The sequence below is a fragment of the Pieris napi genome, chromosome 15, assembly GCF_905475465.1.
Source record: "Pieris napi chromosome 15, ilPieNapi1.2, whole genome shotgun sequence".
NCBI classification, from domain to species: domain Eukaryota; kingdom Metazoa; phylum Arthropoda; class Insecta; order Lepidoptera; family Pieridae; genus Pieris; species Pieris napi.
The window spans coordinates 1,755,013-1,882,389 of NC_062248.1; the positions used below are offsets into that span (position 1 = coordinate 1,755,013).

At 33.5% G+C, this 127,377-nt stretch overlaps 1 protein-coding gene across 1 annotated transcript; it reads left to right on the forward strand.

Moving 5' to 3' along the window:
* The first annotated feature begins 414 nt into the window (after positions 1 to 414).
* On the forward strand, positions 415 to 81,575 carry LOC125056788 (cardioacceleratory peptide receptor-like). Its single transcript, XM_047660075.1, has 11 exons — positions 415 to 636; positions 54,459 to 54,587; positions 58,626 to 58,761; positions 64,737 to 64,840; positions 67,521 to 67,614; positions 69,033 to 69,128; positions 70,807 to 71,010; positions 75,146 to 75,247; positions 79,375 to 79,555; positions 80,311 to 80,455; positions 81,058 to 81,575. The coding sequence occupies exons 2-11, from the start codon at positions 54,462 to 54,464 to the stop codon at positions 81,142 to 81,144; spliced, it is 1,275 nt and encodes a 424-aa protein (XP_047516031.1). The 5' UTR covers positions 415 to 636; positions 54,459 to 54,461; the 3' UTR covers positions 81,145 to 81,575.
* The last annotated feature ends 45,802 nt before the right edge of the window (positions 81,576 to 127,377 follow it).

Genomic DNA, 127,377 nt, shown 5'->3' on the forward strand with positions numbered 1-127,377 from the left:
TTATTATAGAGGACATTTTAAACATAAATAGAACGATTCTACTATATGTAGCATATTATTTGTCGACCCTGATTTTAACATGCACATCACCATAGAGTATATTTTAAAATACACAAATTTGCTAAATGTTTAAAAACGCACTAAGCATGTAATTTATTATTAATTTATCTTTATTATATATATTTTTGTTTTTATACATCACACATGTGAGGAGAATCAAATACTTATGATAATTAATTAAGTCAGCACAAAAATTAAGAGTACTATGAATCTGATAACAAACGCAAAAAGGAACAATCTTATTATGACATCGGCAAATCAAACGTACGAGGTTTTAAATTAACTTTCAGTGTGAGAGTAATCTTCCCTAATTGCGAACACGATTGGCGATGTAAAAACACTATGGGATAACTCGGCGACGCGGGATCATTTCACTTTGAGACTAAACTCCGTTGTGTACACTCGCCGGTCCGTATCCGTACTTTCGCCGCGTATAAAAACTTTACGCCAAAATGTCAAGTGACATAATTAGACCGCGTTACGGATTCTATTTTTAAATGTGCCAGTGAATTATAGTTTTGGCGGCAAAATGACTTTTTAATTTGGCGGTCACCGAATTTCGAGTCAAGGATTCTTGTGAGTAATTATTTAATTATTTAGCGTAATTGTAACGGAACTCCTTGGATTATGTCGGTCAATAAATTGTAAAATATAATGTTAAAGCTTAATAATAACCTGTCATGATAATTGAAGTATTTATTATGGACACGCAATTGTGCCGACTTTTGTTGCGTGATTCGATGTTTGACATTTTTATAATTACACAGCGAGACAAGCATTACTTAAGATCTTTATATGTTATTTAAAATCTTATAATGTTAATTTTCGTGTAATAAATATTATAATTACACAGCGATTAGGAATAAAGATATTACTTAATGAACAACTTTCTACTGTAAAACTAAACGTAGGTAAAAATGAAATTATATTCCGATCTTCATATTTTTTAAACATTTTATATACTAATAGTTTAATAATAAATGTACAAAATTCATTTATAAGATTATTATTATATGAATTAAGATATATTTTTACATAAATATTAAATATTTTATTCGTAAAATAAACATAACAATCAAATATACAGTATTTAAAATTTTATTCACCTACATAGTATGTATTAATAAATTTTTTTTTTTTTTACTTTTATCCTACATATTCATTATTACACACTTGATTGTTTTTCGGAATCCTTATGAAATAGCTGGAAGCTACCTTGAAGTCTTCCACAGTCACAAGACACTTTCTTTCCCGGTGAACTTCCCTGAGAGATGTGGTGTACTCCTCCCTCAAAGGCCGGCAACGCACCCACTAGAAATGAGCCTCCCGAAGGCTCGTTTGCCCTCCCTAGGGTAGTAGGACTCCTTTCTCCGCAATTAGACTCGTGGTTGGTCCGTTGTGCGTATTTTTTGCCCTCCCTATTATATACAAAAATGCTTCGAATAAAATTGGTTATACACATCTAAAATAATTACTATCAACAAAGTGTATTCCGTTTGTGAATATATTACGTTTTGTACGTCACTTGTCACTTCTCTAGAGATAATATAGTGTAATAAATATAAACAGACGAAAGTGAAGGCCTATCCGCTACTTTTATTTATTCCTTACAAAATTTTTGAAGAGCATGGAATTGCTGGATATCATTTGAACATTCATATTTTCTTAATTATCTAGCACTCGTATGTAATTTACCGAAAACATTAAAAAACTACTAGAGTTTTTAAAAATCGACTTAATGTAAAAATTTGATAACAAAATATATTTTAATAATATGATATGTTATCACTACAAATAATATTAGAATTGAGTAATTGATAAGACTCATTATATTACTTCTATGTAAAATTCCTTGAAAAAATTGCACGACATTATGTGTGGCAGAATATGCGTATTTTAGATTGTACCAGCATAACATTTTTGTACCATATTTATATTATATAAGAAATTTGCTTACACAAAAATATTTGCTCTTTGTAACTGATATCACAAGATTTCAAGAGAAGAAGGCAAGTAGGCGAGAAATCGTTGATACCACATTTTAGTATTAGAATTGGTTTCCGCACGATGTTTACTTTTACTGTATTAGGATGTATTATTTGGGGATATATATACAAAAATTAATTGGTTCGAACTGAGTTTTACTCCCGACCTAAGAGTTGATAGTTACGTTCGTAAATATTACAGATTTTTACATATCAATCAAATCAAAATCATTTATTCGTATAGGTAACACAATATTTCATTTTTGACGTTCATAAGTGTAATGAACGTCAAAAAAGAAATACATATTAAATGCTTCTAATTTTACATTTACTGCTAGTTACAAATCAAAAGTTCATAGTTATCTCATCATAGTTAGCTATGTAAAATATTAAGCATTACATTTTGTGGTATTATAGTTATGTATTCAAATGTGAGTTATATAATCAGGAGTCACGGCTTAGTAAAAGTAATTTATAAAGGTTTGATTATTACAGATTCAAAGCTTTTATCGGAGATAACAAAAACCTATGCAACTATGTTCAATCAAGTGATTAAGTTTCTTTGAAATCTCGACAGTGATATTAATTCCAAGAACTCTAGAATACTACTGACTGCTCTTAACATTAGACCGCTCTTTTAAGTTATTTATATTTGCAGTAGCTATTTAGTTATATTGTTTGTAAGAAACATTATCGAGTTTTTCAATTTACAATTTTTTTAAGACCTTCCGCCAGTGACACACAATTTTCTCTTGAGCAACGTAGTTTTCCCCATTTTAAACATCCTTTTTAAAACCAACACATTCTTTGAGGAGGAAAGCATTGATGTTTTAGTGTAAGAGGAAAACGTAATAAATCATTAAAGTCGGGTTTGGCAAATCCGGGATGTATTCGTAAATTACACTTTTAATGCGTCTTGTGAACAACATTATTATGACATGGCGTGATATATGGATACTGCACTTTTGGGTTAGTGGGTTGGTTTATTCTGCAGCTTTTAATTTAGTTAGAGCAGTGTTGGCCTAGTGGCTTCAGCGTGCGACTCTCATACCTGAGGTCGTAGGTTCGATCCCCGACTGTGCACCAATGGACTTTTTTTCTATGTGCGCATTTAACATTTGCTCGAACGGTGAAGGAAAACATCGTGAGGAAACGGCGTGTGTCAGGCACTGGAGGCTTATCACCTACTTGCCTATTAGATTCAAAAATGATCATGAAACAGATTCAGAAATCTGAGTCCAAGACCTAAAGAGGTTGTAGCTCCACTGTTTTTTTTTAATTAAGTTAGATTTTTAATTGAGGTATGATTTTGAAGCGAGTTAAATATACTTTTCATGAAAGTATTACATAAAATTTTATATTTTTCTGCTTGTATGGAATCGCCTATGGCTGAGTTAGTATTGTAACGCAATTACGCAAACAATACTAAAAAATCAAACATGTACGAGCCAAGCCAGTCACAAGGATTTGAGTCAGTCGGGCTTTCTTAGTTTTATAAGCGTGGCCATTACCTAAATCCTCGGAGTTACGCCCGAGAGTATAGGCACGCAGGCACTCTCTTTAGCATTAATTAGCATTATTCTTTTAATAGTGACAATCATATTATCAATATCAAGTACAAAAAAAAAAAACATTTATTGTATACATCTATATATATAAAAGAAAGTCGTGTTTGTTACAACACTTATAACTCGAGAACGGCTGGACCGATTGCCATGGTTTTTGATTTGTTGGATTTGTTTCCGTCCCGAATAGCAGAATAAGCAATAAAATATCGGATAAGTTATCTAATAACAATAAATAAATTAATTAATTTTACGAATGCAAAAACCATATGGTGCCATCTGTTGACAAAACTACGCATCATTTTACGTCGAATTCGTGTCAGTTCAAGAAATTCCGATCTTGAGGTGAATGAGGAGATGCATAACCATGCTTTGATCCTGATCAAAAGATGTTGGATATCAGAAAGTGCTTAACATGCAGAATCGCCATATTGACGCTAGAGAGAAGATGCCTAATGTGTAAAACTGCCATTCTTCTTTCGCAATGGCAAGCAATAAAACATTTCTGTATTTGCAAAAAAGTTGTATTAATGTAATACTTAACATTAATGAAATCCTAAAATAAGTTAAATTAAAGTAACAACAATATTATAAGGTTGTAGGGCGGAACGAAGTTAGCCAGGTCAGCTAGTACATTATAAATAGTTCTCTTGTTATGTAGTCTATGATTTTGACTTAATTTTCATAAATGGTTACTTATAAAGATCTAGCTGTTTGTTTGCCGCTTGCAGCTTTTGGATTTTTGGAACTATTCTTGATCTTGGCAACAGTATTGGCCAAATGGCTACAGCGTGCGACTCTCATCCCTGAGGTTGTAGGTTCGATCTCCGGCTGTGCACCAATAGACTTTCTGTCTATGTGCACATTTAAAACTCGTTCCTACGGTGAAGGATAAGATTGTGAGGTGCTTTTTTCATTACACTAAATTCCGACACACGTAGTACGTGTGTATGTATGTGTAATGTATTCTTTTCATAATTCAAGTTACAACTCAGACCTCTGTTTATCATATTCCAATGTATTTTATTTATTAACTATCTAATATTTAGATATGTTCAAGCGACATCGTCTGCCGTTTCTTCATCTGCCCACAGCTAGGTCTAACCTTCTGTAAAGGGCACATATAGGGTGTATTAATTTAGTTAACGAATTACATAGGTTGAACTGACAAAAAATCTATTATTTGTTAGTGCCTATAGTAGTTAATTTATTGTATTTTTATTGTGTAATTTTGATTTTCCTAATTGATTTCTTATGTTTGTTTCTTTTGTTTCGTCTGTCAATTTTATTCACTTATTGAGCACTCTTGTCAATTTAGGGTCGCCAGTTAGGTGTTGTATGAAAACCAAATCCCACCCCTAAATTTTAATTTTATTTTTTTAGACAAATCTTTTTGCTTTTATTTTTTTATGGTATAACATAAAAACATATGGTCTAAGATCCCGCTATACAACGACCTTCACCGAGATGCTTATTTAATGAAACTTATTTTATATTTAATTTAATATGTCAATAAATATAATCCATATGGGTTGCCTAGCAAATTTCAGTCCAGAGTATTTTAATTAATATTAAAAAAAATATATTTTTTTAAACATTTCACCGGTATGATTATTAGATAAATTCTATACCAATCGAAAGTATGAAGCCCATAGAATATGCAAACGTTAGGTTGTTTTTAATCAATTAATTATTTATGTGTATATTTTTTATGTGACACTAAAGTATATATACATGTTTAGTATAAAAGAAGGTTATAGTGATACATATATAATACTACCCTGATTAAAAATATTGATTGAAAAAAGTTCAAAAAATTTACTACATGCAAATTATAAAAAACTTTTTTTTTTTAAATATTAATTAAAAATACTCTGGACTGAAATTTGCTAGGCAACCCATATGGATTATATTTATTGACATATTAAATTAAATATAAAATAAGTTTCATTAAATAAGCATCTCGGTGAAGGTCCTTGTATAGCGGGATCTTATACTAATACATACAACCCTTAATTGTCACTCCTCTACGATCAACCCCTATTTTTTATTATAGTAGATAGTTATTTTTATTGAACTAAATGTTTCCGAGAAATAATATACGTGGCATAACGACGTTTGCCGGGTCAGCGAGTAAATCATAAAAAATAATAAACGAACCCCCACTATTCAAGAATACAAGTTTTCAATCCATCATAAATTATTATTGAATAAAAATAAATTCCCAATGAAGAGAAAATTCGTTATTATCCGTCGGAAATTCAGGCACGCGATTTTTCCGGAAGTAGGAAATCTTTTAACCACATCATATTCGAAAAAAATTCTGGAGAAAATTTATATTCAGAAATTGCATGTTTTTATTTATTATATAAATTGGAACAGATTAGTATGAAAACGATTTAGCTCTTAATATTCTGTTTATAGTACTAATTATAAATATTTATAAACATATATTTAAAAACAAAACATAAACCGACCCCATGGGGCAGATATCTTGGCGTATGTTGTGTTCAGTGGCGTAACTATACCATCTGAGGCCTGTGGCAAATTCTGTTGATGGGGCCCTGTCTATAAAAATCGTCACGTTGTACTCAGTTTAATTTTAATTAACTTTAAGATTTTCAGAGTACTCAATTACACGTAGTATATGTCCCCCAAATGGCCATAAGCCTCCTCTCTTAGGCGAGAGGGAATGATCTGTAGTCCCCACGCTAGCCCAATGCGTATTGGAGACTTCACATTCAACCATAGAACATAATATCTCTTGGGCAGGGGCCCTCTTGGGTCGGGGCCCGTGGCATTTTGCCAGCACTGCCACCCTATGGTTACGCCACTGGTTGTGTTGATAATTTTTTTTTATAAGCAAGTTCAGCCTATGACTCTCCTATGTCAGAACTTAGCTCTCGTTTCCGAATCTTACCTTTACACTCGTCGTCTGTGGGCCTAAGACGTAATTAGGTAATTATCGAGCTTTCTTTACGTACGTTTTAAAGGTACGCATTTATTGGGCTAATAATAAGAAAGCCCATTGGTCCATCAACAACCAGAGGTAAGGAGTTAGAAATAATTCCAATATTAATTGATTTCTGAATATAAAATAAAAGACAATGAAAAATAATTATTCGAATATTATAATTAACGCCATCTATTGACGTTATAAACTACTAAAGTTTTAGAGATGGAAATACAGTAAGCGTAGAATTATTGCGTTTGTGTTTATTACTATATTAAATGTATGCGACAATATGTGCATAATTTAATTGTACAAAGTCAAAGTCAAGTCAAATCATTTATTTCAATTAGACCATCTAAAATGGCACTTTTGAACGTCAAAAAAAATATATAAAGAAGATTCTAGTTGCCCCTTCCAAAAGGTAGTTTCGTGTGGAGAAGAATGGGCAAGAAACTCCACACTTACTCTTTTAAAATAGGTTTACAATATTTTGTTACATTTGTTAAATAATTATATATGTGAAGACAATGTACTCTTAGAATAAACTACTATACTAAAAAAGTTAGTATACATGTTCCTCACATATTTACAAATATCGAAACCGCATACATTTCTGCATGTTTCATTGATAATTCAGTCTTCCAACCAATTTATTGTGATTGGCTACAATAATTCCGAGTTCTATGCTAGAGGCGATCCGAGTATCCGCTAAACATCTTTGAATTTAAAGGCCTTTGTTAAACAAAACAAACTTTAATGCCACATAAACCACATTTCATGCTTAAGAATATTTATATTGCGACAAAGGCAGCTCTGCTTGCAGACACAGCCCATGTATTTAAAAGAATGAAACAAAAGAAAAACATCGCAAAATTCTTCGGCTCTTCAAGAATAGAACGTACCAATGCTTCAAATGCCGGCAACGTACTCGCGAGCCAACGTGTCCATGGGCGGCGGTATCACCCAAAATCAGATGAGCCGTCTGCTAGTTTGCTCCTGTTCTATAAAAAAATCCACTAAAACGTAAACAAAACGAAATGTCCTTACTTGAACATCAAGGCTACGTCCTTGATTTTTAAACGGTTCACCCTAATCTCAAATTAAATTAAAAGTTAATCAGCTTTTTCAATAGAAGCAAAGATTACTCTTGCTATCCATCTTAGCCTTGATATCCTTTAGATAGGCTTCGCATTTTTTATATTTGGAAATAAAGTATCTCTTACTTAGGGAGTACTGTAGTATTCTAATAATGAAAGAGTTTGTCAAATCGGTCCAGAAGAGTGACTTTATTTATTTACAAATCTATCTTTTTTTAATATAGACCAATTATTGGAAAGTACATTAATTCTGGATACAATATTTAAAAAAAACTTTTTTCGTTGTAGTACAGGGGGCAAACGGGCAGGAGGCTCATCTGATGATAAGTGATTGGTACGCTCCTATGTTGAAGTCGAATTGGTTTGAAATTGGTGGAACTTCAGAGGGCAGTTGATCAGAGTTCGCTTAGTGGCTTCAGCGTGGGACTTCCATCCCTAATTCGTAGGTTCGATCCCCGGCTGTGCACCAATGGACTTTCCTTCTGTGCGCATTTATCATTTGGTCGAACGGTGAAGGAGAACATCGTGAGGGAAGGGTGTATCAGGCACAGTAGGCTGATCACCTACTTGCCTATTCGATTGACAAATGATCATGAAACAGATTCAGAAATCTGAGGCCCAGACCTAAAAAGGTTGTAGCGAAATTGATTTATTTTATTTACTTTAGTGGGCAGCTGGTTCCACATAGTGGTGGTGCGCGATTTAAAATACTTGGATAATCGAAATTAGTACTAAATAAAGAAAATACAAAAACATTTAAATTGTTAAAAATAGATTAATTAATTGAATTAGAGATGATAAAATAAATGAATTACGAAAAAGTAATGCATAAATATTGTGTTACGATTATATTAGCGCTAAGAATGATTCCCGTTTTTTCCAAAATTTATTTAAGAATTGTCAGTTTACAAGGGATGTTTTTCTTGACAACAGCTAATTTATCGAAAAAGCGCAAGGGTTGGGATATGAGTCCACAACCTTAGGGATGTCTTACATTCCTAAAATGTCTATGCTGAGAGGGTTATTCAATAATTACACATCCGAAATTCGTAGGTAAATAACAGTCTGTGGTGAACATTGTTATAGAGCGATTGGCTACTATTAATTTTGGAATTACCGAAATAATCTTTCCTTTTTGTAAAGGTCTTTTTAGGCAAGGCAAACACTTTATATAATGGCCACTATCTGTAAGATTACTCAGACATAATACGAAATGAATAACAACACAATAAATCAATGGGAAACATTAATTATGTCCCAAATAAGTTAGCTCATAACTTTTATCAGAACGTCTAGTAATTCTGTATTCAGTGTATTGTTAAAGTGGTGTATTATTTATCAAAAACTAAAATTTTACAAGTTTAATATATGTTTATAAATGGTACATAGGTATATCATACGACAAAAAATTTAAGAAGGGTGAATTTTATAGTAGGATATTTAAAACTTCATGTTAGTTTGATAATTATTGTACTAATAATGTAACTAGCGCCATCTATTGACGTAATAAACAATACTATCGTTTTAGTCATTTTATGCGGACAATATTAAATGTTAGCGAGTGCATACGATTATATTTTAAAATACATATAAAGATTGTATTCATTATTATTAAAATCCATAATTATTCATTTCAGGATTAGATATGCAAAAATAAACAAGTATTTTTAATTTACAAAACTTCTACGAGTTATAAGAACGCTTTGTGTTTAGATTTTGAAATACCTCAAGAAAGAAAGCGAAAAGCAAAATGATACTTTCTCCCTTTGAATGATTGATGTCGGATATAAGTTTTGACAGATTTGACTTACTCAAATCGATTTAACTTTAAGGTATTCAATCAAGATTACTTATCGTTTATAAATATTCGTCTTTAAAATACTAATATCAATTTTTTTTCTGTTTATTGGTAAATAGCTATTTCTTCATTACATAAACAATGGGTAAAATGGAAAATCTCGGACGGACGTATTTTCAATTGAGTTTAAACTTCCCTTGGGAGGACAGCAACGCGGTCAAGCGTCAGTACCTATAGTTTTCGTACGGCTTTTGGCTTAGTTCTCATATTGTCACATTCACTAAGTTTATCATTAAAATTTCTTCAAAGGCCTGCAATATTCCTAAAATCATAATTTAAAAAAAAACGTGTTCTAGTTTTTTCGCTCGCCTATATAGTCTGTCTCACTCTATTCGCGGCTGCAGCGGCCGCGCTCACGCTACGTAAACGATCTCGTCAGATAGATGTGAATACGCAGTATGCATTCTGTCCCACTCTAACGCACCTGCGCTACGTCACCGATCTCGCCAGACCAATGTGTGACGCAGTTTGAGTTCTGTCCCGCTCTAACGCGTATTGGCCACACCTATATTATGTCATCGTGTGTTAGGTTTATTTTCGTTACGGAATTTCTTGATTCAGTCGCCGCGCTCAAAGCCCGGGATAATATGTATGCAATAGCTTAGTGTTGTGAATATGTGTGTAATGGTGAATGTGGTAAATCACAGAACAGATTTTTATTTATTTTTTTATTTATAGTAAATATAAAAGATAAATATTGGCATTCCTAACAGTTTCTCATATAAAAGTTACTTTAGATTCTGGTAGCCGACCCCTAATCTCAAAAAAATATACCTTTTAATAATTAAATAATAATGTTAAATTTTATTACTAGATTTATAGTTTTGTTAGTTGAAATTTTTGGTCGCAAACCTCAATCTATGTTAAAATATAAATTCGTTCACAACTGTTCACGGTAATACAGTTTTCAACATTTATGAAAAGAGGCGTAAAATTCTTTCTTAAGTGCCAGATGCGAACATAAAATTCGTACAATAATTTTCAGAACAATAATTCTTAGAAATAGCCACTTGTGCTATTATTTAAATCTAGATCATGCAAACGTAAAAATATATTCAAATTATATTCTATCACACTTGAATAAAGACATATTTATGGCGTAAACATTTACGAAGGTAGACTATTTTGGGAGAGACAATCAAAAATATAATTTTTGACCGATGTTCCTGGATTTTTTATTAAAACCATATTTCTTCTGTCGAGTTTCAGTTCGACCCGATTCAGTTATGGAAGGTAATAAATTTGCGTTATCATGCAATAAATTTGATTTAAGTAATTTTTTTAAACACAAAATAAGAAATCTTAACACAAATGTTATATATTACGCAAAGGTTCATCACATGAAGTCAAAATTACGCTTCAGCGTGCGACTCCCATACCTGAGGTAGTAGGTTCGATCCCCGACTGTGCACCAATGGACTTTCTTTCTATGTGCGCAATTAACATTCGCTCGAGCGGTGAAGGAAAACATCGTGAGGAAACCGGCTTGCCTTAGACCCAAATAGTCGACGGCGTGTGTCAGGCACAGAAGTCTGACCTCTTTAGCCTTAGATTGACAAATGATCATGAAATGAAATAGAAATCTGAGGCCCAGACCTAAAAAAGCTGTAGCACCTCTGATTTTTTTATACTTTATAACTATCCATTATTATATTTTCAATATTAATTGTTACAATGCATATATTTTAAGGCCGATGCGAGAACCTGTTTATTATGAAGAGACCTGAACAAGCCAAAAAATACGTGCTATTGTTCTGTCAATTAAAACGTTTTAATTGATCAGTGATATATTGCTCTTTGTATTAAATGTGGATGGAAATTGCGAAAACTTCGTTAATTAATTTTCAATTAATCGCACTTCGATTCGACATGGTCATATTATTTGTTTGCGTTCCATTTTCAAATTTGAATTAAGTTGTAATTTCCTATTAGTTAAGTTTTTAACACACGAGATACTTTAAATACAAATATATTATCTTTATAACTAGCTGACTTGGCAAACGTTTTTAGGGGGATGAAAAATAGATGTCCGATTCGTAGACCTTACCGATATGCACACAAAATTAACGAAAATCGGTCGAGCCATTTCGTAGTAGTTTCATTACAAACACCGTGACTCGAGTATTTTACATATTAATTTCTACTGTACTTGTGTTCGTCACTGAAATCCTCTTAAACTGCTGGACCGATTTGAAGGATTTTTTTTGTATGCGTTTGGGTGGAGCCCTGGATGGTTTAGATTCACAAATCATCCCGGCTGATGGTGCTGCAGTCGGCAACTAAGTATCTATACAGCATATAAACAGCTGGAATATATATATAAACCTTCTGTGCATGTGTTTGTAATTAAACTCCTAAACGGCTGGGCAGATTTTGATGATTTGTGTGTTCTTGTGGAGTCGAGAATGATTTACATTATTCGATTTTTTTGTGGGTATGTCTTTCGGATCCGTTAGTAAATATATACAAAACTAACCTGAGAGAAAAACCTCTTTGTGCAAAAAAAGTTGGTACCTACCTACCTAAAAAATGAATAAATATAACCAATGACCATCATTGGTTATATTTATTCATCTTATAATATTAACAATATCGTTAACGATTTCATGTATACCTCAAACATTAATTAAATCCAGGGAAATAACTGACCTGTACGTTGCTAATCTATGACTTAATAGTATATTATATAGACATAGTAAACCCATTTAATGCGATTTGCATAACCAATGCATAATCCGCTAGATACGTTGCATCTGTTTATTTGATATTTTGTTTGTAGTACCTGATTGGCTGTGCTGTGTTGTGTTGCCTGAATAAAAATCATTTTCAAAATTTGTTTTCTTCAGGATTGAGAGGCGCATTTAATTTTTAGGCCTACCCACAACTTACCCTCTAAAAGTCTTTTTTTTTTTATGATTGGACAATTCACACCAAATTGACCTAGTCCCATGCTAAGCTGGTGAAGCTTGTGTTATGGGTACAAGGCAACGGATATACATACATATTATACATAGATAGACCTTACACATATAAATACATATTTAAACACCCAAGACCTAAGCACAACACCAAATGCTAATCACATCGATGTTTGTCCCAGCCGGGGATCGAACCCGGGACCCATGGATTCGCAGTCAGGGGTACTAACCACTAGAGCAATGAGCCGTCAAAAAAAGTGTTTTGTTTCATTGTATTTTTACCAAAACATTTCTTTAATGTAAGCATTTTACTGGTGTAACTCAATAACGTTGAATATAGTGTACGTCAAAGGATCTTTCACATCAAGCTAATGTGGGAAAACATTTCTAATTGTTGGATGAAAGCATGTTTTGATTTTATATGTGACCGTCATATACCGTATCTTTTGGCTTAGTAGGGCAAGCAAGCCCTAAGCTTTTTAGTGAAAATATATCCGAACACAGCATAGAATAAATGGGGCAAAATCGATACGCGCCATGTCCCTTTAGGGTGCAATGTTAATAAGAAATATAACAATGTTAAATAGAAAATGTTGCAACTTTGTCTCTTGAATACCGGAAATACAGTCTTTTCTTAGAGATTTATTAAAATATGTATTTGTTAGCAAATTGGCCTTGGTGACCCGAATAAGTATAGTAATCTATATATATAAAAATGAAACCCGTTTTCCGTTGTCACGACATAACATGAAAACGGCTTGACCGATTTGTCTGATTTTTTTTAATAATATACCTTGAAGTACGAGGATGGTTCTTACGGAGAAAAAAAATTGTGTGAAAAAGTCTAAAAACAACACTTTTCTATATTCCCATACAAAATATTCGTAATATATTCATAATACTTAAAAGTCAATTTGAACTTTAGTACCATAGCATAAAGTTCAAGTGTTAGTGGAGGGGTTCCGGGAAGGTAAATTTTTATTTTTTGACATAATGTATTTGTTGTCTTATCAACTTTCTTTTTTTATCTTACTAGCTAGACCGGTGTCCCGAATAGCAGAATAAATATTTTTTAAAAAAGAATCGATTTTTAGGCGGTACGATGTTCGCCAGGCCAGCTAGTATGTTATAAAACAGGAAGCATTTTTTTATAGAACAGCGGGCAAACAGACAGGGTCACCTGCGAGTGCGTTACCGGCTTTTTAAGAATTGGTACGCTCTTGTGATAGACCCTAAGTCGGATTGGTACGGAAATACTTCAGTGGGCAGCTGGTTCCACATAGTGAAACGGCGGACGCCGAGGTGAGGTGGGTGGAATTTCGAAAAGTTTGGTCCTTAAACGCTGGCAGCAAAGACCGGTGACCCCAGAGCTGGTACTTTCCGCGCTCAACGAATAAACATCGCAATACAGCGAGGAAATACATACGATTTTTGATTCACGGTTTGTTACATATAATTTTATGGAACAAATACATATACATAAGATACACAAACGTGAGTCCAAAAGTACTTGATATATGTAATACATTACGTAAACACATAAAAACTTGCCGAGTTATGTGATTAATTAAATGCTTAGTGGCATTAAGTTGTAATTAAAATCGGCGGTAGACTTTGAGCTCAAGAAACATTATTATTAGGGAGGTATGTTATGTCTTCCGCCCTGGCTTCGATGGCGACCTGGAGTTTATTGGTTCAATTTCCGGGTTTAATTGTTTTATGTAAGTCCAGAAGACTATCTTTATATATAAAAATGTTATGTTGGTTTGTGTACGCTTCAAAAACCCAAAAAGTTCTGCACCGATATTTTTTTTTCCCCACAAGTATTGCAAAATTAAACTTATATGAAATGTATTCTTTGTTTCGTTTCTTATTTCTCAACCATTCAATCACAATGTGCCAAAGCGAAGCGTGCGTACAGCTAGTTAACTATAAAATGTTGAAATAAACGAAGACTGAAATAAAACATGAACTAAATTAGGTGACTGGATATTTTTTGTAACTAAATGTTCATGTATCACTGTAACCATACAAGTGTAATTCGCGAAAGATCAGAAATTTACCTCCCATACCACCGCTTTGTAGAATAAGGTGCCCACTGAAGTATTTCCGAACCAATTCGACTTAGGGTCCTTCTAGAAAATAGCGTACCAATTCTTAAAAGGCTGGCAACGCAATTGCGAGCCTACTGGCAATGTGAGTGTCTAGTGTTATCACTTAACATGAGATGATGACTGGTTTCCTCCTATTACATAAATAAAAAAAAACTGTCATTACTTCAAATTGTATTAACTGCACAGCAAAGAGACAGAAAATGTTAAATAAAAGTAATTTACATGATTTAGATAAACTATAACTTTGGCTTTATAATTCCAATGTCATAATGAAAATATAAAAAAATATCTTACGCTAATAGTAGAATAGTAGAATAGAAGAAACGTAGATAACGTTTATAAAAAAACCTTTCATGTAATAAATAAAGGATATTAGTTTGCTTGAAAGGGTACAAAGAAAAGCCACGAAAATGACCACTCAGGAAGAAATCCTATAATGAGCATCTGAAAGCACTTGACCTTACTGATTTAGGAAGTAGGAGATTAAAAGGAAATCTTATTGAAACCTATGAAATCCTCACTGGTCACTATAATGTTCCAGGAATTGAGAAGCTCTTTATTTTAAGTGAAAATACACATTTGAGGGGTAGTTCTTTAAAACCAACACAAATTCCCTAAAGAACTTTCTCCCAAACCGAGTAGTGGCCGACTGGAATAGGCTTCCGGAAAGTGTAATCAGTGCACGATCTTTAAACTCCTTTAAAAATAGATTGGATAGTTTTTCCAAATCTCAAAATACGCGCGCATAGCTTATTAAGCTGCTAGTGTGTTTATATACAAAATAAAAAAATAATGTATCATAGACAATATTCTATATTGTAATATAACTATTGTGGCAATATTGACTGAGCATAAAAGTGTTTGTATCATCTGTGCAAATAAGTGCCCTCATAATAGAAATATCAAATTTCATTTTATAAAGGAATTCCGTTACACGACCTTTGACCTTGGCATGAATTGCAAACTATTGCATCAGAACCTGAAATTTATGAAAACCTATTTCTGCGAGAACACAAAATAAAAAGCAGAGACGCGTAAATATAACTCTCACCTAGACTTCCATCATTCTACAACTGAGCGTTTTGTAAGACAGTTTTTGCCGTACTACCATTGAAGTATTTCTGAATCAATTCCACTTATCTTTCAAGAAAAGAGCGTACCGATTATTAAAAGGCCGGCAACGCACTCGCCAGCTCTCTGGCATTGAGTGTTCATAGGCGGCTCCTGCCCGTTTGCCCCCTGTTCAATAAAAATTAACCTACAATACTTAGTTTAACGCCAATTAGCCAATAAGCTGTAACTGTCTTGTTGTATTACCATAAATCGGTCGGATATAATATTAAAGTTTTCCTCGATATGGACTATGCTTTTAAATATCTAGGAAGTAAGTATATTATTGGTAGTTCTGACGCACAAACTAGGCTTTTTTGATAAATTTTAAAAATGTTACAACGAAATATGAAGAATTCGATCAAAATGAACATTAAATTTATCTATGATTGTTTATTTACAATCAAGTATACAGTATTTACAATTTTTTTTAATATATTTATAGTATATTATTTGATTTTTATAAATATGCATATGTAGATATAAGTATATATGTGTGGGGAAAAATAAATGTGTATGTCCTAAGTAGGTAGGAATTTATTAATTCAACTTTAGCCATTCTGGTGCCGTAGGATCGTGACTCAACTTTTAAGTTACAATTTCGGTCGCGGGAGACAAGTCAAAAACCCTCTCTGCTATTTTATTCCATATTTGCTGTGTATTAAGATTTCACCTTACGCAGGGTTAGAGATGCTTCTGAGACCTAATATGTAGCTAACACACTTTATTCATTCACTCACTCACTCACTCATACATTTGCACCCACACACTTACTCATACACTAACATACACCCACACACTCAGTCATGCCCTCAGGCGTGTTGGAAACAGTTGAAAAAACAAAAATTAAATAAAATATTTTTTTTTATTAAATTATATATAAATACATTTTAAGTAATTAGGACTTGTTTATAAATTAAAGAAACTACTGCCTCGTCAATTTTAAAATATCCTTGAGTCATACTTAACACAAAGAATGTTTAGGGTACGACAAGAAGATGATTATTCAGAACTGAAAGAAATAAAAGCTGGGGTGCCGCAAGGGAGTGTATTAGGTCCGGTCCTGTATCTTTTATACACATGCGATATTCCTGAATTAAAAGATAACGTAATCGCTACCTTTGCCGATGATACTGCTATCATGTCTACGGCAGATACTGAAAAGGAAGCGGTAGTAAAACTACAAAAAGCCATAAATACTGTTGCCGTGTGGACCAAAAAATGGCGGATACGATTAAATCAGTCTAAATCAGTTCACATAAACTTTTCCAACAAAACATCAAATTACCAGCCAGTATATATTGATAACGTCAAAGTGCCGTTCCAAAATTCAGCTAAGTACCTAGGTATGACGCTGGATACCAAACTCCGATAGAAGGTCCATGTTAAAAAGAAGCGTGAAGAGTTGGATCTCCGTTACACTAAATTGTACTGGTTGCTCGGAAGGCATTCCGCGCTATCAGTTCAAAATAAATTATTGATTTACAAACAAGTCCTGACACCTGTATGGACTTATGGTTGCCAGCTGTGGGGCTGTACCAGTAATAGTAACATCCAAGTAATCCAACGATTCCAAAACAAAGTGCTCAGGGGAATAGTCAATGCTCCCTGGTATATTCGCAATAACGACCTCCATCGGGACCTTAATATAGAGGACGTCGCCACAATAATAAAAAAGACTGCTGGAGCCCACGAACATAGGCTCCACCATCACGTGAATGTCGAGGCTATTCAACTCCTAGACACCACTGGCCTAGTGAGAAGACTTAAAAGGACAAAACCATTTGAACTAGTGAATTAGTGTTAGTGCACGTTAGTATTAAGTGCTAAACAGTGATTGAAAAAAAAATAGAACACAAGAACAAAGTGTCTTCCCTTTAATAGAGACTGTAAGTAGTGTTATTGGACACTTTCTTATGTTAAATATCCTTTGTAATAAATTAGGTTAGACTTAAATTACTTATTAGTCTTAAGTTAGGCTAGATTGTAATGTTCCATGATGTCTTAGTAAAGACACATGTATATAAAAAAAAAAAAAAAAGTAATTTATAATTGAGTTTGTTATGGAAGAGCTGGGAACCCTGACACAGGTCTTTTTTTTACTTAAAGGGGTTCCCCAAATCTTACACATTGTAATGCACATGTACTTAAAATGAATAAGCATTTTATTATTTATTATTATCATTAAACCAAAAGAATTAGGTCGCTATATGATTAATAGGTTTTATATTAAAAGTAAATCACTCTTTTATCGCAAAGCTTAATAAATTACCGCAATAAAGGGAAGGAGTTGAAAAATCGGGAAGGCTTTAATATTCCATATGCATCTGAATTTTAAATCAGTTATCGTCAACATGTCACAAAGAAAGCTTTTTCCTTGCTCCGTATAATAATACCATTAATGGAACACTGGGAAAACGTTGACGGTATGGAACATTATATACAGAGTTTTATAATGTACGTGTTCATATATTAAGTGTAATATATATTACTAGCTCCCCCCGCGAACTTCGTTTCTCCTTAATGCCTAGCATTTAGTACATACCAACATGGATCATTTTGCTATGCTACCCCAGAGACTGTCCGGTTTTCCGGAATGGAAACTTTTTAGGTTTTTCTCTGATTTTTCTCTATATATACCTCAGAGTTCAAGTTATAAGTTCTTAACTAACAAATAAAAAATAGGGGTTGATATAGAAGTTAGATGAAAATTAAGGGTTGTAACGTTGTATGTATTTTTGTATAAAAATTTGTCTAAAAAATATTTTTCGGGTAGACCTTATCTCTAAGGGGGTTTGAAAGATAGTAGCCGATTCTAAGAATTACTGAATATGCATAAAAAATCCTAAAAATCAGTCGAGCTGTTTCGGAAGAGTATGGGAACGAACATTGTGACACGAGAATTTTATATATTAGACTTAGTTCGTTCCACAAATGAGCGTTAATAATAATAAATAACCTTTGTAATTAGTATAGACAAAATCGAATATCGCTTAATACTTCAAATAACATTCAGTAGATATTTTTTTATTGTTTAAATATTAATAACAAATCCGTTAAAGAAGTAGATTGTGTTCGGAGTAAGGCTAGACTATAAAATGACTTATAATTACTATATTGATACAATAGTAAACATTTTCATGATGTCAACTGTATGAAAGTGCTATACTACACATATGTAAGAATTTAAATTTGAATAACATGCATTTAAAACTCACCTCGATATGACATTTAGTTAGCGAGAAATTAGTTACGAAAGCGCACGTGAAAACCTAAATACATAGTTCACCGTCCTATATTATTCCAATATTAAAAGAGTACCGAGAGTTTTTTACGCCGGCTTTTTCTCTCGGCTTACACCCTCTGTCTTCTTTGCCAAGTAGGAATGTCTACCAATTCAAATTTAATCACGTGTAATAAGTGATACTTGTATCTTATATTCCATAATAAACATATTTTATTTTATTTTTATTTTAATACTTTTTACAAAAATGTAACATCTGTGAGACCAATCTAGTTAATATACGATTCTTTACTAATTTCATAAAAGAAATGACATACATAATTAGTAGATACACTCGGAAAGTAAAACAATTCCACTTCGCAAACAAAGAATTATGACACTGAGATGAATGAAGAATAACTTTGAATTATGCTAGCTAAGCTCTAGAGGATTGCTCATACTTTGTTAAACGTCTCTGTTTGTTTCAACTTTATTACTTCAGTAAATGCTGTTATAAAACCACATTTAGCTTCCCTATCGGGATTTACTTCATAGTTATTTGAGCGGAACTTATCTACCTTAGTTTTCTAATAAAAGATTTTCAAATTAATGAAATTATTCATAGATGAAAAGCTTACGCAAAAAGATGATTTTGAAACAAAAAAGTACCTATTTACATGCGCCTCTGTGCTGCTCTACGGCGTAGAATCTTGGAGGCTGACAGAGTCTATGTCCAAAAAACTGGAAGCGTTGAAGATCTTGGTTTCAAAAGAGTGGCGGAGAGTTTATTGTCAGTTCTTTCTGTTCCGTTCTACGCCCTTGATTTGAGAACTAGCAGTAAATGTAAAATTAGAAACATTTCTGTAGGTACATTGCATTATCTATAGAAATGACTAATTTTGATTTGATTTAAATCCTAAAGAAATTAGCATATGTGAACTATATGTTATCCGCCAACCCGCATTTGCCGATGTTCTAAGGATAATGCCTCAACCCGAAAGCGTAGATTTCCAATTACAATTGACACGAATTTTTGGCATATTTTATTCACCATAAACCCGAAGTTTAATAGAGTTAAGTATAATACTGGTTGCAGACCAAGAGCTAAGCTAAGTTAGTTTAGCTTAGCTCGCATAGCTGACGCAGTTTTCCATACTTGTGTGCAGACCGCAAACTATGCGAACTAAGCTATGTGAGCTAACTAAAATATGCGAAGCTAAGTTATGGGCTTATTACACTACACGGTATTCAGACAGTCTTAGTAAGACTGTCTTAAAATCTAACTAGTCAAGCTCGCTATTACACTGGACTGAATACCGCAAGCTAACTCATTTTACTCATTTGCAAAGCGTACGTAGTCGGTGACGGTTGTCTCGCGATGGGAAAACTTTCAAAGCACCAGAAAATCGCCATAGCTCTTGCCGCGTCTATTAATTTAAATACAAAAAAAGGGTGCGTGTTCTTATGTACACGCGTAAGAAGTTATACTTCTTTGGCATTATTAAAAATAGTTTTTGATTGCATACAAATAATTAATTACAATTAAATAATCAAAGATTGGAAAAGGAGTCATTATAGTCAATAAAGTTCAGTTTACATTTGAAAAATTAAATAAATAAATATTTATTATTATTCTCTTACATTAAGTCTAACATAAATTCTATTATTATTTGAATGTTGTTTTTAAATTATGTCCAATGCCGTAGCATCTTCCGTGGGCAACTTCATTCTGTTAATTTTGTGTCACGGTGCGCGCGCATCGTAAAATTTCATTCTCATCAATTTTTCATAACGCGCGAAAAATTATCAAATATGCAAATACTGAGTGTCTTGGAACCATGTGACTTAAGAAACTACCTTAGAGTAGGAGTTGCCGAGTTTGAATGTCTATTGAAATTAGTTACTCCATAGGTACATTCAAAAAGAAGATACGGTTCTTAGACAAAGTGTCAGTGCTAAACAAAGATTGGTAGTTACTTTAAGATTCCTAGCAACGGGCAACTCCTATCAAGACCTAAGGTCATCAATAAATCAATTATTAATAAATCAATCAATAATTCAGCCATAAATATGGCATGTCTCGGTACAAATTGATAATATTGAAAAGTACTTTTTTTTCTTGCGAACACGCCATGGTGCACGTGGCCATAGAAAACAAACATGTACGAACGTCTTTGCTCTGCGGCTGCCACGCGCTGACTGAACGGTTAAGCGTACTAAGTCTTATTACACTACGCGATATTCAGACAGTCTTACTAAGATTTAGCATAATGTAATAAGAGTTAGCAAGTTAGCCTGTCTAATTAGACCGATCGAATGGGCAGCTACACGAGCTAAGCTAAGCCCCTCCCGCTTCCCCGCACACCATTTGCACATCCTTCGCCACACTGACTGAGCTTTGGCTTAGCTGTTGGTGTGCACGCTATTTATTTCTAGCTTAGCTTAGCCTAGCTTGCTTGGCATAGCTTAGTTTAGCCTTGGCATAGCTTAGTTTTCGGTCTGCAACCGGCTTTAAGAAATTGGACTAAACGTGACGTAAATTGAACATTTAAAAATAGAATTTAAATATAGAATCACATTTCCTAGTTCTACAGGATGTGTCGTAGGTTATATGAGATTTTTCATGTTATTTGACAGTGCCAAGATATACTACAATTTCATATGCAATAAAACGTGAACATTTTACTCGGAATTTAATATTAATCTATAGTGACACAGCATTCCTCTTTAAGCCTCAGAATGCTTTTATTTATTTATAAAAGCTTGCCAACGCTCGGCACACTGATACAATGGTACAAATAAAATTAAATAAAAAATTTAATGTGACATGCACTTATATACATACTGTTATATTTGTAAACACGAAAAGATAAATAAAAAAAATAATTTTTGTAATGAGAAATAAAGTTCTTTAAACATTAAAAGATAAACAAAAATTATACCAAAATAATATAGTATTAAAACTAAAGGGAAATTTATTTCAAAGTGTCATTTGTTTAATTATAATTTTATCGTCAAGTAGATTGTATTCTGACTGACATAATATGTCGTCGATTTTTGGGTCTTCATGCAGGTTTTTGTCTGGAGGCCTCGGGGCAATAAAGGAGTCAAGGCCCCCTAGCCCCAAATTATTTTCCAAATAAAATGAACAATTTTTTCACCCGAGATTTAAATTAAATAATTTATTGTGAAACTAGGTAGATTGTTTTAGTATTTAACAAACATGCAAAATGATTTATATTACAAGAGATGTCATTTCAGATAATTGTCTACGAACAAAAAACATCCTTTGATAAGCTGAAAAATATAGCTGTCATCGTAATTTTTAATTGGATTGGAGCTTGATAAATATCTCAATTATTATTTGCAAACCATATATAGGTGAAATGACCCGCGGCTATGCAGATAAATCACGCGAAGAGTCGACTCTTGTGTAATTTAAACTCAATTATTAAATTGTGATGACATGTTTTAATTAGATAAAAAGGTGGGCTCAGCTCCGCACTTAGACTCTCAATAGTGCGTAAAGTCCTAACTAAGCTAGCCTAGCTCCTTCCAGAAGCACAGAAGTCTCACAGCCTTCACGGAGCAACCTCACAGCTCCCAGAATTTTTGTACGTTGTTTAGCCACAGCCTCGCATTCCAGGACTACCTGGGTGACTGATTCCTCTGCGCTGAAACAGCCTCTGCACATGGGGCTGTCTGTCGCGCATAGGACAAAAAGATGTTTGTTAAGGAGCCCGTAATTGTTTTTCCCTATCTGTCAGACCGAAATGGTGTCAAATAATTATGCTTGGCTAAGTAACGTCCCCGTTTTGACAACTTAAAATATCTTGACATGTCATTGACAAGATATACAGAGTTTCATCTTTCGTTATATATTCTCACGTTCTGCTTTTTTATCACGATTTGACAGAAAAAGACTATGTTTAGTTAATTGAGCGTTATTTGTAATACTGAGAGTTTTCTTTGCTTGCTCGATGCTAGCATGTTAGTCGAAGTGGCAATGGGCGGGGCATATAACAAGATACACAGATAATAGGTAGACCTTAAAGCCAACTGTATGGGAAGGACCAAGAGGAAAATGAAGAGGTCGTCCAAAAAAAGGTGGACAGAAGAAATAGAAGCGGTAGTAGGAAAGGAATGGAGAAAGAGAGCCATAGACAGGGTCAGTTGGAAAAAGCTGGAAGAGGCCTTTACCCGTGAAGGGGTTCCGATCGACGGTACTGAAGGAAGCTAGCATAGGATAACAAGCAAAAGAAAAAAAAATATAAATGTAAAATCTAAGCTAAGCTGTGTATTATAATTTGTTTTTGTCATGATTGGAAATAAAACGGGCTATATTATTATTATACTCGATGTTAGGAACGTACGTTGAAATTATTAAATTCCTTTCAAGTACCGATTCAAACTACAATGTAACAAATTACACTTGATCTTGACATTGAATGAAATTAAAACGACCAGGCGCCAGTCGGAATGTCGATGAGTTGGAATTGAAATTCGATTTCATTACATCCGCTTAAATCGGTTGGTTTCCGGTTAATACTAGATTCGAACGTACTATAAAATTTATTTATTTATTTGTAATCTTACAGCTAACATACATATTACAAAACAAAACACTTATACAATATACAAAGCCAAAACAGAGTACAGAGATAAACAATATGAAACAGAAAACATAAGCAAGTATATTAATAGACAAAAATAAAAAAAAATGGAAGAAAACTGAAAGTTAACATTAAACAAACGGTAATTTAATATTTCAAATAAAAAACTAAATTGTGGAATTCAAATCCTCTTTGGAGGTGGAACATATCTATAATGATTAGTGTCATACTTAAATAAAACCCGAAACATTGGCGAATTATGCTGGTAATAAAAGTGTGATTGTACGAGGCACATTGAACAAGTGTGAATATCTGTCGCATACTGCCCTGCGATTCTGTAACTCACTTCACGAAGTCGCACAGCGGTTTTCGCATCGGCGGTCGCTCTCAAATCAGTCGTGAAGCAGTCTGAAAAGGTGGGAGCTTGTACTTTATTGTTTATCAGAATGCCAAATCATAAAATTACTGCTTCACGACTGATTTGAGAGAGACCGCCGATGCGAAAACCGCTGTGTGAGTTCGTGAAGTGAGTTACAGAATCGCAGGGCTGTGGAGGGATTTTTAGAGAAATTAACGACATTTTATTATATAAAATAAACAAACCAGTTGTTTTAAGGGGAGTCGAATTTATAATCTCCGTACTTCACGCAAGCTTGGTGTAGAAAAGTGTTATTATGTCTACCTTAGCCCACGCTAACAAAAACATTAAAATCAGTGGCGCTACAACCTCTTTAGGTCTGGACCTCAGATTTTTCAATCTGTTTCTTGATAATTTTTTAATGTAATAGGCAAGTAGGTGATCAGCCTCCAGTGCCTGACACACGCCGTCGACTTTTTGGGTCTAAGACATGTCGGTTTCCCCACGATGTTTTCCTTTACCCTTCGAACGAATGTTAAATGCGCACATAGAAACAAAGTCCATTGGTGCACAGCCGAGGATCGAACCTACGACCTCTGGGATGAGAGTCGCACGCTGAAGCCTCTAGGCTAACACTGCTCTTCAACAAAAACATTACTAAAGAATATTTTTGTAGAGATTATTTATTAATTATTTATTCGCTATGATTATATTATAGGCAACCCTGAGACAAGGTTCATTTTCAATACTAAAACATACCAGGGCGTCCACGTTGTGATCGGTCTTGAGCTAAATCACCAGGTTTGTTTAATACAGTCACGATTTTGTTTTCCTTGAGGGTTCGAGCTAAACGCCGTAGCGCGAATTCCAAAATCATATTCCCAATCAGGCGCATATAACCCTATGAACGGACCAAAGCAGAGGTAGAAATAATTATGTTATTTATTTTTAGACTTTATACGTACATTGATAATTTACTTTTTCTATATACACTGTTTACAAAATCTAATATATAAAATTCTCGTATCGCGGTGTTTGTGGTTAAACTCCTGCGAAACGGCTCGACAAACGACGTTTGCCGGATCAGCTAGTAATATTATATAAATAATCAAAACTGTCACAATATACCAAGATTGAAACTATAACTTAAAATTGGTAAACCGAAGATTTGTCGAAGCAGTCTGCTTCACCGGATGCTGACCGTTGCCCTTTATAGAACCAACTCTGAAATTGAAATAGAAATCTCTGCTTCAGGTGAATAATTTATGTTATATGACGTTTCTAGTAGTAGGCTGAAAACGTCTGAATTCTCTCTCTCTCTGAGATTTTTAAGGCATTAATAAGACCCAAAAAATAATCAAAATAGATCCAAAAATCAGAGGTTATGTATGTAACTAGTTTTTTTAACTTTAAATAGAAAAATACTTATATATATTTGGTGTACGCAAGTATTACAGATTTAATATTATTATTATTATTTTCTACTTAGTATTTTTTTTTAATTTATTTTTTTACTACTGAGGCGCAAACTAGCTGCTGTGGTCTCTGGCAGAATGACCAGCGCTGTGGAACTTTCTGCTCCTCAGCATAATGCTGATCCAGGGCCAATTATTATTAAAGCTTTATTAATTAATCCATACAACAATTGGTAAGTATTAATTTCTTAATATTACTATTAGTTGTGTTAGTATAAATTTAAAAACTTTAAGTGAGATTTCTTTTTTCTTGTTCTTAAAAAGAGTGGCGGAGAGTTTATTGCCAGTTCTTCTCTTCCGTTCTACGCCCTTGATTTGAGAACTGGCAGTAAATGTAAAATTAGAAGCATTAATATTTATTTCTTTAATGACGAATCACAAGTGTACATTGTGTTACCTACGTGAATAAATGATTTTTGAATTTGAATTTGAATTTGTTTAGTGGTCTAGTTTTTGTATGGCCCCTTTTAGGGTAAAATCCGCTTCCATATTTTTCCTTTTCTCTTTGTCTTGCAGGATTTATATTAAGATACAATACCGCTTAAATTGCAGTAATACTGAATCGTCCGAGTACCTACCCATTAGTGTATAATAATTTTCATTCGAAGCAAATATTACTTAGAATTTCAAAGCATCTCTGTAGTGTTTCAAGATGTTCCAAATATACAAGCTTTTACGTAGATTAATATCGTTATTGTTTATTGCTCTCGTTGGTAATTAAACCACGTAATAAGTATTTTATATCAAACTGGCTATCCCATTGCGTGGATTTCAAATAATTTAGCAAGATTTTTTACGACCTAAAGAAGTTTTCTGTCAATTTTTCTATTGGTGAATGAATACAAAAATCAGTCGTTTTCCAGTTCTGAGAATAAATGAAATAAAAGTATTGTGCTTACACAGATAGATGCGAATTCATATTATTTTTTGTTTGTTTCATATCAAAATATGATACGATGATTCTATTCCGTTGTAGCCATTAAAACGTTATCCTATCCCAAGATAATTAGATAATAATAATAATGTATTGAAAACATTATAAATATTTTTAAGCTTAAAATAATTGCTCTTCAAATAGGATAATTCAACAATGTTTTTTTATATTTATAGAAAGGAAATGTATTAAATTTGACTGCTATAATGGTAATAAAATTTTAAACACTTTTTTTAAGTTTTTGGTATATCGATATTAAATGCTAATTGATCTAAATATATTAACTGTTTTAATAAACTTCAGGCTTATTGAAGCTCTATTATAATTTTTGATATTATTTTACAATAATCTCGTAATAAGAAAAAATGCCTATATTTTTCCGGAAGGTAAGACGTAATATTTTATAGTATCTGTAAAAAACGTTCGTCTGTCTGAACCCAAATTACCTTTTCGGCCCAATATAACGGGGCATTGGTCAGTAATGGGACATTATCGGGGACGTTAAAGTGGAACATTATTTTTATTTATGAACCAAGGAAGTGATTATTGAAATTTGGGCTCTGAAACCCTCCTTAACTAATATTAATGTCACCTTACGGTTAAAGGCAAAGTCAAAATCATTTATTCATATAGGTAATATTTAATGATCTCAAATTGCAATCTTTATCTCCGAGAATGATCTTAAAAAGTTAAAAGTGTTAAATTGTCTAAATTATACAAAAATGTTGATTAATTTTACATTATCCGGCGTAATTCTTATTGTAAAAATGCGCAAGTAAGGGAGCGTTCAAGTATTACGTAACGGATTTTGGGGGGGGGGGTCCTTTTGTAAAACGTTACGATGCGGGACGGGGATTGAATTACGCGTTATTTTTAATATTATTTTCGACTTACCAGTACTTTACACCACATAATGGTAACTTTTAGGTATAAAGAGTCAATAGGTGGTCACGAAACGCTTTACTATACTTGGGTACAGTTCTGTAGAAAAACGTTACGGCGCGTTACATGGGGGGGGGGGGGGTAATAATCTCCAAAAATTGCGTGACGTAATACTTGAACGCTCCCTAATGTATAAAGTAATAAAAAATTTAAAATAACCGAGTTATTACCGAAAAATGCTGTCATTAAAATCACGATGACGTGGCGGCTAATGCAGGTGTCGAATTTGGTCGCTATTTTGTTGACTCCCACTGTTTTTCCCGAAGGGTGAGAGAATGCAAAGTCTCTTTTTCACTTACCCGACGTGATCATTACGTATTTCCATCGTATAAAGTGTAATTTCACTTTCAGAGTTAATAAAAAACATCTATTTAATTTACATGGTTAGTGTTTTGTACGGTTTCTTAAACCAACGATTATAGAATACTTTGAATTTTTAAAATCTAATTATTATATTCAATATAAAATTCTATTTTTTAATAAACTTCATTATCGTCACAGTTTATTTTATTCGAACTTAAACTATATCTTAAAAATGTAATTATTTTTTAAGCGTTGGTCTATTGTGTAAGCGTGTGAATTTCAAGTCGTACGTTTAAACCCCTATGTACATGAATGGGTTTTTTTAACCCAATTAACGAACGCAGTGGTTGTTATATTATTTATCTGTAATTGATAAGAAACCAGTTGCTGTTGTTTTTTTTTATGTAATAGGAGTCAGGGCTCATCCGATATTAAGTGATACCGCCGCCCATGGACACTTACATAGCCAGAAGGTTCGTTGCCGGCCTTGTAAGAATCGGTACGCTCTTGAAGGACCCTAAGTCGAATTAATTCGGAAATACTTTAGTGGGCAGCTGGTTCCACATAGGTGATAGGCGGCAAAATGAAACGCTCAGTTGTCGAACATTTTTAAATAAACAGGAGTCACTAATCGTCTAAGTTTCGCTGTGTCTTACCTAAACAATTTGTCTATTTGCCTATTGAAGATAATGATTACAGAATTGTTATCTCAGGGCAAAGATATGGGTTTACCACCAATGGATTATAATTACTATTTAACTATCATAACATTTGTTGCGCGATCCTTCAACCGTTAAATGAAGTCTGAATTTAGACCGAAATTCGTATTTATCTAGGACCATTTGCGGGGTCTATATAGCCTTGGTTTAAGACCTTTTTGTTTCTCTCGGCTTTTTCCCGGATTACAGAAGATTGTACGGAATTTTATTATTATTACAAGCAGTCTCGTTATATAAGTTTGCTCAGGGATTTTTTTGTATTACACAATTATATACAGTGTTATTTGTTAATAAGCTTCACGTTATGATTTACAAAGTGCCTGTTATTGAAAATTTAAAAGCTATTTGACGTTTATAGAACCTTAATTATTAAGACGTTTAACTAGAAGCTATCTTTTGTATTGTAGCGTGATGCAAATATTTGTCACAAACCCAAGATATTGTATACGTATGAACATCATTTATAAATGACAAACTTTTACATGGGCAGTTCCCAAATTCTTCTTCTTCTTATGGTGCTTCTCTATTACTAGAGGTTGGCCATCAGTCTCGAAAAGCGTGTCTGGCCAGATGCAGCAACTCTTCTACAGCCGCAATACCACTCCCCAACGTTGCGAAACCATGATTTTTACCCTGGATTTTAATCATTATAATTAAATGAATCAGGTGGTAGCGGTCATGATGCAACACGAGGCCCAGGTACGCAACTTTCCGTAGTTTAATGTTCTGCATAAGTTTTTTCGATATTCCAACTTGATTAAGATGTTTCTCTTTAAAGACCTTCTTGATCCAGGCAAAGCATGCATCGAGTTCTCAAATTCAAGGCGTAGAATGTATGAGAAGAACTGAGATAAAACTCTCAGTAGTCCAGTGACACTCGACATTTGGGTTTAAGGAATGTCGGTTTCCTCAAGTCAAGGCAGACAAGTACATGACCACAACCATAGGGTTAAGGATGACGCTGAAGTCACGTTTTTATCGTGGGAAAATGCGTTACAAATACACTCCAGCGGCGCGATTACCTTGTGGTGGAGCGTTATGGGACTCGCTACTGTGTATAACCACTAAAACCCCACGGAGCCACCAGCAATCACTCGAAGCATTTCACACCACACCAATTGACCGAGTCCCATGCTAAGCTGGTGAAGCTTGTGTTATGGGTACTAGACGGATATACATACATATTATAAATAGATAGACATATAAATACATACTTAAACAGCCAAGACCTAAGCACAACACCAAATGCTCATCACATCGATGTTCGTCTCAGCCGAGGATCGACCCGGGACCCATGGATTCGCAGTCAGGGGTACTAACTACTAGACCAATGAGTCGTCTAAAGCAGGACACGGTAACAGCGTAGCCTTGTCCGCATCCAGCCACACGATCACCGGCCCACAACGGCCATGAAGACATCCTTCATGGCCGTTGTGGGCCGGTGGGCTTCAGCGGGTTCATGCGTCCAAAAGTAGGGTATTGAAGCATTTGAAGCAATCCTTGCAAGCAAGCACCCGATCTTCCCGAGCTGTATTAACCAGCCTTGCGATTCTGTAACTCACTTTTCGATCTCTCATAGCGGTTTTCACAGCGGCGGTCGCGCTCAAATCCGTCGTAAAGCAGTCATTTTACGATTTGGCATTCTGATAAACAATAAACTACAAGCTCCCTCCTTATTGTGAATTCCTTCCTCCTTAAAGTGAGTTACAGAATCGCAAGGCTGGTCACACATCCCAAACTGCTCAACTCTATACTTTATATACATTACGTTTTACACTACTACAACAGATTAATTATAATTAACCGTAAAATATACACAAGAGTTGCATAAAACTTTTAAAATCTCTGCACATTATAATTAACATTTAACTCGTGTTCTAGGATTACCACAATGTGATGTGAATTATCATTAAAATGAAATCTCAATTCCAAAGAATTTTCTTTATTATAAGTTACAAGCGCAGTTTTACATAATAATATTGTATTTATAGTTTTACGATGTCATAAAGTGTTGGTTATGAGAAATATTGGTCGTTAATTTTGATAATCAGATACAAAATGGGTTAAGGAGTATAAATATTGTCAGAGTTAACCAATGTTTATTACAATATATTGTATAGCGAGCATATGTTTTTGTAAGAAATTAAAAATGTTACCATACTAAAAGGTGGGGTTGGTAAATACTTAAGTCAATATTTAAATATGTACTTTGGTGATTCAAAGAAAAGTTAATTGACGGCAAATAAACACGGTTCTTTGGTTTTTCACATCAGATTACACCCTGAGTTTATTTTATAAAAACATTTAACACAGTACCCCATAAAAGATGTTTGTACTTCTTTATCTTATTTATAGTATAATTTACTAAAAAGATGTGGATTCTTATATCATAATATCATAATATTTTCATAAATAAATTGGCAAGGCACTGTCATAATATTGTTTTTTAAATATTCACAAGAGATTCGCGACGACGTAGATTATAAATGGTTCTTCTAGAAAATAAAAACGGATTAAATGTCTGCAGTAAACTCATACTGTGAAAGTGACTGAAATAGACCACACGAGCGGTTTCTACAGTTAACTGTCTAACGGGCCGTTTTTTTGCGGTGCGGCTAGTCGCTTCACAAATCGCCTCATCAAGACGCATCGCTTGCCTATTTACACAGGTGACTAAAATTGCATGCAGCTCGGTCTTTTTCTTTCAAAATGTTGAGCAGAATGGCCGGAATCGAAATAGTTATTCAATCAATTATTCAAGAATTGCTCCAAGAATATTAAAACTTATTAACGTATTATTTTTATTCATGGTTAACGATTTGTACGTAGAACAACGTGCGCGGAAAACACGCTCATGCGGCGGGTGATCGCCTACAGGCTGCAACTGTTCGTTTACACGGTCGATTTTAGTCACCAGTCGCATGTGGCCGGTATGCCGCACCGCAAAAGTCGGATGCTACCCAACTTTGGGGCTTGCAGCTTTAGTCATTTCCGGCACACCTAGCCGAATTGTCATAGACGATCGATTTTAGCCGCACGGCAAAAATCGTGCGGCTTGAGTCACCCGTGTTAACCCCACTTAACCGCATACGCAGCTAAGCTCAGCCGTCCCGCAAGAGATGTTATATGCAGTCCCCATTGTAATTTGTCATCTAGCGTCAAAGGAAAACAGTTTGATAAATTCCAGTTTTCATCCATTGAACATGATGTCAATGGTCTCAATTCAATTGGAATGGTCGCGATTGAATTATTCTTGTATTGGGTTCACGTTTTGTAAGAATAAAGAAAATCCATCCACGCTACGAATGTCCAATTGTTACCTTTCTGAATCAGCAGCTGTTCTGAAATAAGCCATATAAAATACAATAGACATTAGAGATAACATTTATTACTAACGGAACACACACACAGAAACACTCAAAATAATAATCAAAAAGAAAAAAAACTAAAATTCTGTAAAAAAAAAGAATAAGGTACATTTCAAGTGTGTGTGAGTGTGTGTGTTGTTGTTGTCCGTTACTGGCATGACCCCAGGGCTTTAACACGTCACGAGCCTTGCAACTAAGATAACACTGCTGTTAAACATATAGCGATACTATATGTTGCAAGGTTAATTTATTAGTAAACTTTTTTTTTTTCTTTCGAATGCAGAACCATATCAGATAGACTAAACGTGTTGTTAAATTAGAAGTTATGTTTGTAGGCCGTAAAATTGTTAGTCATAAAATAGAATCTCTTTTAGTGAAAAATATTATCGGTGGTACTAAAAATACAAGAGGCTGTCTCAAAGAGCTTCTCGTGATTTTAAAGGGAATTTTATTTCGACATAAAATTGGCTCGGCATCTCGAATGGTCGGTTTTGGTAAGAAATTGAATGAAAAAAGTCGTTAAATCTGTGAAATGAGATACGGGTCGAACACGTGCGTCGCATTTTTATTCATTTTAATTAAGGCATTCTATTTTATAAGTACACGTTTAAGAATATTACGCAATAAAAAATTTCTTTACGTAATATCCTATTAGACCAGTGCAGATAGCCTTCAAAATAAATAAAAAGTGAAAAAAATTACAGTAGGATGAAACCCATTAGAAAAGCAGGGGAATATGCTCAAAAAGAAAGGAAAAATAAATTACGGTCGATCTGAGGTCGGGAAGGGGTGGGGGGGGAGTTTTAAGGGTAAAAAACGGTTTATCTCGATTTCCGGCAAAACTAAAAGTCCTATCGAAGAAAGTTAAATGGCAAAGTTATAGGTAATAAAAAGATCTAAAACTTTTGTATTTACACATTTTTCCCATAACCTCAAAATTGGTGTGAAAAATTCAAAAAACCAAGTTTTTGGTTTTTTATTTTTATCTTTTACAAAAATTTATTTTTTTAAACGAAATTTGGTGAAAACTTACCTTATTATGTCCCAAATATACTGTAATTTATTTGATTAAAAATATTTATTTTTTCACCTTATTTTGAATTAATATCGAAAAAACACCCTAATTTTCAATCGAAAATTCTGACGTCAAAATTTCAGCTTTTTTCAAAAAGTTGGAGTGCTTTCAGTTCGTTGATATCTCTACTTTCGTATGGTAAAAAAATATATATATATTACCATAGTAAATCTTCTCAGAAAATGCAAAACATCGTATGCAGTAACGCCCAGACCCGTCATACCCTTCCCTACTTCTCTATGAATCTTCTTTAAATTATAATTAGATGCCTATTTATTACTATTTTAAGATAACTTATATATACCTGAGTGACCTAAAAAAAATTTTTAGCCTTTAGATGGGCTAAAATTTTCGTATTTCATAGAGAAGTAGGGAAGGGTATGACGGGTCTGGGCGTTACTGCATACGATGTTTTGCATTTTCTGAGAAGATTTACTATGGTAATATATATATATTTTTTTACCATAGGAAAGTAGAGATTTCAACGAACTGAAAGCACTCCAACTTCTTGAAAAAAGCTGAAATTTTGACGTCAGAATTTTCGATTGAAAATTAGGGTGTTTTTTCGATATTAATTTAAAATAAGGTGAAAAAATCAATATTTTTAATCAAATAAATTACAGTATATTTGAGACATAATAAGGTAAGTTTTCACCAAATTTCGTTTAAAAAAATTAATTTTTGTAAAAGATAAAAATAAAAAACCAAAAATTTGGTTTTTTGAATTTTTTACACCAATTTTGAGGTTATGTGAAAAATGTGTAAATTCAAAAGTTTTAGATCTTTTTATTACCTACAACTTTGCCATTTAACTTTCTTCGATAGGACTTTTAGTTTTGCCGGAAATCGAGATAAACCGTTTTTTACCCTTAAAACTCCCCCCCCCACCCCTTCCCGACCTCAGATCGACCGTAATTTATTTTTCCTTTCTTTTTGAGCATATTCCCCTGCTTTTCTAATGGGTTTCATCCTACTGTAATTTTTTTTCGTTTCAAAAATTATCGGCACTGGTCTATATAGTTTACATTTATATATATTTTTAATTTGATAAACCTTTCCCGAAAATAATCACGCCTCAAACTTCTGGTTTTATTTATTAGATAGTACAACTGGCTTTTCGTCATTAAGAACCCCTCCATTTGTTACGATACAATTTGTTTCTGCTCAAAATATAATTTATTAACTCAGTTTACGTGAACTAATAAAAGTCAAACAAAATTTCAGTATGTTTTTGAATTCATATATATATTACGAAGAGCAGGAATCTGGACTCCTTTTAATGGCTTGCAAAATACCTATTTTTATAAATGATATACTTCCTTGATTTTGATTCGTTACGTTTTCCATAAATTGGTGCGATGGAATAATTAATAAGGAATTAATAATAATCAAAACCGTACCGTGCAATTATGGAATCAATTCAACCGAATTCATTTGTTTTGAAAATATATCTCGAAGAACGGGATGGTACATACAGGGTGGCCAAAAAGTCGTGGATCAAACGCAAATAGGGGATAGATGAGGTCATCAGCTGCAAAAAATTGTTCTACGGGCGGTCTCTAAGCTAAACCCCGGCAGAGTTATAATTTATTTTGCGTTTTATAAGAAAATTGATTTTTTTTACTAATTCTTATTAAAATTCGAAAAAATCTACATCCTGTATCTTTTTCATATTATCCACTAGCTCGGTACTGATGAGTTCTTGCGTTAGACATACTATTAATTGTTGTTTATTGAGTGTATTGAAGATAATATTAAGTTATACGATATACATTTTTTTTAAATCAAAACTTTTGGTTTACCCCACTGTAAAAAAAAATTACTCTACCGAAAAGTGACCCTGTATTACAAAATTTGGCTCATTTCATAGGGATTCTGAAAAGGTATTACACAAGGCCAAGATAATGTTTACCTTAAATAGGCCAGAACAATGTTAATCTATTGGTTAAGCGTGCAACTATGAGTTCGTGCGTTTATATATCGTGAAGAAATAGGCATTTTAATCCAAAAAATCGGGAGTCCGGCACGGATGGCTGATTTACTCGCCTATTAAAATGTCAAGAGACGCCATCCCATTCCAGTACCAATATAGGGTTAAATTGATAATTATTTAGCTTTAGCTTAACTTGCTTAGACTTTTGTGATATTCATTATGGGGACAGCGCCTTATATTTGTTCAATATAGTTTGGAAAATTCAAAAGTGCACGCCTCATAGCGGTTATTAACATTTAAAAAAAATAATAATAAATCATTCGTTTACTTTTTTTTTATTTTTACTTCTAACTACTTACTTAATATAATAAAAAAAATATAGTGGCGCCATAACTCTAAGGTGAGGAAAAAATATACTAAAATTCGTATTTTAGTTTTTTACAAATTATAATTAAACGACAGTACTTAGAACGCTAATCTTAACTAGAAATCAGCCCAGGGTATAACTTTATATAATAAGAAAAAAGTATTCTGGTACGATAAATTTTTCGACCAATTTCTCTGCCACATACATGGATCCATAAACACAGACTGACGGACGTCCAAGAATGATTGATTTTATTGTTATTATTTACTATGTTAAACAAAATAATTGTTCATAAAAAATACCATATGTGCTTGATAGATTATTTAGTGAGAAAAAAGTCATTCAAGTTTCGAAAGACTGGGTTTTTTGACATGTCGAGAGTAGAGCACTGCGAGGCGTGCAATAACTGCTATCTAAATTAAACTATTACGCTACTATAGACATATAAATTATTAGTTATAATTTCACAATTTTTTAAGCACACAGAAATTGCCTGTTTTTACAAATGTAGGAGAAACTTTAAAAGAAAAAAGCTATACAATAAACAAATTGTAATATATGTGTGTTGTTTTAACCTACGTCTACCCTATGAATACGAAATCGGGGCGTTGCTTTTGTATGTATCAACATCAAATTGCTTACCCAATAAACGCTGTAAACTTTAAAACGTGCCGAATATACTACCCAGACGTCCAATTAATAAGCATAATACCTTCTTATTTTCATTGTAATAAGGTGTAAATTCCAATAAACCTATTTCCCTTTTGAAAACAGATGCAGGACGTTTTCGTCGTAAAATAAAGGTGAATTGTTCACCTCAGTTTCTTCGGTTAAACGGCACATAAAATGGTTCATTAGTTGTATCAGTATAAACACAGGAAAATATGTCTGTAAATATGTCAATTTCATTACTGAAGTAAATTTAATATAACATCGTTCATTGATTAAATTATAGAATTTAAAACATTAACACACAAACACAAAAGTTGAATTTTTTTTTTTCATTGAATTAAGAGTAGAAAAAAAAAATACTTAAGTAATTAGGATAGGAGGAGAAAGAGCATTTCATTCATCGATGAAAACTAAAAAGCAATCTCCAGTATGAAACGGCTACTAAATTAACAAAAATAAAATTACAAATAACAAGGTATGAATAAAAATAAATAGTAGGATTTTAAATATAATCAAAAATGAAACATTAATTAAACAAAAATCAGTACAATTTTAGATCTCACAAGAGACATAATAATACGTAATCGAATATATTTGTTCTTGGTTCTGCTGCTACAGAAAAGAACAAACATAAATAGCCCATTTTCTGACTCTTTAATCTAATGCTATTAATACTACTTATATAATAATATATTTGTTCACAAATGGAAGAGCTACAAAAATAAATTCCTCCAATTTTTATTTTTATACTTAACAAAATAAGCTACATATTATTCCAATGCGGCAATTATTTACATTTATATCACATACAAAACATTACACATAGAAAATAAACATCACAATATTAACCAATAATAGATAAAAATATTTACAAAAAGTCTAACTATTTCTTACATATAGGAACTGACGTTAAACAGACCTTTTGTCAGTTCCCTCATCGGATAATTAAAAACGTCTGTTAATCTATGCAGTTCATTAATTATTTCCATACATTGTGTCATCTGTGCCCTATTCGAGAGGTTAGTTGTCACTTAGGGTTCGAATTAAGGCGTAAGTAATTATTCAATTACTTAATTTAACGAATTCAAATCTACTAGTCCGATATTAAATAACACTTTTGCCATTATTCATTAAAAAATATTTTTTAACTTCGAGCGAGCTTTGAAGCTTTATTAAGTCGTTATTTCTCTAACAAGGAAACTATTCTCTCAGATGGCTCCTAATGTGAACCTTTCCTAAAAGCCCTCGCAATATTTTGGTTTTTTATATTTTTCTTCCGCGTTATTAACCTTTAATGGAGTTTTTCACTTAAGGCTTTTAATTCGGGGCACTTGATTCAATTTGATCTACGTAAATCGCGTTGGTTGATATTATTTTGAATTTGTATATGTGCAGTCAACGTATTTTTTTTTCTTACAATAAAGTTCACAAAAAAGAGTGCGACTTTACATGAATTACAATCTAGCCTATTCAATAATTATGGCTTATAAGTAATATTATTTTGACCTAATTTTCAATTCTAATGAATAGCTTAAACTAAGGTAATATTCATTAATAGTCTTAGTGTTCTATAATTTTTTGACACTTTCGTGAGTCCGAGATACCGCACTTGCACTTATATTCATTACACTAGGTATTTATTTATTCATATAAGATTTGTAAAATTGATATGATCACTATAAGATGTTATCAGGTTAGCTAATTACGTAATAAATTAAGGCAGAAGGTCCCTTAAGTAACTGAAACACAACTTTTTACGGTAAAAACTGCGTTGAGAGACTTTTTACAAGTTGTGTGTTTTTACAGTGATTTTAATGACATAACATATTTACACAACACATAGAGCACTCGCGTTTAGTATAAGAAAAAAAACGTAGCACTCCGGGAGTGCCGGCAGCAGTGAAAACTTCAATATTAACGTTGTGTTTAATTATAAGTATAAAAGTACTATCATTTATGAGGTAGAATACAATGTTTATTTATTGCGCCATCGTACACAAATATGACAATTTATATGTTGTTATTATAATATTATATCGTTACTTATATATTACATTAAATTTTATCTCTCAGAAAAATCAACTTCCATCCATAACTTCGACGACTTATACACCATCGTTATTATCAGAATCATCATCGCAAATTTTTACAACTGATACAATTGGTTTATGATAACTGAAGTAAGAAACAAACAGTTTTGATTCGAACCTATTTAAGTGTCTAATAAAGACCGCATCAATAGTAGTTTTGTATTTCGTTGTGCTAAAATTGCGATCATTTGACATAGTTAAACCAAATTCATTATTTAAAAATTCAATTAATGATTGATCATTCGCGCAAGCGCCCTGTGCCGCCTAAACAGAGCAGCACACTCAGGCACGGTAGAAAGAGTGGGAGATACTAGTTCCTCTCCCTTCCCCTCGATCTTACGCTTTTTCGATCAGCATCACGTGACCCTGACGCGAGTTTGAAAGTTTTTACCGATACAAAAAAGTGCTCAGCGCCGCTAAAGAAGTTTTCACTTCAAAAATCATCGCGGGGAAAACGTAATGGCTAAAATTCTAAAAGCGTCAGCGTATGTAAGGTATAAATGGTACACCACAACACGCAATACTCGTCCAGCGAGTTTGCTTTTCTTGCCGAAGCCGCGTACAAATTATTTGCAGAAGTCTATGAAGTACTAGGGTGTCCAATTATTTAATCAATTACCGTCTAAAATTCGTAATATTCGCGCGTTTAACCAATTCAAAAGGGCATTAATGACACATATCAGAATGAGAGTAGACTAAAATTGGGAACGGCTGATGGCGACATGTATCTCGTTCGTATATACATTATACAATTATACATATTATGTTAACATTAAACATTAAATTGCTGATCACCTATTTGCCTAATCAGGGGAAAAAATATCAAGAATTAGAAATCTACTGAAAACTAAAACAAAAACCAAGCGCCGTAGCGCCACTGTTTTTATCTCTAATTTTCAATATAATCCTTTCTATGTATATGTGGCGATCTACCCATAAAACGATAAGCTTTTTAATGTAAAAGAATTTTTTATTAATTTAGAAAGTCAGCATGTATCATTTACTCAATTTAACATTTATAGAAAAACGCTTTTACCGGATTAAAGTTATGTATTATTATAAATTTACAATTATTTGACATAATTTTAAATTTATCCGACGTTTCGCGTGTTTTTCAGTGTGCGTGGTCACGGTGACTGAAGACAAAAGATGTTGAATGTCAAAAAGTATCACAGCTGCAGAGAAAGTTGCCTTATCTGTATTTATTTCCCCGGAGTTGGTATCGACTAAAAGATGTCCTTACGCAAGGACAGCGTGACCACGCACGCTGTGAAGCACGCGAAACGTCGGATAAATTTAAAATTATGTCAAATAATTGTAAATTTATAATAATACATAACTTTAATCCGGTAAAAGCGTTTTTCTATAAATGTGTAAAGGTTATGTTAATCAAAGACAATACCATTAATTTAACATTCAAAAGCGCCAGTCAATAGCGTTGTGATATAGATAACACATATTGATATCGGTGGGCAACTACAGCCTTTGACGTAAGCTCTTTGTCAAAAATCTCAATGGTCGTCAGCCCACACCCACTCGAATGGAGTGACGTGATTATCAGGCTAATCTCAGTGTAAACACGCGTGGAACTACGGAAAAATATTGTTTTTATATAGACTATTGCGAAGATATATATAATATATATGTCGGCGCAATGGCGCTACTATCAGTTGCCATTGTAATTACGACAATATGAATAGTAAATAAAAAAAAAAGACGGGACTCGGGGACTGCCGCGGTTAAGCTATTGCATGATTTTTTTTCGACTTATGCAATTATAATTATTTATTTATGCATTTTTTTTTCTTTGATATTAATTCAAGTTTTTTCGATTTGTCTGAATCTTTTTTATAATATACCTTGAAGTACGATGATGGTTCTTACGGAGAGAAAATTTAAAAAAAAATTGAGTGAAAAAGACTACAAACAATTTTCTATATTCCCATACAAAATATTCGTAATAATACTTAAAAGTCAATTTGAACTTTAATACCATATAATAAAGTTCAAGTGTTAGTGGAGGGATTCCGGGAAGGTAAATTTTTATTTTTTGACATAATGTATTTCTTGTCTTATCTTACTAGCTAGACCGGTGTCCCGAATAGCAGAATAAGTATTAAAAAAAATAAGAATCGACTGTTAGGCGGTACGATGTTCGCCAGGCCAGCTAGTTACTTATAGAAAAGAATAAAACTACAAATTAGATGCATTAGCTCTTAAACTGATTTGACTTTGACGTTAAATTAATGACCTCTGTGACATATAATTACAATGGCAGCTGACAGTAGCGCCATTACTTCGACATTTATAAAACTACATACTGTGTTTCGTCTACGCCATTGCTAAACATTTAAACTCCTATAACTTATATAAACTTGAAATAACCAATTGAATAGTTATGTAATACATTTAATGAAGTCGCGTATAATTCGTTTTATATAAATATGTATGTTTTCACACATTTTGTGTAACTGAGATAAATGCATTTTCGTGCACGTGACTTTTTACGCCACCAAAAAGGTTTAATGAGAATAACCCTCAGTCATTATTGGATCAAATTTACTACAAAAAATATCTCTTTGCCCGGAGAATGCCATGAAGAATCAACTTTAATTTAATTTTGGATTTACTAAAGAAATGTCAACATTCTTCATATTTTTTCTTTAACGACGAGAAAGGATACGTATGCCTTCCAGTTTTTGAATAAAACGCACTGTGAAATTACAAATTCAGCTACCGGATCAACTTCCTTATTTGATTTGATTAGTAGAATTATGAGCCACGATTAATGTTCAAAACTGTACTTCTTCCTTCTTCATTCTATCAAGTAATATATAACAGCAATAAATATTAATCATAAAACATATACATAACATTTTTTACTAACAAAACAGACACACAAAATAACAATAATAAAAAAAATATGAAAAAGACTGAAAGATGCCATTTTTTTTCTTTTAAAAAACAAGGTACGTTTTAAGTGTGCTTAGGTTGTAATTGGCCCTGGCTCAGCATTATGCTGAGGAGCAGACTGTTCCACAGCGCTGATCATTCTACCAGAGACCTCAGTATCATTTCATATCACTTAGACAACTGGACGTTTTATAACTGGGTGATTTAAGACTTTTACCGCGCCATCCAGAGTCCAGTCTAAATTCCGCTGCTAAACAATACGACTTCAAATTTTAGAGTATTAAAAATATCATAGATTATTTTGAAGATAATTCTTTAAACTCCGGCAATGCATGTGTATGTATTGTAACTGTGTTTGCTGAGCCGACAACACATGTTTGACGGCTCATTGGTCTAGTGGTTAGTATCCCTGACTGCGGATCCATGGGTCCCGGGTTCGATCCCCGGCTGAGACAAACATCGATGTGATGAGCATTTGGTGTTGTCCTTAGGTCTTGGGTGTTTAAATGTGTTTAAATATGTATGTATGTATATCCGTTGCCTAGTACCCATAACACAAGCTTCACCAGCTTAGCATGGGACTAGGTCAATTGGTGTGAATTGTCCAATCATTAAAAAAAAAAACAGTTAACTTTCTGAAAACTCTGTGAAACTAGGATTAATGATTGTCGATTTGCGTTTATTTTTATATATTGCTTGCGAATTAAAAAATATCAAATGTTATTATCAGAAATAGATCAAAGAAGATTGAAATAAACTCCAAAGGTTATTCTTTAAATAAAAAAGCAATTATAACGCTGGTACAGGCTTCAAACAGAAAATATTTGTTTTAGTTTTTGCCACGCACCACCACTATGTCGAACAAGCTACCCACTGAAGTATTTCTAAGGCATTTCAACTTAGGGTCCTTCAAGAGCGTACCAATTCATAAAAGGCCGGCAACGCACTTGCGAGCCGAGATTTTTTTTTACAAAAATATAGTGTGAATGTCTATGGGCGGAGACGTCACTTAACTCCTGCCCGTTGTAATTTAAAAACAAGTGATTAAACGAAAATAATAATTGAAAAAAATGTCTTGAGTTTTTAATGAACTTTTTCCGTCAATCTTTGAGCGGTGTTGGCCTAGTAGACCAGTGCCGATAATTTTTGAAACCTAAAAAAATTACAGTAGGATGAAACCCATTAGAAAAGCAGGGGAATATGATCAAAATGAAAGGAAAAATAAATTACGGTCGATCTGAGGTCGGGAAGGGGTAGGGGGGGAGTTTTAAGGGTAAAAAACGGTTTATCTCGATTTCCGGCAAAACTACAAGTCCTATCGAAGAAAGTTAAATGGCAAAGTTGGAGGTAATAAAAAGATCTAAAACTTTTGTATTCACACATTTTTCACATAACCTCAAAATTTATGTGAAAAATTCAAAAAAACAAGTTTTTGGTTTTTAATTTTTATCTTTAACAAAAATATTTTTTTTTAACGAAATTTGGTGAAAACTTACCTTTCTATGTCCCAAATACGCTGTAATTTATTTGATTAAAAATATTTATTTGTTCACCTTATTTTGAATTAATATCGAAAAAACACCCTAATTTTCAATCGAAAATTCTGACGTCAAAATTTCAGCTTTTTTCAAAAAGTTGGTGTGCTTTCAGTTCGTTGAAATCTCTACTTTCCTATGGTAAAAAAATATATATATATTACCATAGTAAATCTTCTCAGAAAATGCAAAACATCGTATGCAGTAACGCCCAGACCCGTCATCCCCTTCCCTACTTCTCTATGAATCTTCTTTAAATTATAATCAGATGCCTATTTATTACTATTTTAAGATAACTTATATATACCTGAGTGACCTAAAAAAAAAATAGGGATGACAGGTCTGGGCGTTAATGCATACGATTTTTTGCGTTTTCTGAGAAGATTTACTATGGTAATATATATATATTTTTTTCAAGGTTCCCTGCAAACAAATATAGTCGTCATGACGACTATATTAATTGTTTGCAACGAACCTATCGGGAAATACCCGATAATTTTGAAGCTCTTGTGGTATTCGGGGGATTATTTTTCCGACCCAAATGTCGGCCAATAGAATTGCACCATGAGACGAAATGTACAGTTAACAAATAAGAATTTCATAATGAATAAAACAACTACTTAATACTTTTCTTGAAGCAACGACCAGAGAAAATTTTCACAAAAAATTATCAGTATAATATCATGTAGGTTGTACCACGTGACGTCGAATGGTGCAATTCTTCCCGACCTCAGATCGACCGTAATTTATTTTTCCTTTCATTTTGATCATATTCCCCTGCTTTTCTAATGGGTTTCATCCTACTGTAATTTTTTCACTTTTTATTTATTTTAAAGGCTATCTGCACTGGTCTATAGTGGCTTCAGCGTGCGACTCTCATATCTGATGTCGTACGTTCGATTCCCGGCTGTGCATCAATGGACTTTCATTCTATGTGCGCATTTAACATTTGCTAGAACGATGAAGGAAAACATCGTGAGGAAACCGACATGTCTTAGACCCAAAAAGTCAACGGCGTGGGTCATGCACCGGAGGCTGATCACCTACTTGCCTATTAGATTTAAAAATGATCATGAAACAGATTCAGAAATCTGAGGCCAAGGCCTAAAGAGGTTGTAGCACCACTGATTTATTGTTTTTAGTTACTTTACAACATAGGTAACCAAGCGTTATTAATTGTGTATCAAATAGATTTAAACGCTAGGCTTAAAGGCTAATTATTTCGATTACAACGAAACGTTTGAGTGACAAGGGTCGGTAGTAATTACGATTATCCCTTTCAGAGATTAATTAATTCAATGGCCGCTAATTAGTCAACCCTCCGAATTTCATACTTTAGTCTCGTATGCTATGTCGCCGTAATTTACATGTATTTAATAAAGCCTTTAACTGATATTAACGCGTTTTTATAAATTAATACCAAAATAAATAAACTGTCAAAGTAGTTTTTTGGCGCATTGCGTGTTGTTCCCACGATGTAAGTGCGTGCTCCTATTTCACCATGCCTCCTGCTGATAGAGGACAAATCTTTGTTTTTAATTTATCTTATTACTATTAATTACTTAAGATGTCATGTGGAACACGGTGTTATAGTTGCAGCTCCTTACAAACATTGTGTAAAACAAAAACTTGGCGATTAAAAAGTGCGGCGGAGAATTTATTGCAAGTTCTTCTGAATAAATGATTTTGATTTGATTTCTTGGTGATGTCCTTGGTGAAATCTAAGTGAAGTGTCTATCATCTAATGAAATTTTAATTTTAGCAGATATATTAAATTAATATTCATTGCTAAGGACGTTTTAATGTTTTCATAAATTTTTATCACTCCCCGTTTATAGCGTCGTTATAAATTTTATCTCTACAAATAATCAATATAGAGTAATTAAGGCTATAATTGTTTACTTTGAGAGGTTTTATGGTAGTAATAATGATGAGTTTATTAAAATTCTGAATAGTGCTCAGTCTAATGATTACGTGAATCTAAACTAGTGATTCTCAAGGGGGCACGCCCCACGGGGCAATATGATTGTTAAGGGGGGCTATTCGAAAATTGATTAAAATTATTTGGAATTTGAATTTCAGTTTTTATTATGTTTTGAAATTTTACTTACTGTGTTTAGTTAACAATTTCAATTTTTAATCACTTCCTCAAACCCATAATTTAAGTTACTTAAGTGAACAATTGAATAGAAATTATTGAAAGATTGAAGTTAGGTAATACTGATCTTAACTGCAAGGTCGGGAATTTGACTATATACCACCTTTTAGGCAATGAGAAACATTCCAATAATAATTACTATTTATGTTGAGCATTTATTGAAGTCGTAGAAGTTGGTCCTCGTCTTGGGTAGGAAGGTGGTCTTCGTATGGGACCTTCTTGCAGACTGGTAAGATTTTGACTACTTTGTACTTTGACCAAGAAAATAAAGAATATGCAATATGCATATGCATGCAATCACATTGGTACCTTTGATGTACCAATGTGATTGCATGTTGCTTTTACGTAAGTGCAGGGTCTTGTTTGTCCATGTTGCTATTTAGGCTTCCAAACACGTGTGCTAATAGTCTAGTCGATAAGTTGAAAATGGTACAAAATAGAGATACTGCTCTTAAAATTATGTGCGATAGCTCATTGGATCCGGAATGACGTCTAGAAAAATGTGCCAAAAGCGTGTATTAGCACATAAAAAAATGCAAAAGTTATAAACAATTAAAGATGGAAAAAAATGGCATTTCGGCCAATATTTAATAAACTATTAATATTTAAGAAATTTCAAAAAAAGATTCTGAAAGAGGAGGAAATTTCCAATAAAAAACTTTGAACTCCCGGAACTCTATCTCCATTAGTCTGTGCGTGACATTTTTAGGATGCGCGCGCGGCGTCAAAAGCGAGTACGGCACATTAATTAATTTATTTAAGGTATTGAATTTTTTTTTTAATTTGAAAAAATTATGGTGTGTTCTAAACACTATAATTTATTTATTTCCGTTGGAAATTTTACTTAAATTTAATTTTTCAACAAGTTAAACAATTGTTAACTAACGAAATTTTCTCGAACTATCGTCTTAATTGTAAGTGAAAAAAAATGTTTAAATAATGGTCGTAAAAAATACATACATTCTTACATACATACTTAACAAGATCGTGCCATAAAAATTAAAAAAATATTTATACTTTGTTTATAACAATTTTTTTACTTACACAAAAACTAAAAAATCCAAGTAATGTTAAAAAAATTTTTTTTTCTAAATCATCATATTATTGTTTTTTTTATTAATATAGGATATTTATTGATTCACAAAAAAAAATCCGCCAGTTGTTGATAAATTTTTTATAAACAAATTGATTAAATCAATATTTAAAAAAAAAATGTACCTTTAATGCTGGCAGCATTTCCTCGCATGTCTCCTATCATTAGGTTTTTTGAAGTGAATAACGCGATCGTTTAGCAGAAGTCAAGTCCAGTCGCGTTTATTAAAAGGTTTTACGAGTTAACAGCGGGATCTGAACCAAATTGATCACTTATTCTCTAACAAGGTGTCAGGGTCGGTATTATCGGGGACACATAAACCCTACTTACATCGACCCATAAAGGTCCTTTATTGTTTCTTTTATTATGTCTTTTTGCTGCCTAACTGTTTTTTCTCTGCTTGATTTGAGTTTATGAAGGTGAGAGTGGATTTTTGTGAAATATGTGAGTGGTCGCAAGAGTGCTGTAGTGATAGTAATATCTTTGCGACCAATGAAAGTTTGTTGGCGTGTGTGTTGGTCACGGTTTTTAGCCTAGCGTAAAATTATATCTTTAAAGTATGAAGTTATTGCCACGCTAAAACATAATGTCAAACATGATTTCAGATATTTAAAATATTTATACTTGCGACAGCTTTCACTAATATTTGGTTTAAAATTGTATAACTGTACAAATATCATATCATTTATTCATTACTATGACACAATGGTGTTTATATATACGACCCGAAAAAGAGCAGTGTTGGCCTAGTGGCTTCAGCATGCGACTCTCATACCTGAGGTCGTAGGTTCGATCCCCGGCTGTGCACCAATGTACCTACTTTCTTTCTATGTGCGCATTTAACATATTTTGCTCGAACGGTGAAGGAAAACATCGTGAGGAAACCAACATGTCTTAGACCCAAAAAGTCGACGGCGTGTGTCAGGCACTGGAGGCTGATCACCTATTCATTAGATTTAAAAATGATCTTGAAACAGATTCAAAAATCTAAGGCCAAAACCTAAAGAGGTTGTAGCGCCATTAATTTTTTTTATGACACAATCTACTTAGGAACATCGGTAAAAAATTAATGCTTTCTAAATTTACGTTTACTGTCAGTTCTCAAATCAGGGATGAAAGGCCTGTCAATAAACTCTCCGTCACTCTTTTAAATCGCTAAGTTTATTAAAATGTTTGTTATGAGCATTAAATACTGCTCTGTATAAAATAATAAAGCAATTACTTTTAAATAAAATAAACAAATAAGACAAGTACAGAATACTGGAATATTTAAAGTTGTATCCTTACTTTTAATCGAACACTGTTGATCTTATCATATACATAAATCACGAAGTATTTAAGAAAATTGTGGCATTTTGGCACATATTAAGATCACTATCTTGTACGTTATTGTCATGATTAAAAATTTAAAAGATCGTGATGCTTTTATCTCGGATGTCAGAAATAATTGTCGTAATAAGAAAAAGTCAGTTAAAAAAATACTATTATATTAAATAATGAACTGAAAGAAAAATGCAGTTAAAATTACTTTACTTGTAAGATTTTATTCAGAAAATTAATAACTAATTACTCTGAGTTCTAACTAGTTTGAAATCAATCTAATGACTTATTGAATAATATTAAACTATTTAGACATTACAATTATATATTTAAAAAATCATTGAAATTATCAAGTTGGTTTTTTAATTTTTAATTATATGTTCAATTTAATATTATCATGATGAATATGATAATATTATTATAATATAACTAAGTATTTACAAATTTCTTAACCTATATAGTATACTAATAATAATCAAAATAAATAATTATTTATAATGAAAAATCAAGAAATAGAAAATTAAAACAAATTTAAAAAGTTTGGTCCCTGTGGCAGTGTACCTTTAACGCTGGCAGAATTTCCTCGCCGTATTGACATTACATTTATATAAAAATAACCATATCGAATTAACTTCAACCACTTATTTTTTTTACATGTATTTTGACTTAATATATTATTAATTTATTATTATATCCATAAAAGAATACCCATGTAACAGGATGCGTTGCCGGCCTTTGAGGGAGAAGTATACTTTATTTTTAAATTTGGCAAATAATATTTTAATACTCATTACATTTTTCTGATACTAGAATGAAGTTTGTTTTTCACTATGAATTTTTCGATATCGCTTTTATTAAGCCGTTCTATTCTCCATCAAAAGCATTATTATGATTTGTTTTCCTATTATTCCATAACATCATTCTAATCGCTTATGTACGGCTTCCTTTTCGACAAACTTCGACATTCGAATTCGGTCCATAAATCAGAAGGGATAAAGCAAACAGAACTTGCAATGATTTGTTAGGATATAATTGAAATAGATCCCATGTTTACCATACAGAACTGTCGAAATAATATATGAAGTTTACATATTCAGTTGAAGTCATGAGCGGATCGTGAATTTGTGGGGCTTTGGGCTATTACGGGGAAGTCCCACGCGAAAAATACGCCGACCGAAAACAAGCGACGGGGGATTCCCCGTTCCGTTCGTTCGCATCGCACATGAGTTGATTGATCTCAGGGTACATTATGATTAGATTTTTTTTTAAATCGGATATTCTTAGAAATATCGCCTATTGTTTTTAGTGGGGACTGGGGGCCCTTTGTTTCCACAGGGCTCTGGGCTGCAGCCCAAAAAGCCCTTAAGTAGATCCGCCCCAGTTTAAAGTTGATCCTTTGTTTCTGGAAGTGAAAATATCTTAGTTTTGTAAGTACAACTAAATTTATTTGAGATTATCTCGATTATATAAGTTGCTTCGCAAGTTGTATCCATACCATCTGTGTAAAAACTTTGGGAAATGAAAACATCGTAACAGTTATTAAAAAACTTCAAAGTGGTCTTGGCTTCACATTTCTTCGACTGGTTTGTGATTAAATTTATTAATAGGCATATAACCAAGGCGTGTCATTTTCCTCACGATGTTTTCCGTACGAGCAAGTGTTAATAAGTAAGATCATAGTCGGGATATAGACCAAAGAAATTACTGGTTAAGAAGCAACACTGTTCAATGCTAACGTATATATAAAATAAAAAATAAATCAGTGGCGCTACCTTAGGTCTGGGCCTCAGATTTCTGAACCTGTTTCATAATAATTTGTCAATCTAAAAGGCAAGTACGTGATCAGCCTCCTGTATCTGACACACACCCTCGACTTTTTGGGTCTAAGGCAAGCCGGTTTCCTCACAATATTTTCCTTCACCGTTCGAGCGAATGTTAAATGCGCACATACGTCAAAAGTCTTTTAAACATATAGGTAACACAATGTACACTTATGAACGTCAAAGAAGAAATGTATATGAAATACTTCTAACTTTACATTTAGTGCCAATTCTCAAATCAAGGCCGTAGAATGGAAGAGAAGAACTGGCAATAAACTCTCCGCCACTCTTTTTAATCGCCATGTTTTTTTTAAGGAGCTGCAACCATTACACCATGTTCCACATGACATTTTAAGTAAATAAGAAAATAAATTAAAAACAAAGACTTGTCCTCTATTAGCAGGAGGCATGGTGAAATAGGAGCACGCACTTACAGTCGAAATCACTAACATCACCGCATACACGAATTCAAGTACGACCAGTCACCACAAGTAGCACCCGTTCACTAGTATGACGCATGGCCAGTTATCGGTCGCCTCGAAAGAAAGTCCATTGGTCCACAGCCGGGGATCGAACCTACAACCTCAGGGATGGATGAGAGTCGCACGCTGAAGCCACTAGGGCAACACTGCTCTTTTTCGAGTCGTATCTATAAGTACCTACCGTAAAAATATTAGCTATATAAATGTTTTTAATCTTACCCCTTTGAGTCCACGATGCCCGCATTTTGTTTCAGAACACAATAAACCGTGTATGAGCAGAGGTATTTTAAAGTAAGGATAAATCTCATCACAATATCTATGAGCAATTTCTTTTAGTGTTAGCTATTGTTGGTATAAATTTATGCATTACTTTCTTGAATACCCATTTGTATGTTGTGCATATCAACTGTTTGATTTATACATTCTTTTCTGGGTTACAATATAAAAACTAAAAAATCTTTATTATAACAGTTTAATAATTCGTTAGGTATTTTATATAATTTCTTATTCAGGTGCCACTAAATGATCTAATGTTAGTTGTTCATAAATATCTTGGTGTTAGTCGAAACAGTTAACACTGAAAATGTTTAGAGAATGAAAAATGGCTTAATGTAGAAAGTTGCCAATACTTTTATTGTTTTTAGAAGTAATCTCCGTTCCTCTCTACACATCGTCGCATTCGATGGAACCACTGAGAAAAGCAGTGGGCCTACTCTTCCTTAAGGGTCTCTTGACTCTTCTATGGCATACGTTCGCTTTCACCGCATTTTCAGGGCTCGTAAAGCGAATACCTCGAATTTTTATCCAGCTTTCATCACCTGTGACGATGTCAAATACAGCATTTTAGTCACCGCCGTTGAACTTATCCAACATTTGGCGACACCAGTCCATGCGAAGATGTTTCTGGTCTTCGGTTCTGGGAAATCCATCTGGTACAAAGCTTCCTGACGCCTAAATGTTCGTGTAATATTTTTTGAACGTAACTCATACCAATGCCTAGGCTTGCCCGTATCTGCTGATAGTTCACTCTCTTATCTTCCTCTATCATGCTTCGCACATCACTGATGTTATTTTCAGTAGTCGTTGTTAAGTTAAGACTATCGGCTAACCGACAGACTTGTTTATTTTAAAAAATCTTGAAAGGTATTAATGAAATGGAATCGTCGCTTTAATATTCCAAGCACGTTCAAGTCAATTAGGAAAGGGAAAGATATTCCTGGAATTCATTATTTTTGACCGTTGATTTTGACGCAAAATTTTATTTAAAATGACCGACTGATAAATTGGCTTCTATAGCCTTAATTAGCTTAATAATTTGTCACGTTTATTTCGAGAGCAGTGTTGGCCTAGTGGCTTCAGCGTGTGACTCTCATACCTGAGGTCGTAGGTTCGATCCCCGACTGTGCACCAATGGACTTTCTTTCTATGTGCGTATTTAACATTTGCTCGAACAGTGAAGGAAAACATCGTGAGGAAACCGACATGTCTTAGACCCAAAAAGTCGTCGGCGTGTGTCAGACACTGGAGGCTGATCCCCTACTTGCCTATTAGATTAAAAATGATCATGAAACAGATTCAGAAATCTGAGGCCACGACCTAAAGAGATTGTAGCGCCACTGATTTTTTTAATTTTTTTATTTCGAGACACAATATCAATTAGCTGTATAGACAAGATAAGCTTTGAGTGTCTAAAACGCGTTTTTGATTTTTTTATAGAGCAGGGAGTAAACCAGCAGTAGGCTATAAGGCTAGGCTTACCTGATGTTAAGTGATACCGTTCATGGACACTCAAAACCAGAGGGCTCGAAAGTGCATTGCCATTTTAAGAATTGGTACGCTCTTTTCTTGAAGGACCCTACGTCGAATTATTTCGGAAATACTTCAGCAAACCTGCCTTAAGGACCGATCTCCAAAAAAATACATTGTTTCTTTGCATTTTTCGTCATCGTTTCTTGAAGAATGGAAAAATATATGGTGGAGTTGATTAGTTAATTTATCCATTTTGAAAGATCGATACACGATTTAAATAACGTTCCTTCGTATAAAAAAATCCAAACATAGCCAATTTTTTACACGTTCAATTCATTTTATGACGAAAATGTATATAGAACATGATTTTGAAATTTACACGATATATTTTATTGCCAGCCAACTAGTTGATACATTAATTTAATGTTTTACATAACTAATTGTTACTACGGGCCGGCGCGCCTCAGTGCTCCAGCTCTCCACTGCGCCCCCAAGGGCGGATCCAGCTTTGGCGCCAGGAGGGGGTCACATAGTCATGGTCAAGTCAAGAACTTATAATTTAATTTTGATTAAATTATAAGTTCCGAGTTAAGAAACTCCGCAGGGCTTGGGGATTTTTCAAAGAGCTGGTTTACCCGAAGGAAAGCTACTTTTTTTTTTACGGGTATTAAAATCACATTATAAAGTTTAATTTACCATAAGAATAATAAAAGTAGAAAAAAAACCATTTTTAGCCTATCCACCAAAAAAAAATCCACCGATTACAACAAAAAAAGACCAATTAAGTACCATTTTTTTTCTATGATTTTGGTAGCTTAGAACACTGTGGATTTTTTAAACTTAGCCAGAAGCTATGGAAACTTCGTTTTGTATTTTTAAATTGAAGTCGAATGTTTGGGCGAATCCAGCTAAAAACTTAACTTCTAACTTTAAAACCTTTTTTGAGTAGCTTTAACTAATTTTAAGAAGCTGGGATTTTTTTTACTTGAACATCATTTAAGGCAATCATTTAACAGAAAAAAAACTGCAAAATACCTACAACAAAAAAAGATATGAAGTTTTGAAACCTCGCTGGCAGAAAACATTCAAACAACACAAAAAAATTTATAACTCGAAAACTACAAAAAATCGCGGAACATACATGGGGTATTTTCGTATGCCCCTAGGTGTGAGGAATCTAAAAAAAAAATATTGACATCACTAGTGGGACCACTCTGTATACACGTACATATTACCATCTTCTCTTGAAGACATCCAGAGAAACACTATCACGTATTTTTTTTTAAGTGGAATCTCGCTGTTGGCCTTTAGGGCCTTTACAGCTCAGCTCGGGCTGTTTTGGCGAGCTTAGCTCGGCCTGACGCTTAGCTCCGCCTGACTATCACGTACGGAATGAGGCAGCCTATTTATATCACATAACCGTGGTGAATGTTTTGTCATAACAGCTAGAGGTATGTCGAGGGGTATTACGCTAAACTCCGCAAAAGTGAAGAGATGGTACGACAAGGGATTCCGTCAAACAAAATAGAAACAGACAAAATACATATATTTTAATAACTAAATCATTTTTCTTTAACGTGTTTTCCCGAAACGCGTTATTACGTTATTTACGTCAACGGGTACGTTTTTATGAACGTGGAGAAGTGCCAGTCCGGTTAGGCGATCTTCAACCATTGAAGATCTTAGCCACGATTTAATTCTGCGCAACGTAGAGAAAGACCTTTCTGCTGTCGCTTCGCTGACAGGGTAGTGTATCCAATTTTCAGATATTAGGATACATATTAATGTTACAATTTAAAATAATACTATGTTATGATATGTAGAAGTTTAGTCGTTCCGATTCCGATTGAGGTAAGGTCTAGCTAGACGTTTCATAGTCGACAAGCGCGCGCAAGTGTGGCGCGGAAAATTCATTTTTCGATGCGTTCGTTCCCAAACGTTTGCCATCATACAAAGTTATTATATTATATTAAATTAATTAAATATTTAAGGTATGTAGTTACATATAATCTGTATGGTGACAAAATTATATATAAAATCATTATGTTCAATTAGTGGTCCAGCTAAGTCCTGCTCAGGGGGGGGTCATGACCCCCATGCCCCCCCCCCCCTGGATCCGCCGTTGTGCGCCCCACAGTCCACCCCGAGACACTGACACAGCAATTCGTGCTGGGATAGGGCCTTAAAAAACACTCAGTTGTAGAACGACGGACGTCGAGGTGAAGCGGGTGTAATTTCGTATTCTGCCTCGACGTCCATAGAAAGGAAAATCATTGGTGTACAAATAGGGCTTCAACACCGAAGAGTTCTTATACTTTACACATTATATATTATCGTAAGGAAATAATTCCTTTTTCATTTATTAAATCCCGTTTGCGATTATCATATTTCTTATGAACAGTCGTATGAATGGGAAACTTTTCCAATTAAGTATTTATGAACTGGAAATAAGTTTTGCTTCAACGGTTATGTCTCCCTTTTAAACTTATATTCCAAAGTTGTACCCGGTTCCGCGCAAGTGTATCACGTAGTAGTTAATTATATATATTACTAGCTGTCCCCGCGAACTTCGTTTCCCCTTAATGTGATTTTACTTAGCCTACCTTTTTAGTACATACCAACATGAAACATTTTGCTATGCTAACCCAGAGACTATTTTTCTAGGTTTTTCTCTATATACATATTATGTTTTAATTGCTTTGTTTTATTCCATTAGTCTAAATACCTCTGTCTTATGTATTTTGGCACTTCTTGCTTAGTGCTTACCTCATCTAATTTCATTTAATTTTTTTTCTCCTAGTGATCGCCTGGAAGACGTCGTTCGAAAGTGATAAGGCCGCCTTTCATTATGACAATTGATTATTTTTCTGTATGCATAGAAGTGTTAATAAATAAATAAATATTTTATACGTAAAGAAATCTTAAGTTAAACCACATTGCTATGCTTACTATTGTAGGTTTGTACATATATATATATATATATATATACTTATACAACCACGGTCTATGATGAAAATTTATTGATCGCGATCTAATCTTCACCCCACTGAGTGTGGTTAGAAAAATTTAATTAAGATTAAAATCATAATATTGTTTGCGTTCGACCCTTAGGGGAAGTGACGGTGTACTTCGATTTCCGTTCCATCAAAAATATAGCCTGATATGAAAGTTATTCGCTATAAAATTCTTATAGATACCAAAAGGTCTATTATAATCTATGTCTATTAAAATAACAATATGTATCGTCTATACGCATGACAAGTTTTTATATTCCTTGGATGTTTGTTATAAATTTACGTTAAATATACTATTGTACTTTTATTTTTAATAATATTGTATATATTTTAACACTAAATAACATAGTGCGTGAGTAGTGTCGTAGATAAGTTCAAAACTATAAAAATGTTTTTTCTATTTTTTTTATAGAACTGGAGGCACACTTGATGTTAAGTGATACCACCGCTTATGGATACTCTCAATACCAGAGGGCTCGCAATTGTGTTGTCGGCCTTTTAAGAACAAAAAAAAATGTAGTGATATGGTTCAGATGATACAAGTAATTTTTGGATAATCTGCACAGTTTTTCCCCGCAAAACAAATCACTACGTACAAGCTAGACTTTTATAGTGTATTTATCAAACTTTAATTTGTTTCAGAAAATGGATCCGGAACTCTTCGAAGAAATGGAGGTGACGACCAGCCGGTCACTAGCCACCACTCTCTTCCCTGGACACGGCAATCTCACGCAGAATGCCACCGACTTGAACATGTTCTTTTTCTATGATGTAAGTTCTAGGTTTTTGTCTAATAAAGTAGCCATGCGATTGCTCATCACTCGATTCATTTTAAACCAGACAACAGGAACATTAATAAAGTCCCATTTAATAAAGTTTATTATATATATTATATATCCTAACAAACATCTTGATGACTATCAGAAAACGTACTATCAGGGATTCAAATGTTATGGCGTATAGACGCCGCGACAGCACAAATTCCCTCTCTCATTGAAGTCTTTCTTTTTGGCCAAACGAGACAGGGCACTTCAAATGAAGTGCTTACGTGCCACAGTCAGTAACGCTGGGCTTGGTGTGTTGCCGGTCTTTTTTTTTTTTTTTGAAAGAAAATTCACACTTGACCTAGTCCCATGCTAAGCTGGTGAAGCTTGTGTTATGGGTACTAGGCAACGGATATACATACATATTATAGATAGATAGACATATAAATACATATTTAAACACCCAAGACCTAAGCACAACATCAAATGCGCATCACATCGATGTTCGTCTCAGCCGGGGATCGAACCCGGGACCCATGGATTCGCAGTCAGGGGTACTAACCACTAGACCAATGAGTCTTTAAGGGATTGTTACTCTCTTTTACAAAGGCATTTGTCGTATCGGTTTGAGAATATCTCTGCTTGCTCCTTCTGCAAAGAATGTTCCTCAAAAGTGATATCTACGTCGAGGTGGAGGAATTCAGCTGCTGCAATCTGATATAGTATAATTCTGATGACAATACTTCACAAACTTGAAACCAACTTTACTCTTGACTTTCTGGCTTCGTCCAAGTCCATTGGCTAAATAGCTTTACATTATCTCCTTTATTTACTTCATAAATGGACCATGCGTATGGAAGTAGCACTCATACACTGAAATACACAATCACATAAAGTAAATTGCGCCCACACGTTGAGGTAGATTAGTATAATAAAAGCTGAAAGGTTTAATCGTGTAATGGGCCGTTGTCGTCATGAATAGATAAGAATTATTTAATAGATATGAGATTTTATTCAGTGATATTTAATTTTCTAATAGCGCAACAACTTTTTGTGGCCTTTAGTTTTCTACATCGCATTGATAATTCTTAGTTCCCGGAAGCGGTCTGTGTAACACGTTGGTTTTATTGTGTATCGCTTTAGATTTAGAATACGAAATTCCACCCGTATCACCTCGACGTCCGCCGTTCCACAACTGAGCGTTTTTTAGGCAGTTTTTGCCGCGCACCACCACTTTGTGGAACCAGCTGCCCACTGAAATATTTCCGACTTAGGGTTCTTCAAGAAAAGATCGTACCTCTGGCATTGAGAGCGTCCATGGGCGGCGGTATCACCTACCATCAGGTGAGCTTCCTGCCTGTTTGCCCCCTGTTCTATAAAATTTTTTTTTACATATAAACAGTTAACACAGACTAGCATTCACAAAAGAGTAATTTCCGCGTATATATTGTTTTTTTTTTTTTATATTATGGCAATAGTTTTGACTTTATGCCAGTTTCAAGTAAAAATATTGATAGTTTTTTGCGTGTCTATACAGCCAGCATCCGGCAGCCGACTTTTCAAAAAAGTTTGCATATATTTTGTACATATTCCATTTTCAAACTATCGTGCCGATTTGAGTTATTGCCAATACGGATGTGTATTCGACTGCAAGTTGAACAATCGTTTGATGTACCGCTTCCTACACAATAAATGCGCTAGAGTATCACGTACGAATGGTCAAATACAATAATGTTGACGTTATAGCGTTTTTGGCACGCACTCACGCCACGCTGTACTGTCAATAAAATGAAATTTATTGGGTCGTAAACCACAATGTTTTAAGGTGGAGTTTTTATTGAATTATAAGATAGTTCCGCTCGTGCGTACTTTTGTCGTATTCTAGAGTTTTTGGATAGTAAAAAATACATCAATTGACAAGCGCTACAGCCCTTAGTATATCTATGATAGTACATTTTTCGATTTGATAAAAGAAAAAAAAATTTATAAGTGTTTGGTAAACACTTGGTACATATTTATTTATTTTAAGTTAAGTCAAGTCAAAGTCAAAATTCATTTACTCACATGACCACTTTGAATTGTCAATTCTACCGCCTGTTCACTAGGACAGGCAAGGATCTCGGGCTAGTTTTTTTTATCGTATTTATTTACAATGCTTAAAGTACAGTTAAATTAAATAGCTGGAGCAAATTATTTCTAATTCCAAGCATCCTAGGTAATCCGATATTTTATAATAAGCTTTCCTAGAGAGCTTCTGTTTTATAAGTTTCTTAAATTTATTATTTGACAAGTTTACCACATCACTTGGTAGTTTATCATCGAAGCGTACAGTTTGAACTATTAATGATTTATTAAATTAGTAGTATATAGGTAGTAATCGCACTCCTCTACTGCTTCATTTAAAAATAATTTAAAACAACTATTAATGTCCTAATTGTATCTTTCTTCTTTATTATAGCTACTAGTAAGTTTGTCGCTCTCCGGATTTATAAATTTTGTGCTGTCGTGTTATGTTTTGCTTTGCTCTGTATTATATTTTTTATCAGTGAAACTTTTTGTGGATATATTACAATGTGTTTATTTTATGTTTTATTTTTTAACTTTTTTTATTCTATAGAGATCTGTTTTGTTTCCCAAATAAATAATTATTTCGCCCAAAAAATGATTTAAAATATTTTAAAATTTCATTGTTAATTTTCATCACTTTCCTAAAACCCAAAACGCGCAATTTAAAGTATTTTCGCAACAGAAAAGTTTAACTTAATATGTACGCGTGAACCTAAAGAAATACTAAAAATCTTCTTTAACAAAGATGTTATCTTAAACATTTTGTGAACTGTACAATCAATCTCATAGTATTGAGTTAAAATTAGCAGTCTGGTACAAATGCTATTTTTAATACGACATTCAATAAAGGTTATTAACCCAGAAATGTGTGTCAGTGGTATATTTGTACAATCCGTATGTACAGTAATCTATTTTTAACATATGCAAAATATAGTTTTTTCGTACCATCAAGAAATAAATCTCTTAGGGGCCGTTCAAGTATTACGTAAGCAGATTTACAGATACCGGCAAACATCTTGAACAAATGTCCTTGCCTGCGCAGAAGCGATTTTTAGGTGTCACTGGGAGGGCGTGCGGTGGCGCGTGATTGGTAAATCAGTTGTCGTTTGTGTCGATGTGCAAACTTTCCCCCACTTCCTTGTTTAATGCTTAAGAAGTTTGCCAGTATCTGTACTGCAATTGATCCCTCTCCCCCCTTCCTCTTGTCCGGAAAGTAAGCAAAGCTCTCAAAAATAATAGTACATAAACGTATTAATTTTCTGTAGGAATCCTCGAAAATGCATTTCGTTTTCAAGCATAGACTATGTAATATGTGTAAAGAAGTAAATAATTACTGTTGACGTAATCACCAAATAAGAAAATCAAAGACCCCCTCCTCACTATAGTGCTTACGTAATACTTGAACGGCCCCTGACTAATAACAATGTAAAAATGAATCGAGGCATCTTATCAAGATACAATTGTGTCCAAATCGATCCTATCAAACCCAGAAGGGATTGCACGCGCAAAACATCTTTTGTTCAGAGGTTTATTAGAACCTGTAAGAGAATGCCTTAAGGAATTTACGCTACCATTATCAAAGTTATATCTTAATATATTTAAATTACGTGTCACGTTGTTTGTCCGCTATGGACTCCTAAACTACAGAACCGATATCAATCAAATTTGCACACCGTGTGCAGTTTGATCTAACTTAAAAGATAGGATAACTAACATCTCAATTTATACCCGCAATATTATTTTATTGCAAATATTTGTTTAATATTTGATACAATTCTAACAGATGGCGCTGGGTTAAAAGTACCAACGTTTCACATAAGCTATCTACCTTTCACATAAGTTCTCCTACCGTTTCCCTTGAATAGTTTACAACTATGTAATATAATAAAAACCTTAGCCACAGCAACGCTTGGCCGGTCTACTAGTTTCTTATAAAATCGATTTCAGTAACATAATTAATAATACTTTTTATTTACAGTATATCCAGTTTCCGGTGATGTGGCTGCTGTTCGTGTTGATCGTTCTCCTAAACGCATCAGTGATAGCTGCACTGCTCTGTACAAATGCGAGGAAAAGTCGAATGAATTTCTTCATAATGCAACTCGCGATTGCTGGTAAGTTTAATAATAATATTCTGAAGTCATAGAGGACATCTTTTGAGACTTTTGAAGTGAAAACGGCGTTGTACACTTTTTTTGGAATGGGTAAAAAATGTTAAACTAGCGTCAGGACAAGTGGCCTGATCGAAAATTCGTAAGACGGATGGAGAGTAGACAGCTGGCGCGGCGTATTAAATGTAATATAAATTGTCATGTTTGTGTACGATAGCGCAATAAATAAATATTGTATTCTACCACATAAATTATAGTACCTTTATACTGATAATGAAAGCAATTCGTGCAAAATTATTCCCTAACCATTCCAAAATATCAAAAATGCACAACGTTAATATTCAAGTTTTCACTTCTGCCGGCACTCCCGGAGTGCAACCCGTCGTTTTTTTTTTCACTTAACTGATGTTAAGCCGCCGCCCATGGACACTCTCAATGGCAGAGGGCTCACGATTGCGTTGCCGGCCTTTTCATAATTGGTACGCTCTTCTTGAAGGACCCTAAGTCGCATTGTTTCGGAGATACTTTAGTGGGCAGCTGGTTCCACATAGTGGTGGTGCGCGGCAAAAGCTGCCTTAAAAAACGCTCAGTTGTGGAACGATGGACGTAAAACCTGAGACTGGCATAGTACACTGCAGATGTTTAATTTAACGAAAAGTTTTAACTTATATAAAATTTAGCACACCTTGACTCAAATATTATTTAATGATGATGATATAAATTTTTCCCTAATGGGAAAGGCAAAGGACTTAGTCCATACAGCCAAGTCTTGTTCTTGGTAATAATTGAAGAATTTTGGTAGTTTTAAAGGCCGAAGCCACGGCTTACGTAGTTAGGAGTCCTCCATCTTGGAACCCCAAATGTTATTTAATTAACAATTTTAACACAAACTGATAATCTATTTAATTAAAAAAATTAGGTTACTACATTTCTAGTACATCAACTATTTTCAGTCTCACTTTCTATTCTACCGAGACCGGCGAGGTTTCTCATTTGAGTTGCAATCCGAGTATCAATTTCCGAAATCAATAATCCTCTTACACCAAAAATCAAATTCCATTTTAGGATTAAAAGTCAAAGTTCAAACAGTCGTTACCTTCGCGCAAGGGAAGCGCATTTAGTTTTAATTCCTATTCCAACTCCGTGGTTCAATATTTCTTTATCTCACTGCTGTTAAGTTCATAATTCTTCATCTCAATACTTACGTAAAATATACCTAATTGAAACACAGTGTTTGCTTATTTACGGGATGATGTTGTTATGGAACCTGTAAAAACTATAGAAACCTTACAATACCTTTCAAAATTAAAACCTAAATGTTTTTCATTCGACTTAATGTCTTAAAATGCGTATACACTGAACCTGCCTAAGTTTGTAAAACACTTTGTTTCACTTGCAATCAAACCCCAAGCAAGCAACTATATGTAACTCCATCGTAGTACTATCAAAAATCAGATGGCTAAGAATATAAAATGACAGCATGATAAATAATATTGTCAGATCATAGACAGTAGACTCTGTAAACAACTTATTGCTCTGAATGCGTAACCGTCTTAGACCGGACCGGCTATAAATCGGCTTCCCTCATAGAGAAGGTACCCTCTGAACATGCAACGCTTTTGCCTTCCCGACTAATCACAACCAAACGACACTCGCCATTGTGACATGTAACATCCATGAGAACATTTAACTAACATAGCTCATTTGCCCAGATTTTCGGTTAACATTTACAAGTTTTAAAATAGTTCGCAAATTATAAACCAACATTGTACAAAACCCTAAAGGTTAATCGGTCCTTTCACCTTAATTAATGAACAAAACTTATTTAATTTGTAGAATATTTGGTCCATCTACTTTGATGATGCAATTCTAAAATGAATATATACTACATATAAGGAATACAGACAATGCGCAAATGTTTACCCCTATTTATTTTATACCGAGGTGAGGTTTATGTATAAAGCATATAAACGAAATGAGAATCTTATTTTTTTTTATTCTATAGTGAGGATTATTAGTAGGTATGTTTATTGTAGAAACTTATCTATAATGTTATGTTGTATAATTATATTTTTTCATATTCATATTAACTCAGAATCGACCACTAACTTAGTCACAGCTTTTTTGACAATTGTCATGTCATGTAGTTAGCGTTCTGTGCATATGATAATGATTGATTGTAACCTGTGCATTGTAGTATGAAGAACCTAGAACTTCCAATAGTTTTTTTTATTTAATGTAAGTTCTTCAATTTGAGGCTTTATATTTTTTAACAAAAATACAATTAATTAACAACTCATATGATACATATTACAGTCCGCTTTAAGCGGAACAAAATTTGTTAGTTTGGAAGCCTAACATTTTTTAATAAATTATTTACTTAATTATATTACTTAAAGATTCTCTGGAAATTCTACCATATAGCTTCAATAGGGTATATTCTTGTCAAACGTCTTCACGATCGTTTTCTGGTTGCTGTACGTCAAAAAAATACATTTGCACAGCCAGGAGGTGTATTTGAACACAATTTGCTCGCGTAACTACGAAGCCCAATTCTTAAATATTATAAAAATAACATTTTGTTTGGAGTATTCTTTTAAGGAGTCAAAGCAAAACATATATTTGCACTTTGAAAATGTCTACTCGTCTAAGATGAATTACATTTGATGTAAAGAATGAGAAACATTTAAAATTTCTCCGAAATTTACGAGTCCCTCGCGTCGAGTAAATACTTTTCGTCGGGTTTGTATTGTTTGTCTCTATCGTATTTGAAAAATAATTTTGCAAGTATAGTACAGAATGTTAAATTAAAAATGTTTTGTGAGACATGCATTTTTAATCATATTAAGTAGTAATTGAAAAAAAAAGGGTGCGTGTACATATGTACGCGCGTAAGAAGTTATACTTCTTTGGCATTATTAAAAATAGTTTTTGATTGCATTCAAATAATTATTTAAAACTAAATAATCAAAAACCGGAAAAGGAGTCATTATAGTCAATAAAGTTCAGATTACATTTGAAAAATTAAATAAATAAATATTTATTATTATTCTTTTACATTAAGTTTAACATAAATTCTATTATTATTCGAATGTTGTTTTTAAATTAAGTCCAATGCCGTAGCATCTTCCGTGGGCAACTTCATTCTGTTAATTTTGTGTCACGGTGCGCGCGCATCGTAAAATTTCACTCTCATCAATTACCAAAAATACCAAAATCAAAATTGATCAACTCAAAATGACATTATTTATTACACTCAATTGCCGTGTCTAAACAAAAAATTGAATTTCAAAAGCTTTTAAACGTGATGAAGTTTTAAGAACGTTATCCTAAATTTTAGTGAAATTGTTTTAAAAGCATTTATGAGCTTAAAAGTTTAGGCAGTGAATTGGAACTAAAAAGGAATAACGTTTATTTAGAAACTATGTGTTTGAAATACGAATAAATTTTTAGTTTCTGATTTAAAAAAATCTAATTAAGTGGGCTCTGTGTAAATTAAATCCCTAACCAATAAATATGACTATTTTTTCAACTGAATCAATATTGTTAATCAATTCACATTAAAAGATAATTAAACTAATCTTATTTAGAAAAATAATAAAACAGCTGATCATAGCCAAGCGCTATCTTGTCTGTCAATTACTTCAATTGTCTTTGGTGGCTCTAACAAACTCTGCTGTCACGTCGATGACATTTAACACCTTTGACATACCATGCTGTGACATATGTCAGTAAAGTTGATAGGAAGTGACCCAAAAGCTAATGCACAAATCGTTCCAGAGCCATATAAAAAAAAGTGACCCAAAACATTGTAAGTAGTTGTGAAATTAAAATAAAAAAAGTTGAGGTAGTGTCTTTTAAAATGCAGGTAAGCGTCTTAAATTTTTTCGTAAGGTAGACAAAAGAAAATTTGTTTATGAAAACGTAAGATACAGTATTTACTCGTACAATATTCTTAACATACATAGTAATAATAATTATAATAAAAAATTGATAAATAGTACATTAAAACAAATTTAAAAAGTTTGGTCCTTGTGTAGGTACCTTTAATGCCGGAAGCATTTCCTCGCTGTATTGCGATAATATTTAAATAGCGCCTGTGTACTTGAACCCCCGGTCCAAGAGAACAAAACTAAAGTTGAAAGAAATACTCTTATATTTAAGCCGTTTATTATTTTCCGCAGTTATACGTAAGATACAATTTTAATAATATTTTCATAAACAAATAAAAAGCTCATCAGTTATCAAAACATTTCATTGCTATGCGGAAACATAGTTTCATAACAGCACTTAAAAATAATGATATTCATGGAACAAACACTTTGACCATTTTCTCTTTGAGGAGATCTCATCGCTTCAATACATCCATCAACGACCCCTTCCTCGACTGAAAGACGTGTCAAAAATCTAAAGTAGAGAAATATCAAGACAAACGATTATAGCCTCTATTACACAGGAATAGCTATTTACAATGGTAATCGTAAATTGATAGTAAAAAGTTTTAAGATTTTTCTTATAAAGGCTGCTTCATAATGGATTGTTAATATTTCTTGACGTAAGCAATACTTCTCGTATAAACCTGTCCTTGATTATCGTGATTCATAGATTCCCTTTAAAATTATTGTTTATTTCTTTACATATACTAACAGTTAATTTTATTCTTGCATTGTCAGTCTCACACTGATAGATAACAACGATTTGAATTCGATTCGAATTGATGTACCTATATTATTATCTTTTATATATAAAAATTACGTGTCACGTTGTATTTCCGCTATGGACTCCTAAACTACCGAACCGATATCAATCAAATTTGTACACCGTGTGTAGTTTGATCAAACTTAAAAGATAGGATAGCTTACATGTCAATTTATACCCGCAATATTATTTTATTGCAAAATATTTGTTAATTATTTGATAGTCAAAATTCTAACAGATGGCGCTGTGTTGAAAGTACCAACGTTTCACATAAGCTACAATTTAATGGCATAACCACCAAAAAAACATGGTGGATTGGTGTTCTCCTGCCGTTTCTCTTGAATAGTTTACTACTATGTAATATAACAAAAACCTTAGCCACAGCAACGCTTGGCCGAGTCTACTAGTATCTTATATTATGTGGCCTTATGTCTTTGATCATTTATATTCTGTGGCTGACATACGAGTAGGTTGTAGATTTTTGGAAATGTCATTTTGTTCAATATATTTCCGCAATTGGAACATCACTGCTCTTGAAAAGTAATTTCGCAGAATTCAAAATAGTTCATATAAACTCGCAGTAAAAACTGGATTAAATTTCAAGAACATCGACTTTCGTAGAATAAAATAGCGGTTTACGCCGGCCTTAATAAATTTATTTTTGCCAATATAAACAATCGAATTCGTGAAAATGTATAAATAGTTCTGTTTTTTGTGTTTCGCGGATTATAACGTTCAATGTTGTGTTCAACCTTCAAACTATTATGATTATAATCTATCAAAATCATGTTTCCATAAAGTTTATGAATAATTTGATATAAATACGTCGAATTGTCTAACTCAACTTTTAAAAATAGAACAAACAGAGAGTCATTGACTTAGATATTTCGATATTTTAATTAAAATCTCTATGTATATAAAATTCTCGTGTCACAATGTTCGTTACCATACTCCTCCGAAACGGCTGGACCGATTCTTATGAAATTTTTAATTTATATTCAGTAAGTTTGAGAATCGGCTACTATCTATCTTTCAAACCATTAAGTGATAAGGGGTGTCCACCACAAAAAAAATTGGATAAAATTTTATTTTTATTTTTTATTATGTGGCATTAAAAAATACATACAACCCTAAATTTTCACCCCTCTACGATCAACTCCTATTTTTTAATATAGTAGATAGTTATTTTTATTGAACAAAAAATGTTTCCTACAAATAATATACATGGCAAAACAACGTTTGCCGGGTCAGCTAGTTTTAGTATATATTTACTTTCACAGATCTGATGGTTGGCCTGTTATACGTGTTTGTGGATATACTGCAGAAGATAACAATCGCTTGGCTGGCTGGAGAGTTTATGTGCAAATTCGTCAAATTTTTACAGGTACGTTTACCAATAGTAAGGCTTTTCTAAGTTCTTTGGACAACATATTTTTTTTTCCAAAATAACACAATCAAAACTATGGTACAATACATTTGAAAAGCACTGTGGTTTGTATGAGTGCAATAGTAGACTTTTCAAGAGCGCGGCAAATGCATATAAAAATAATTGTGAACGTCGTGATTTTTCCAAATAAGAATGCATCCGTTGCATATTAAAATTGCTAATGAAATTATGTGCTGTATAAAAGTCATTTATTGATACGTCATGTTATAAGGTCCATTTGACCTCATCTCTCATAGAACGCAAGTCATTGAAGACTGTTCTGTTCTCTGATCGAAATTTAAGAAAGCTCAACACTCAATTGATATAGAATCAAAAGCGTTAAAGCTTTAATATTGGGTAATTGAAAATTGATATTTTTTTTTATATAGAAACATAAATTTTACACAGTTTACGTCATTACGAAATTTAAGCAATATACAATTATATTGCTTAAATTTCGCAATTATTACAATATAAATTAGGTTAGTAAATAATTAAATTCCTTATTTTACGGAACATTATCACTTAAAAACATAATAACTATAATTTTGTTTCTCCTTAGCACGCTCTAGTCATTTTGTAAACTAATAAACGTGACAAATCATTGTTTAGTTATGTTTAATGCTACATTTATTTAAAGACCGTTAGTTTATTGGTGTGTTGTAGCTGCCAAATTAAGATTGTTTTATTTATTATGAAAAATTAAGATAAGAGTCTTAAATTCCAATCGCTATACGACTAAATTAAGTGAAGTGCGTAACCCACAGTTCCTTGGAGACACTTAATTAACTTATTTGCTGGCGTCTTGGATTGGAGAATGGATTGCTGGTGACCTAGCGTGGTATAAGATTTTGTATAACATCTATTTAGTATAAACGAAGTATTTTAGTATGAACTTGATAAACTCGAAAACTAATACATCAATAACATATGACTCCTGATGAAGATTTTTTTTAATTGAAAAAAAGTTAAAAAATAAAACATAAATTAAACACATTGGATGTATCCACATAAAGTTTCACTGATATACGAGTATGATACAAAGCAAAGCAAAACATGACAGCACAAAGTTTATAAATCCGGCGAACGACATACATACTAGTAGCTATAATAAAGAATAAAGATACAAGGATTAGGAGATTAATAGTTGTTTTAAATTATTCGTAAATGAATCAGAAGAAAAGTGTGAAAAAAGTTGGATACATGATTATGGTTGTATTCGCTGAAATATACAAAATAATCTTTATATTTTAGCCAATTCAGAGGTTAAATAAAAAATGCGCTGCAATTGAAAGCTATTGGGTGTAATGTTATTTAATATACAGAAAAGAAATACGTGGCTTAATAAACAGTATAACATGAAAACACGTACGGCGTGATGTGGGTAGTCATTAATAGAGTATATTTGTAGTACCCGCATTGCAATATATGCCATCAATATTTAATGTAAATAAACTCAGCCAGAGATAAATGAAAATCCTCGTCTACAGCGACAAGTGTAATTGGTGACATAAAAAATAGACTGACGTTAGACTTTTTTTTTATAGAACAGGGGGCAAACGGGCAGGAGACCCACCTGATGTTAAATGATACCGCCGCCCATGGACACTCTCAATGCCAGATACTCGCGAGTGCGTTGCCGGCCTTTTAAGAATTGGTACGCTCTGATTGACTGAGTCTCTCCTGACTTCTAATGTATTCTCCAAACAAAACATCACCTTGGGTTACAGCAATTTTCATTTAATATAACTCGGGCGAAATATACAGCTATATATATATATATATATATACCAATGTTAGTAGTTAATGGATCTTTCTAAAGGTATAACTATTTATAAATGTTATAAATTTGTGCGTGAATTGAACTCCTATGAAGCAGCTGTCCATGACACTTATTTTTCAGTGCATTTTAAAAGATTCGTTTCAAGCTTTAAGATAATAAGTGCCCCTTAACTCTCTTTAATGCGAAAGCTCGTTTTACTAGAGAGCTTTCTCGAAGATGCTTCAAAAAGATAGTTCTTTTAAAAATAATAGTGTGTTCCTAAATTGAATTTTAGATTTTTTAAAACTTTTTCAAACTCAAACTCAAAAGTTGAAAAAGAAACTATGTTGAGTGGTTACTGCACATGGTGCTTAACCGTGAAGTAGGTAGGTACCTGAGATTGATATTCGGTGAAACCATAATTATATATATTATATAAACTTTTAGGACTGGGCCTCAGATTTCTGAATTCGTTCCGTGATCATTCCTAATAGTAGTTGATCAACCTTCGGTGTCTGACACACGCCATCGACTTTTTGGGTCTAAGGAGTGGAAATCGGCATGGGGTTTCCTCTCGATGTTTTCCTTCACCGCACAAGCGAGTTTTAAATGGGAGTAGAAAGTCGAACCTACCACCCACGGGTTGAGAGTCGCACGCTAAAGTCACTAGGCAAACACTGCAGTTAAACAAAAATATTGGATTAAAATAAACAATAGATTACATCCCTGGAAAATGCATTACTGAAAAAGTTATGCCTGCTCTATTCCTGTTATTCATAATCGTACTTTTTATTTCAAAATAGGATTGATCGTTCAATTATTTTGAAAGTGATAGTATGAATAAATTATATATCTTTAGACTTACTTTCTTTTCAGGCAGTGGTCATGTATGCATCAACATATGTACTTGTCGCGTTAAGTATAGATCGGTGCGATGCTATCACCAACCCTATGAATTTCTCAGGAAGTTGTGAGTATTAATAGTAATAAGTATAATAAGTTTTTGATTGTAAATGTCAAATGGACTGTATACACAGTATATAATGCCAATTTCAGTTGCCGTCTAAGGTTCGTAATATTAGCGTGTTTAATCAATTCATAAGGGCATTAAAGATACACATCACAATAAGCCCATTAGACTAAAATTGGGCTAACTGATGGCGACGTGTATCTCGTTCGTATGTAATAATAAATTTCTCATATAAATAAAAAAAATTGTAATGAGCATAACATATTATATTATATAACATAACATTATCATTATTCCTTTACGTTACAAAATATAAAATTTATTGTTTCATTGTTTAACAATAATAAATAATAAGGCGAGATGTGTAAGAATCAACGGTAGATACATTAAAATGTTAACTGAGGTGATTCACCTATCTACATGTGTAGGGCGTTGACATAGAGTTCATGATATTACACAGAAATGTCTTGTTAATTTTAGTTATTTTAAGACAAATTATACTTGCTTTCCCATACGTAGCACACTCGTTTTGTACTCTCAAGTGTATTAAACGTTACAGTAAAATAATTTTTCATAAATATTTGTTTAGGATTTATAATGTATGGGATGTTCAAATAAATAAAATACTGCTTGAAGAAGAAATTGAACTAAAAAAGGACTTGACTAAGTGACATATTTGTTACCTATAAAGAGTGTAAGTAATGTCGATGCGATTCAATTTCGAGTGATGTAATTAAAAATTGAAACAAATTTAAAAGTTTGGTCCCTGTGGCAGGGTACCTCTAATGCAGCATATCTTCGCTGTTTTGCGATATTTATCCATTCAGCTAGGAAAGCTGTAGCTCTAGGGCACCTCTACTTGGTAGTTGGTTGGTGCCTGGTAGATACCAGTACCAGATATACAATGTCTGGTAACATTAATGTTTGAATAGGAAGTCAGACTGTTGTTATACAAAAAACTTAACAAATACATAGATAATAATTTATAAGGAAAAATATAGTTTCAAGTGAAGAAAAGATTTAGGGCTAACGTCACGATTATATTTTTTTATAAATGCAGATAAATTGTACACATTTTGCAAAATTGTAGACAGCACTCGAAATATTAAGAAAATATAATAAATAATAGAATTCAATTTACATTATCTTTACGACCTTCGATTCATTTTAAAAATTAATTTGTTTGCAGCCACTGTTAGCAACATTACATTGAATTCTCTTAAGTATTTATTTTGAATAAAGATACAGTATACAATTATTATTAAATTCAAATGACCTTTATAATTCACGAAGGCACTAGTACTGATGCTTCATGCTTATAACTAAATAGTAAATACAAATTGTATTTTATAATATATAAGTAATAAGAACCTACAAGCAATCAACCAAACAAAGCATTAATGTTTTTTTTTATTCAGGGAATCGCGCTCGTGCTCTTATCGCAGCAGCTTGGATCATCAGCATCATTTTCTCCATTCCTATATTAATTCTATACGAAGTAAAGGAAATGCAAGGTAAGAAACATGTCGTAAATAAGGTAGGAAAGATACTAAAAATTTACTATTCAAATAAATATCCCTTTTCATCACAGCGCAAATATAAACAGCAAGAGACAAACATGAACACAGGGTAAATGAAACAAATAATAAAATTTCATGAACAGCTGACCCCAATAATTTATAATATATAGAACGCGTATGTATGTATATTTGTTAGTTTGTATGTATCTACAAAATATATTTTTTGAAAAAACAATTGAAGATCAAATAATGAGGTTATTAACAAATGTATGGGCATATAGCAAGACGATTCATTTGAATTTTATTTTAAATAGAATTATGTTGGTCTCAAAAGTAAGCTGGTTTCCGAAAAACCCTTCATGAAGGGTCAGTCCTCAACTACAAAGGTGTATTCACCCATTGTTCTCAGATCTTTGTTCGTTTTGATCAAAACTGATAGTAAAGTTTGGAATTAGTTTTTAATTTTATGTATTACATTCCATTAAGATATTCCATTAATAATTCACGAGTCAGGAATGTTAATAATCTTTAATAAACTCTGAGATTTCTCTGGCTAAAAGGTTGAAGTACCGGAGATCAATCTGCCAATATCTCATTATCAAGAATCGTAATTACCTGCGGTTCAACTTCCAAATTCAAATTAGAATTATTTGATATAGACGGGTAATAAGTCGTACATATAATACTATAATGAATATAATCTATTTAATTGATGTTATATGCAGAGACGCAATACTAAAATTTAACAATTTTGTTCTACAGATACCGCATCATTTTAATTGTTTTTGTATAGTTAAACTTAATTTGTATGCATGTTCTAATACCATTTAAATAAATAAATGGATGGACCAAACCGTGACACCGTAGGATCATTATGCATAAGCAAATTAAACTAAATTGAATATTTCTATGAACATCAGACAAAATTCAAAAAACTAAAAAAACATTAGGTAACATTGGTACATTGTATTTCATAATTTTGACGGGGCCACTACTATAATTTTCCTATCATATTTAAAACTTCACGTTAGTTAACTACTATAGAATTTATAATAATAATAATTTTATTGCAAGAATATGGTACAAAAATGTGTAAGGTACAATCGAAGGTTCGCATATTCTGCCACACACAATGGCGCGCAAATTTGTCTTTAGAGGAATTTTCATTTTACATTATTATTTATTAGTCATATGAATTGGTCATATGATGGTACATATGATATGTTATTAAATTACAGTGTCTCACGCAAATAATCATTTATTGTATAGTAATTTTTTTCAAAAGTAATACATGTTCTGTAATTTTTCAATATGTGCTTTCCAACTACAAAATTTATCTAGCGTTATACCTAAAAATACTAGTTCATTATGTCTAGTTTATGGGTTTTATATTGTAAGTATATTTGTGTTTTTGAGTTATATGTCTGAAATATATGTTATATATACATAATAATCAGGAAATTTTAATTTAGAGAGCTATGGATAACCGTATCGCTAAGATTTTCTCTTCTAGGCAACACTAATAAAGATAAATAAAGACACAATAGGATATTTAAAAAAAAAAAATATAAACATTTTTTTAAATCTGTGCTGATTCATAGATAAATTAAACCCTTTAGAATTTTCCGATAAATAAATTGTCTGTGTTCTAACAAGTATTAAATATTTCCAGGTCAACTGCAGTGCTGGATCGACCTGGGCACGCCACAGCGGTGGCAGGTGTGGGTCACTTTGGTAGCTGCCATGATTTTTGTGCTGCCAGCTCTAGCTATCGCAGCCTGTTACGCTGTGATAGTTCTCACCATCTGGACCAAGAGCAAAGCGGTGGTCATGTCCCCACCAGTTAATTCTAGAAGATCCAAGAATATGAGAAATGGTATGTAATTTTTTAACTAATCAAAAGATATAAAGACTCCTGTCTACATAGTAAGAATGATTAAAGGGGATGGTCTACTCCAACTAACTGTCACAATTCAGAAACTGAAGGAGGAGTCTTGTCTAGCAAGAGTCTCCGTAACCGAGGTGTAACCTCTCACATTAGCCGACTAATTTGTTTATTGTCATCATGTAAGTGGGCTGCAAGTGATGCACACATCACGTGATCCATCCCCGAGAGAATGAGTGCTAATTGCAAAGAAAGAAAATTCCACAGCTCAAACACACAACGTGTTCAGAATCACACACCATTAGATTGCGGAGGCTGTTTATTTTTATTTGTTGATGTTGGTACTAAAATTAAGTTTCTTATTTAAATATATTTTCTAGCTCTAATGTATATGTACAACTTAAGTTAATAGGTTGGTAATCCGGGTGATTAAGCACTCCTATCTATTTCTTTTAACTACTGTTTGTATAACATTTACAGCAAATTCCAGAAAGATGCCTCTTAACCTATCGTTGATAAAAAAATTAATAAATATCAGTGGCGCTGCAACCTCTTTATGTCAAGACCGAAACCTGAGGCCTTGGCCTCAGATTTTTTAATCTGTTTCATGATCAATTTTAAATCTAATAAGCAAGTAGTTGATCAGCCTCCTGTGCCTGTCACACGCCGTCGACTTTTTGGGTCTAAGACATGTCGGTTTCCTCACGATGTTTTCCTTCACCGTTCGAACGGTGTAATGCGCACATAGAAAGTCCATTAGTGCACAGCCGGGGATCGAACCTACGACCTCAGGAATGAGAGTCGCACGCTGAAGCCACTTGGCCAACACTGCTCATCGTTGATCATTATTTCTTTTCAGTTCGTCTCTGTTAGTTTTATTCCCATAGCTTGTTCAGTGTTATACACGTCGTATCCATACATTAGACAGTCGGCCAGGACATGTAACACCGTCTCTTCAGCTGTTTTGCTACAAGGACAGGCAGCACTTTGTCTACCTTTGAACCTGTAAAGACAAGAATCCATCGTGACCTGCCAACATCTGGGTAATCAATCCCGTTGGTTTTATGATTAACTATTGAAAAGGCCGAAACAGCATTTGGAAGGAATTATTTAGTTATTGCAGCTGTTTCGCCGTTGCAAAATCTGTGCTTCAATTTTTCTATCGTGTTTCCACGTAGACAGTTCTTCAAATGCGATATGGAGAATCTATTGTACACGGGCGCCTCATCTAAATGCGCAGCTTAAGCTTAGGTTTCCTAGAAAAGCGGTGCCATTAACTAACGGCCGTCTTCAGTTTTTAACATAATGCAAAAAAAACATCATTTTCGCTTGTCCAAGTCACGTTTCCACTCATTGTATTAATTAAATATGGGTACCGCTACACGCGAAAAACGTTGAACTAATGTTTATCACCGCTATGACGGCCGTCATGCAAATTACAGCACCGCGATTTGACGTTATGGTGACACTCAACGTTCTCTAGAAAACCTACTCCGGTGTTATTTATAGACAATGTATGGGTGAGGTCACCCAACGTTACATTATGGCCGTTAGTTAACGGCACCGCTTTTCTAGGAAACCGTAGCTTTAGTCTTTAAGTAGTACTTACTAACTAAAATGGATCTGTGTAATCTAATTGGAATAAATTATTATTACTATTATTACAGCACTTACACAACAGTTATTCTTATTAGCGAAACAGATCATCTTTCACTCATCTCCATATGCTAATGTATATACACCGCGTTACCAATTCACTTTGAAGATGAATTTTGGGTAAACAAGCCATGTAGACAATTAGTTGGTCTTTAGACTCAAGCGGTGAAAGATCGCTCTATTTCTAATAATAGTCAATGCAGCAGATCTTCGGATGTGGTGGTAGACCAGCTATTGGGCGATGGACGGGCTTGCACTAAATTATATTAGCAGTTTGAAAGTCCTGATGCGAGTTTTACATGTTTTGGATGTTCCAATTATTAAAATACTTGTGAAATAAAGTTAAATAACTCTCCATTCTAGGGAATCATAACAATTGTTATGATTCCCTAAGATAATTAAACACATGTTTGCTTATCTTGCTAAAAGAGGTCAATTAAGTATGAGGATGTGCATTCGAAATAAAATGTGTTTAATAAATTTAAAAGGGCATTAAAGATATATAGGATAGAATAAGCCCATAAGACTACAATTATGATGGCTGTCTGATGGCGACGTGCATATAATAAGTGCTTAAGTGAATAATACTAAGTTGCTAATGTAAAAAAAAAAATTGAGAAATAAACGGTAAAGGTACCGTCCGAGTTATGTATTGTAAGCTAAGGGTAACTTCTTGAAACTTAGCGTTAAGTTTGACTTCTGTACGTCAAATCCAATACGTTTTTGACGTACCAGTGTCTTACTTAGTGAAAACTTTGACGCGTAACTTTATTTATGGGGTAATAAACAACTAATTATTTAATTTATACAAAAGTTTGAAAGCGTCTTTAGTCTCAGGCACTTTAAATTATATTTTTCTTGTGCATAGTACATTGAAGTAGGCTATGTAACACTAAGAAATTATAAGGATAGTATTAGTTTTTTATTACAATCTCATAACATTAACGACTTGACTTTGAAACTTGTTGTTCGACAAATCTCTCACTAAAACCTATGCTTAACATAACCTCCGTAAAAATTATTACACCGCGTTTAATAAAGATGAATTATTTTATTTTTTATTATTTGTTATTCACCTTTCAACTTTTAAGTCATTTGAATCACGACTGTGCACCAATCGATTTTCTTACGTCTGACAAATGGGACAGGTTATCTACTTATTTATAGAGACTAAATTTTATAAAAGAATCGGCTATTTAACATATTATATGATATTTTTATTATTACCATTATTACGGCTATGGATATTTGTAAAGCTTTAAAGCTTACATAGAATATTCACGCATTCCTTCAAAATATTATTTTCTTAAATCATTGAAATATTCGTATATTATCATATATTCCCCGATTAATTTAATACAGAATGCAGAAAACATTCCGAATACATTAATCTTTCGAGATATTATGTGGGCTTAACAAGAAATAGAGACAGAAGCAACGTGTCATGGACGAAAGACGGAAATGGTCTCATCTGACGGAATTCACTAATGACACTTAAGCTTGTTATACACATGGGATATTTATTTACTAAAGAAAACATTCTTTTCTACACTATTGTATAATTTGTTTTCATAATAATTTGAATAATGTAGTAATAGAAGAATCTGTCAAGCTTTTCTAATATCGACTGATATATATATTATATATATATATATCAGTCGATATTAGAAAAGCTTGACAGATTCTTCTCAATGTTTTCCTTTACCAAACAAGAGTCTTCCAGATGTTTAAAGTTTCGGCTCAAATAGAAGAGGTTTTCCTCAAACTTCGATTTTGTTCCCTTTGAAGAAGAGACTCTTGGGCTGTGGGGCTCAAGTGCACAGGCGCTAATTAAAGATGTAAAGTTGGCGCCTGGTAGTTAATAACGGTGACCAAAGAGCTGGTGCTTTCCTCGCTCAACGAATAAGTTTCGCAATACAGCGAGGAAATGCTGCCAGCGTTAAGGTACACTGCCACAGGGACCTAACTGTTTAAGTTTGTTTTAATTTTGTTTTTAAAGTTTTTAATTACTACAACGTGTAATAATCTTCTTAAGGCCGTTCTACACTTTTAAGAACAGCTTTATAATATGATATTTGTTTTTGTTATTATTTTTGTTTTACATTAAAAATATTTGGCCTTCTTATTTTATTAAAAAAAAAAAACTATATGTGAAGATTTGTAATTGGCCCACAATATTATATATATACATCTGTATTGTGCTGTGAATCTTCTGAATAAACAAATAAATATTCGAAAATATTTTGGTTAATTAATAGTTAATAATATAACTCCAGAAGTTAAAACTCCATCCAAAAATTATCATAAAAATCCAATTACAATCCAGTTCAATACTATACATATTAGACTAGAAAATATACGAGAGCATAGCATAGTTTTGGAACTCCCAGACATAAAGTATTAATTTATAAATAAATACTGAGAAATGTACTGTCCTGAAACATCTAAGAACATTTTTTTTCGTTTCCAGGACAGGTGGAATGTGACCCGGATTCCCGCCGTGCCAGCTCTCGCGGCTTAATACCGCGAGCCAAGATTAAAAGCGTCAAAATGACATTTGTTATTGTTTTTGGTAAGTGTGAACTTGGCCTAATAAAGTGATGAATTCCCTTGTAACTATAATTGGGAGGTGGATTTATAATTCAGTAAATGTCACAATAATGTTGCTATGTGATGTTATTATCGCGAGGCATCTTTATATTGAGTTATTTACTGGACCTAATTCTAATAATATTAAATCTGAAGTGTTTGTTTGTTTCCACTAATCTCCAAAGCTACTGCTTCAAATATATCATTACGTTAAGATTGAATAAATGAATACGGCGGGAATAGTTTATATTTAAAAAGTTACATTTTTATTATTTTAAATTAGAATTCATCAAAGATAATTTCGTTAGTTTTTATTTAATGGAAATAAATTATTTATTATACTAGCTCAAATGACGAATTAATGGCGAACTGTCAATTACTATAAACAATATATTTGGGTTTATAGAGCTTAAAGAAAGTATTTTATATTTTGTGTTATTACATATTATTATACATTTATGAATCCCAGTACTTATTGTTATAAATAAGTTTTGCATAACTAACTTCATTCCGTCCGACAAGATTCATACAAGGGGAGAGCTAGACTACAGTAGTGGATCACCATTAAGGAACCTAAACTGACCACAGTTTAGGTTCTAAATTGAACCGCATTTTTTCGTAACTGAACCTATTAATTAAGAGCTAAAGTTCCTTTAAACTTTGAAGGAACTTCTCAACTTCAGAACGATAGTATTATTGCGATATCTGAATTCTCACATTTAAGTGAAAAAACGTAGGTCTTTCTGATTTCTTAAAAATTACTCTAAAAGTATAAACTTGCAGACGTGTTAAGGCCATAGTAGGGCCCCAAATTTAAATAGGTCATAATGGTATACGGCCCTCATCAGTACAATAGGTTACACAATATCGTCAACAAGCAAATTCCATGAATTGATTTTCTCAAACTCGATATGATTAGAAAATGATGTGACAGCTTGATTGATGCCTTGGTTCGGGGTAATTATATACCCTTTCATTATTCAGATATAATGCGTGCTACTTATAATGAATACTCAAATATCCAATTTAAGGATATAACCACACTCTGTGAGTCTGCGATAGCGATAGTAATTACTATTCTAACTTCAATGTTGAGTGTTTGTATTGTGCTTCCCGAAACTTGCAATATCAGTATCACGAATATTAAGAGGTTATCCTCAGGATTCTGTATCTGTTTCTTGATCGTTCGTCTAAGGATGACTGCCAGATAAACCTCTCTTTTGCGTCTCAGACGGGCTGGTTTTCTCACGATGTTTTCCTTTACCGTTTGAAAAGTGTTATTTTCGCATATACTCTTATATATATTTATAATTATTAATTATAAAATCGTTTGCAAAATTATTAATGCATCACGTGTGCTAATTATCTCGAAGCGGAAATTATCGATATAATTACATTGTAAATTTAATTGGAATTACGAAATTATATGTTTCGCCAGCGTTACATTAAGTAAACCCGTAAAAGTATATCTATGTCCGGGAACAAAAATACAGTGGGATGTCTTCCCTGATTCCCAGATTTCTACTTCACTCAGAATGATTCACTCAATTTTTTTTATATTGCACAAGCGCAAGCTCGTGCTAATCACTTCGCGGTTTTGTGTTCAATTTCCTGTGAAGTAGTAGTTGTTTCGCGTTGCGCACGTGGCACAGAAGACTATTATAGCGATCGACGTAAACAAAAATAAGCAATGATTGTTATTTTAAAGATTTAAGTTAGCGCCTGGTAGATAGTACCGGTGACCCCAGAGCTGGTGCTTTCCTCACTCAATGAATAAGTATCGCAGTACAGCGAGGAAATGCTGCTAGCGTTAAAGGCACACTGCCACAGGGAACAAACTTTTTAAATTTTATTTTTATTAATTATTACTTTGTAGTTTGATAAAATTGTAAATACTGTATACTTGATTGTAATCAATAAAAATAATTTGGCTTTGTACATTAAAAAAGCAATAATTATTTTTCTTCACTATGTCCGCGAAGCTGTTGTTAGTTGCTTAACATTCTTTGGCGATAAAATACTCGTTCAAGATTCAATTTCAGATTAAATAGTTTATATCGAACTACGGTTCACCTTGACCAAGGCACTGTTAAAAGCCCCTATGCGTCAGTATCCCATATTAAAATCTTCCGCATTTCAATCAAAACATGTGTGAAACACCACGCCTATACTTTACTAAGAATAGCCCGCGTAAACAGCGGAAGCCGATTATCTGAGAGAGATATTTTATATGTCAGACATATTAATGATGAATGCGATCTATTTTTGACTGCCCCACACTAAGTTCAAGATCACAGTTGCTCTTCTAATCAAATCTTCAATTATATATATAATGGCGTGGTAAATGTTATCTAAATAAAAGCCGGCGATGTATTCTCGAGACGTCTGCCGACTTCTTTAAGCGGCTGTAACAGTTAATATTGTGGTAGTGATATTCCTGGCCGTTTGCGTCTATTGAAAAAAAAAAGAAATTTATATTAGAGGTTTTTCCGCGTGAGATTACCGTATCTTCAGTGTCGTATTTGACTTCTGAACTAAGCGCGATGATGCGACAGGATTTTTTGTAAAAATATTACTGTTTCAATTAAAAAAAACTACATTTAAAAGCAAAAATCTATGATATCATCAAACAATGATTACATTCTAGGGCCAGAGTTAGGGGAGGGCTACCGGGTTACAGCCCCGGGGCTCCACAAGAGGGGCCCCCATAATAGACTTTGGAAAAAAAATGTTTTAAATTTCGAATAGACTAAACTAGTAAACAACTTTTCTTTTGAGAAATTTTTTCGCTGTATTACCTTTAACTTTGTACTAACATGATCTATTGTTCTTAAATATTAACAGAAATCATTCGTACAAGCATGATTATATATTTTTATGTTTGTTATATTCTAAAAGAATCTATTTGGTTTCACAAAAAATATTGATTGAAAAACTCGACTGAAAAAAAAAATTTTTGCTAAATAATTCTGGGGCCTCCACTCCTTCGTTGTCCCGAGACATCCAGATCTCTAAATCCGGCCCTGTAAGATTCATTAAAAAATCACTAAAAACAGATAATAATAAGCAAAGAGTAATTATGCATTCAAAATTTAATAATAACATTATTCTTTTAATACCCAAAAATTGAATACCAATGCCAATTTGTAACAAATTCATAGGTTGTTTGAGCACCCTATTATTACGAACTACAGACCAAAACATTCCAAAGATAACAGACACTTGGGGGCCTCATAGCCTAGCGGTCTTATTAAGTGGCAGCTAGGTGAGGGGTACCGGGTTCGATTCCCGGTTCGAGGGCAAGTTTTAATTTAATTTAAATTTGTTTTCGGCCTTTGAGAGGGTTGTGCGGTACCGGGCGAGTGTTTAAACCGTATATGGAGGACACGGTCGAATTTCTAAAGACAAGCACGAATTATAAAAAATCCTATACTTGACGCTGGCTTATGCACAAATCGTGCCAGAGCCAAAAAAAAATACAGACACTTGATATCGTTCATAAATACGCTATGTATCAACGATGTTTTGATCTGTTTTAGCTTTCGTCAGCTGAAACATTTCTGTTTGATTTATTCATGCAAAATATTGAAAGAGGTTGATTACCAGTCTTTGTAATTTAACTGTTGTTTCATTTATTGACTACACTTGGCACAGGCTATAATTTTTTTTACAATTACTTAGATTAAATTCGGAAAACATTTGTTTTTTTTTATTTACTATGGTGGGTCGATCGATTGATGCTATAAAAATGTTTTTGGCAGTAAGATATGCATAATTTCTAGGAAGTATTGAAATATCTATGTAGCTTAGTTTGCATTCCTATCAGAGTGATAATAGCAGGTTAGAAACTAGATATAATTTTGACGTTTGAATATATTTTATTTAAAGAAGTTTCTGTCAAAGACGTATTAAATGAAAAAAATTAAGTCTAAAATAAACTAAACTAAAATCATTTGCCTATTTATCCCAAACTTTCTTTCAATTACGTATTACAGCAAAATACCTACACCAATTCAAAGGAGAATTAATTTACTTTATAATATTAAAGATTGTAAATAGCGCCATCTAGTATTACGAGGTTGAACTACAATAACAATTTTTACTTTTCAGTGTTCGTTCTCTGCTGGTCACCGTACATCGTGTTCGATCTTCTCCAAGTATACCATCACATACCTCCGACACAGACCAACCTGGCAATCGCTACCTTCATCCAAAGTCTCGCGCCACTCAATTCAGCAGCTAACCCATTGATATGCTGCATGTTTTCGCCGCATATATACAGTAGTTTAAGGTATGTAAATAACCTTTCTATTAATTAAGGAGCAGTGTTGGCCTAGTGGTTTCAGCGTGCGATAACCGTGAGGTTGTAGGTTCGATCCCCGGCTGTGCACCAATGACGCCAAGACCTAAAGAGGTTGCAGCGCCACTGATTTTTGCGAACAAAGCGAACAATGGTAAGCTAATAACCAAGTACAGTTAATTCGTAAGAGAGAGAATAATAAATAAATCCTAAGAATATCATTTGTTTCTGCAGACTCCTGCGTATGTTTCATTGATTAAATCTTCTATTTAAGCAAGGTAAGTCTGTGCTATTTATTTGCTGTAAGTGATAATTGCGTAAAAGAAGAAAATTCCATTACAAAGATGGCGTTTTAACGCACGGTTCGAAGGTTCATCGCACGTTTAAACACTCGAATAACATTTAAAAAACGATTTGGATGAGTTAAATAATTTTAAAAGCCTTCTTTTTTACTAAATAGAATCTGAATTAACACAGATGGAATATACGTTGAAATGCGTCCGAGAACATCGTTCACAGATAAGAAAAACCAAAAAGCAAAAACTAAACATAAGCAACAATAACTGAATTGTAAAATGTCTTCCTTCAGAATGAAAATTTAATTTATATTAGCTTTCAATAAAAATAGTGGCGATACAACCCTTGGTATTTTCCTTCACCAAGCGAGTGTTAAAATGTTTCGAGTTTACGACCTAAGGGATGAGGGTCGCATGCTCAAGCTACTTTATAAGTACTTATCATTCCAGGCGCGTTCCTCCTTATCGGTGGCTATGGTGTGGACAAAAACGAAAGCGTCACGCGCGTGGTACATTGCGCTCGCGGTCGGACTCCACAGCGAACTCGGATCTCCTTAGTTCCACACATGCAAGGAGATCACACACTATCGCTACGGTAATTATTATTCCTATGCTAGCTTTTCTTGCCATTTGCCTTTGTTTGTGTATTTAAAATTCATGTATTTAACTTTAAATATATTTTTTTAATTGTATGATTGTCGGTGTACTTCTATCGCATTAGTAGTAACTTCTAAGATAGAATAATTATGTGAAAATAAATAAACTTTATATTACCTGCTTATTCATAAACATCAGTCTAACCACAGGGTTTACTTATTCACCTGTCTCTTTTTAGCACAGCATAAACTCAATTTAAAAGAAAGAGATAAAGAGTGCTTTAGTTTTTTTTCATCTCAAAAATTTGTTTCATCATAGGACGTCGAGGCAGAATGCAAAATACCATCCGTATTACCTCGACATCTGTCGTTCCACAACTGAGCGTTTTTTTAAGGCAGCTGTCCAAATATTTCCGAACCAATTCAACTTAGGGACCTTCTAGAAAAGAGCGTACTAATTCTTAAAAAGCCGGCAACGCACTCGCGAAGCCTCTGACATCGAGAGTGATCACGGGCGGTGGTATCACTTCAGCCTCCTGCCCGTTTGCCTCCTTCTCTATAATAAAATTATATGTCTACATAATATAACTCGTGCTTTCAGGCATTAAACCGCACATGCAGTAGCAATATCCCAAGAACAGAACAGCGGCGCACGCAGCTTCTGGTTCTCTTGCCTTCCAAGGACTGACCCAGGCTTTCTCCAGCGCATGACGTCATGCTTTAAGATGTAGAGGATTCTCTTTTTCATTTATTGTTGTACTATTTGAACTATCTTTAATGAGAATAGATGTTGGGTGTTACCGTTTGGTATTGTGGAGTTCTTAGGGCAGCTAGTTCGATGAGTTAAAATAAAAATTGGACAGTATGCTGAAATTATACCTGAACCACTTTCAGCCTCTTAATGCAAGGCAAACGACACGATTTTTTTACATAAATCTAATAAAATCGTATCGTTCGCCCGATTAACTATATTTGTGATTTACTGTCATAAATAAATGGTCTTAGACATTACATTTCACATACATCGATTTAAATATAAATAATTTAGTATTGTCTTTTAGACATAACTTTTAGACAGAAAAAACACTTTTTTAACGGATTTGAAGTTATGTTTTATTATAAACTAGCTGGCCTGGCGAACATCGTACCGCCTAACAGCCGATTCTTTATTTTTTTAAATACTTATCATGCTATTCGGGACACCAGTCTAGCTAGTAAGATAAAAAAAAAGAAAGTTGATAATACAACAAATACATTATGTCAAAAAAATAAAAATTTACCTTCCCGGAACCCCTCCACTAATACTTGAACTTTATGATATGGTATTAAAGTTCAAATTGCCTTTAAATATTATTACGAATATTTTGTATGGGAATATAGAAAAGTGTTGTTTTTAGACTTTTTCACTCAATTTTTTTTAATTTTTCTCTTCGTAAGAACCATCCTCGTACTTCAAGGAATATTATAAAAAAAGAATCAGACAAATCGGTCAAGCCGTTTTCATGTTATGTCGTGACAACGGAAAACGGGTTTCATTTTTATATATATAGATTACCATTGTATGTAAAATAATTGTAAATTTATAAGACATAACTTCAAATCTGTTATAAAAGTGTTTTTTCTGTAAATAATTTGTCAATAGTATAGGTTCCGCTACGCTACACTTAACGCTAAATGCGGTGAATAATATTTGAATTGAGAGACGTTTATGGGTAAAAGTTTATATGCAAAATACTTAACTACTCTAACGCTTAGTAGACGTTAAGCAGACATCAGTTGATATGGCAACCGTAAAACCTAAAAAAATACATTTAGCACACTTTTCGAGAGTTTCTATCGAGTTAACTATACGCAATATAGTAAGTAAGTCATGTAAACAATCATGGTCGATTGAGATGTGTTCAGGATGCAATATCCGAATTACGCAAAGGTATGTTCGTATGTATATAGGATAAGCTAACATAGTGCCAAGTTTGTATTGTTACAATGTATAAATATCTTTTTCCTATATATTAGGTGTCATACATGTACCTTACCTTATAAAAATCATGTCAAAAGGCCCGTATGACAAAAATAATTGAAAATACGTACTAGGAACGTAGGCCCGTGTTCAAGAACGTCAATCAAACTTAAATCAGTTTTCAAGAGCTATAATTCAATTTGAACTTAACATATTTGACAGTGTTACAGCGGAGATTGTGACTTACCTTTCGGAATAAGACAAGTTAAAGTACGACCAAAATCAGATTATTTGACAGCAGCCTTGCGATTCTGTAACTCACTTTTCGAACTCGCACAGCGGTTTTCGCTGCGGCGGTGGCGCTCAAATCAGTCGTGAAGCAGTCATTTTACGCATTCTGATGAACAATAAACTACAAGCTCCCTCCTTATCAGAATTAGGCAAACAATCGTATGTCAGAATCTAATACATTCTTTACAGCTACTACAACTATACAAGCGCTAAGTTTTGATCCTTAGGGTAAAGCCGGGTCTGTGAATGTTACAACCTGAGTAATTTGTATGAGTTTAAGCCAATTAATAAATGGCTAAATTAAACCACACCCAGACTACTGTATGTGTTAAACTTCGTATATTCTAACCCCAAGGGGGTTATTGCCCTATATTTATGTTGTAACTTCACACAGTTTAGACATTTGATGGAAAGAAACAAGTAAAATATTTTCGTCAATACTAATTTCAATCCTAAAAAGTTTCTTTGTGTAGAATCTACTGTTAGACAAAATTCAACGTTAGTTTTAAGCTTACATCAGAAGTGGTTTAATAGTTTTTGATATGTCACCAAAACGGTGGTGTTTAAAAAAAACAGCTTTGTTGAATTTCCTAATTTTACGGTACTAGATTTAAATCGTAAAGGATCGTTTCATTATGGTTTTTTTTTTAATTGAACACGCGTTTCGGAGGCGTACAATAGCACAGAAACGCTGACTGATAATTTAATGCTGATAAAAAGCATTTTTATTAAAGCCTAAGCGGAAAATCTATGCAGTTTATTGCCAGACATTTTGGTCTCTCTATATAACAAAAAATGTCTATAATTTTGAACATCTTATTATAATTGAAGAACTACATAGAATACTTTGCAATTTGTCCATCACTCCGTCTACCTTATAGGCTACGTTTCATTCGAAAGTATGATTGGGTTTATCATGTACGGTTAAAAAACCATTCTGTGTAGACCAATATCCTTGTTTTGTTCGAGTATTTGATGTGTTTCTCAGATTTTACAGTCTAAAGCCTCGGTTATTAATATTTCTGCATAAGTTTCGAAGTCAAATTTATATTAAAGCTAAAAATAATTTCTTGTATAAAGTTTTGTAGTCCAACTGAACTACAGATGCGGTTTCTCACATGACTGAATACTGTAATGTATAAAAATATCTCTATATGCAAATCTATCCATCACACGTTTTCGGATAGATGTAATATAAATAAGTCTTAAGGTCTACTAAATTATGTATTAAGTGTTTGTATAAACTATGTCAATAGCAATATTATTGGCTAGATTCACTATGTGTTTTACATATGTAATTGGTTTATCCTACATATTTATCGTATTATATATACATTACACATATTATATTATTATAAATCAGTCTAATTCCACCGTTTTAAGTAAAATACTCATCTTTTTCATTAAAGCGTAAACAAAATTTGACAGAACGAGACAAAGAAGTGCTTTAGTTAAAAAAGTGCAATTAGACTGAATTTTTTAGGTAATTTTCCTAAAAAAATTTTCCCATGAAAAGATATTCGCAGGTGTATCTTTTCTGTACCTTCAGAATATTGCTAAGTTACGTGACGAGATAAAAAAAAATACTGATTAGGCACTAATTGTCTTATTAGCAAGGTATTATGGAACGGGCAATGCATAGTGTAGTGCTGTATAATTTTTTGCAACAAAGCAAGATTATTGCCACAATTGTATTGTATCTACTTTTTTAAGAATCTATAAATCAAATATAAATGTCCTCCATGAAATAAATTTACCAAAATCGAGTTATAATTGAATTTTTGGACATTTTGTTTCTTAGTTCTTGACGTTTTTGTTCCTAAAAAGAACTGTTTTTAATAAAAAATCTTTTGATTATTTGGTCTGTTTTAGATTAGTGTTTGTATTAATTACATAATATTTCTAGTCTAGTAGTTTTATATTTTAAATGTTACCTTAAATTAACGGACTAATATTTCTTATTTCGATACTACAATAGCATTCATAATTTAAAAATTTCTTGGGATAGGCCCCACCTAAATGCATTTCTTTTTCAGCATTTTTGAAGTTATATTATACAATATCTAAAATATGTCAAAAAAAGCATTTATAGGTGTATAAATTGTGTACATACTATGCATGGAGTATATATAGCGTAAATGTATAATTATTTTTGTATTATATACCGGATATAAAATACAATAAAAATATTATACTCCTGAATGCGTTTCATTTTAAATTTCCTATTTGCTATTCTACAAAAAACTATTTGGCTTCGATATTAATAAATTATATTTAAGTATTTAATAAATATGTTATTATTAATAATATTGATTGAAACTACAATAGGAAAATGTAGAAATTGAATTTAATTCAATAATGTAGTATTTATTACAATACAACAACATCTGGTAAAATATTTGCAGATGGTCACAGGAAAGAGGTACGCAGAAAGCATCTAAATAATAGTGCAAGAAGAAGAGAAAGGAAGAGACTGAATGCGGTCATCTAACGACAGGAAGGAAGAGTAGGGCCCGATAGTTAACACAGCATCAAACGAGAACCTTAACAATGACTACCTGCATTTCATATAACTAATGACTATGGAATTACTATTACTGATTATCAAATCATTACACCATGAAAATTGGCTAATTGAATTAACCACAAGTACCACGGTTTTAAACTGATTGTACTCATACTTTGAGACTAAAAAATAAATCGGTGGCGCTACAACCTCTTTTGGTCTTGGCCTCAGATTTCTGAATCAGTTTCATGATTAAATCTAATGGGCAAGTAGGTGATCAGCCTCCAGTGCCTGACACACGCCGTCGACTTTTTGGGTCTAAGACATGTCGGTTTCCTCACGATGTTTTCCTTCACCGTTCGAGCAAATGTTAAATGCGCACAATGAAAGAAAGTCCATTTGTGCACAGAGGATCGAACCTACGAACATTGAGAATAGCACCTGATAGTAATGCCATTACTCCGCCATATGAAATACATTCAAATATAACATACATATTTCTGAATATATTTTATTGTTTTTTCCATAATTAAATATACTTTAACAATGTTGAACTTGAGTAAATAAAATATCCACAATTACTTACGAAATATTAATTTATCATTGGGTTATTTGGAAATATCTTTTTCCAATTTGACCCCATTCGCAATACCGCCCGAAGCGGCAATAGAGGTCTATCGCAAACAAACTTTGTACAAACTGAAAGTTATCGAAATGTTCCCTTTTATTGAATTGTCGATGTCGGAAGCTTTATATACTTCAAACATATGTATATACAGGAAACAGTGTGGTTACAGGAAACAGGATGTTTTGCAATACAATTTTTCGGATATATTTTTCTAAATAATTATTTATGTTATTTGCGACTTCGAATGTTATGAGCGTAATAAATAAAAAAAAAAAAAAAAAAATCATTAAAAAATCCATATATTGTTAGTAAAGTAATCCTATATTAGTAAAATTAAAATTAAATTTAGCAAAATTATTAAAGACACAAAGAAGAAAACATTTAATTCATATATCTACGTTGATTCGAGGCACCAGGTACACAGGCATGTATATGAGCCCAATGTCTCAAAACAGCACATTCGGGTTTACCTATAACCATCAGGATATTGTTAGAACTCGCACGAACCCCACGCATCAGTGAGGCTGTCCGTTTGCGGATGATTGACGAAAAATCATCCACGTATGCATCTGCAAACATACCTGATGCGCTACAGTAATGGCGGCAGCGTTTTTGTTGAAAAAAGGAAAAATATTGGACTCCCATAACCACACTTTGCTGCGTTGTCTGTTATACTAATCCGTTTCCTTTATAGCCAAGAAGGTAAGGCCCTACTTGCGCCAAGTTCGAACAGTATAATCTACTGATAATATTTCTTTTAACACAAGTAAATTCCAAATCTATAGGGGTAGTCTTCTAGTTAACGCAATTTACTTCAAAAGCTAATAAGAGTCTTTCGGCAAGGGCAACTACCTTGCGATTCTGTAACTCACTTTTCGAACTCACACAGCGGTTTTCGCATCGGCGCTCTCTCTCAAATCATTCGTGAAGCAGTCATTTTATGATTTGGCATTCTGATAAACAATAAACTACAAGCTCCCACCTTTTCAAAAACAGTTGCGAAAACCACTGTGTGAGTTCGAAAAGTGAGTTACAGAATCGCAGGGCTGATATTAATTCTTATTGTTACACCTACCTGATTATTCAGTGTTTATTAATTTATAATATATTTTATGTCTTACAATGTAATTGTATAATAGACACCTACACAGGTTTCCTTAGAATGTGTTCTTTACCGTATAAATAAACTTAGACGTATCCATTGCACAACGGTACTCCACTAGTTGAGAATCTCACTAAGCGCGTTTTTAACCTTAAAGCTGTATTATATAAACTTACATCGTAAATAAAGCTTAACGCCCTTAAGCCCAACTTAAGCAACAATTAATTGAAAAACTTTTGAGTTTATTGAAATTAACTTGGTGTCATTGTTACATTCACCGGTTGAGATAGGTGCGCGGGAATTTCAATTACTTTTCTTTCGCTTAAATAAATAAAAATACGTGTAAGCATGTAAGTATAGAGGATTTATTTTATCCTCTGTTATCAAATGTTACGCAAAAACGAAAAGTGTTACACATAGAATTGTTAATCACCTTTCTCTCGTCTTTCTCACATGTACCCAAATCCTCACTACCTAGCAACATATAATAATTTAAACTATCTATTTGATAGAAAGGTCTTCGATCAGTGCATCCTGCATGTCTTTACTTATGGAGCCGAAACGCACGTCGCAAAGGCTGAAAGTTGCACAGCGGATGATAGAGCGTGCAATGAGGTTTTCGTGAAATAAATATGGTTTAAAAAAACTATAAAACGCGCTTTTAAAGCACATCAAACTAAAAAGTGAAATAATTCCTAATTTAGGCTGAAAATGGTAATGAACAAAAAATTCTGGTATTATTGTGAAAAAGCGTGGGGCGCTCTGTGCCATATTTTTCGTCTATCGAGCAACCCACGCTTTTTCACAATAAAACCAGTATACCATTTTCGTGTTGTCTCAATTTAATCGTATTGCTTTGTGGACTTTTCGAGATAAACCTATAAAATTATTATATTCTCGCTGTCCGTTTAAAGAGGGTCAAATTCGAGTCCGAAGGAGCCGGTTGCATACATACATACATACAGGTGAAGCTAATATAAAGCGTGAAAAAACCGACGTCTGTCGCAACATCTAAGTGGCGCTGGGCAACCCACGTAGCTCGCATGGACAAGAACCTTGAACGGAGAACTCAGCAGAACAAAAGACCACGCGGCCACCCACAGACTGGTGGACTGACGATATCGTCAAGCTTGGCTGATGGCAAAAGATACTGATGATGATGAAGATGATTCGTAAATATATTTTGAAAATGTTTATTGGTGATTTGTATTAGCTGATTATACGTTTCATTCTTATTCTATTGTCCACTTTATTTATTGTACAACTCTCAAGCAATTAAAAACTTTATTTATTATGGAATCAGTTTTCACTTATTCATAGTAAGTCTATTTTTCACTTTGAAAATTTACCACAACGATTAAAGCTATGGTAAAGCTACGGGTGAAGGACAAAAGCTTTTTTATTTAATAAACTCCTGTTTTACAAGAACTATATATTGACCCCTGTTAGGGTTTCTAAAATTAACGAATACGTTACTATTTCTACCATAGTTAATATTTCTATTTATGTTTAGTTTAAATCGATATAGTAGATATACACTTATTGTATTTAATAATTAGATATTTAGATATTCTAATATTATTAAATACAATACTTCAGAAATCATACTTCTATTGTAAGCTAGCCAAACACAGTAACCGCTTGGTTTGTGATACTTTATACAACAATATCCGGTGATTTACACAATAAATAAAAGCTTGTTATAAATCAGGTAATTTAATTAATACTTTTAATAAATTACCTATTTTATTTTTAATGTAGTTTTGTAAATAACAGTTTTATTGACAAGCCCCACGATTGTATGACTTTTCTCGAGTTGTGACGCGGGAAAATGTTTGCGTTCTCTCGGGCGTTAATTGGTTAAGAGGGGAACAACCAAGCGCTGGGTTAGGTTTTGTCGGAACGTCCAAGGTTCGGGTGGGCGTTATGTTTTGGGGAACGAGATTGACATAAAAATTGTCAATTCTAAATCAGTGTCTTCATATAGAATACTAGCTGACCGTCCAAACGTCGTTTTGCCATGTATATCATTTATAATGACGACTCATTGGTCTAGTGGTTAGTACCCCTGACTGCGAATCTATGGGTCCCGGGTTCGATCCCCGGCTGAGACGAACATCGATGTGATGAGCATTTGGTGTTGTGCTTAGGTCTTGGGTGTTTAAATATGTATTTATGTATATGTGTATCTATCTATAATATGTATGTATATCCGTTGCCTAGTACCCATAACACAAGCTTCACCAGCTTAGCATGGGGCTAGGTCAATTGGTGTGAATTGTCTTTAAAAAAAAAAAATAAAAAAAAATAATAAAAAATAGGGTTTGATCGTAGAGGGGTGAAAATTAGGGATTGTATGTATTTTTTAATGCTGTATCATAAAAAAATAAAAAATAAGTAATTTATTTAAAAAATTAAAAAAATAATTTAGGGGTGGAGTACCCTTAACATTTAGGGGGATGAAAAATAGATGTTGTCCGATTCTCAGACATACCCAATAAGCACACAAAATTTCATGAGAATCAGTCAAGCCGTTTCGGAGGAGTTTAACTACAAACACCGCGAAACGAGAATTTTATATATTAGATTTACCAAATCTATTGCTCTCTTCTTTACTTACGACATTCTGCACGACTGGACTGGAAGAGTTCTAGCTACTAAAGTAAAACAATCTGTAGCAATCTTGACCTCAGATATCTGTACAAGTTCAAACGCACGCACATAGTTTCAGAGTGGCGACAGGACAAACTAACACTTGTCGTGCTTTTCATACAAAATGTATTATTACAATAATGATAGTTTTAATAAGATTTTATTTGTAAGTGCATATTGCACTGGATTCCTGGCGAACTTAGCCAGTCATTCTGACGCTTATGGAGGTTTACGAGACATTTTTAATTTTCCTTGCAAAGGAAAATGCAATTTCAGACTGCATTTGGCACTCACTACAGCTGTGTTCACCAAATATGGAACAAACCGAACCTACTAAAATTTAAATTACTTTTAAGATACAAAAGCGTATTAAGAAATTATACATTTAATCCGGTTGAAATTCACCATAGAGTTGTCATTCATATTAAACAATATATAATCTATATATATATAAAAATGAAACCCGTTTTCCGTTGTCACGACATAACATGAAAACGGCTTTACCGATTTGTCTGATTCTTTTTTTATAATATTCCTTGAAGTACGAGGATGGTTCTTAAGGAGAGAAAAATTAAAAAAATTGAGTGAAAAAGTCTAAAAACAACACTTTTCTATATTCCCATAAAAAATATTCGTAATAATATTTAAAGGCAATTTGAACTTTAATACCATACCATAAAGTTCAAGTGTTAGTGGAGGGGTTCCGGGAATGTAAATTTTTATTTTTTGACATAATGTATTTGTTGTATTATCAACTTTCTTTTTTTTATCTTACTAGCTAGACCGGTGTCCCGAATAGCAGAATAAGTATTAAAAAAATAAAGAATCGACTGTTAGGCGGTACGATGTTCGCCAGGCCAGCTAGTTTATAATACATATTAAAAGTATAATTTTGATCCGGTATCACATAATAATTACTAATAAATACTTGGACGAACAAAACAAAATTAGTTACCTCACGACGTTTTCCTTCACCATTCGAGCGAATGCTAAATGCGCACATAGGAAGAAAGTCCATTGGTGCACAGCCGGGTATCGAACCTACGACCTCAGGGATGAGAGTCGCACGCTGAAGCCACTAGGCCAAAACTTCTCGTTACTCCAAAAATAGGACGAAAAGCACTTCGTTTACTATTTTGCCATTATTCTATGATATTCATTTTATTTTCGCCAAAGAAAAATAATGCTTATAAATTAAATATACATTGGTCCCTATAAAAATGTAAATGGTTATAAGCCTCGCTCAAAAGAGACAGTGTCTTCTACTCGATAGAGCGTATCACCTATCACGGCACCTAAATGAATGAATGAATAATTCAAATCCCTTTCACACTTCGGACGTGATTTATTTTCAGAGATGCTCACCGATGCGATTATTTAAATATTTTTATACTGAAATAAATGTTTGTCAATCTTCAAAGTCGCTGAAAGGTTTTTGGGATAGATTTAGAATATAAAATAAAGTATAGGTAGATACCAACCACTAAGTATCTGGTGTCTGAAGGGCCAGATAGTACACATTTTTTACATCTAAAGACTAAATAAAACCAAAGAGAAAAAAACACAGATTAAAGAAACAGAGAAAAAAAAAAGATTATAACTGTCCTAAATCTATGTAGCTAAGCAATCACACCAAATACTTTTTAAGGGTCCAATTGTCAGGTGTTGATATTTGAGGGTAAACAAATAATATCTTAGGTCGTTCCTGGAATACCGATTCTCTTGACAGTCAACGGAATACATGGAACACAATCCATAAATGAGTTTTTGCCACGCACCACCAATTCGACTTAGAGTAAGGCCGTTTCTCCACTGCTCCGGTCCGGCAAACGTTAATCACCGATCCGATTTAGAAACTCACAACAGTACTTACGTGCTTCTCCACTACTCCGGCATCCGGTTTTTAACGATCCGATAAAAATCCGATTGCTAGATCGGAACGTGGTGTTTTATCAGTCCAAGTATATCCAAGAGGTTATAAATTATTATTCATAGGTTTATTTATTTATAGTTATATTATATCATTAAGTATTAGTGAACTATTTATTAAGTAGATTATAATATTTCAAGATAGACAATATAAAAAAGTAATAAACTAGCCAGGCAATAAAATTGAAAAAATCCATAAATGAGTTTTTGCCACGCACCACCAATTCGACTTAGAGTAAGGCCGTTTCTCCACTGCTCCGGTCCGGCAAACGTTAATCACCGATCCGATTTAGAAACTCACAACAGTACTTACGTGCTTCTCCACTACTCCGGCATCCGGTTTTTAACGATCCGATAAAAATCCGATTGCTAGATCGGAACGTGGTGTTTTATCAGTCCAAGTATATCCAAGAGGTTATAAATTATTATTCATAGGTTTATTTATTTATAGTTATATTATATCATTAAGTATTAGTGAACTATTTATTAAGTAGATTATAATATTTCAAGATAGACAATATAAAAAAGTAATAAACTAGCCAGGCAATAAAATATTCAGAATTTAGAACGTTTTATTAATAAAATAAAGTATATGGGTTTTAGTTAATATCAGTGTTGCATGATAAATATACAAGTATCGGTTATTGTCGGATCGGATATAGTGGAGAAGCGCAATCCGGCTTTCCGATATTTTTTTAATGACTCATTCCGGCTGCCGACGCCGGACCGGAGCAGTGCAGAAAGGGCCTAAGGACCCAAGAAAAGAGCGTACGATTTCTAAAATGGCCGGCAACGCACTCGCGAGCCCTCTGGCATTGAGAGTGTCCATGGGCATATATCATTTAACATCGGGTGAGCCTCCTGCCCATTTGCCCCAGGTTCTATAAAAAATGTCATCCCTAGGAAACACGACCATACAATTTAAAATTTATTTTATGATTCTTTCAAGCAAGTTAGGTGACGGTCTACTTGATTAAAATAATAGATTTATGGGTCTGCCCCATGTCCCATTTGGGGATTGAGGGACTTCAATCGTTTATAAAAGGATTATGAATAAAATTATAAATTTTATTTTTGACTTCGGGCTGTAAAACAACTGCTTAAAATTATGTTTCATCATCATTTCAGTGACTTTACTGAAGTGGGGTAGCCTCAAGATATTGAGACATTTTGTTTGAAATAATTTAAAATTATTCTCAACAAGTGAAAAACTCAGGCCTCTTTCCAAACCAACGCAATCATTGTTCAATTGTCTTTTAACAAAAAGTACTAAGAATTTTGCGAATGAAAAAGCTTTGAAATACATTGTGAAATTACGATTCGTTCATTTTTGATTCAATATTCAAATTTTTGGTTCAATAATATTTTTTGCAATTTTTATGAAAGTTTAATATCAATAAGTAATCATCAGTCTTCTATGTTTTGTCTATTTTAAAACCAGCCAGTTATTATAACCATAAACAGAATAGTATTTGTTAATTGCAAGATATAAATGGAACAGTATGACGCCGAAAAAGACTTTGACCACAGACATCGCAATGACCACTTTTTAATACAGTAAATATGTATTCAGCTTTCCTGGTGTCAAACTAGGATAAACGCTTTGATTTGTACCAACGGACGTTCTGCAAATCAATTAGATCCTCTTCAATCGTATCACCTTGCAAGAAACAAACTAAGAACATTCAGGCCAAATTATGGATATCACGTTCTGAATTTGAAAACTTATTTAGTTGATTGAAGCGTAAACCCATGTAATTAAATACAGACCCTAAAATGGCTTTAATTATCACACCTGTTAAATAGTGATGCTATTTATAATAGCAGTGATATGTTTTAATAGTTTTGTGTAATGTAGAACTTGTATAACTGAAATAAATGAATAAGGATAAGATTATAAAACACAAATAGAAATATCATTTAGGCAACCCGTTTGTCAATGAGTCTAACATGTATGACTGCAAAAAAATAATTAAGGAGTATGCAAAGATTTTATTTAGCTATTTATATAAAGTGGTAATGTCAAAGAGGGCACTGGGTATGTGACGGAAATATATGAATTTACGATTATAAAAAAGGATCGGTGAATATATATTAATATGATAAAAGAAGTACGTTACCATGAAGTACGAAGGTAAGTGAAATTTAAGATAAATGAAATATTTAACTCGCTTTAACTTTGCAATTTAATTAATATTGGGTAGTTTATGAGTCTATTTGTAATAATAAATTAATGCTCAAATGAAAGAAAGCTATTTTGTTTTACTTAAAATATCTTAAAGGTTTTACAGTATTGAAATTGCATCGTCTTCTATAAAGATAGAAGTTTAGATATAGCAGTGACTTTTCTTATGACAACTGCGATTACTGCGTATAACAGTGATGTATGACCATCTGTAAAATAATTTTATTGTTTACACGTGGAATTTCAATTTTGTATAACTAAACAAGAATAAAATTCACAGGTAAATTGGAAAATTGAAGTTCAAATAGAATTTTCATTGTGAATAAAGTGAGCAATATGAAATAGACAAAATTATAATTATGATGTACAATAAAATCAATACAAACATAAATTTCGTGACAAGTACTTTGCAATATATTAATATTTACAAATCTTTACGGAGAAGAATATCAAAATATCATTATATCATATGTAATAAATGTCAAAAATTAAATTTTTTTAGAGTCTCGCTAATGATTAATGTAAAGCATTTTTTTTGTCTTAGGTAATAAATTCGCACTTTTCGTGTGAGTTAAACGTTTAGTCGCTAAAACAAAAACTGTATCATTTATTTATTTGTTTTTTTCTCTATTCACACAGTAACATATTACTTATGTAATAGAAAACTTATCACTAATGGTTATAATAAACTATTTTAAAAAAAAACTGGCAATTAAGGAAATTAACGGTAAAGGTCGATTTCAGTTAATTAAATTTAATTTTGTCTGTCGTAGTCTGTATACTTATAACCAAGTAAACTAAATTAATACGTGTGAAGAGAATTTTGGCAATTCTTTTATAAAACTTTGATGATTTTTTTAAAACCGATGTACACGACCAAAGAATAAAAAATGGTCGGCAATAAAGACAAGAAGATTTTTTTAAAGTAAAGATAAAAATGTCAAGTCTAATGAGTGTTACCTTTTGCTAAAATCACAGGTTTAATCCTTCTGGGGATGTTATCACGATGTTTTTAATTACGTTATAATACGTTCCATTCCTCTGTAATGACTCTTTTTAGCGCTATGATGTTTTGTGGGGCAGGTTGCACTGATCTTACTCATCTCTTTAATGTATATCACCTATTCCAACTTCTTGCATGTACGTTTGCACGTCACCCGAACAGTGCGGGCTAGCATTGTTGTCTGTAAAATCGGATCGAGTAAGAAACCTAAATCTTTCTTTATTAGCAAATTATGAATGATGCGATCCTTATTAATTTAGTTATTACAATTATATGATTAGTTTCATTTATATAGAATACTAGCTGACCGGGCAAACGTCGTTTTGCCATGTATATCATTTATAATAAAAAAGGGGTTGATCGTAGAGAGGTGAAAGTTAGGAGTTGTATGTATTTTTTAATGCTGTATTATAAAAAAATAAAAACAGAAAAAAATATCTAAAAATAAAAATAAAATATTTAGGGGTGGACTCTACCCTTAACGTTTAGGGGGATGAAAAATATATGTTGTCCGATTCTCAGACATACCCAATATGCACACAAAATTTCATGAGAATCGGTCGAGCCGTTTCGGAGGAGTTTAACCACAAAACCCGCGACACGAGAATTTTATATATTAGATACTGAGCAAAAAAATTCAAAAATGATTTTTAATAGAATTGTGTTCAAAATAAAAAATAAATTAGGAGGAGATCAAATATTTATAAAGGGATATCACAATTTCTCTGGTAATTTATGAAATTTATGGACTCGATACAAAAACAAAATGTTGTTTCCCCCAAGTTTTCCCTCAGCCGAGGGTGACAATTTTTACGACCCTATGAAGATTTTACTAGTATGAAGTACGATTTGAGTTAGAAAACTGTGAACTTGATATTATAAAGATGTAACATCAGTGGATTAATAAAAAAAATATTTCAGTGTTTCATCACAGAATTTAAAATAAAACTGTAGTTAAAAATGTCTTGATGGACATTTTCTGAGAACTCCATGGAGACTACGAGCCAAGGCCATACATTTTGCTCACTCAGGCTATCTTAGTTTTATAAGCATAGCGACTACCATGGACGTATCTCATGGGAGTTACGCCCCGAGAGTATAGCCACACACAGGCTCTCTCTTCAACTGTATCATTGCATAGCAATTAACATTTCATTATTTCGCTTATATTTTATTGTTGTAGGCGAGTGATTAATATAGAGTAAAAATAAAATTCTCTATTATTTCAAGCACCCCGATGACCCAGGAATCGTACAGAGACCTTTCCCCGAGTCGTGTAGCAACCTTGCTAATTATTTACTATTTTATTTTATCTTGTTATGTATATGTTAACGTAAAATTGTAAACACCGTTGGATTGTAATCTATCTCGCGAGATTATAAACTGTCGAAAGATTGTGAACCTCAGCGTACTGCTTACAATTTAACGAATTATTATTCGGTAGATTGTAATCTATCGAAGTGAAACCGTCAAATTGTGAAACGGATCGCACCTCTCGCGCTGATTGGTTGAACGGAATATGCCCCACGCCCCATATTGGTTGTTAATTCGTTTGTTGTCAAATGTAAATTGATTGTATTATTATTCGATAGATCGATACAATCTATCGAATAATAATACGTTAAATTGTAAGCAGTTCGTTGAGGTTCACAATATTTCGACAGTTTACAATCTCGCGAGATAGATTACAATCTAACGGTGTTTACAATTTTACGGTGACATATATTCGTGGATGGTTGATTTCGACTTCGATACAGAAAGTGCCCTTGGGAGTTGTATGCTGCGATATTGTGAGGCAATTCTGGCAACACTGCGCTTTTCTAAGTTCTCATGTCATTTTGACACGTTTTTTATCTGTTTTTTTTTCATACGTTATTCCACATCATAAGTTTTTCTTTTTGGTGATCTTTTTGGATACAGTAAGTTTATTGAATTCACTTCCTGTTCCTATTCCCTTATGCCATATCTTCTTTTTAATCTCTACTTTATTCCTAGTAATTGAATATTTATTGCGCCTAACAGATTTTTGAGATACACAAACTTTTATACTATACTTTTTATTTGTTAAAGCCACATACACATGTGGAGGCGCGCATTTCGGCAAGGCCCTCACTCGACGACTCTTCAGACATCGCGTTCATAATATAGGTTTTTGTTTTCCTTAACATACTCTAACTCTTAGGTTAGTTGGTAAGTGGCTGTCTTTTAATTATCTCTAATAAGGCGCCCCATTACACCAATAACATGAGTCTATGTGTCTATGCAACGAAGTTATAAATAAGTTACATGAATTGTTATATTCTGTGAATTTTAAATTGTAATTTTTAAATAAAGAATGCGAGCATCAAGTTCGTATACTCTGTGGCGCATTTACGGGAAATATGTGTGCAGCTTATGATAACACTCACATTATTGTAAGGTGACCGGGTCACGTATGATAAGGCTTTTCACGTTAAACGACCTAAGAGCGTCCATATAAAACGCTGTAACCCTAGAGATTCATTCTTGCTTCACTGTCAACAGTGGCTATAATAATACATTTTTTTTAATAGGAGGTAAACGTGCAGGAGGTGATAAGTGATACCGCCACCCATGGACACTCACATTGCCAGAAGACTCGCAAGTGCGTTGCCGGCCTTTTAAGAATTGGTACGCTCTTTTATTGAAAGACCCTAAGTCAAATTTATTTAATGATATCTAATATGTAAAATTCTTGTGCTACGATGTTCGTTCCCATACTCCTCCGAAACGGCTCAACCGATTCTTATGAATTTTTTATGCATAATTAGTAATTCTAAAAGAATTTTATTTTATTTTTTAGACATGTATTTTTGTTTTTATTTTTATATGATACGGCATATAGAAGTACATACAACTCTTAATTTTCACCCCTCTACGATCACTGAAACTGAACTGAACTCTGTGGGTTAAATAGTGAAAAATTCACAGAACAACCAATCAATTTCGAGCTTTTTACGCACTACGCATATTAAAAAATACATCGAAAGTGCTGCCGTGTCGCAGACCTAGAATTTGATGATGTGTGACATACCCATGGCAGCCTGGTGGATTGTTGATGATGCATTATAAATAAGTGTACAAATATTTCTATAAATCCATTTTATGTACTTCATTCTCAATTTATTCGTAGAGATGTTAAATATACATTCCCATTCATTCTATATACATTTATAATTATTACCCAATTTCGTTCTTAAGTTACGATATTTAATAAAGTAATTATAATCCCGTACAGTCTTCTCTAATTAATAAGACAAAACCAATTTAACCCTAATTATTTTAAATTATCTTCGTAGTTTGTCTCGAGATTGAATAAAAATTTAATATTTTGTACCCTGTCTACCGGAATATTAATGTCTTAATTCTTGTCTTAATTCTCTATGTTAAAGAAGTCTTTACATTTAAAGAAAAACGCTTTTTACCGGATTAAAGTTATGTATTATTATTATAAATTTACAACTATTTGACATAATTTTAAATTTATCCGACGTTTCGCGTGCTTTACAGCGTGCGTGGTCACGGTGACTAATACATAATAATAATAATACATAACTTTAATCCGGTAAAAAGCGTTTTTCTTTAAATGTGTAAAGGTTATGTAAATCAAAGACAATACTAAGTCTTTACATGTTCTATGTCCATATACTATAGTCGTATTTTTAATTAGATGAAGTCAACTGACGTTTACGGTGTTGTCAGTTTTTAATGAAATAAAAATAGTGTTGTGACAAAGTGAATAATTAAAAAACTCATAAATTAATGATCGGTGATGGCAAAAGTCGCAGCGCCGCGCTTTGTAAAAAATCTGATTGTAGTTAAATACTACTAGTACCTAACTTATATCAGAGCACTTTTATACAATTTTAAAATTGAAATAACATTCTTTTACAGTTTGAAATGATTAACTATTAACACTCATTGTTCATTCATCTGATTGAACAAGAACTGAACGTATAACTATTACTTTAAATATGGCAACATTATTTTACAAAGTGACATTAGCTACTGTCAGTTGGCTTCGTCTAATTTAAAATACGACTGTAGGAGGCGATATATGAAATATGCCGGTTACATCGTAATATTTTTCTTATAAAGTGTTTGATGTATAAAGAAATCGCTAAATCAAAACTTCAAACAATGAAGTCTGAACTAACCCTGAGATTTTAATTATGATTATGATATTATGTTTCCGTGGAAATTTTATCGTCGTTTGGCGTTTAATACAATAACTCACAAAGTATTGTACAAAGTAATACTGATTTCTATTTTAATTAAATAACGAATTTCTGATGGATCAGGAACAACACCACTTCAGGGAAACAAACTCACAAAATTGTAAGAGTTTATTGTAAACTTTATTGGGATTTCGGACTACATAGAGTTTCCATCACTTCATATTACGTATTTTTCAGTCAGGAATGTAAGAAAACCCTCGGCTGTGTGTTTTTTTTCTTTTCTCATAGAACAGGGGGCAAATAGACAGGAGGCTCACCTGATGTTAAGTGATACCGCCGCCCATGGACACTCTCAATGCCAGAGGGCTCGCGTTGCCGGCCTTTTAAGAATTGGTACGCTCTTTTCTTGACCGGTCTTCGTTTAATACGGCCAATTGGAAGGTACTGGGAAGCCCCCGCCCAAAGGTGAGAACAGTACTTCATGTGGGGCCGAATTTGAGTTTTATAGAATTGCAAGCGGTGGCCCGGAGTGAAGTACCGTCTCGCCTTGCTGAGCACACCTAGCTTTTTGGAGGCTAATTTAGCCTCTCCTTTCAAGTGACCGCGAAACTGAACGTCATCGTAGAATAAAATACATAATAAATAATAGTTTAAAAAAACTAAAAAATACGCTTTTAAAGCACATCAAACTAAAAAGTGAAAAATAATACCTAATTTAAGCTAAAAATGGTAATGAACAAAAAATACTGGCATTATTGTAAAAAAGCGTGGGTTGCTCGATAGACGAAAAATATGGCACAGAGTTTTTAGTTTGATGTGCTTTAAAAGCGTGTTTTTTTAGTTTTTTTAAACTATATTTATTTTTTATTTTTTAGTTAAATTTTTTAATTTCTTTAATTTTTTTTTTCGGATTATTGCAATGTCATCGATCTTTGACAGGTGCGCAAAGTTTGAATTAAATCTGTCCGTTAAAAGTGGGTCAAAATCGAGTCCGAAGGAGTCGGTTACATACATACATAAGCTACACAGGTGAAGCTAATATAAAGCGTGTAATATGAAATGATGGAAACTCTATGTAATCCAAATTTTATAGAATACCTTTTTTCCTGAAAAAGGTATAGTACTTTGGTATCCGGAGTACTTTAACGTGTAAGTTATAATTATATATAGTCAATTCAAAACATTTAGTAACATTAAGTTCTTTGTCACAGAATTTGCGTGGATTTGACGTGTATTGATGTGGGTCAATTGCTTTGTTTTCCATTTTCATTGTTAAGTATTTCTAATTCAATTTTGAAATTTCAATTTTTTATATTCAATTTTGAATAAGGCATAATAGAAAGGTCAAAATTAATAATTGTATTTATTTTAAGAAATTGTCAATTCATCGCTTTAAATATAATTCAGATACGAAGAAACGTGAATCAAATTATTTACATACCTGAATGTTTTGTTGTTGCGAGAGATTCTGGTGTACACCTAACCCTTTAATAGAAATGTACTTATTAAAATATATATTTTTTTTAAATATTTATATTAAACCAAATATTGATTGCAAGTGGAGCCATTGGCGAACGATAAGATTCTGTCAGCTTTAGAACAAACTAAATTTTAAACGTTTTTATTTGGTATGGCATACATATGTAGAATATGTGTATGTAGTATGCATACTTGTGTTTCAAAAATATACGCATTTTTGAAACAGAAAAGCGAAGTTTAAACAGCGGAAAGCCGTGACGTTATGATTGAGTAAATTGCTTAATTTATTTATTAAAGGAAAGGTATAATTTTTGCTGAAGAAATGTGAAAATATATGGAGTGTTTCGTAAAGGTATATTTTATTTTTGCTCTCAAACATCAAAAATGCTAAAATGACAATCAGATACTTATGAAAATATGTTATAGAATATACATTATACACGTGTGAAAATGACATGAGATCTTAAGAACGCGCTGTGCTAACCAGATCCATGCAACTTCCTCACAATCGAGTAGCCCGCATTATCGCAGCACATTTACGAGGGGCTCTTTGTATCGAAGAAGTCGCATGGTTCCACTATTATATAGGAATAAAAAACTAATAGTAATTGCAAATGATTAACATAGAAAGATTTCTAAAACAACTCGGCGAAAGGTCTCTATGTAGTTGCTGAAAATGTCCACCGAGTGATTTTTATTGTAAATTAAAGTAGTATAAAGACTAAATACCTAAAAAACAATTGAAAAATAAATACGTAACGAATGTGTTCTACATAAATCATTTAAATGTAAGATAATGCCATTCAAGAAACGCAATATCACCTAGAGAATTGCAAATAATTTTATATGGTAAATTAGTTCGCTACAATGACTTGGCAAGCACTAAACCAAACTTCTTTGCTTTATCACTTGACACCGAATGCAAAGATATTTGGAGACATTCCAGAGATATACAAGAGAATTTACATACTAATATGACATAAAAGTTTATTATTCAAAAAGTTTTGTTTGAAATAACATCCTTGAATAGACATATTTTTATCGGTTCCATTTTATGAGTTCACTGATTACGTCATTAACCTACCGTAACTTTAATCGCGTAAAAATGATAACTGTCAGTTTAATAAACCTCAATAATGTGCCTTATTGTAAGCCAAGGAAGCGTCTGTTAAGTGACACCACCCGCCGCCCATGGATACTCACATTGCCAAAAGGCTCGCATGTGCGTTGCCTGCCTTTAAGGATTTTATGTGCGCTATTATTTTGTAAGCTCTGCTGTCTTGCGATTCTGTAACTCACTTTTCGAACTCACACAGCGGTTTTCGCAGCGTCGGTTGCGCTCAAATCAGTCGTAAAGCAGTCATTTTACGATTTGGCATTCTGATAAGGTCCCTCCTTGTAGTTTATTGTTTATCAGAGTGCCAACTCGTAAAATGACTGCTTTGCGACTGTTTTGAGCGCAACCAACGCTGCGAAAACCGCTGTGTGAGTTCGAAAAGTGAGTTATAGAATCGCAAGGCTGGTTCTTTGAAAATCTAAAGCGGCCTTACCATCACAAACACTTTTTCGGATAAAAATAGTAAATTACAAATGCAGATAATATGTAAATATATAAAGTTGTTTTTTATTCGATCAACAATGTTAAACTGTTTTAACCAAGTACTTTTGGGCACTAAACCGTGTTTCTATTACGCCATTATATAAGTTTTTAAGAGCTTACAAGAAAGATACGAAATAACTACTTATGAGCTACGCTTTGGAGCTACGGGCGGTAATATTCTTAAATTCCTTCAGAATATACTACGGCGTAGCTCTCGTAGCTACGAAATTTCCAGACTGTATCGGTAGGTACGAATTATGAATTATGTTTTAAAAAGTATATGAAAACTCATAATATACGTGTTGTTATGTCGTTATATACCACAGTGATGAAAAACAAGATAGATATGAGGATTTGGTTGCTTTGATCAGTGTCTTCGGAGTATTGTGTATACGTTTGTTATTGAAGAGTTTGAACCCTAACACGGACTTTACTTACAAGGTTTCCCAAATCTTACATCTCAAACATTACAATAATGAATTTATATAATGAATTAAAACTTTTTTTTTCTATTTTTATCAGTCATAAAAAGCGGAATAACAAACATATTATCTGTAATTAAAATATCATTTAAGAATAATTTACTAATTGTTGCTAGTAAATTATTATTTATTTAAATTTATTTTTATTAATTTATTTTTTATTATTACTATGTAGGTTAAGAAAATTGGAGATAATGTATGTTTGTTTGTTACGTTTAGGTTTTATTAAACTATATTTGCCTTTATTAATTTTTGTAAGTATTTCTAATACTATACTAATGTATAGTATAAACATAGCTACCAGATTCTAAGCCTAATTGGTGGGAAATGAGTGCAAATTTTTACGACGCAGTAAACTTCGCTACCGTAAATTAAGTGTGGAAGTTCATCGTTCCCTCCTAATTCACATGGTTTTATTACATTTATACATCTTTTATTTTCAATTAGTAACGCTAGTACATAATATAATGTACTGCATATTAAAAAGTCGAACTTAAGAATAATCATGTATTGTTTTTTCGTTAGTGGTTTTTAACAGATAACATAACGTCAATTGTCAATTGCCAGCAGCTAGCTGCTAGATAACAGAAGAGGCTCTGGCGACCGACCAGTGGATGAAATTCGACAACCGTTCATATATTTTACAACAAAACATGACCGCATAGCATAGAATCACTTATTCAAACAAATAAACATTATTTAGGTTAGTCTGTATCTGTCAACTACTATATAAAGTCCACCACTGAACAACTGGGACAATAAACTCAATTCAATGGTAATGATTTAGAAGGGTTAAAGTAGTTGTGTGTCAGTGACAGGTTCATTATTATAATCAAAGATTTATTACTCCCAAAGTTTGGTTATGAGAAGAGAAGAGGTATTTATGTAATCAATTTGTCTGCGATAGATATATATTAATTTGTAAAATCTATGAAAATTTATTGTACTGCTGGATAAAAAGTATGAACTCAAATGCCGAAAATGTAGCCAAGTGACCGTGCGTTTAATACACCTTACTTAATACACGACATCTACAGGTCTGTTGGGAAAGAAAGGTGACTTTGGTTTTTATCTTTTTGTTGGAACGAAGTTCCTTATCGCGCGTTGTGAAAGCGGGCTAGACGGAAAAAAATCTTACGAAAAGTTGTCACGACACTTTTTGCTATAGTAAGCTATTGTAAGCTGTGCGGCGTCGCATGTTTCTCTCTCTGTCTCTCTCTCTCTTATAGAAAGCAAGCCAGATATTTTCATTTCTATTACGCATTGAACAGTGTGGTGTCGCGACGATTATTTTTGTTGAGTGTATACAGGTTTTTTGTAAATAATAAATAATAAAAAATATTATTATAACTTAAAAAAAAAAAAATTATTACAATTCCTTCACTAATTAATCGAAAGGAACTTCGTTCCATCCGGGTGTCCCTTGACACCTCTCAAGTTTTTTTAAATATTTACGTCATTATATTAAGAGACTATCTAGCTACTTAGTTTGAAAAATATAAAAGAACTAACAGACCGGCCAAGCGTTGCTGTGGCTAAGTTTTTTGTTACATTACATAGTAGTAAACTATATAAGGGAAAAGGTAGGAGAATATCAGTCATGGAGACCACCATGCTTTTTTGGTGGTTATGCCATAAATTGAGATGTAGCTATCCTATAATTGGAATCGGTTCAGTAGTTTAGGACAAACAACGTGTATATATATATATATATATATATATATATATATATATATATTAAGATATAATTTTTGTGTATAAATGAAAGGACGCGTAAATTTGTTTGCATCACTGCCACGTTGGTTCTCTTTCCACAAAAACTTTATTGGTGAATTAGGTTAATATTTTCCATAGAACGCGTTTTAAATTGCAGATATTTTTAGCTTCGAATGTACTTTCTCCCTAAGCATAATCAAGTTTTATTATGTTACCTATCTAATTAGTAGTACTTGTTAACCTATGTAATTAGCAGTATAAATAAAACAAAGTAGTATTAAAAAAACTATGTCTTATAATATACGTTTTCTCAACAATATTATGATATCTTGTTTGAACATTGTACCAAAATAGAATAAAATACGAATCGTGTTATACATTATGCCAGTAATAAAAACATATAAATTTTTAAGAGGCTTTCTTACGTGAGTGAAGGACACATCATACATTTCGTATGATGCCGGTTCAAAATTTTCCTAATTAGAAACATTTATTTGATTAAATAAATATTTAAAAATAATACAAAAATCACTTTAAAAGTAAAAAGTAAAAGTAAAAATCATTTAATCATATAGGTAACATAATGTACACTTATGACTCGTCAGTAAAGAAACGCATATTAATGCTTCTAATTTTACATTTACAGCCAGTTCTCAAATCAAGGGCGTAGAACGGAAGAGAAGAACTGGCAATAAACTCTCCGCCACTCTTTTTAATCGCCATTTTTTTTTTTACACAACGTTTGTAAGGAGCTGCAACCATTACAACATGTTCCACATGACCTATTAAGTAGTTAATAATAATAAGATGAATTAAAAAAAAACAAAGACTTGTCCTCTATCAGCAGGAGGCATGGTAAAATAGGAGCACTCACTTACATTCTCGTGTGAACAACACGCAAACACATAGTCGAAATAACTAACATCACCGCATACACGAATTCAAGTACGTCCAGTCGTGGTGACTGATTGTGATAAGCACCCGTTCACGAGTATGACGCATGGCCAGCCATCGGCCCCCTCGCCATATTTTCGCCCGACGCATGGACGCCGCCACACTTTCATCAAAAATGGCCCCAACTCAGTTTAAGATATGTATATTCTATATATACACCTATATTAATTTGGACTGACATGTACATTATACATATATAAATTATAGTTATTCTTTAAAATAAATACAATACAGCTAGTTCGTAGCTTTGTGTTGAAACGACCTTTTTGACCCCAAACGGATTTATTCTGATACTCCTAATCTAACCTCAAGCTATTCAATAAGTTTTTCGTCCCAAAATCCTCGGACTTGGCATTTGCATTACAATTTCGACTAAGTTTGGATTGCGTGCCTTGTATGAGAATTGTGGTCTAAGCAACGGTTTCTTATTATTACTATATGTTATATTTACAGTGATAAAATTTAGTGACAGCCACATCAGATTGACACAAAAAATTTACAAGTAATTTATCCTAATATGATGATGTAATAATAACGGGAGTTCGTTACTCATTACTGCTATAAAGCAATTGAACATCAAATTAAAAAAATAATAATATATACGTGGTCAAATGTCAACCAATTTCGGTCGAATTGTTCCGGCTATATTTTTTAATATATTCGATGTAAATATAGACTTTGCTTTACCACCATAAAGTAGCATTCTTATGGTGGATTTTTTAAATCGGTCCCGTAGTTATATGTTGCATCAATAAAAAAGAAACACTTTCTTTATAATATTGTAGATAGAACTTTTAATAGATTTTTGATAGAGTGTTGTATTTTTAATGTAAGCGCGTGTGTATTTAATACTGTCGAACAAAAAGCATAATTACGACACGAGTGTTAACCCGTGACCTATCTCCATGTGAAGTCCAGCCCTTCGATTCTGTAACTCACTTTTCGAATCATAAAATGACTGCTTCACGACTGATTTAAGAGCGACCGCCGATGCGAAAACCGCTGTGTGAGTTCGAAAAGTGAGTTACAGAATCGCAGGGCAGGTAAAGACTTAGACCGTTAAATTTGAGTTGTTAATTTTCAATAGTCATAAAGTAACCTTTCCAGTAAAAACTAATTAGACTATTAAAAGAACCCCGCTTAATTATAATGTATTTTCAGAGAACCATTTAAAATAAATTCATTTAAAGTGAATAAAATTATTGTTGAAAGTAATTTAGGGGTTGGAAAATGGTGACGAGGATGACGGACGAGTGGATGAATTTGGAAGAGGCCTCCACTCCGTCGGAGGTCATGTACTAATTTTAATATAATGGCATGTACTTAATGAAATCCTGATTATAAAAAAATAATTTAAAAATAATTTAAAACAACTTTTAATGTTCAAAATGTTTCAATCCTTGTACCTTTCTTCTTTTTTATAGCTACTAGTATGTTTGTCGTTGTCCGGATTTATCAATTTTGTGTGTGAAACTTTTTGTGGATACATCCAATGTGTTTATTTTATGTTTTATTTTTTAACTTTTTTTGTTGTATAGAGAAGTATCTGTTTTGCTTCCCAAATAAATAAATAAATAAATACAGGCTGTGATACTTTTTGACATCCAACACCTTTCTTCAGTCACCGTGACCACGCACGCTGTAAAGCACGCGAAACGTCGGTTAAATTTAAAATTATGTTAAATAATTGTAAATTTATAATAATACATAACTTTAATCCGGTTAAAAAGTTTTTTCTTTAAATACAGGCTATTTGTATTTATATTATTTTATTTGTAAACATAATTTTCCAGTATTAAACTAAACAGTTCTTCGTTTCTTGCAATTATATTTTATGATTGTGTTTATTAGTGAATAACATTTTAATACTGTCATATAATGTTCTATTTCTTTTATTTCCATGTGACGAATTGAAAATTACATTATCGTTTAAAATCAGTTTAGGAATAAGCTTGTTGAAGTATAATTTTAATAAATTAGATTGGTAATTGCCAATGAACGGAATTAATACGGCTTCAAACTTTCTTTTGTTTCATAACTAGTTCGACTCAGTTCGTTTCCCAGGGCAACAATAGACTAGGTAGAATTTAATTCATAACTGCAGTTTGAGCTATGGTCCAGTCCTTTCATTATTATCTAATGCACAGAAGGCTGATCACCTTATAATAAATTAATAACTTTAACGCCGTATGACTATCCTAAGGCCCAACGAATGTTTCTTAATAAATATGACCCCGCACTTCCGTCTCGGCCGTCTCTGAATCTGTGAAAAAAGATAACAATTGTGTAAAGGCAAGTTGATCACTGTCTTCTTTGCGACACATACATCGATTTTAGGTTCTAAAACTATTTTTTTTTTGTGATTAAAAGCTTGCCAACGCTCGGCACACTGATACATTGGTAAAAACAAACACAAAATACAATTTTTAATGTGACAAGCACTTAAAGGCAAACATGACATACATGTAGAGACCATACAAATATCAATCAAAACAAATATTGAACGAAATAAAAAATAAATCAGTGGCGCTACTACCTCTTTAGGTCTTGGCCTCAGATTTCTGAATCTGTTTCATGATCATTTTTAAATCTAATAGGCAAGTAGGTGATCAGCCTCTAGTGCCTGACACACGCCGTCGACTTTTTGGTTCTAAGACATGTCGGTTTCCTCACGACGTTTTCGTTCACCGTTCGAGAAAATGTTAAATGCGCACAAAGAAAGAAAGTCCATTGGTGCACAGCCGAGGATCGAACCTACGACTACAGGTATGTGAGTCGCACGCTGAAGCCACTAGGCCAACACTGCTCTTTAACTGCTGTTTAATTAAACAAAACAAACATTACAAATATCACCAGACAAATACAATTCATAATATTAATAATACTGTAAGTAAAAAGTTCTTTTTAATAAAGTCTATCCTGATATCCTGAAAATACAAGTTCGTAGAATAATAACGTAATAAAAAACCTCATAAATACCATAACCAGAATCCTCTGGATTGTGAAGGTTAAGTCGACCTTGGATGCCCTTGACTTGCCAACAGGTTTACGATCTGTTTTATTAGAACCTGCCGGAAATCCGGGAGCTTCATGTCAAAATCACTCGCTATCTCGCTGATGTTAACTGTCAAATACAATTTTTATCGGCGCTTAGATGTTTTCGAAGTTCTATTTTTATTTTATTTCAATAAATTCGTACGAAATATGTTATAACTTGAATAGTTTTCGTGACGTTTATATGAATTAATGTACGCCTTTAGAAACTAACTTTGGCGATAAATTATTTCCATATCTATAAAAGAAATAATTATGGCAAAAGAAAAAATTGTGTTACTTATAAGCAAGATGGCCGAATCTGTTGGTACTAGAATTATTTATCTGTATACCAAACATGTATAGAACTTAAACCACATTTTAAGCCTCATTCAGAATTATTTATAATTTGTTGAGGACATGAATCCTACCGTAAACACAGCCTTTCCAAATTAGTACGAGATAATGCTAGGGTCAGTAGTTATTGTCTCCATGTCACGTTCTAGAAGATTTCATGTTTATTTAATTTTTATTCAGGAACCCAAACTTAGAAGTTCTCGTTGCATGTAAAAATTATAGCTTGTTTATATACAAGTAAATAGGTGTTTGTATGTCCTTCGGCATATTATATGCTATCTAGAACATACCCATAACTATATCATTCTTTATTGAGTTCTACAAACAGAAACTTTAGTATGACGTATCGAGGTTATCTCCGATCAAACAAAACTCCATTACACAAGGAATACTTTCTAACTCATATCCTGCCTACTAACGTCCGGTGTCTATTCATAATAGTTGTGTTTTTCCTTGTGTTTCTTTTGCACATGGGAACTTTCTGAAGGCCCACATGCTACGTGCACCGGTCACCTTCACACTGCTAGAAGACTTAAAATTGTTCGGTTTCTATAATAATAATAATATAAGCCTTTATTCAGACATAAATTTTACATTATTTTAATCTTAACTTTTGTCTCTACTGAGTCGGTTTCCATGTCAATCTTCGTATCCTCGTTGTGACGTCTTCAATTTTCGTGTGGTTTTTGATTTTATTATTCATTCTATCGGACTTCCTGATATTTAGCATTGTTCTTTCCATCGCTGTCTAGCATGTCTTCCGTTTCCTGGTTTGCGATTTAGTGAGTGCCCAAGTTTGGCAGCCGTATGTTAAGACTAGAAGTATGCAGGTGTTATGCTTCCAGTCTTGCTTTTGACGTTTATTTCAATATCTGTGTATTTCATTATTTCCTTAAGCCCCCAGAAACATTTCCACGCTTTCCCAAGTATTGTACCTATCTCTTTGACATTATATCAGTAGTTGAGATTTGTTGGCCCAGGTATGTGTAGGTACTCTTTCACATAATCAATTGACTCTCCATTTACAATAATAATATCGTCTGATGCATTCGTCATAGCTTTGGTTTTGGAGGTGTTCATTGTTAGCCCTACCTTGCGACTTTTCCTCTCCAGGTCTGTGATCATAATTCTTAGATGCTCTTTGTTTGTAGCAACTAGTATGATGTCAAAGGCGAATCGTAGGTGTGTTAGTTGTTCCTCATTGATGTTTAGTCCGTACCCATCCCATTTTAATTCTTTGAAGATTTCATCTAGTACAGCTGTGAATAATTTAGGCGATAGGGGGTCTCCTTGACGTACATCTCTATTTATTTTGATTTCGTTTCCTACTTTTTCTAGTTTTATTGTAGCGGTTTTGGTTCGACTCCTTGATTTTTAAGGCAGTGCCAGATATTTCCGTGCTCTATTGAGTCGAATGCCTTGTTGTAGTCGATGAAGCGACAATAGAACGGCACATTGAATTCGATTTCTAGCGACACAATAATTGTTTTCATTACAGATTACTCCAATGCGGTAATTATTTATAGTTACATCACATGCAAACCTATACATACACAGAAAAAAACACAATATTAAACAGTAATAGATTAAAACATTTACAAAAAGACGAACTATTTCTTACAATGTAGGAACTGACACGAAGCCAACCTTTTGTCAGTTCATCCAACGGATAATTAAAAAATTCTGGTTTTCTGTGCAGTTCATTATTTTTCAAACGTTGTGTCATGTGTTGTTATCTTAGTAATCAGAGAAGGCTTACTTTGTCTTAAATTAACACATAAATGTAGAAATGTCGCCCCTTAGAATGTGTATGGAACAGCAAGAAGAATTATTATTATTATTATTTTTTAATAGAACGGGGGGCAAACGGGCAGGAGGCACACCTGATGTTAAGTGATACCGCCGCCCATGGACACTCTCAGTGCCAGAGGGCTCGCGAGTGCGTTGCCGGCCTTTTAAGAATTGGGACGCTCTTTTCTTGAAGGACCCTAAGTCGAATTGGTTCGACCCTAAGTCGTAATACTTCAGTGGGCAGCTGGTTCCACAAAGTGGTGGTGCGCGGCAAAAACTGCCTTGAAATTTGCTTACAAAAGTAATTACAAAGAAAAACATAAATTTGTTTGCATGTAACTGTTAAAACATTTGTATGATGTTTCATTTCGTTAAATACTTCGACTAATCGGAACTAATGTGCTAGCTTTGAGGATTAGTCACATATTCCTATTTAGAAGTTTAATTAGACTGTTAGGTGGGGATTACCTTAGCTTTGAAATATTGTATACCCATACAAAGACAACATATGATGAAATCTTTTTTTGCTTGACAAAAACAGCTTCATAAAAAAATCCACAAATTAATTTTACTGTAAATAATATGTAAACAATTATTTATTTTTCCTTTCAAAGATAAAGTAATCTTGCATTACACACTTTTATATAATACAAAATTCAGTGACAGTTCACAAATTACTCAGATGTAGTATTATTATGTTAGGGGGTAACAATAATTTAATAAAAAATAAATCAGTGGCGCTACAACCTCTTTAGGTCTGGACCTCAGATTTCTGAATCGGTTTCATGATCAAATGATGATTCATGATTCAATCTGATAGTAGGCAAGTAGGTGATCAGCCTCCTGTGCCTGACACACGCCGACGACTTTTTGGGTCTAAGACATGTCGGTTTCCTCACGATGTTTTCCTTCACCGTTCGAACAAATGTAATGCGCACATAGAAAGAAAGTCCATTGGTGCACAGCCGGGGACCAAACCTACGACCTCAGGGATGAGAGTCGCACGCTGAAGCCACTAGACCAACACTGCTCACAATAAATTAAATCAAATAAACATTTATGTACACTTATGAACGTAATTAAAGATTTATGGTTCTAAATTTGCATATGAATATGGCAATAAACTCTCCGTTACTCTTTTAAATCGTCAATCTCTTTTAAGTTGTAAGTAACTGCAACCATTACTAAATGCTCCTCGTCACATGTTAAAGCAGCTAATAAGTGTAATTAAAATAAAAAGTGTGTGTGTGGGAACAACAAGCAAACATGCAGTATCAACGTGAATTAAAGCAGTTTTATTAATAACCCTATTACACGTCACTAAGACTTTTATATAGGTATTTAATACAGTTGAAGATCTGTTTCACAATGAACGTATAAAAGGCGTGCGACAAGTTTTTCGGTCGCAGACTTCAAAAACAATTAAACCAAACGCATTTAATCTTACTAACCTAAGTCATCTCCCTTCAAGACATAAAAAATCAGTTAAGCGTTAATGGGGTATGAACATAAGACCGGTCCGAGTCACGTCAAGATATCAAATGACTAAGTAAATGAAGGTACTTTACGAGGTGTCCTGGAATAAATTCAGTAGTAAACACATTGTACTGTTGGCCCAGCGCCAGTACAGATTTAATATATTTGCGACCGCGTAAACAAAAGATACATTTTTGGAGTTCCTTTTCTAACAAACGATTGTATATATTTATTTTAATTGTAGAGATGTTTAACTATCTAATTTTGTAAAGAATATATAAGAACAATATGTATAAAGTATTTATTGGCGCCTGTGTACTTGAACCCCACGGCCCAAGAGTCTCTACTCCAAAGGGAATAAAATCGAAGCTGGATTTCCTCCAGCTTCCACTCATATGATTGTGCGGTTTATTATTTTCTGCCGGGTCTGTGAGCGTGCCAGCTTTTTTGCTTGTTCGAGGGAGGTACCTACCTAATAATATTATATTATAACTAGCTGATCCGGCAAACGTCGTTTTGCCATGTATATCATTTATAATAAAAAATAGGGGTCATCTACGATCATAGAGGGGTGAAAATTAGGGGTTGTATGTATTTTTTTTAATGCTGTATCATAAAAAGTTAAAAAAAATCTAAATATTAGTAATATATAATTATAATCTAAAAGAAATGTAGGGGTGGGCTCTACCCCTAAAATTTAGGGGGATGAAAAAAAAAAGTTGTCCGATTCTCAGACATACCCAATATGCACACACAATTTCATGAGAATCGGTCAAGCCGTTTTGAAGGAGTTTAACTACAAACACCGCGACACGAGAATTTTGTATATTAGATGTTAGAATGTACGTGTACGTTTCTAACAGAAGGAATATATGGTGAATACTATTTATTCTGAGATTAAACTTGTACAAAATTTGTTGAAAAAAAATAGGAGTAAAGCGATCTCTCGTCACAAAATTAGGGACTAAAAATTGGTTCTAAAATACATATTCTAACATACATAATTCTATATTTATTAAAAACTTCATTATGTCAATATTAATTAATTCACAAAACAAAGACTTATGCAACAACGTACTTAAGATAGAAGTAAAATAAACTATTTATATTATAATATTATATTTAAAAAACATATATAAATTAGAACATTTTGCAACGGTCTACAGAACCCGAGTATATACATATATATACAAAGCGTTTGACAGCTTATAATATAGTACAAAAAATTAACATTTCTACTCAATTGAGCTACTATGTCTTATGTGTACCTAACCTAGACAAACTAGCTTCCAAAAACTGTGGTAAATATTATTTTTGCTTTCCATTAATATTTTTGTATAATATAAACAAAATAATATGTAATTAAATTGTTTATGATCGTAATTTGACCCGTTATAAAAAGGGGATTTAATTAAAATCCTTCGCAAAATATCACATTGGAGAACTTATTACTTTAAAATAATTTGTAATATTTTTAACAAATTTTACGTGTAAATGAAAGCCTGTCGATGTATTTTGTAAAGTTAAACCAACGCTAGAAACTGACGAGACCAACCAACGAGAAATACCTCAAACTTATTAAAAGTGTCACCGTAGCTAATCATTTTAGTTAAATATAATCAACTTATCAATAGCGTGTTCTGCAAAACCTAATTAAAGCTATAATTAATAACAGTCATATTTTTGATGGGCAGTGTTAGCCTAAGTTTTGATGAGCGAATGTTAGTGAGGTCGTTGGTTTGAACCCCGGCCGTGCACCAATATACTTTCTCATACGGTAAAGGAATACATTGCGTACAATGTGGAATACATTCGTGAGCTTAACTTTGGAACAATATGGTCTCATATTAATAAATTAAGGTTGGTTTAATATAAACGTTAAGAGCGGCTTGAGGGTGGGCTCACATCGCTGAGGGCCACTTTTCTGTGTATGAAAATTTGCTTGTACGAAATAAAAAAGCTTCGTGAGGAACCAGCATGCCTTAGAGCCAAACAGTTGACAGCGTGTGCCAGGCTCAGAAGCCTAATTACTTGCCCACTTTAAACAAATGATTAAGCAAGGAAATACAGAAACCAAAAGCCAGACCAAAAGGTTGTAGCGCCCCTAAATTTGTTTTGGTATATTTTTGCCGATTTATTATGACATTTGTTTTCGCGTTTCTTACTCAGATATCCGTTTCGTTCAATTCCAAGACCGGGAGTTTATGTCAGCATTTCCTCGAAAACGATTTAAGACAGTCCAAAGAAAATTAAGAGCAAAACGAATAACCTTGCCCGACAAATGTCAATAAAACGATAACGTCCATTAGCTGTGTTTATTCGTGATTCATACGTGTTAAATAAATATTCCTCTTCGGTTTCTCCTTATATATTTAATATAAGGAATTATTATTATTATTCATTATAATTATTATAAATTTATAAATGGGGGAAGAACATTAGACTATCTTATTCCAAATTTAATAAACAGGCGAATAGCTGCACTTCTTTCTAATATAGCAAGAAACAATATTAAATTTAAATTAAAAAACTATTACATAAATCAAACAATTATAAATTTTGCATATCAAATTATGCTAATCAGACATCATCTTCATTTAATTCTTATTCGAATATAGGAATACATCCTGTATTCGAATGAGATTTCTCGTGAAGAACAGGTTTCTTGCGTCGGCTAAATGTGGAACGTCAATGTTTCAATTGGTTTGTGACGTCTTACGTACAATTTTAATGGTTATAATGTCATAGTGTATATGTCACTGGCCTAAGTATATAAGTTAGTTATTTAAATATGTTCGACGTCCCGGTGGACAGAAAAACTGTGTCCAGTTTGTGTTTCCACCACACCAACTTATTTTCTATATAAGATCATGTGTATAATAAATAAATCAATATTTAATAAATTCAATTAATAGGGATGGTTACATAAAGAATAACAATACAGTAATGTTAAACTGTTCGGAGATGCGCTCGGCTATTGCTCCATCGCCGAATGGCTAGGTAGAAATCGGTAAATGAAAATTAAAGAACAAGAAACGTGTGTGCAATTCACACGTGGTAGAAGTTAAACCTTTAATAGTTTTGGTTTCAAGATAATGAGACGTATGTAATTTTAAGTGTAAGTTTTATCAATTATTAATTACAATTACACAAATAAAATACACAAATTTAGGTTTATACACTGTATAAAGCTTTCTATCTCAATTTCTCCCACGTTGAATCTTATGAATTGATGTGTATGTCTCTTCTTAGTGTCGCTTTTTCGTTTCATCGACTTTCAAATACGTACGCGCACATTCACCAACACGGTCAGGTTTTATTTATTCGATGTGGCGTATTTTTTTTTGAGTAGCTTACAAGCTAAACAATAATGTTACAAAGAAGGATAAAGACGCAAGGAAGAAGCGGCCAAAACGATAAGGTTCAAGAATTTAAAAATTATGAAATCATTTTTACCTAAATATCTTCGTTAATATATCATATCACACTGATAGAATCTCGGATCTATTTGTCGATCGAATGTCTTAACCTGAATTTCCACCGCCGACTATTACGTGTCTACAATAAAAACTAGGGAGCCATAAGACCAAAGATTTTATTACATCACCATAAATGCGTAATGCTTTTATGACACTACCATAAAAATAGTGTAAAGCCACTGAAATATAAGGATTTTCCATGATTTTTTATCTCTTTTTACAATTATATATATAAAAAATCACTGGCGCCGCCTTTGTTTAGGTCTGGGCCTCAGATTTTTGTATCTGTATCATAATTATTAGTCGATCTTATAGGCAAGTAGGTGATTCCCCTCCTGTTCCTGACACACGCCGTCGACTTTTTGTATCTAACGCAAGCCTTATGTGCCTTGTAGAAAGAAAGTCTATTGATGCACAGTCGACGATCGAAACTACTACAACCTCAGGGAAACTGCTATTTTATACCAGTTGAAATTACCAGGGTGAAATTTTGATTAATGTTATAAAAATTAAAAGAATTGGGGTTCGAAGTAAAAATAATCAATCTTCGGGGTTGATAAATTATTTACTGAATATAAAATACAGTAAGTTGTAAAGTGTATTATGAAAGCAAAACAAGCATTACTTATGCGAGAAACGTACAAAGTGAACGATAAAAAGGCGCTCAACCGCACTTCTATTCTAGTTGACGATTTTACCCCGAAGCCCCAGAAGAGGCGTTTTACACGAAATATTCTCATGGGAGAAACACCTTAAGCGACAGCCACATACATTTTAAAAAACAGCCCGCCCTTGTATTGAAGTACCTTGAGACGTTACAAAAATAAATCTAGTAAATAGATATGAGACTATTTTTCAAATAATTGTTTACAAAATCAAAATCGGATTAAAAGCGTAAGCATTGCCCATTCAAAAGCTCTTAAACATTAGGCGAGATTAGAAACACTGTTTTCCCGTCTTTGTGTTATTTCAGTTAAAATTGTAGATAAACATTTCCACGAGACTAGTGATGTCGACTCAGGGTGGTGATTTGATTAGGAGGTACTGAGACCTAACATGTTACACATTCATACACATTACACTCACTCATTCACTCACATCCACCCACACACTTATGCACTCACGCGTGGTCCGAGTCGTTAAAGGTTTAAAAAAGGGTAGTGATATGAAATTGTTGTAACCATTTAAAAAAACAAAATTATAATTTGTTACGGATTTAACAACTATTATATGCATACACTCGATACAGGTATTTTTTGCTTAAAAGGGTTCCCAAATCGTACACATTATAAATCATTGTTTTCTAAATATATAAAACAAAGTGTTAGTTACACCACTTATAAGTCAAGATCGGCTGAAACGATGTTAGTTATCTCTTTTTTGGTGGGGAAGTTATTCTTCTCCGCTCCGAATAGCAGTATAAGTAATAAAATATCGGACAAGTTATCGAATAACAATAAATTAATTATTTAATTTTACGAATGCAAACAGCATGTGGTGCCATCTGTTGACAAAGCTACGCATCATTTTACGTTGAATTCGTGTCAGTTCAAGCAATTCCAATCCTGAGGTGAATGAGCAGATGCATAACCAGGCTTTGATCTTGATCGAAGACACGTGTTACCTTATAAAAAAATGTTGTTTATCAGAAAGTGCTTTAACATGCAGTATCGCAATATTGGCGCTAGAGAGAAGAAGCCTAATGTGAAAAACTGCCATTCTTATTTCGCAATGGCAAGCAATAAAACATTTCTGTATTTGCAAAAAAAAGTTGTATTATTACCTTAATGAAATCCTAAATTAAGTATAACTAAAGTTAACACGATATTATTAGACCGTTAGGCAGAACGACGAGAAACCCCGATCAGTCAGCAGATCCAGCGACGCAAATGGAATTGGATATGTCTTCGAAGGGATCCCAATCATATTCCCAAGCAGGCGTTTGATTGGAACCCGCAAGGGAAGCGAAAGGAAAGCGAAAGCGTGGCTGTACCAAGCAAACCTGGCGCAGTCGCAGACGAGGCAAAGAGAGCCTGAAAGACTTGGAGCAAGGTGATAGACTCACTGTGGACGCCCTCTGCCCCATCTGGGGGTTATAGGACATTAAGTAAAAGTAAGTAGGCAGAACGTAGTTAGCCGGGTCAGCTAGTAATCAATAAACACATTTTATTATTTTTTTTACAAGCTACATTTTTTAATTCCTTATAACTCGTCTATTTAATGGCTCCACAGAGTAGTTGCATACGTAAGGGATCATCGCACTCGCAACCCATCAACTAGGAAGGATTTTAGTCACTGTACTGTGTATACAATATGGTCCCGATTTTATTCTTATCTGTGAATGTGACGTGATCTTTCAATACGTCGTAACTCAAGTTCCGAACCCATTTGACTTCGGATCAAGAAAAGAGTGTACCAATTCTTAAGGAGCAAATCCCTCAGGCATTGAGTCCATGGGCGTTGGTATCACATCAGATGATGATGCTGATCTGCCCGTTTGTCTATAAAAAAACAAGATTTAAACGAAAAATAAGCTTACGTAACTTGCACGACATACTTTCAATGTGTCTTAAACTTATCATACCAAGTTGTGGTATATATGAACAAATAATGTATTAAAAAAAACACTTTTTTACCGGATATATTTATATATATTTAATTTCTGCCAAAACCCTCCATCTTTTAGTCGATACCAACTCCGGGGAAATAAATACAGATAATACCACTTTTTACAGCTGTGATACTTTTTGACATTCAATACCTTTTGTTTTCAGTCACCGCGACCACGCACGCGAAACGTCGTAAAAATTTAATTATGTAAAATAATTATAATAAGTTTATAATAATACATAATTTCAATCCGGTTAAAAAGTGTTTTCTTTAAATGTGTAAAAATAATGTATTTATTTGCTTCTCCAAAAGTTTATAGAATAATGTGTATAGTTATTATACCATTGTAAGAGTCTAGTGCTTTTTGAAGCTTGAAGCTCTCCGGTAATAGGTCATTAGCCCTCTGTACGGAATAGGAAATATCTAGTTGGACTTACAGTGTGGAGTATAACACTTTTAGTGTATTTGAGAGAAGTCATACTTTGACACTATAGTAACAAATATATATACACTAACTGATATAATCATGATATGTATGACTTGTATTATATATATAAATATATAAAAAAAGAGTTGAGAGTTTATTGCCAGTTGTTCTCTTCCGTTATACGCCCTTGATTTGAGAACTGGCAGAAATTAATGTAAAATTAGAAGGATTTAATGTATTGAATATATAAATGTATATTTCTTTTTTGACATTCATAAGTGTACATTGTGTTACCTATATGAATATATGATTTTTGACTTTGACTATACTTCCTTGAGTTTCAATAGCTCGTAAATGGGCTTTATAGATATGGTACGCGTCACAATTTGAAATCAAAATTGCAACGTAATTTTAAGTTGCGATACCAACCACGGTTAAGACCCGAATTTGAACACGCTATACCTAAGCTATATGCTAGTGGTTCTTAATTTCTTATGTTATATATCACTTATGAAATTGAAATAATCTAAGTGGGAAATCTATTATGAACACTTCCTAGCTAATAAAATGAATTGTATTAGATTTTCATCAATCACCACGACCGTGGCCGAGAGATAAAAAAGGCGACATCCCTCAATTTTCCTTTGTTACACTTTGGGGACGAAAGTCAAGGTCAGTCAAGGGTAGATAAACTTATAGGACGGGAAAACTCATCCTGTCATAGACAACTGTAATATGTTCATTCGTATCAAAATTAGTACTTGTAAAAAAGGTTCAACGAAGCCCGAGGACTTAGTTAGATATATTTTTACATTCAATATAGTATTGATTATACATTTATCAATCTATTAGTAGTTCATTATTTTTTATTTAGATATTTGTATTGCTTTTTGGCCGAACAGTTGTTCTGGCTGTGGACCAATGGACTTTCTATCTATTCAGTCAGTCACATTTAACTATCCCTTGTAGGGTGAATACCTGAAAGTCGACGGCGTGTCAGGCACAAAAGACTAATCACCATTTCCCTTTTAGAAAAAAAAATCACGAAATCATTTTTTGGTCTATTGATTCATAAATACTTTTTACTAATACTTTTTTATAAATAAAAAAAAGAATTTCCTCTTATAGCTAAAACATTTTTATCAAAAAGTTTATGTAAATATATCTAAGACATATGGTATGTAGTTTCACGGTACAGGGCGAAAATTTTGCTAGACTTATAATTAACCTTAGAATTTTTAATTAACCGCGTAATTTATAATTACACTTAATTAGAAGTTCTAGGGACTGCCTCAGTCAAAGGTCATTTTAGCTTCGTGTGAGCGTGAAAATAAAATATAATTACGCGAGTATCATTTAATTAAAAAAAAAGGCAGTGTCGTCAATCCAATTACCACAGAACCTGTAGGGCTCGCATCGGCAGTAACAATTTTATAGATTCTTATCTTCTTTGATAATAATTTTAATAAAAGGCAGTTTATGTAACATTCAATGTGAAAACATTAGCCAACAAATGCGTACTTGGAGTATGAAGATGTCAGTGCGAGAGGGGTATTTGTGGTTGATTAAATTTTAATCAAAGTAAATTAGGTTTTGTGGAAAGCAAAATTGTTTTATACATTTATTAAGCCTTTGTCTTAAATTAAAGAGCAATTTTAGCCTAGTGGCAAGTTGCCTGCTTGTGCGTTCAACAGCGACTGTATGCCTATGGGATATTTTTTATCCTCTATCAGCAGGAGGCATGGTGAAATAGGAGCACGCACTTACATTCTCGTGGGAACAACACGCAAACACATAGTCGAAATAACTAACATCACCGCATGCACAAATTCAAGTACGATCAGTCAATGCCGCTTTGCCCACGCCGAAAAATTAAAATTCATAGGAATGGTGACTGTCAGCCATAACTGCCTAAGCTTCTATGTCCCCCTGGGTGGTGCAGAGGGCAATCAGAATATGACAATTAAAAATTATAAAGAAAATAGATACTTGAAATATGTGACCAGTGGACGTTTGATTTATCGATTTACTTGAATTAAACTTTTTTTTAAATTTTTAAATTTTAATTACAGTCGACTCTCGATAATTTGAAACTCAAGGGACCAAAGATAAATTTTAAATCCACGAGGGGGAGGGGCGACTGAAGGAAAATTCAAATTAATAATAATATATATGTCGTGGGCTTATCGTTAGATTGGCCAGATCGAGATATGCCCAGGCAGAACCTGATACTCCGGCACATCATGATCTGGCCATCCAACACAGGGCATATCGTTCAACACTTAACGTTTGGCGATTTGGCCAGAGATACTTTAGGCATATCGATTATGTAGGGTATCCAAGGTTTTAGCAAATAAAAATAAAGTTAAGAATTAAAATGTTTATTAAAATTGAAAATAATTATTGTTATGAAGCTCTAACTTAACATTATTTTTTAAAATTCCAAATGTGGCACATAGAATCACAGTTCTTTGGAGAGAAAATAACAAAACGCCTATTTGAGGCAAATAAAATATGTAAATAAACAGTAAGGTTTAATAAAATGTTAACACAGCCATCACGTAGAAAACGGCACGTACGAGCAACAGCTAGAATTAAATGAAAATGTTAAAAAATAATGAATAACATTAAAAATGAGTTATTTAAATAATAAAGTGTAACTAAATAATCAGACTCATTAATCAGTTGAAAACAAACTTATATTAATAGGAACGTCAAATAGTTTTTCAAAGAATAGTTACCTATTATTTGTTATTAAATATGACAAACATTAATAACATCGTCAAAAAATTCTAAAAATGGCACATTCAATCACAGCCCTTTGGTAATAAAATAAGATAACAAACCAAACGTTCGTAACATTTAAATACCTAAAAAATCTTTAGAAATAGGTAATACAACCCGACAACCGCCATGCAGAAAGAGAAATTAAATTAAAAAATGTTTATAAACATTAAATAGGTACCTACTTAAAAAATGTTCCTCAATCAGACTAACAACAGACTTAATCAGTTGAAAATAAACTTTGTATTGAATATTAAAGGAAAGTCAAATATTTTTTGAGATATCTATCATTTGTTGATGCATGATATACTTTGATGACATTTTGAAGTGCAGAGAACATTATTCTTATAACATGCACACCTTTTGGTGTGACATTGATTTCTGGCAGGCCTGCAGGAGCATTTCTGGAAACCTTGACCTCCAAACATTGACTGACATGTGACTGCATGACGCAATGTTATAAATGATTCAGAAATGTCTCCATTATAATCTTTGGCTGAAATTTGTAATTCTTGTCTCGGGAACCAGTTTTTTATTGTTCCAGAAGTAGTACCAATTTTAAATACACCATTCCTAATGTCAACAATTTTACCTGCGATGTTCTTGGTATCAAGTGGTCCACGATCAAATTTTGGAACATTTATCAAGACGCTATTACCAACTTCTAATAACGGAAGCTTTTTGACTGTTTGGTCAATCATTTTTTCTGCAGCCCGTTTGGTACCTTTAAGAGTTTGTGCTCTTTCTTTTGCAATGTCTTGTTCTCTTTTGCATATGAAACATAAAATCTGAGACCCGTAACCTTCTTCACCGTCAGTGAGACCACATATAACGTGAACTGGTTTAAAGCACGATCTACAACTATGAGCTCCAGTTGTTTCTTTGGTACAAACCAAACAAATCTGCGTATTGCAGTCGGCTTTCTTAGTCGTTAGTGACGTGTCGCTACTGGCTGAAACCCCTTGAATTGAAACGACAAAAACATCTTTGCTAGTAGAAGCTCTGTTAACAGTTTGCAAAGCTAAATCTTGAACAATTGTGAACAATTAGTTGCTTCAAGTTTTTGTTCGGCGGTTTCAATATTTTCTATTTTCAGATCTTGATTGGCAAGCGCCGTTGCCGAATTTACACTTGTTAGGACGTTCTGTACACTTAATGCTTTAGGAACATTTATTTCGGCCGAAACCATCTCAACATCAAGCGTTAGTGCTTTACTACTTAAGCCATCAACATTTGTCCCTTCAGGCAAGATTATCTCCATCGAGGTTGTCGTAATATTCTTCTTTTCAGTTTCAATAGATGAAATAACACTGTCTGCGATATTGGCAGGCGCCGGTGCCGCATTTATACATGTTGGGGCATCCTGTACACTTAATGCTTCAGAAATATTCACTTTGGCCGAAACCATCTCATCATCAAGCGTTAGTGCTTTACTACTTAAGCCATCAACATTTGTCCCTTCAGGCAAGATTATCTCCATCGAGGTTGTCGTAGTATTCTTCTTTTCAGTTTGAATAGATGAAATAACACTGTCCGGGATATTAGTACCTTTCAGTAATGTTTTGGGGTCAGAACCGAACAAGGCACGATAGGGTGATCTACCAATTATACGATGAAAAGATGAATTTTTATAATACTGTACGAAGTAGCAACCCACAGACCAATTAGCAGAATCATTATCTTTCATCCAACAACGCAACATGTTTTCTACGTCTTGGTTGCTACGTTCGACGCTTCCTTGCGTTTGAGGACGTCTAGGGCCTCCATGAACGATCTTGCATTCTGGCCACAACTGCACAAGTTCTTCAATGACATGAGCTGTAAACTCTTTCCCATTATCAGATTGTAAAATTAATGGTGCACCAAACTCCAAAAATATTTTAAATAGTTCAAACGCCACCTCCACAGCCCTCTTAGATTTCAATGGCCTCAAGTGTAGAAACTTGGTAGCATGGTCCTGATAATTCATTAACCACTTGTATTCCCCGTCCGGAGCTGATTGTAAATCAATAAGGTCTACCTGACCTCGTGAGTTGAAATCTGGTGATATAATTGGTTTTGTCACTATACCTTTTTTTGGCATGGAACGTTTCATTTCACACACTGCACACAATTTAATGTATATTTCTATAGCTTTTTTCGGTATGTGAAATTTGTTCTTAATACTATATATTATTTTTTCTCTGCCACCATGCCCAACAGCTTTGTGAACTTCTGTTAATATATCAAAATATTCATCTACGGCGACTATGCGCACTGTAGGATCATCGGCAGTTTTTCTTTTGAAAATTAAGTAATCTTTGTCAGAAGTTTCCATGACATCATATTTTGCACTCCAATAATAGTCCGAAGAGACCCGCTGCATGGTCACCCTACTTCTTTTTATTTGTTCAATAACCTAAAAAATCAAATGGAACTTTAGCGTACAAACATTAGTTACTTAATCAATCTAAGAATTTTAATACATAATGACATGAGAGAAACGCATCACCTACACATTATTATGCAAAAATAAACACTTGTTTATCAACTAAATACTAACCTCTAAAATACGTTGAGAAGTCCATGGTTTTTTTACATTGTGCGAAGAATCTTTATGTCCCTCATAGAAATCAAGTAACTGATGGTAATATTGTTCTTTAAATGCACTGTTCATTTTGATAATATCAACACCACATTCACTTGTTTGTATCGCCGCCATCTTCCGCTCGCGTAAACAAAGCCGAGCGCGCGAAGACAGCGCCACTATCGGCGCGAAATGCAACTATTTCACGATCCGCCGTGTTGTTAGCTCGGAATATCGACAAATACGTTATTCTCGTCGATCTGCCCAACCTTTTACTTGGCGCATCGCGATATGCCCGGCCGAATCATGATGTGCCGACGTTTCAAGAAGTGCCCGGGCATATCTCGATCTGGCCAATCTAACGATAAGCCCACGACATATATATGGATAATAAAAATCAAAATTTGTTACTTATTATTTCTATATTCTTATTATGTATTAACAATTATTCACAAATTTTTATTTCGAAAAGAAGTCTGTAATCTTTTTTTGAGTGAGACTCATTTATGTAAACAATTGACAAGTCTGTGCATGATAAACGCTTCAAATTATAGAGAGTAGGGAAGACCGGATTTCAAATATTCGCATGTTGGCGAGCAAGATAATACTTTTTCAACTTCAAATTACCGAAGGGACCAATTATCATTGATTTTATTCAATTTATCGAGTATTTTTCAAGGGACCGGAAAAAAAATCAAATTATCAAGAGATTCAAATTTGCGAGTGTCAAATTATCGAGAGTCGACTGTATTATGTTTTAACAATCTTGAAGTCATTATGTTAGTTAGTTAGTAGCGAAATGTCCGGACAATTTTATAATTTTGAAATAAGAAAATATTGTTTATTATTATTTTTATATCTACTAGGCCTAAATTATTAAATATATTCAATTATTGAATAAAATGGCTGAGCGTTTCATAAAATAGACAAATGTTAAAATCAAGATCTCAAATAGTCCTTCATAAAACTCATGTAAACACTTCTTTTATTATTTACTCAGTTATGTTAGCTCAGAGTTATTAAACGACCCGACGACATTTACTGACCCGCGTCTTATTTTTGGAAGCTTCTATTAAAGACATCAAAGAAAGTATAATTATGGATTGGGATTCTATCAGCAACTGCAAATGGCTGAAAATAATTCTAAGTGTGTGTTTAAAAGCTTTACTCCAGTATTAAAAAATTAATAAATCAGTGGCGCTACAACCTCTTTCGGTAAAACACTAATTTGACCGGATTGAAGTTATGTATTATTGTAAATTTACAACTATTTAACATAATTTTAAATTTATCCGACGTTTCGCGTGCTTTACAGCGTGCGTGGTCACGGTGACTGAAGACAAAAGATGTTGAATGTCAAGAAGTATCACAGCTGCAGAGAAAGTTGCATTATCTGTATTTATTTCCCCGGAGTTGGTATCGACTAAAAGATGGAGGGTTTTGGCAAAAATGGCTCACGGTGTCCTCTATTTTTCACGGTGTCTTAAAAAAGACAATCCGCGAAAATAGAGGACACCGTGAGCCATTTTTGCCAAAACCCTCCATCTTTTAGTGCGCACATAGAAAGAAAGTCCATTGGTGCACAGCCGGGGATCGAACCTACAACCTCGGGTATGAGAGTCGCTCGCTGAAGCCACTAGGCCAACACTGCTCTTTACTCTACTCCAGTATTATTTATTGATTTATTTACAAAATACATACACTATCCTTACAGTAATAAACCAATACAATAATATCGAAATATTAAATGTACTTAAATATATAATAATAAATACATAAGATACACAAAATCGCTACTGTTAACTCACTCTACGAACATATAAAGATGTCGATAGTGTCTGTGACAGCATTGAGAAGGTAACGTCTTTGTTAACGACAATTGGTATACATTCAAATAAAACTTTATCAGTTTTAAACAGGAAAATATCGTACCTATCGGTTACTAAACAAGTGACAGTCAGCAATAAACTGCCATATCTAATGGACTTAAAAGTATTTAATATTATGGAGAGTCTTTTGTGTGTATAAAATCAATGGTCCAACAATTTCGTGATCATTTCTGTCCCTGAAACATGCGGTTAACTTTGCGGGTCTTGGGCATACCGGTTTCCTCACGATGTTCTATTCTATCTAGTGATCCTATGAGTCAATGTTAAATGCGCACATAGAAAGTGCATTGGTGCACAGGCAGAGTTCGAACCTAAGAGATGAAAGTCGCACGTTGAAGCCATTAGGCCAACACTGCACTTATAGCTGGATATTTACAAATATTATTGTGTATATAATTTTCAATTATCTGTCGTTTTCATTACGATTGGCTCCGGTCTTAACGCGCCTTTTCCGGTACCTGTACTCGCTCGGCAGTCGGCACTGTCCCGAAGTGCTGGAAGACCGCTTCGATACATCCGATCCCAAAAAAAGGCGATCGCTCTGATCCGTCCAACTATCGCCCAATAGCTATAACCTCCTTGTTCTCCAAAATAATGGAAACCATTATTAATTGCCAGCTCTTGAGTTATCTAGAAGGCCACCAGTTGATTAGCGATTCTCAGTACGGCTTTCGTCGTGGTCGCTCAGCTGGTGACCTCCTTGTATACCTTACCCATAGGTGGGCAGAGGCAATTGAGTCCAAGGGGGAGGCGCTGGCGGTAAGTTTGGACATAGCGAAAGCCTTCGATCGGGTGTGGCACAGAGCACTGCTCTCGAAGCTTCCAGCCTATGGGCTTCCCGAGAAATTATGCGATTGGATCTCCAGCTTTCTGGCCGATCGGAGCATCAAGGTCGTCATCGACGGAGCATGTTCCGACCTTAAACCCGTGAACGCTGGGGTCCCACAAGGCTGTGTTCTATCCCCGACCCTATTTCTTCTGCATATCAATGATATGTTGCAACTTAGCAACATTCACTGCTATGCGGATGACAGCACTGGGGATATTCTTTACACTGGCCGGGCAGGTATTTCTCGGGCAGTTGTTGATGAGTACCGGAACAAACTTGTGTCTGAAGTCGAAACTCTACTACGTGGAGTCTCAGACTGGGGCAGACAAAACCTAGTCCAATTTAACCCCAAGAAGACACAAGTTTGCGCGTTTTCCGCTAAAAAAACACCCTTTGTCGCTACTCCTCTTTTCGAAAACACTCTTCTTAAAGCCACAGCCAGCATTGGAATACTTGGCGTTGACATATCGAACGACGTTCAGTTTCGCGGTCACTTGGAGGGAAAGGCTAAATTAGCCTCCAAAAAGCTTGGTGTGCTCAGCAAGGCGAGGCGGTACTTCACTCCGGGCCACCGCATGCAACTATATAAAGCGCAAATTCGGCCCCACATAGAATACTGCTCTCACCTCTGGGCGGGGGCTCCCCAGTACCAGCTCCTTCCACTTGACCGTATACAACGCAGAGCGGTTCGAATCGTCGACGACCAATCCCTCTCCGAGCGGCTTGATCCTTTGGCGTTGCGTAGAGATGTGGGGTCACTCTGCATCTTCTACCGCATTTACCATGGAGAGTGTTCAGAGGAGTTGTTCGGATTAATACCTGCAGCTGAATTTCATCATCGGACGTCGAGACAGAATACGAAATTCCACCCGTATCACCTCGACGTCCGCCGTTCCACAACTGAGCGTTTTTCAAGGCAGTTTTTGCCGCGCACAACCACTATGTGGAACCAGCTGCCCACTGAAGTATTTCCGAACCAATTCGACTTAGGGTCCTT

Excerpts from the sequence above, each read along its gene's own strand:
- LOC125056788 (XM_047660075.1), top strand. The coding sequence starts at position 54,462 with ATGGATCCGGAACTCTTCGAAGAAATGGAGGTGACGACCAGCCGGTCA. Across the intron at positions 58,762-64,736 it reads AATGCAACTCGCGATTGCTG|ATCTGATGGTTGGCCTGTTA; the intron begins GTAAGTTTAATA and ends TTACTTTCACAG. Across the intron at positions 75,248-79,374 it reads GACATTTGTTATTGTTTTTG|TGTTCGTTCTCTGCTGGTCA; the intron begins GTAAGTGTGAAC and ends TTTACTTTTCAG.